Raw genomic sequence first — 118,349 nt, forward strand, 5'->3', positions numbered from 1 at the left:
GTATATATTCTAAAGACCGTCGAAGACCGTCAATGGGGAGAGAGACCATCGATTTGTAATTTATAGATATTGACGGTCTCATGGTATAGTTTTATGTGTACAAAGGCCGTCGATTGTAGTAGACGGTTGATTAGCAGGTTACTATACATATCGACGGTCTCGTGATTATACATGAATTTAATGGATATTATATAGTTATTAATTAATTTAGCCGGTCAATAAGCAAAACCATGATTTTTCTCTCTTTATTCTTTTCCTTTTTATTTTTTGTTATTTTTTATTTTCTTGTTTAAGGTCTAAGATTTTATGTTACATGAACTCCCTATATATTATTATTATAAGTAGTAGTATAATCTCGATTTTTTAAATTTAAAAATCTATAAAAATGTGTTAGTTTACGCACAATTGTATATATTCTAAAGACAGTCGAAGACCGTCAATGGAGAGAGACCGTCGATTAGTAGTCAAATACCAAAGACCGTTGATTGTAGGAGACCGTCGATTAGTAGGTTACTATACGAATCGACGGTCTCCTGTTCTTCATTTATGTAGCCAGCCAATAAGCATTTTCTTTAAGACGATAGTTTATTTGTGTCAATTTTTTGATGATTTGTAAAAAAAAAGCGAAAAAGGATAAAATATAATTAAAATGATTTTTTATGACTGTCAATTAATCGATAGATCATTGTTATTTTTCCAGATTTTCCCCTTTTTGTATTTATGAGTTTTCTTTTTTTTGTACTTTTTTTAAATATCAACTTCTTCGATAATATTATCATTTGTATAAGTAATAGTAGTATACTCAGAATTATTTTAACATAAAAATGTTAATTTGTTAGTTTGCACACAATTGTGTAAGACCGTCGAAGACCGTCAACAGGAAAGACCGTCGATTATAGTCAACAGTAGTTTGATAAATATCGACGGTCTCGTGGAGACCGTCGATTAGTAGGTTACTATACAAATCGACGGTCTCGAAGTATTAATTTATGTAGCCGGCAAATAAGCGTTTTCTCTAAGACGATAGTTTATTGATGTCATATATTTTCTGATTTGTAAATAACTGATAAGTTTGAAAAAAAAGTTAAAACATAATTATCATGACAATAAACTGTTTAAAGACTAACAATTTGTTAGATAGGTCATTGCTTTTTTCCAGTTTTTTTTCTTTTCCTTTTTTCTTTTTATTTTTACATCAACTTCATCGATATAATGGTCATTAGTAGCAGTAATAGAAGTATAATATCATATTTTATAATAATAATTTGTAAGTTAACGCACTATTGTGTAAGACCGTCGAAGACTGTCAGCAGGGAGAGACCGTCGATTATAAGATTAAACATAATTAACTTTTTTTTTTTTAAAGACTGTCGATTAGTAGATAAACCATGTTTTTTCTCTCTTTTTTCTTTTCCATTTTTTCTTCTTTTTTTTGTTATTTTTTGTTATTTTCTTGTTTAAGGTCTATTTTTTTTTGTTACAAGGTACATCAACTCCATCGATTATTATTTTTAATATTAAGTAGTAGTATAATTTCATTTTTTTTCTTAATTCAAAAAAATGTGTTAGTTTACGCACAATTGTATAATATTCTAAAGACGGTTGAAGACCGTCAATAGGGAGAGACCGTCAATTAGTAGTATTATAAATATCGACGGTCTCGTGGTATGGTTATATCTCCAAAGACCTTGTAGGAGACCGTCGATTAGTAGGTTACTATACGAATCGACGGTCTCGTGTTATTCATTTATGTAGCCAGCCAATAAGCCTTTTCTCTAAGACGATAGTTTATTGGTGTCAAAATTTGTTGATGATTTGTATAAAGATTTTCCTTAAAAAGGAAGATTAAACATAATTATTATGATTATTTTTGATGACTGTCAATTGATCGATAGTTCATTATTTTTCCAGTTTTTTCCCCTTTTGAATATATGATTGTATTATTTTTTTAATATCAACTTCATCGATATTGTTATCATTTGTATCAGCTATAGTGGTATACTCACATTTTTTTTAACATAAAAAATGTTAATTTGTAAGTTGCACACAATTGTGTAAGACCGTCGAAGACCGTCAACAGGAAAGACCGTCGATTATAGTCAACAGTAGTTTTATAAATATCGACGGTCTCGGGGAGACCGTCGATTAGTAGGTTACCATACAAATCGACAGTCTAGCTCGTGGTATTATTTTATGTAGCCGGCAATAAGTGTTTTCTCTAAGACGATAGTTTATTAATTGATGTCATTTTTTCTGATTTGCAAATAACTGATAAGTTTGAAAAAAATGTTAAAACATAATTATCATATGACAATAAACTGTTTGAAGACTAACAATTTGTCGGATAGATCATTGCTATTTTTCCAGTTTTTTTTCTTTTCCTTTTTTCTTTTATTTTTACATCAACTTCATCGATATTATTATCATTATTAGCAGTATTAGAAGTATAATCTAAGACCGTCAAAAGGGAGAGACCGTCGATTATAGTCTACAGTAGTTTTATAAATATCGACGGTCTAGTGGAGAACGTCGATTAGTAGGTTACCATACAAATCGACGGTCTCGTGGTATTAATTTATGTAGCCGGCAAATAAGCGTTTTCTCTAAGACGATAGTTTATTTATTGTTGTCATTTTTTTCTGATTTGTAAATAACTAATAAGTTTGAAAAAATTGTTAAAACATTATTATCATGGCAATAAATTGTTTGAAGACGAAGTGTCATAATTCCATGAATCTGCCAGGTACGGCCGGAATAGGTTGGAGAGACAGGAACGTATCTGCAAAGTATGTGGTATCAACGAAATTGAAGATGAATTTCATTTTATACTTAAATGTAAAGCTTATAAAGAATTGCAAACTAAATATATTAAACGTTATTATTATGTTCTTATAACGTGCTGGTTCTTTAAACGCCAACTTTTAATTATGATAATTTATTCATTCTCTAGCTGTGAAACACTGAAAACATGTTTGCTTATCACGTCCTTATCATTGCATGTATTTAATTTAATGTTGTATTAACAAGATACATGTATTGTATACGTTCTGTTCTGATCATTAATCGACTGATCTCTCTCAGGCCCCTAGCTACGTTTCACGCTAAATTATTGCATAACACACAAATATCGCACTAAAGGTGGGGGTCGCAAATTGCGGTAACATACTCTAACAACTATTTATGACCCAGTGACATCTGTCCAATTAAACGCTGCTGATTAATGGTATTACTGATTAATATCATTTTATAGCAGAAATTTCCTTCACATACATCAGTCATCGATGATGTTATTGTATTAAGCGGATCTCTTCGAATATTTATCCTTAATTTATTGAATTTTTATAGAAATATTCAGGTTAGATAGTTTCACCCATTTGTTCATTGTATTTACTCATTACATTTTTTACGGCTGCGTTTTTATTGACGCTATACGTTATAAACGAAAAAATGTCAAATCTTCTTTATATTTTGGGACCTTATAATATTTAATGTGATTATGAACAGATAGAACGGTAATAAAAATGGTGGATTTGTTTTAACCTTTTTCCTTTTTCAATGCACACAGAACGTATATTTCCATTTGTAGATATTTATTGACTTTTGTATAATAAATAAACTAACTTACTCGATCTATCATTATATTTGGTACCTTTATTAATATACCGATTAATAGCTTTAAATGGAAAGAAAATTAAAATAATTTCATTCTAAATTACTTCTGCACCATTGTCTTAGACAAGTAGTTTGTCTAAGGAAAATTGTGGACTTAGGCATCTAAGTGTGAAACTGATAACGATCGCTGATTAGCCTATCTCTATGACCCCTGCCAGCTTGATTGACAGGCGCAATGTCTTTTTTCTTCACATTAGCTGGTTTTATTTTACATTGCCTTTAAGTATATTTCTTGTTTGTATATAAATGCATTTTGTATATTTCCTTAACCATTATTTTTGCCTTTTTCATATGCCAATTCAACAGGTTTGATTATTTTAAAGTTGGGTTTTCTTTGCATTCAGTAAAAAGTAGGACCTTATATTAACAGCTTTTTATGTGTTAATCTTTTATTCCAGACATATTTTTAAAACAAAAAATGTGCTGTAAAGAAATTAATTTTAATAAATTTCTGAAATAATTTTTTTGTAACTTTTGCAAAATTTATTATTAAACAGTCTCTCACTTTTTTCGCAATTCATATTATGTAATAAATCTCGTATAATAACCTATTAATCGACGGTTCTACCGTCGACGGTCTTTTGTTGTGAATAACTTTATATATATTAAGTCAGAAATGTATTTATTTCATTAAGACAATTAATTGATCATTGTTCAATTACATCTGAACTAACAAAACATCTAAATTCTATTAATATATTAATAATCATCAAAACATTTCATTTTTTTCATTATTACTGTATTTTTTTGCATTAAAAATACCCGTTAATCATTCTAAACTATTGACATTAACCACTGAAAATAATAGTTTTATTGCCTATTTGCCAATCTGTCTTTCAAATTTAATTACGTATATAATCTGGAGACCGTCGATTTGTGTAATAACCTACTAATCGACGGTCTCCTACAATTGACGGTCTTCGACGGTCTTTGGAGACCGGGGACCGTCGAAGACCGGAGACCGGAGACCGTCGATTAGTATCCCCCGCAAAACAAGCGTTTAATGATCGAGACTTTCTCCCTCCGTTAGTGTGAAACTATTTTGATTTTCTGTTTAACACTAGTATTTGAGGCAAGTTAAAAAAAATATTATTAACTGTAGATTATCTTTTAGATTTACCTTGATGCTTATACTTTAAGGTATTGAATTTTTTTTGAACAGGCAAAACGTGGGTGGGGTATAACGCCGGCCGGTTTAACATGTTAACTCCCGACAGAATCAGTGTGTCTATTTTTACTAAAGCAGCTTTATCCATTGTATTTGCTATTAACTGTCTTTTAAATACTGTTTTGATTTGCATAGTGAGTTTAAAGAATATTATCTTATGTAATTTGTAAACAGAAACTAAACCTTGATGACAGAGCTTTGTGATAGTTTTACTTCAAGTCAAGTCAAGTCAAGTAAATTTTATTTATAAGTCGGATACATCAACAATAAAACATAAGCTCTGATGAGCTTTTTACACCGACTACAATAATATAAAACACATGTTTAAGATATGATAAATGACAAAATGGTTATGATAAAATTAGACAAATAGCATTGCATTAACAAATAGTGTATACAAACAGCACTGTACTAGCATTCATCAATAGCATACAAAAGTAAGAGGTAATACATATTAGCTCTAATAATAAAAACCATTAATATATATACTAAAAGTTAAGATCACACATCACAGCTTATATAAGACATATAAACATTTAAGCAGAGGAACATCAGGCATGCATACACACAATAAAATGCATTGACACACCAACTTATAAAAAGAGCAAATTATATATAAATAAATAAAACATGTTAGGACTAAGCAATAGAAAGACAAGGTTAAAATATGCATAATGAACATCAATCCTGACATTAACATACACACAAACATTCAAGTTATACCTGTATATAAAAGATGATACATAGCACATAAAAATAGAAATAAATCTATTACAATAAAAGCACACAAAAGCATAGCACTTAAAAATAGAAATACATCTATCACATTAAAAGCACACAAAAGCAGCTCATATCAAGCACAGTTATAAAACAAATGCAAAGCAAAAGTAACTAAAAAATTGAAACATCCAGCATGTCGCTGCCAACATTTTGGTTTTTTTCTTTTTGATGATGTACATGCGTTATGTGGTATTACATGAAGTACAGGAGCAGTTCTCCCCTTGCCAAGTATTTATCAATGATCTAAAATGGTTAAAAGATGAAGTTTGTCTAAAATTATCTGGAAGTTGATTCCAAAGTTTGGCAGCGGCATACCGGAAAGATTTCTTACCATATCTGTCAGTTCTTGGTAAAGGTACCTCAACAATATCGGTGTGTCTAAAATTATATTTTGAATGTTTAAGATGTAGTAAATCATTTAAATAAACAGGAGACATATCATTTAGAATTTTGTATGTTTCTAAAGCAATTGCTCTTAATCTCCTAACTTTCAAAGAAATAAGGCCAGACTTCTCAAGTAGTTGATCATAGTTACTGTTAAAATCATCATAAATAAATCTCAAAGCTCTTTCCTGAATTTTTTCTATTTTCCTAGTGTTTGATTCATTGGTAAAATGCCAAGTAAGAGGACAATAATTAAAGTTTGACATGACAAAAGAGTAGTATATTGTGAGTCTGCTTAACCTATTAAGATGTTTACCAATTCTCTTTAGTACATTCAGTTGTTTAGAGGCTTTCCTACATATATTTGACACATGTGAATTAAAATTTAACATAAAATCTAAGTTTACACCAAGCAGCTTTACTTCATCGTCACATGATATTTCTATATTTTTGAATTTAAAATTAATTTTCTGCTGGTGGGTTTTCTTCCCAAGAGCTATTGCCTGGAACTTCTCAGGGTTAGCCTTCATTTGATTTTTTGAGAACCAGTCTATCAAAGTTAAACTATCTTTTTCTAAAGTGCTAACCAAGTCTGTTTTACAAGTGCTTGAGTAAGAAAGAGTGTTATCATCCGCATAGTTATACAGTTGACTTTTATTTATGAAAAAGAAAATGTCGTTTATAAAAATATTAAACAAAATCGGTCCAAGTATTGAGCCTTGTGGGACGCCTTTAATTATGTTTTGATAATCACTACATATATTTCCTATCTTAACACATTGTTGCCTATTAGACAGATAACTTTTAATAAGATTGAGTGATTGTTCAGACATACCATAAAATTTCATTTTAAGTAATAATAAATCATGAGGCAAGCAGTCGAAGGCTTTTGAGAGATCCATTAGGATAGCTGCCAGATACTGGTTTTTATCCAAGAAATACTTCTTGACAAAGCAATGTCTTATTGGAGGAAAAGAGTCAACTCGACCCTATACCAACTCGGCACGGGTCAACTCGGCACATGTCAACTCGGCCCACTTTACAAAAATATATATAACATATTAACTTTGCTTTGCATGTTGTTAAGGTAAATGAATAATAAGAAATATCTTATTGTTATATAATTATATATTGTACTTCTGCCGAAATTAAGTATATTTAGAAAAAAATTGTTATTTGTCTTATATTTATAAACTCTCTCTCTGTCGAACTACGTAAATAACCGAAATAACCGAGATATATCGAGTGAAAAAGCAAGAGTTGTTTCCCTTAGTTTCCCTTCGCTTGCAAAAGAATGCAAATTTAGCCGTGTTTAAATCGCTAGTTTGGGGCGATTAAATGTCCGATATTAAAATTTGTTACACCAATTAAAAGCTGGTGATCTTAGCTTCCTCTCAGTATATATTTCAACACATTGTTTGACACTGAAGGTATTTAAAAACGGTTAAACCTACCACGAGTCAGAAATACAGTGAGATACGCAATCGGTTATCTTTACTCGCAATTCTACTGATAAGAAAAGCCTGTCTGCTGCTAGTTCTGAAATCCGTGTTTTATAAATAATAACAATAAATAGTGATAACACAAACCTTAATATTATGAATTAAAAGTGGGCCGAGTTGACCCGTGCCGAGTTGGAATAGGGCCGAGCTGACTCGGGGGGCCGAGTACGTTTTAGGGCCGAGCTGACCCGGATTCTTATTGGATATGTTTAAATACCTTTTACAGATTCAGCAACATTTTCTTGCATAAAGATGAAAGTAATGATAAATCAAAACCTATCTCTTGATATTCTGGATGGTAGCAGATCAGTTAAAAACTGTGTTGCTGTTTACAGCAAGGTGACATAATAAACACTTCCGTAACTAGTGCTCCTTATTCGCCTTATTCCAGCATGTTTACAGACATCGAAATTAACGCCGGCCTGAGACCACTAAATTTAGCATCGGTCCGGTGATTATTGCAAGGTTGGTGGTCCGACAGACCAGTAGATTTTTTGTCATGAAAAAATATTATAAGAAAAATTCATCAAAATAATGAAGCAGGGTTCTCTAAAAGATTGATCTGTTTGCCTTTTTTGCAAATGAAACCCATCAATTCTGTCCTAAATGTTCAAAACACAGCGAGAGATGTCTAAATTGTATTGAGTAATGGAGGCCACCATTTCTTTTTCTTGGATATTTTTCGTACCGCACCGTACAGTTATGGAAATTAAACCATTGTTTATTATGGTCATTATTTAGCTATGATTTTGTAATTATTGAGTTAAGTAAATATTTTGTGTGAAAGTGATTTGTTTGAAGCAAATTGCGTTGTTCATGTTCAATTCTAGTCATTTTTGCCTAAACATTTGGTCCTTAAAGATTTTTCAAAGCTGTCAACATATGGCCCAGAATACATGACGTATTATGCTTCTTTCAAAATTATCAAGGGAAGCATGATAAAGTGTTTTCCTGTACCCATCAATTTATTACCTATCTATGTATTTGGTCCGGCTAAAAATCACCAGATCCAGGAAGATTTGATATTTTACTGGCCCGAATGTCCTGTGCTTTTTAAAGTTTTTCGTGAAGACTGTGTTTAACTTAACATGTGTCGTCTGTCACTTTTTTAAAAGGTTTACAGTCTACACGCTGTGATTCAGTCCTTATTTTGGCAGTAGCTACTACACGCTAACGGCTATGTCACGACAACCATGTAAAATTTTAATTTTCATGTATAAAATGGCGCATATTCCGAAGTCGGCACCGCCTTTGATTTTCTTTATGATTAAGGTTAAAGGTCGGCCGAATCAATTAGGCTGGATCATTCAAATACCTGTATTGGATGAGACAGAAATATGTGTAATTAAACTGATACTTTAGCTAATAGGTAAATTTTACTGTTTTGTTTAAGAATTATACAATAGTTTACGCCAAATGTGGATTTAATAATGGAAAATTTTTTGCTTTTCTTTTGAAAAATGATATTATTTTTAGTTTTATTCTTCTTCAGCCTATTTTACTGTCGGATCAAAATTAATGTCAGTGTTTTTTTTGTGTTTTTTTTTCACCAAAATATTCGACAAAATTCGGCCCTATTACCCCCTCAAAATAGTATGTTTTTTCCCCCCTCAAACAGTACTGCCGTCAAAGCCGAAATTTTCCCCTAAACAGCAGCCCGAATCTGCCTGCAATATCATTTCTTTTTGCAACTAACTGCCAAAAAATGTTTTATTTTATGCCAAAAGACTTACTGTTAAGCAAGGTTGTTTACAAATCGTTCTCGGGTAGGTAAGGGGAGCTACTCCCGATGTCCCAACAAGTTTAACATGTGTTGATTATTTAATAAGAAAAAGAGACGTATTTTTAACTTGTGTTGCAAGAGTTGCTCCCTTTTCTACCGGAAAGAAAACAATATAAAATAAATAAACAAATAAAATCCCCCGCCTATTGCATTTTTTCCCCTCTAAAGGGCACGGACCCCCTTCCCCCAAAAGTGAAAAAAACGCTGAAAAACAACCAAACATGAAATCCTTCAGATTGATATAAGACATAGTCTATATGACTACAGTAGCAGTATTTTTCTCTCTTTTTTTTTTGTAAAATAATACTGATCATGAATAAGACAGATCATAAAAAGACTTTGCCATTTTTAGGGTTTACATGGATTCTTTTACCAAATTTGCCAAAGGCTCAATAAAATTTGAGTCCAATTTTAGCCCCTAAATCCAGCTGAAAATCCAGTTTTGGCCCATTTTTTTTGTCACTTGTATGAAAGATTGAAAAGTTCCTTTCTAACATTGAAACAATTTTAAAAAAAACAATGTTTGTATCAGATTAAGAACTACATTTTTATGTTTTTTTTTCTGCTTGAAAATCATTTAAAAAAACTGCCTGTTTTATTTGTATTGTTAGAATGTGGAAAAATGTTATGTTTGGAATATTTTGTGACTTGTGTCTGAGATTCTTTTTTTTTTAACTTCTTTTTTTTTTGGCAGCTTTCATTCGAAAAAAATAGTTCTGAACAAATTTTGCTTATATACACAGTACAACAGTACATGTATGAGCAAATGTAAGTTTTGTTTAAAAAATCTGAAACCAATCTGTTAACAACTTACATACAGTTAGATAGATAATAGAATATGGAGATACTTATGAATAAAGATCTTAACATTACATTTCAGTTGTAAAACCAAAGTATGGATGTTGATAATCCAAGTGATTTCTCTGACCTGCAGCAGCAGGCACTGCAACTTACAGCAGACATGGACACTGGAACAGATTTGCCAAGGGTTGACAGAAATCTAACTCAGATTCTTGAGGCAGGACAAAGGTTATTGGCCAAAGTTGGACCTATCAGTCAAGATGCTACTGATGTTAAAGCGTAAGTAGTTAAATTAATTTCAACTCCTCTTTTCAAAAACTAAGTGGAGCTATGGTAGTGACCCCTCTGTCATTGTCTTTGTTGGCATCAACATTGACATTTTTTGTGTCGCCTTGAAAAGGTGACATATAGGGGTTACTTTTGTCGGCGGTGTCGTCGGCGGCGGCGTCTGTGTCGGCGTCGGCGTCCGCTAAAGCTTGTCCGGAGCATAACTCAGTCACTGTAAGTCTGATTGACTTCAAACTTGGTATGCATGCTTCTTTCAATAACCCGAAGTGCAGTGCACAAAGACCAGTACTCTGCAGTTCTTATTTTTTGAGTTATTGCCCTTTGTTAATTTTCATACTTTAATTTTGTCCGGGCCATTTCTCTTCAACTAAAAAAGCTATGGACTTGAAACTTCATAGGATGATAGATCTCATTAAGAAGAAATGCAGTGCACAAGAACCAGTACTCTACACTTCCTAATTTTTGAGTTATTGCCCTTTGTTTATTTTCATACTTTATTTTTGTCCGGGCCATTTCTCCTAATGTATAAAAGCCATGGACTTGAAACTTCATAGGATGATAGGTCTCATTAAGAAGAAGTGCAGTGCACAAGAACTGGTACTCTGCATTTCTTATTTTTTGAGTTATTGCCCTTTGTTAATTTTCATACTTAATTTTTGTCCAGGCCATTTCTCTGAAAGTATAAAAGTTATGGACTTGAAACTTCATAGGATGATAGATCTCATTAAAAAGAAGTGCAGTGCATAAGAACTGATACTCAGCATTTCTTATTTTTGAGTTATTGCCCTTTGTTGCTTTTCTTACTTTATTTTTGTCCTGGTCATTTTTCCTCAAGTATGAAAGCTATGGACTTGAAACATCATAGAATGATAGATCTTATTGATAAGAAGTGCAGTGTACAGAAACTGCTGCTCTGCACTATATTTTTTAGTTATTGTCCTTTGTTATTTTTCATATTTCATTTTTGTCCTGGCCATTTCCCCTAAACTACATTGTTCACAAGGCGACACATCCGACTCGCGGAGTTCTAGTTTTTGCTTAGGTCTATTTCTTCAGATAAACCATCAAAGTTATTCACTTCAAACTTGGTGTACATGTTTATGATCAAAATATGATACCATTTCAAAGTGCAGATCATCTTTAAGATGCTTCTTCTTTGACTGTTATATATATACTATGCAGCAGAGAGTAAAGTTGAGCATATTTTCAGAGGGCAAGTCTTATTATTTTTAGCAAGAGGTTAGAAAATAGTGTTTGTTAACATCAACCTGTTATTTTATTGAGAGTAAATTTGCATATACATGTATCTCTCTGCCCCTGAAATGGTTGCATTGTAAATTTTCAATGACCATGAAAGACTCGCTTAGTAAATAACATTATGGAACTGAATTTGTACATGAAAATTAAGAAAACTTGATACAAGTGATAAATCTAAAATATTTAGCTTCAAGTTCATGGTTGACAAGATATGTTTCAATAAAAATATTCAAGATCTAATCCCATGTTCTGACATGTATTGTTGTTTTTTTTTTAAGGTCAATCCTACTTGGTTCTAAAGGTTATGATGTGCCAAAGATTTCACAGAAACTAGAAGGTCTCAGTGCAGCTAAAACATTTGAGCCTTTAGAGCCAGTGAGAGACACTGATATACAGGTTAGATTATTTTAATAGTCAATTATTTTTACTATATGTTTATTAAACATCACTAATTGCTGACTCTCCTTGTGACAATTAAATATTTAGAGGATATTAAGTGAGTGTAAGTTTAGTACTAAATTTAATGAACAAGGTCAATAAATTTAGTATTAAACTTACACAAATTTAATATTCTATTTACACATACCAAAAATAAAGACCGTTTTAAGTTAAAAAGAATAATTTTTCATTGACATGCCTATAATATAATGCTAATATTTAGCCCGTCTTGATGCTATGTTTATATAATGAAAATGATGTCATGTCAAAATATATGCATGGCTGTGCAATACCATTTTTACGGAGTCGTAAAAGCGGCACAGGTATGTGATGAATTACATCTCTTGTGGCACCCTGACAGACTAACAGTATTCATATCACAAAGTAAAGGGTATTTAAATTTATGATTCTGAAAGATCCGAAAAATGTCAATTATAAAAAGAAGTCCACAGTTATTAGGTATTAAATAGGGTTCAGATGCATAAATATAAGTTAACTTTTGACTTTGAATTTTGATTTATAAAAGCAAGGCAGCAAAAATTTGCTTTCAGGGATCAACTTTGTTTTATACATGATTAAGTGTTAAGAAATGAGCCGTCTGCTCACTGATGCTCAAGAAATGAGCATCCGCGCAGTCTGATCAGGATCCATGCTGTGCGCTGAACAACCCTATTACAAGTAGAGAAACTGATAGGGAACAGCATGGATCCTGATCAGACTGCGCGGATGCGCAGGCTGGTCTGGATCCATGCTGGTCGCAAACGCACTTTGTTGGTTTTGTCGTGACGCGGCTCATTTGTGTTTTTAGGGTTTCCTTAGAAATGAGAGAGAAAATGCTTTACTGGCTGTCATTGAGCAAACAAGACAAAATGTAAGTAAGGCTTTGATTGAATTTGTTTTTGCATTCATGCACAATATTTAAATTTTGATACAATCACAAGATTTTACCATTCATTTCATATTAAATAAAAGTGAATGTAATATTTGGTTTGATCCCCGGGAGATGCTTTGGTACTTTAGCACGGAGGAAGGTAGTCTAGTACTGGTGTAACTCTCCAGGAACGATGGTTAAGAAACTACCCGTCTATATGACTGAAATACTGTTGGGAAAAGGCGTAAAATGAAACAAACAAACAAAACAAATTGATAAAATTACAAATTTCAGAATTTTTATTTTAAGTACATAGAATTAGAATTAAGTAAATTTAAGTAAGTTTAATTTGTATAATTGACTTAATCATACCCAGGTAGATGTAATCAGTTTATATATGACATAAAAATGTTGGGATTTTTTTTTTGCAGACATTTACATGGGTTAATATGAAAAATTGCCCATTATTTCAGGGTAGATATAAACAGTGAATATATGATATAAAATGATAAAAGTGTTTTTGGTTTGTTTTTCCCCGACAGACATTTGCGGAGACAGAGAGACGCCACTGGGAGTGTATGGAGAATGAATGGGAGAGAGAGAAACAGAAGATTCTAAATGCTCTACTAGGTTCAGGTCAAGATACCATAGACTTCCAACCTGAAACTGAGGTAATGTACACACTAATTGATTTAAATTATCACATGATTAATTCTTATCAAATTACATTTACAGTTCATGTTACTTTGATGAAATATGGAAGCTGTTTTTAACGTAAATGACAGCTAAAATGTTATGTAGTAGATATAGTTTTAACCTGACTAGTGTCATGAAGAAATTCAGTTGTAAATAAGTTATTTTATATTTTGTTGCATTATTGAAAGTGTGATTAGAAACTTTTTAATTTGTGTTCTGAAAAAGGTCTTAGTTTGAGGTTTTAATCTTACTTAAAGTTGTTATAAACATTATCAAAGATTGAGTTTTTCTCAGATTTGACATGTTAAGAAAGTATCAATTTAAATGAATGTCATTGCCGTCAAAGTTTGATTACATTGTTTTCTGAATGTATTTTGCAGAGTTTCTTGATGGATTCTGTATCAATGCAAGGACGTAGTGCTCTAGATAATGTAGAAATGGCATACTCAAGACAGGTATAAATAACAATTTTTGTGCTCTATTAACCTTGATTCTGCTAAATCTATGAAATGGAGTAAATGGACTTGTTCTGCTTTTAATTTTGATGATCATTTTCAATTTTTTTTTAAATTAGCAAATTTTGATATGAAAATACTAAGTTCAAGGAGCCAGCAGTATAAAGTTGGGCCTATTTGCCTGCATGTTCATGTTGGCCAAATTTTTTTACTTATTATATAGTAAAATAATATTTGCTGTTAGCATGCACAGAACAGATTGAAAATTAAAAGTTTATTAACAATATTTTGAAAATAACCAGTAGCCTATAGTGAAGGCTAAAATCCTACAGATCTTACCAGGATGTTAAATTTACCTGTACTGTCAACACACACTATTCATTCAGTGCAATATAGAAAGCAAAATGGAAGTTTGGGGGTCATTTATTTCTGATTATGGCTTGTGACTTCCAAAATATATCCTTTTCCTTCTTTACCTATATAATGTGACTTCCAGTAACAGACATTTTCCAGTCTCAGACTTCTAAATTTTGGAAGCCTTGGACCTAGCTATAGATTGTCATCTAACAAAGACTTACATGTCACACTAAATATTTACAACTTTCTTAATGAAAACATTTTGTATTTGTAGGTATATGATTACAATGAACAGATAATAAATTCAGCATATATAAAACCCAACCTGGCAGACATGTTTAATGAGGCTACTAAAACATTTGATAATAAGGTAAGTTCAGTAGTTCTAACAATCTCTCATTTTCCACACTGAATTAACATAGACACGGACATAGGTTACTTTATTTATCAGAGGGCATGTTTTAGCCCAGTTGTTAAGGTCTTTGAGTTCAAACCTTTTGCCCTTTATTGCTTAGGATCCAAATTACGCCAGGGACTATGGATTTTTTCATGTGAGGAAGATATTCATCTAGCTTATGTTACATAAGTGGTTGCTCTCGGATGCCCTCTCATGCCTGAAATAATGCATGCAGTTTCTTCCTACCCTAGCTGGAAAGTTGTCATATGACCAGTCCTTTACTGTGGCAATGTGATTTAAAACATGTCAACAATAGCAAAAATAAAGAAGACTTGTCAATTTAGTAGTTTACATCATTTTATCTTGTTAAACAAATTTCATTTCAGTGATTTATGCCATATTGAATATTGTTATTGAATAAAACAGCAATTATGAAGCTGAATAAAAATATACCTTAGACAGAAAAAAAATCTAGAAACAAAGTGATCCCTCAGAAGCATTAATCACAACAAAATTACATAAGAATTGCAGACTTGGTTTGATTGAGACTGAGAAAACCTTAGTCCAATAACTTATTTTAAACTCAATTTAAAACTACCTGATTTATATAATCACATAGAACAAAGGTCAGTTTTTTTATTTCCTACAATTGATTGTTACAAACTGGTTTTCACTGTATAGAAGGTGTTTACTAGGGTTGACAATACTCTAATGTAGATAAGAATCTTTGGTATCATATCAGTAAACATTAATGTATTGTAATATCAGGATGTACAAGACCTGTGGGAAATGGTTCGTTGTATGATAGATATCCCAGCATGCACCAGCGGACAATCACTACGTCTCAACAAAAACACACAGAAAGCTTTTGTCAGGAATGCTCGGACACACCTTGAACAGTCGTATAAAAAATTTATAACGAGACACATCTCCGGGAACCTGCAGCAAGCACAACTAGGAGGTGTACCCGGGACCTGCAACCTTGTCAGAAGTTACCTTAACATCAGACAGGCTACATTACCTAGAGGACTTGAGGTGAAAACTTTATGCTTTGTTCACCCTAGAATATACACTATGTTGCTCAGTGCTACATTAGTAATGTGCCATTACTTATGCTTAAAATTAATGAGCATTACATAGATTGTACTGAAGAAATAAGTATAAAACTAGCTTTCTCCTGTGCAGCACATAACATTTCTTAATGTACACTACATGTAATAGTTATTCAAATGGCAGTTTCTCATAGAAAATGGATAAGTTCTTGTAAAAAAATCCAGAAATAATTTCTGATTTATTAAATTATGAATTAGTCATGTCAAATCACTTACCCCTTAATTGCAGTAGGTTTGAATAATTGTAGTGGCTTAGAATTCTTTCATGTCTAGGTACTTACATAAGACTTATAGTTCTACTGAGATGCTTGCATGTGACTGAAATAATGAAGGTAGGCACATTTGAGGGTTACAAAACTGTTAAGATTGAAATTTGTAAGGCATGTATGACCTTTCTAGTGTAATTGTATGTAAAACCCAACAACCCTGAATGTATTGATGTTTATACAATTATATGAAAAATATTTTACAATAGATACAATAGAAAATGTATTATATATGATATAGGATGGGGCTGTAGATGGACATCCTACCTGGGCTATGATATATTACTGTCTTAGATGTGGTGATCTGAATGCTGCACAAACTATTGTACAAAAGGCTGGGTAAGTTTGAATCATTGTCCTTTTATCTGGTAGTTATCATTGTGATTTTGTCAATAACCGGGTGTTCATTTTATAAGAAATATATTTATTCTTATCTTACAAATTTACCTGGGTTGTTTTCAACACTTGTAATGCAAATCTTTACAAAACACTTTATTTGCATGTTTCAGCATCAATTTTAAATATAGGAATACACACATGTATGTACTTCTCATCTTTACTATGGAAGTCACTCTATATCATATAATGATTTTCTCATATTTCAGACATCAACTTGGAGACTTTCCAACATTTCTAAAAGAATACATGAGTAACAATGACCACAGGTAAATTATCTTCAAGGCAGTTATTTTCAGTTAATAGTAATATTTATACTCTTGCTGGATATGACAAATTTTTAGGGCTGGGAACGAATAAGGAATTTGATGTTCGAATATTCGTTTTCCATATTCGAATATATTCGAATATTCGTTTTTACAACGTTTGTTCCAATATTTCTCTTTGACGTATACGTATCCGAAATTGATTGCGTCGAATACTGTACAATTTTAATATGTTTGGAATAATCGACGATTAAAAATACCTATATAGCTACGTAAAAGTTTTTTATTTTATATATTGTAAATCGACATAAATGTTTACTTTTGAAATAAATTCACAATTTGAATGCCTTTTGTTCAGTTAATCCGACTGCTGATCATTTGTCTTCATGGTCTAATTAACGGTAGGTAACTCACGTGAATTGATTGACAGTAATATGATTATTACATCACGGACGTTTCGGACCAGACACTTCGGACCAGATTTTTTGGTCATTTCGGACCAGATTTTGGGACATTTCGGACCATGTGATGGTCATTTCGGACCATGATGGAGACACTTCGGACCAGAATATATATTCCTTTTTATATGTAAATATTATTATATCACACGGAGTCTTAGTTTCTACGGAATAAATATATTTTGACGGAATATAGACACTGCTTACATAAAGCACCGATTAATACGTGTCGATTTTTTCGTCTTCGCAAAATTTAAGACAATTACTGATTAATCGGGCAGATTATTGCACAGAAAACAATAAAAAAGGTAATTAAAATCGGAAATTTACATTATACTCTGTTCAACAGGTAAATTGCAAACTGTGAAACGGGTGCCCTTTTGACCAACTATAGACCCCAAAGTTTTCACAGTTAATTGGCGATAATCGTTGACACGTGTCATACAAACGTGTGAACAACTGGTCAAGTAAAGGTCAATGGTTTAATTGCTATCTTAATTGAAATTTGAAAGTAATTACAAAAAAAACACTCTTTTTTTTTCGAATATTCGTATTCGTTTTTCAATGTTCGAATATTCGGTAGTGTTTCGAATATTCGAATATAATTCCCGGCCCTACAAATTTTGCACTGTGCTTGTTATTAATCAAGGAGAAGATTTGATTGTTAAGCATTGATGCAAATATTATACCTTAGCTTTTTTCTGTGGTAAAAGCTTTTTATATTTATGAAGCCATGTACCTTCATGACATTTTGAAGTCCTACAGAACTATTTAATATGAAGCCAGTGTAATGATATCTGTTTAACCTGCATGATTATTTTACCTTGACCTTTATATTATCAGTACTATTCCATTTATGCTTGAATGGGCAGTTCTTATTTATAGACAGGCGATTCCTGCCACTAGCCAGTTCTGAGATGAAACTTGATAAGCTCACATCTGTGTTCTTTCTTTAATCTATTCACATTTGTGAATTACTGAACTCCATAATAAACATACGTACATAAAAACCAAGAAACATTACAGCCAGTATATTTCTTGTAAATATTTTTTCTATTCTTTCTTAAGAAATATTTAAAGGTTTAATGAATTTGAAGATCTATAATGAATATGATGTAATAGAATTTGAATGGTCCAATAAAATGGCATTTAAGGGTTAATGTGATTTCAGGTTGAGTCCAAGCAGTGAAACAAAAATTCGTCTACAGTATAGACGTGTAGTTAAACAATGCTCTGATCCATACAAAAGGTAACTCATCAACTTTTCAGTGTGAACATTCTTCTGATAAATGCAAGTTTTGTCGTCTAGTTCTTTATTGAGAAAAAATTACTGTTTTCACTGTAAAGCATTAAATAATAGAGCAGAATATCCAGCATGTGCTGAATGGTGACAAATAAAATATCCTTACCCTATAGATAATGTTGAAGTGAAGTTTAATTTTCATCTTAAAATGTTACAGTTTAGTCACAAGTGACGTATGTTGGATCTAAATGAAAGATGTTAATTTGTTCTGTATTGTACCTGTCTATTGAGATTATAATCATTTTACCTCTTACCAAATGTTAGTGGTTCTACTCAGATGCCTGTTTGTGCCTGAAATATCTGATAATGCATGGAAGGACGACCAAGGTCTTCCTTCATCAGTAAAACTATGACCTACACTGTGTTGGTGCAACTTAAAACCCAACCTGAAAAAAAGATATAATTACTTTGTATTAATGTAAAAAGGGCCTAATCACAATGTTGTGAGTGTAACTCATTAACTGTATATGAATCGCGTCACGACAAAACCAGCATAATGCGATTGCGACCAGCATGGATCCAGACAAGCCTGGGCCTCCGCGCAGTCTGATCAGGATCTATGATGTTCGCTATCAGTTTCTCTATGTGTATTAGGATTTGTAAGGGAACAGCATGGATCCTGATCAGACTGCGCGGATGCACAGGCTGGTCTCGATCCATGCTAGTCGCAAACGCATTATGTTGGTTTTGTCGTGACGCGGCTCATATATATTACACAGGGCTGTGTTCTGTATCATTGGCCAGTGTGATTATATGGAGGATCATGGGGAACTAGGAGAGAAGATTGATGATTATCTCTGGTTTAAACTCTGTCAGACACAAATAGAAGCAGACGACACTGCAGATATACTCACACTGAATAAATTACAGACTATCTTGTTTGAAGATTATGGTAACAGAAATATTTTGATTTGTACTGTTCTTTTAAAACCAGGATCACAGCTGTAAGCCACCAAGCCTATGCTTCAAGTTAAAAATCTGGTTCAATTTTTCAAACCTAATTTTTAGCTCACCTGAGCATATGCTCAGGGTGAGCTATTAGGATCACTCTTCGTCCGTCGTCTGTCGTCCGTCGTACGTCGTCCGTTGTCCGTTCACACTTTTCAAACGACATCTCCTCTGAAACCATAAGGCAGATCATAATGAAACTTCACAGGGATGTTCCTTGTGTGAAGCCTTAACAAAGTTGTTCAAAGAATTCCATTCCATGCAGAACTTTGGTTGCCATGGCAACCAAAAGAAAAAACTTTAAACATCTTCTTCTAAAAAACCGAAAGAGCTAGAGCTTAGATATTTGGCATGAAACATCTTCTAGTGAGTGTCTACCAAGATTGTTCAAATAAAAGCCCTGGGGTCAAAATTGGCCCCGCCCCAGGGGGTCATTGATTTTCCCTGTATGCATATAGTAAAAACTTAAAAAAATCTTCTTTTAAAGAACCCAAAGAGCTAGACCTAAGATATTAAGCATGAAACATCTTCCAATGAGTGTCTACCAAGATTGTTCAAATAAAAGCCCTGGGGTCAAAATTGGCCCTGCCCCAGGGTGTCATTGATTTTCCCTATATGCATATAGTAAAAACTTAAAAAAATCTTCTTCTAAAAAACCCAAAAAGTTAGAGCTTAGATATGTGGCATGAAACATGTTCTAATGGATGTCTACCAAGTTTGTTCAAATAAAAGCCCTGGGGTCAAAATTGGCCCCGCCCAAGGGGGTCATTGATTTTCCCTATATGCATATAGTAAAAACTTTAAAAAATCTTCTTTTAAAGAACCCAAAGAGCTAGAGCTAAGATATTTAGCATGAAACATCTTCTAATGAGTGTCTACCAAGATTGTTCAAATAAAAGCCCTGGGGTCAAAATTGGCCCCGCCCCAGGGGGTCTTTGATTTTCCCTATATGCATATAGTAAAAACTTTAAAAAATCTTCTTTTAAAGAACCCAAAGAGCTAGAGCTAAGATATTTAGCATGAAACATCTTCTAATGAGTGTCTACCAAGTTTGTTCAAATAAAAGCCCTGGGGTCAAAATTGGCCCAGCCCCAGGGGTCATTGATTTTCCCTATATACATAGAGTAAAAACTTCAAAATCTTCTGTTAAAGAACCCAAAGAGCTAGAGCTAAGATACTTAGCATGACACATCTTCTAATGGGTGTCTACCAAATTTGTTTAAATAAAAGCCCTGGGGTCAAAATTGGCCCCGCCCCAGGGGTCATTGATTTTCCCTATATACATATAGTAAAAACTTCAAAATCTTGTATTAAAGAACCCAAAGAGCTAGAGCTAAGATATTTAGCATGAAACATGTTCTAATGGATGTTTGCCAAGTTTGTTCAAATAAAAGCCCTTGGGTCAAAATTGGCCCCGCCCTAGGGGGTCATTGATTTTCCCTATATTGCATATAGTAATTAAAAACTTAAAAATCTTCTTTTAAGGTGACAACAGACACTTTCCGTGGTACACACATAAATGTCATTTAAACCAAGTTATTTTAGTAATAATTGTTATTTATTTAATCTTTGTGCATTAAATGTCGTTGATCATTATAAAAAATAACATATTTGAAAAAAATGCCTTTGTAAATGATTGATTTTGAATAAAAATCCTAAAATTTTAGATCGTCATATCAAAGTCATTTTTTATTTTTTTGTCATCAAACTTTTGGAAAATAACCATACTTATATTATCTAGGGAACCGTGTCTCAAATTTTTTCTATCTTTTCTCAAAAAAATATTACGTAACGTCAAACATTTTATGCGACTTTTTTCACCATACATATTACGTAATTAAAGATAATTAAGTCGCTGATTGAGCAAACAAAAATCCCTGACACGGTTCCCTCCGTAAATGAATTTCCTTTCATGTGCTTTAAACCGCATGTTATTTGCTTGATTATTAAAAAAGTTATGCCGATTCAAAGTTAGTCCGACCCACGTCAAACGAATTGTCATAAATCGGCTGTTCTCTCTCGGACCCCTACGTTTCACGCTAAATAATTGCATAATACACAAATATCGCACCAGAGAGGGTCACAAGTTGCGGTAACATACTCTTACAACATTTTATGACCCAGTGACATCTGACCAATTAAAAAGCTGCTGATTAATATCAGTTTATAGCCGAAATTTCTTCAATTCTTAACGTGATTTACTGTGCGTCTGGTATCTGTCGCACATGTCACGTGACTATCGGTAAAATTTGAGGCACTCAGTGGGGGGAAATGGAACGCATTTGCGCACCGCTAGCGGGGTATTTAATTGTTTCCTTTTTGAAGTTTATTTTTATTATCATCAGCATTATTATTGTATTATACCAGTGTCACTCTGCCTGTGTATTCGTATATGAAATTCCGTTAAAATATAAAATAAAATAACAAAAAACTGAGCATCGACAGTTTTTTAAAGTCCATGGTAGATCGATGTACAAATAAGAACGGGATATTATATATTTTTTCCACCAAATTGATAATGCTTCACATATTTTAATAGAAATAAAAAGGTATTACTCGATCATTATGATCTGGCCATCATGAATATCATCTATGCACGGTATAGAGATCCAGTTTCTACCGGGATAGACAATAAATTCCATACTTTGTCCCAGATTTATTAGTACTGTGTCCGATTTACTGGCGAACAATTTATTTTCACTGAGAATATATTTTAATATCTTTTTTTTTTATTCAAAGAGAAATAATCATCCTTAGACAATCTAAAATGGTTTAGAAATTTGTCAGGGACACCTTACCACAAGTCATATAGGTGTTCACATAAAAAATGGTGTCTGTTTTTGTTGTTGTTTTACTTGACATTGTTAGAAAACGAGGTTGAATGTAAAGTAAGCCCTTGAATCCGTACAAAAGTCTATCAGCTCAGTGTAATATCTATCAGATTAACGGGACAGACACATTATGGATATTTTAGCAACTACATTTTTAATCAACACCGTGGTCGTGCGATTTGCCGCTATGCTTAATTATTTATGTTTCATACATTATGTTACGTACATTGGCCGACAATTTCTTAATTTATAAAAAAGGCTAAATGTTGAGATGTTCATAAAAGATGTACGGTAGTTGTACGATACATGTATTACGAGAAGTATGGACCAGTATGGACCTGTAATTCACAGATATATGGAACTACCGATTTCCCTCATTGATGCCTCAACAGGGGGCGGAGCATTATCGATAATCGACAGGTTACGCGAATAGCAGATACAAATAGTATAGGTACCGTTTTAAAACGTTTAAAAACACATTTTTTGGACTAACTGCTACCAAAATTAAATCACGAATGTGTTCAGAAAAGATTGATAAATCTACTTGGCAAAAAATCTCATTTTAGGTATTTTCAGTGATAATTGACTCCGTTGTCACCTTAAAGAACCCAAAGAGCTAGAGCTAAGATATTTAGCATGAAACATGTTCTAATGGGTGTCTACCAAGTTTGTTCAAATAAAAGCCCTTTGGTTTAAACTGGCCCCGCCCTGGGGGCCTATGTACAGGTGAGCGACCCCAGGGCCATCATGGCCCTCTTGTAGTATAGTTAGATTACATGAACCAGTATCAAGCTTGGTAGAGTCTATTCTTTTGCAACATTAGTTTAAGAAATTTCTTTATGTAAAATCTACATTTTAAAGTGTATAAAGCTATATCTAATGAAATATTTTTATAAAATCTATAAATAGTAAAGTTATGTTGTTTCCATAATTATATGGTCTATACATGAAACAGTTTTAACACACAAGAATATTGCATATAAAGGGAATAAAATGTTGGGAAACAAAATATTAAGCTGTTATTTTTAGTACAGTTTTAATCAATTATCGATGATTTTGTGCATATGCCATTTTTTTCTGTGTGAAATAAACGAGCATATTTATAGCATACTGGTAAAAAAAAATTCAGAAGATATATAGCTTTATACACTTTTATTAAAGCATAGGATGGTATTAAATGTTTGACATTTGTTTGCAAGATTACATTTAAAGTTATTTAATGATCCTTTTCATTCAAGTTTTGTGGATTTAATTTAATGGTGAATTTAACCCTGTTTACATCTATATCAATGAAGTTAAACTGTATTTCTGAGTATAATTGCAGTCAGAATAATCAATCTGATATTATTACAGGAGAGAGTCATTTCAATGGATACCAGCAGCCATTCCTGTATTTCCAGGTGTTAGTTTTGACAGCCCAGTTTGAAGCAGCTATAGAGTTTATGTCTAGAATAGAGAGACTGCGAAGTCATGCTGTGCACGTGGCACTCGTGCTGTATCAAACTAAACTACTCTTATGTTCACAGTCTACACAAGCTCAACTATGTAAGTAAAATTGATATGGTAAATTGACATTTATAACAGTTTAGAAACATTATGACATTTAGTTTAAAAGCTTCATTTTATTACTTTATCAGACCCTTATCCATAAAAAACACTTGTTATTTCTTTAAATATGGAAACTGAAAATATGACTCTATTTTACTTACTTGATTTAAATATATAAATACAGAAGTAGGATTATCAAGATTGTATAAATCATTGTTGTAAAGATTTTAAAAATGTTATGTCCATTTATACTTGTACATCCTCTTTTATGAATGTTAAGAAGTGTTATACCTTGACTTGTGCAAAAAGTGTGAGCCATACATTCAGAGATATATTACAACTTCATGACAAAACTATTTATCTAGCTTACAGGTTTGTGGTTCTATCCTGGTGTCACTTGTGCTGGAAGTAATCAGCAGAAGAGCACCTGACACCTGCCAGTCTCTTGGAAGTGAAAAAGTCACCATATTTGACTGGTGTCTTTGTGACTTATAATCATAAAACTAACATAAAGGTCTCTTTTAAGTTACTATAATATATGTTTGAAATTAACAATAATCTTAAACCTGTTTCATTTACAACAGTAAGTCGAGATCCTGGAGACCCTAGTCCATTACGGAGACTCAACTTTGCCAGGCTGGTAATGATGTATACAAGAAAGTTTGAAGAGACAGACCCTAGGGAGGCCCTACAATATTTCTACTTTCTCAGGTAAGTTAATCTTAGTTGGATGTACTATTGAAAAAGAATTGGCAAGCTTTTAATTAGGAACTGTCCATGAATGGATGTCAAAAATTCTAAAACTAAGCAGACAACAGTAGTCATTTATGACTGGCAGCATGATATGCCAAGTTGGCATGAACCTGGTGTCATATGCAGGTACATGTTACTATACATACACTAATGTTTAGGGAGTAGATATATAACATAGCTTAAATAGGTCACTGGTACTTTGCTGTTCTTATTTAGGTGAAATAAACCTTATTTCATGTTACATACACTTAAAGATTGCTGAATTCAGAATGGTATGGCAAAAGCTGTTCTACCAATGAATGATACTTATATCAATTTAGTCAAATAATTTGTGCGTATACATGTTGCCATAATTTTGTTATTATATTGAATTAATTAACTTCTTTGATACATTTATTTCAGAGAATTAAGGACCAGTCAGAATGAGAATTTGTTTATGACTTGTGTCTCTGAGCTTGTACAGGAAACTAAAGAGGTACAAGACATACATTTTACATCAAAAATTGCAACGTTTTATACAGTTATTCCTTCGACTGTTACTAAGGTTTTTCAAGGGTTTAACTTAATTTCAACAATCATATGTTAAAGTTAAGACTATATCTAGTACGATTTTTGCATAGATTAACCAATCTTTCTACTGAGATGAAGTACATGTGTTCAAATTCAGCAATATGTGTTAAAAATTGCATTCTTGGATAGTTGAACCTTTGGAAGTTATGATCTTATAGTTAATCTGTAAAAAAAAATCACATGCAAATTATTCTGCTTTACAGTATGAGATGTTACTAGGGAAATTACTAAAAGATGGAACAAGAAAGGTAAGTGACACTTTTATAAGTTGTTAACTGTAGTTGGACTTACAAACTTTATATGATTATTTTGGTCTCTCTTTTTTTTGCCAAGGATAAGTCAGTGCCTTGATAATTGATTGTTTCAAATGCAAATTGAAATTTATTTTGGATTTCTGTTACACACATGCGTTAAAGAACCTCATAATTTTCTTTTACATAGTAAAAACTACAAAAATGTCTATTTTCTTAGGTAAGCCAACAGTAGTGATGTTGCTAGCTTAGCAGTAAATAGTAACTGTATATCACCAATATTTACTTCAAACATTTTAACTTTTAAATTTTTATTTTGTGATAATATATTTAACAAAACCAGAAAGAAAATGTTTGAAACTCTTGTTTCAAGAGGTTAAAAAACTTGTTTCAAGAGGTTTCATCATGGCTGGGTAAATCTGCAGCAGAATTTGATTGGCCACCTGGCTACTTTCGGTAATCTCTTCAAAATTCCTTTCCAGCGAATATACCCTTTTTCCTTTGAGAAATGACCCAGCTTCTTTCAAACATAATGAAACTCCTGTCATTTTCTATTTGATTAGATGCTAAATAGATATTACCTTGTTAATGTTATTATTATGAAACAGGCTGGTGCTATAGACAAGTTTCAAGTTGACACTCAGCGTATTATAGAGAAAGTTGCCAGGGATACAGAAAGTAAAGGAGCATTTGAAGATGCTGTCAGGCTATATGATCTTGGAAAGGTATAAACTCCAGTCATTTATCTATGAACTTTTAACCAAAACTTAAAGATCCTATAACACAATTTTCTTATGGTTTTATATCATAAATATAATGTTCAAATGAAGATTTATCAATATTGTAAGTTCCAAAAAGCATTTTTTGTAAAGATATTACTGAATTTACATTTCATGTGAATAAAGGGAAGTAATTAGAAATTTATTTTCTATAAAGTCTAAGTCAAATTTTTCAATAAGAAATGAATGCATATATTTTAATGATTACATATAATGTGGACAAATATTTGCAGTACATATTTTACATATCATTCGATGCTTAAAAATTGTTTTAGAAGCATAATTATATACATATATATCAGTGTGGTAACAATCTTAATTACGACACACAAAATCTTAAAATTATTTCTACAAATTAGGAAATGATACTCAACTAGATGTAGCTTTCTTTCATTTGAATTTTGATTCTTTGGAATTATTGGAATGAAGAAATTTAGATGTGAGAAATGATTAGTATGTGGTCATTTTAAGCATTAAATAGGTATTAAGTGTTGCATTAAGTGTTCCTTACTTTCTTATCTTTCTTCAGAAACCTGACAAAGTATTAGAGTTGTTGAACAAACTGTTAAGTCAGGTAGTGTCTCAAACTTCAAGTAATCAAACAAACAGAGATAGACTGAAGAGCTTAGCACTTGGAATTGCTGAAAGGTAAATGTTCATTTTAACCAGCAGAACTTAATTTGCTCTACTTTAAATGTTTAATTGACTTTTTTATTGTAGGAATTTCAATATAAATATAATAAAATATAAGTGCTAGAAGTAATAATTTCATCAAACTGCATGGATGTGCAGGATGGCTTGGCTCAATACATGTGATATAGAAATGTCTTTATCCACTGTTTATAATCAATTAAGACTTAAAGTAAAAAGAAATGCTTTAATACATTGTCCCATAATTTAAGCTATTTTCTTAAATGATTACAGTTTTAACTTTATATTTACATAAATTTTAGGGCCAAATTGATTTGAGTTCGACTTCACCAGTACTGAGGGATGATATTAAGATTAACCATGTTTGAAATAGTTATAACAGTGTAATGATTTGTATTTGTTTATTAGGTACAGAAACAGTATGGTTGCTGACAGTTTGAAGGCAAACACTAGCAGTTTTTACCTTATCCTTGACCTAATAACATTTTTTGACCTTTACAATGAAGGTCAGATGGAAGAAGCATTAGAGGTAGGCGCCTGATAATGATTATTCTTATTTATTATTTGCCATATTAAAGGTTTTTAAGTAAGTTTATAATGTATGTATTTTCATGTAGCTTTAATATTATTGCACACAAAAAAAGAAAATAATTTCCCATCCCAACTTACCTCTAAGGAATTGGTTCTTCTGGTCAGAACTTAGACGTTAAAAAATAATCGTTCAAAGTTGGAAATCACCGTCCATCTGTACTTTAAAATACTTTTTACAGTTTACTAAATCCTTACCCCTACTAAATATCTTATATTGACTTTTCTATCATTCAATCTGGACAAAACCAGTTATAATTTTGAGGAAAAATTTCAAATATGTTAAGAAAGAATAAATAACAGTGTAGTCCATTATCAGTATGTGCTGATCATAGACATATCTTGTTCTGCATTGGTTGCATGGGTATAATCATTTGCTGCCAGCTGGCTTAGAGTTATAAGGCAGTTTGTGTCAAAAGTTAAATGCTTATCATAATCTTATCTACAGAGCACATCTATCTATTTCAGATTATCAGGCAACTACAGTTGCTTCCCCTTACAACAGAGGCTGTTGAACATAAAGTGAACACATTTAGAAACTATTCTGAGGAGGTAAGATTCTGATTAGATACTAATTGTGACTTTTCTTTGATAGTTTATTTAACATATGTTTTTGTTTTAAATTTTTATTCATAGATGACTTGGACACTTTCAATAATAAATTTTGATAAGTTTTCTTAAATAATGAAAGTTATATTTGATAAATTTCCAATTTTGGGATTCGACTCTTTAATTTTAATGTTTTGGTTTTGTTGCATTACTGTTCATCGTAATTGTTCATATTATCTTCTGACTGAGCTAAACTTTTTATTTGTTAATATTAACATACAGAATTATTTGGTTGTGAGGATGTGTATAAAGATAAAATTCTCTCTTTTTTTTCAGGTTAGGAGATGTCTGCCTGATGTTTTGTTAGCCACTATGAATGTTTTGCATAGTCAATACAGGAATGCAAGGTTAATATTACTGTAAACATTTGACTCTTTTAGTCATTGGGTACTATCATCTCTCATAATATTTTGTATTCATATTTGATGCTAGTTCAATGTCAGATTATTCATTATCAGTTAAAATATAAATTTGGCTTTGTGGATAGGGCCCTATTTTGATTTCATAACTGTATGAAAATTAAAAGCAACACTGAAGCAGCTCTAAACTGGTGTCATAGGCAAATCATTATAAATCTAGAGAATTTAGAAGATTTCTTAGAATTGTTCTGTAAAAAATGTTTTTTTATCAACAGAAATACAGCACCTCAAAGTCCACTTGTGAGAGGAAGAAGTGATGATGGTGGCAAAGAAACAGTAAGTTTACAAGCCAACTTTATTATTCATCTCCGAGAATTTGTTTAAATTTTACCAAGGAAGAAATAAATTTTCTAATTTTTGAAATTTGTGTACATGTACGATTACAAGAAAGGTTTTTTAATTCACTCCTGCCAATAATCATCTTGACTGTTAACAAGTGATTCAATTTATTCATCAATTACTTTCCCATATAAAGTTAAAAATACTGTATGTGATAAAACTGATACTATTTCTATTTTAATCTAAATTTAGTAATCAACTGTACATTGGATGGTATTTTATTTTGTATTGTGATGTAATATACCTGTTATTATGATGCTAGTACTGAGAGAGTGTTTGTAACAATGATTTTTTAGCTCACCTGTCACAAAGTGACAGGGTGAGCTTTTGTGATCGCTTTTCGTCCGGCGTCCGTCCGGCGTCCGTCCGTAAACTTTTACTTTAAATGACATCTCCTCATAAACTACTAAGCCAATTTCATCCAAACTTCACAGGAATGTTCCTTTGGTGGTCACCTTTAAAAATTGTTCAAAGAATTTAATTCCATGCAGAACTCTGGTTGCCATGGCAACCGAAAGAAAAAACTTTAAATATCTTCTTTTAAAAAACCATAAGAGCTAGAGCTTAGATATTTGGCATGAAACATCTTCTAGTGAGTGTCTACCAAGTTTGTTCAAATAAAAGCCCTGGGGTCAAAATTGGCCCCGCCCTGGGGGGTCATTGATTTTCCCTATAGTCATATAGTAAAAACTTAAAAAATCTTCTTTTAAAGAACCAAAAGAGTTAGAGCTAAGATATTTAGCATGAAACATGTTATAATGGGTGTCTACCAAGTTTGTTCAAATAAAAGCCCTGGGGTCAAAATTGGCCCCGCCCCGGGGGGTCATTGATTTTCCCTATATGCATATAGTAAAAACTTTAAAAATCTTCTTTTAAAGAACTCAAAGAGCTATGGCTAAGATATTTAGCATCAAACATGTTCTAATAGGTGTCTACCAAGTTTGTTCAAATAAAAGCCCTGGGGTCAAAATTGGCACCGCCCCGGGGTTCATTGATTTTCCTTATATGTGTATAGCAAAAACTTAAAAAAATCTTCTTTGAGAAAACCCAAATAGCTAGAGTTAAGATATTAAGCATGAAACATCTTTTAGTGAGTGTCTACAAAGTTTGTTCAAATAAAAGACCTGGGGGTCAAAATTGGCCCCGTCCCGGGGGTCATTGATTTTCTTTATATGTGTATAGCAAAAACTTAAAATCTTCTTTGAAAAAACCCAAATAGCTAGAGTTTAGATATTAATTAAGCATGAAACATCTTCTAGTAAGTGTCTACAAAGTTTGTTCAAATAAAAGTCCTGGGGTCAAAACTGGCCCGGCCCCAGGGATGTCATTGTTTTTAACTATATGTGTATAGTAAAAACTTAAAAAAAATTTCTTTCAAAAAGCCCAATGAGCTAGAGCTTAGATGTTTAGCATGAAACATCTTCTTATGGGTGTCTACCAAGTTTGTGCAAATAAAAGCCCTTGGGTTAAATTAGCCCTGCAACGTTGGGGTGGGGTGGGGGTTGGGGGGGCTATATACAGGTGAGCGACCTCAGGGCCATCATGGCCCTCTTGTTGTTTTACAGTATTTGAACTACCTTAGAAGTCAAGCCAAGGCATTGATCATGTTTGCTGGCATGTTACCATACAGATTACCCGGAGATACATACGCTAGACTTGTACAAGTTGAAGTGCTTATGAACTGAAAAACTTAGTGGATAATATGACAAGAAATTACTAGAAATACGTCACTGGTTTTATGACCAAATATCATCTGAATTACATTATTGTAACTGGTTATATATACCAGTTATTTGAGATCATGTTATTAATCAATTACATGTATATCAAAATATACATGATGACTGATGATTAGAATGCATAGTGAATATGAAGAGTGGGCCATTTCCAACATTAAATCCACCATGTCTGTGTTCATTTCTGTTAAGGAACATTGGAGAGAGAGAAAAAAAGAACTAATAATGTGGGTAAAAAATGTTTGTATTGAATACATTAACAAAGTATGATTGACAAAATAAATGACCTTAGAAATATTAGTACAGTTTGTTTTTCTTAAATGTAAAAGATGAGGAAAAAGCATAAAAAGAAATTACTTTTTTACACAATCTTGTCTTATTTAATAAAGCTTAAGTTCATGATGCAAAATGACTACTGATACAATATGTGTTAACTGATTTATATCAGAAATTTTATTCACTGCTATTACATGGTTCTATGTTTAGGAAACGATTTGTTGTTGAACATTATAAATACATGAATTTTGGGGGATAGAAATTCATGATAATAATGAATATTTAATGGCATGGTCTTTATTAAAACCATTCTAATTTTCTTCAAAACAAAGTCCTTGGAATGCGAATAATGAAGGCGATGAAATATGATTTTGTCACTATTTGAATACCACATATTCTCATGTTCAGGGCAGGTAGAACACTTTACTGTACATAATGTTATGTACATATTAATCCTGGTAATAGCCAAAATCCCATATTTCTGCATTCTGTTACTTCTGTCCTTGGAAAACCATACACAGAAAGAAAAAAATGGCCCTTGCATTGGTCCTACAGACACATTCTTTCCAATAACATTCCTTAAATGTGACCCTAATTTGGTAGTGTACTACTCAATGTGTATAGAATGTCGATAGTCATAAACATATATCACAAATGATGCCCATTAAATAATTAATGAAAGATACACTCAATTGGGAATAAATACATTCACGCTTCATATGAGCTGTGTCATGACAAAACCAACATAATGCGTTTGCGACCAGCCTGCGCATCCGCGCAGTCTGATCAGGATCCATGCTTTTCGCTTACAAGTAGAGAAACTGATATCCTGATCAGACTGCGCGGATGCGCAGGCTAGTCTGGATCCATGCTGGTCGCAAATGTATTATGTTGGTTTTGTCGTGACACGGCTCATATAAACTCTTGTTCATCCATGTTTATCTGGCAGATTTGATCTACATTGCTTTCTCTGAAACTTGTGCTTGCACACTGGAATGAAGCAAACTGCAAATATCTTTATGACCCTTCACCCAAGCCGTTTTCTGACATTTTGTCGAACAATACCATGCTTTCTTGCATTTGCTACATCCGGGGAATTTCTTTCCCTCAGAAGCCACCTTTTTGCACTGAGTGCAAGACGTATTATCATCACCCTCGAACTGGCATCGTTTACATAAACACCAGAAGTTAAATGATTTGTAAAGCCATGCTCGTCGTAACCTTCTCGGCATTGATGTATCGATGTAGGTTGTGAACAGCTCTTCGCCGGGTTTTATATCTCTTTTAACGCGCACGTGCACAGCAGGTTTACCTTCCGCAAATCCGTCCATAACTTCGACGTTGTTGTCACAGGCATGGTTAAGGCATGCATGTAGTGGAAACATTCCCGCATATGAAACCATCGGAGGTTTTTCTTCAAGGAACTTCAGTATCTGTAATGACCGCAGGTCTTGTATGTTTGGTAATTTCTCCATGAATTTGTGTTTTGGTGTGATAGACGAGCTGAAGGCTTGAAGATTGCACGTGGCTTGAAAGTATCTCGCCTCGAACTCTGCTTCGTTAATAGTGTATGAAATACCATCCCCACAGTCTGTGAATATTTTCTGAACCAGTTTGAAAATTTCCGGCATACGTTTTACCGCGGACTCGCGGCCAAATGAAATAAACCTGGAAAAGAATAACAAGTTTATATACTGTACATGTATTTCCTGGGTTTTATTTTTTTTTACTAAATGGCATTATTGTTTCCTTAGTTAGAACCAATATCAGCAAAAAACTATTAACAAAGAACGACCGTATTAAAGTGTCATTATGCCCATCCAATGGTATATAGTGAGTGTACAGGTGAAAGTCAAAATAAGTTTACATTTTGCCATAATTCCTCTCAATTTTATAATTTACTTGGAATGAACGAGAATTTACAAAGGTGTGCGTTTCATAAGGAAATTTCTGTAAATATTCTTCGGATTTAAGCTGTAACGTTCAATTTATAAAAAGAGTGGGATTTTAGTTTAATGGTCAATCACTATCTTTTGAAATTTATCGACAATTCAGCTAAACAATGAAATAATGAGCATACATGCACTGTCATAATAAAATTCAAAGTATATTTAAAGCATTGAAGAAGAGCAAAAATAAGACTTACTTTCGAAACGGCATCTTGGCATAAGCCCAGTTCTCACAACTTGGTGAAGTTAGACCAGCCTGCTTCATTTGTCGTTTTGCCTCGGCTACAATAGAGGCCCATAGTTTAGCCAGTATTATGGGACTATACTGCCCCGCCCAAATGTCTTTATAGACGCCCCTCTCGTTCTTTGCTTGACCTTTGTGTTCAATGATGTCGTATAACTCATTGCTAGCAGAGTTAACAGATGGACAGAGAATTTGGTGGTAGCGGTCCCAAGCACCCGCTTGACAGGTGGCGCTGCAATACTTCTCTCGTCTGCAAAACCTACAGTACAATGGCGTCACATCCGGCCAATGTTCCTCAACGAAAGGTCGAAGGTGCGATGGAAGAGTTTTCCAGTTATCTCCAAAGTAATGACTTGGAGTAATCATAGAGTTTCCACAGTGGTCGCAACCAGGGAGGTCAATACAGTGTAATAACTGACCAATTATAACTGGAATATCATCAAATGCATCTTCACCTGGAAAGGAATTCGAATAAGCTTATAACGAAAGATGAATTAAGATCTTTTTATTTATCCCAAAATGTAAAATGGCAGTACTAATGTATCGTAAGTTAGTAAGTTACATGTAAATATGTAATAATTAAAATACATGCAATTTAAAGTTAACATGTGTTGCTGTTTAGAGGTGTTAACTTTATTGTGATGTCTCAATTTGGGGAAAACTGAAACTTTTGTTGTAAATAGGTTATTGCTCTACAGCAGACATGGGGTCGATTACTCCTAAATGTAATCTATCATATAACGATTACATAAATAAATTTTAGATTACGATTACATTACATTATCTGTTTTACTTGTAACCGATTAAATTACAATTACTCTGGAAAAACGTAATCGATTACAATTACGATTACTTTTCATTGTGTCAAGGCAGTAAACAGATCATAAAAATTCCAAATAACACCGACATTTTGATTTACACAAGAACATGAACAGAGCTTCATCACACAATTCGCAAACAATTACAAAGTAACCACGATGACAAAAACAAGTCTTCTACTAAATTTAAATGTGTGATTTACATTTTATCATAATTAATTTTTCAAAAGTTTTATCACTCAGTCTACAAAACTGGAGGTTGTTGTTGAACCAGATATATCAGAACTGCACAGTTTGCATTTTGCTTTTGTTTTATTCCCTTAGCATCTGGTGGTATATAAACAAAAACTTAGAATCCATAACACTTGATTTCTGTGCAGAGAGAATTGAAATATCCACAGTATGTGCTATATAACAGAAAATTATGCACTGGTTTTACACTTCTATTACTGGACAGCAAACTATAGGTATTATTGTACAATATCAGTTATTAATTTTACAAATACTTGTTTAGCCTCAGGCAATAATCAAAGGGCTGCAAGCTCTGTGGTATTTTCTGATCTTTGCAATCTAAATCGTACTGTATATCTGTATGTGTTTTCCTGTATAAGTTTATTTTTATGTACTATAATTCATCTTGCAGGGCACCAGAGTTTGATACATACGGAATTTTGCATAACTAGAGTTGCATCAAAAAATCATTTATGTTCATTTTTTATGATAGCCACACTTTATCCTTGCATATCGTGGCTATTTCCTTAACAAAGACACTAAAAAAAGAATTTAAAAAAATGTTGACTCGACTGGGATTGAACTCCAGACCTCTCACACACGAAAACTGCACCACGGAGAAGTTTTTAAAACAAAGGCTGAATAAAATCAAGTCATTCTAAATTAGAATTTCCATTGCATTTCGGGTAAGGGTAATTTCGAGGTATTTTGTTCAGGGTAATCCTGTTGTTTAAAATTGAAGTAAATAATTTAGCAAAAATCTTCTCGCCCAAACAGTCCAACATGTAGAAACTATATATTCAACTACTCGGCAGTCAGATTTATTTGTGTAGTACTCGGTAATCGACATCGCTAAAAATAGCATTTTCATTGATTAAAATCATATTCATCCGCGTAATTTGTGAGTGTGCATTTATTGACAATTCTATAAGCCAACGCTACTTTTAAAGTTTGAATGTGTAGTAATTTGTTGGACACTTGTAACAAAAAATTGTTTTTTCTTTTAAATTGCTGGTTTTGAGTGAGAACTACTTTGCGTTGTTAGGTCTGTAAGGAAATTTTGTGTTAGACCGTGGATGTTCGCTATGTATTTACTGATCTGCGATCAGAAAATACAAAAATGATAACAAACGGTGAAAATATTTTTGGCATATAATTTAAGATTGTGTATAGTCAAACAGTAAAATTAAATAACTCAGTCTAAAGTAAAACGTACGAAAAGTAAAATAAAATTAAATAAATTTCAACTTTAACTGAATCTGTTAAAATTAAAACATTATATTTATTACACCCAGTGCACTTTGCAGTATCTTTAGTATGAAATATCATAATTGCACAAGTATATAATATAGCAGTACTATAATTAAAGTTTTTTCTATGCCAAAGTAATCGATTTTTGAAATGTAATCGACGATTACACCATTTTTCGCGCATGTAATGATTACATTTGTACAATTACGATTAAATGTAATCGACTTTTAAAATGTAATCGATTACATGGACAAATTGTAATTAATTGCAATCGATTGCAATCACGAGTACCCAATGTCTGCTCTACAGAGGGACGCTCTACAAAGGTTATACTGTGTAAATAATGTATAAGTTTACCTGGCTCGAGCGTGTCTGTTGCGTAAACGGCTCTGCCGTAATCTGTAAAATCAACCTTCACTGGATAGTCTACAGTTAAAGGTCCATAAATCCTTTTAACTCGAACTTTCTGGAACAAAGTAGGGGCCTCCAAGTCCTTCTTCCGTTCTTTCTCTGGGATCAGGGCCGTTGCCTTTCTAAACCAGAACTCTGCCATTACAGGCAGATCAAGCTTCGATAAGATTTTACCTGTAACATGTGAAATTATATAATGCTCCTTACAACAATTCAAACTATAATTATATAAAATTATCTTATTAACTCAAAAGTAATGTTATAATGTTCTTGTTGATTACTGCCTCAAACTATAACATTTAATATCTATTCAAAGTCGTTCCTTACCTCCAAGTTTCCAGACCTCGGCTATTCTGTGTGGTTTTGGTATGCTCATAAGATCACGGAGGGCATTAACATGTTCTCCCAACTCCCAGAAAATCTCTGCACGGATTTGTATCATTCTTGCATTCGTCCCATCCTTACGTATCGCCACTTGGATACATTCGAGCGCCTCCTGTAGGCGGCCATCTTCGCGGGAATTATACGCCATTACTGCAATAGACGCTGCGTCTTTACGTGTCTTCATATCAATCTGAGCCGGAGCAATATATTTAGTGGCGTCAATTTTGTGCTTCTTTAAAAGAATCTCAACCTCCAATTTAAAAAGTTCGTTATCACCAGGGTAAACGTCTTGGGAACAAAGTTCAACAGCGTTGTACTCTCTTTCAGCAAGCTCACTGTCCCTTTCATAATCAGATAACAATACATTTTGAAGGTTACGCAAGTCCTCTGCAATCTCGGAGTTTTTGGGATCTTGTACTAAAGCCTCCTTGTAGAATTCGAAACTTTCCATGAAACTTTGCAGTTTTAACGCGGATTTTCCGGCTGCTATGAGAGCGTTTGATGACTTTGGATTGATTTCAAGCGCACTTTTTGCGTCATCAAGAGCTTGACGATAAAGTTGACTCTTGTAAAACAGTTTTGAACGATCGACATAGTTATCTTCCGATTTCTCGATATCTAACAATGCTGTTACTGCAACAATCTCCTTTTCAGTTTCTGTTAGATTTTCCATGACTGTTAGTAGCAAGAAATCTGGAAATAAAAATTAAATAGAATTAGCAAATAAAGATATGTCTATAATTATATTTGTTGATGAAATATTACACAGTAGAAAATAATAATTTGATATGCTGCTGATAAACTCGCTTCCCGTCAATCAGTTATATATAAGTGCATGACTTTGACGAAGTTTTATAGATGTTCAAGAGACATATTTCTGAAACATGAATACAGTATTAAAGAAATGCAGCGGATATGTAATGAGGCATTTATCAACTCGTGTTCATGAAAACTGAACGTGAATGCATTTAATGTACTATACGACTATACAAGCGATCTTAGGTTTCCTGATTTCAGTCAACTCTTTATTGTAACCCCGCACACCTACTCCCGAAGAAATGTGCCGAGTTTGTACCTTCCGGCTTGACGACACCAAAATAGCCCGATATATATTAAGGCATTTAGCCTTGGTTTTAAAATGTACCTTCTTGTTGCATAATTGCAGGTTAAAAATATCAGAAAACCTGAAAACCCTGAATTTAGTAGGTTTTATATAGAAAAAGAGAACTTTCAAGGGTAGAAAAAAACACCTGAACTTCAGGCAAATGTCTGACAACTTGCACACATGTTATTGTTCCAGCTGTATAGATTTTACCAGGAGATTGATTGAAAATCCAAGAGTAATTATAGCTACAGTTGACTGAACATTGCTTTTATCCCTGTTCGTTATAAATTATTTAAGGAAACAACGTTTTGGTGTAAAAACACCTATTGACTTTCGTCATTTAATCACTAAATTAGACCCTCTAAAATTCTATAATCTTTAGTTTTTCACTGAAAGCTTCTTTTGTGTGTGTGTGTGTGTGTGTGTGTGTGTGCGCGCGCGCGCGTGCGTGCGTGCGTGGTTGTGTCCTGATACGGTTTCCGAAAAGGTATATATAAGCCATACAATTGAGGATCGAATTTTTACAACATCGTTTAACACATCTTCAACAGAAAGAAAATTTATTCATTTTAGAAACATAATGTGCCTGCATTATTTCAACTTGGATGCTATATATGGTCATTAATAAATACCGATACAATTTTGAATGCCTTATGGAGTAGTTCATATGGAAACGTGTAATGTTTTTCGATCGTGATTTTGAACAATGTTTGTCGGTATAATATACTTAACGACCATGGTTAAAGTAATAGACGGCTGTAGAAACTGATACATTAAGAAAATGCAAAGGTCAACAACGAAGTCTTGTTGTAATAAATGCTAGGATAAAGCGTGGTACAATAAAATAATTTAAAAAAACACTAAAAGTATATTTGAATTTCTGTCTATATAGACGTTCTTCAGATTTAGCCGTACAAATTCGACAGCACTCTTCGTAAATTGTCTATCACAATTCCATAAAACATATACAACTACATGTGTGTTTAGTTTGACTACTAGTATATTAACACAGTACATAGCATAATGGTTCGTGTTGATCATATGAATTATTTACCCATCAATAAACATGCAATAAACTATTCAAATAAATTTATAAATGTACAAGAAACTACTTACATTTTGACAATCCGTTTTACTGAATTATGTTTCACGACTTTTTACATCTGTGTACAAGATATTATCTGGACAGCCATATGGGCTTATGAGCGTGTAAGCATATTGTGTAGATTAATACTGCCTCAGATTACGCGAATACCTATAGTGTTACCATGGTAACAAATATGTGTAGCTAGCTAGTATACTGCCAGCGGAAGCTCACCTGTCCGACCGTAGAGAAGGTCGGATCGTCGTTTATACTTACACATTATATATTTAAGGGGGAAATGAAAAAGTAATTTAGTTTAAAATGAATACGATTATATTATATATTATTCTGTGTTACTGATGCTGTTACTGATATCTGTAATCCAGACTCAACTCTTAAATTTCCGTTTGTCTTCGGATAAAGTGTTTGCTGATACGGCTAAAATTGTTATTACGAAGATCACTGTATTTTTAATGGACTTTCCTTTTAAAAATACCCAAATATTACTGCTGATGTGTTTAAAAAATACACATGACTTTAAATTGGGAAGATTAATTAATTACTATACATTATACAATAACGATTATATATATATATATCCTATAGCTGCTATGCTAACATTAGCGGCTGGCAGGTATTCAAAAATACTTCTGGTTAAATTTTATGGCGGTCACTTTAAATATATTTTCTTTTGGCGGTCACTTTAAATATATTTTCTTAAAGTGACCATATGTTTTTTTTTATCTACTATTAACGTGTGAATAATGGTCAGCTTCTGCTAAAGTCGGGCCTACATTAATTAAAGATAACTATCGCAACACAATTATAATATCATATCGGTGAAATAGATGTATAATTATAATTTAGATCACAGTACCAGAGATGCTATCTATGTCTTTGACAGTACACTATACAACAAAATACGTACATCAAATAATATACTACTTACCAAATAAAAACAGAATATATCATAAATTTACAAAAATAAATCAAAATATAAACTGCGAAATGTTGTACCACAGAACACAAAAGCACGTACGTACGTGTATTTGACTAAAATAAGATGTACGTCTGTCTATATAATGTTTCAGGAAAAACATTGACTAAGATCGGTAAGCCGGTTACATAATTAAAACGATCATAAAGATCTACATGTATAATCATTGGTTTTATACTATATTAGTCTGTAATTGCATATATACTGAACAAAAAAAAAAGAAACTTCCCAGAAGTGATGCAAGATACGGTATATTTTTTAGTGGGCTCTGAATCTTTTGGTTTTTGACACATTTAAGATGAACACAGGGGTTTTTATATTTTCTGATCGTAAGATCAGTAAATACATAGCTAACATCCACGGTCTAACACAAAATTTCCTCACAGTCCTAACAACGCAAAGTAGTTCTCACTCAAAACTGCTTATAAAACCAGCAATTTAAAAGAAAGAATAATTTTTAATGTAGGCATTTAACGAATTACAGTGCATTAAAAGTTTAGATTAGTCAACAGAAATATGAGGTTACAATCACAAATTTCGCGGATGAATATCTTTTTTACCCAATGAAAAATGTTCGGCTATTTCCGTAAAGCTTCGGATTATCATGAATATCGTTTTAATCAATGAAAATGCTATTTTTAGCTGTGTCGATTACCGAATACTCCAGAGCGTAGTACACAAATAAATCTGACTGTCGAGTTGTGGAATATATACATGTCGGACTGGTTTGGCGAGAAGATTTTCGCTAAATTATTTTCATCAGTGTTAAACAACAGGTTTATCGTGAACAAAATACCTCGAAATTAATAAGGATCACAAACACGAAATGGAAATTCTCAATTTAGAATTACATAATGTATTCGTTTTTATTCAAGGTACATATGTATAACTTCGCCGTGGTGCAGAGGTAAGCGGTCTCGTTGAGGGTGTGAGAGGCCTATGGTTCAAATCCTAGTCGAGGCAATTCTATTTTTTTCATACAAAATTCCATATGTATCAATCTCAAACTGTTATAGAAGAAAATCAAAACGCTGTCGCTGCGTAAGATGAATTATAGTATATAAAAATAAACTTATACAGGAAAGTACATACAGATAGTCAGTATGATTTAGATTGCAAAAATCAGAAAATACCATAGAGCTGCAGCCCTTTGATTTAATCAATGTTGTCATATTTTCTTCCAAGGTCCGATACTCGTGCCTGTGATATACACAAATATGAAAATCAGGATTAAAGTAGATTTTTTAATTATATGTATAAAAAGAGTATTTTATTGTGTGTGTGTGTTTTTTTTTTTTTTTGGTTTTTTTTTGTTTTTTTTTTTGTTTTTTTTTTGGTAAAAAAATACTGCGGAGGGTTTATCCAAACAAAGTGAAATGGTAGTTAAGATGCAGAAGGGGTCGGGTCGCCCAACAAAATCACAAATTAATATCGGGTATGAGAAGGACTGCCTGGTATCGCTGGCGCATAGAAAAGATCAGCGTATTGATTTTGTCTTGTGAAATGTTGTTCCATTTCTAAATTAAGGCTTGTCTTACTGAATGACGTGTAACGGTGGAATAGGGCGACGTCTAACACCATGGTCCCAAATTATCCCAGAAGGTGTTCAATGTGATTTAGATCAGGGCTTTGGGTAGGCCAGTCATTGATAAATGCAATTTTATTCACCCTGCAGAAAATCTCAGTTTCCCTAGCTGTATGGCTTGTGGCATTATCATGTTGAAAAAGAGTGATATTGGCATCGTTTGAAACATACATGTATGCCACACAAGAATTTAATTTTGGTAGCGTTTGGCATTCAAAATCCTTTCGATAACGACGAGATAAACGCGACAGCCGTGTGCAATGCATGCCCAGACCAAGACAGAAGCCCCACCCCCAAAACGACCTTGTTCATGCAAGTACGCAGCAGTCGACAAAACGTTCATTTCTCCTTACTTGGTCGATCTGCTACGCCCTGGTGCTTAAAAACAATGCCTAAGATGTCGAATAGCACGAGTAGAACATCCAATATTCATATCAACGACATTCATCGTCATACCAGCATTAAGCATGCCAATGGCACGTTATGTAAATTTTACGGAATTCTAAGCATATAAAAAATAAAGAAAACTGGAGAAAATTTTTTAAACGGAAAGGTTTCATAAAATATACACGAATCTACCAGTCCGTGCATGCACGTGAAAATTGCGTTCAGGGTGTTTCTTCTGCAAAACGAGTTAAAATTGAGTTAAAATCGAGTTAAAATTTGTTTTATCGGACACATTATCGTTCGCCCGTATATATATATATATATATAGCTCATTTGACATTTTGATTTTTTTAATGACACTATACCTTCGCTTACGCAGGGGAAGTTTTTTATGTGGTTTCTGCGCTCCATTCTTTTAGTTAGTGTCGCGAAGTAGACAACCGGAAGTAACATTTGTTTAGAAATGGCGGTCTATGAAGTATTTTCGCACCCGGAGTTGCGTAGATATCGCACTCATATTTGTTCTAAAGCCTCAATTCTACTAGTGATAATACTTTTTCTTACATTTATACCTCCTCTATTCATTGTGTATAGAAGCTATGGTGAGTATACCATCATAATGCCATAAAATGTATTTAAATGTGGAAACATGTTTGGTCTTGTAGTTAAGCAATGGACATCTAGTGGGTGGGGTAAAATATTTATTTTTTTTATTTAAAAAGAAAACAATAATATATCATCTACTTCTACTGGACACTTAACATTCATAACGGTATTACTCTAAAATTCATAATAAGATTATAGATTTCAATTATTAAAAAATAAATATTAATCTAGAGCTCAATTTAAATTTTATAAAAACTTTAACATACTAGAATAGTTATAAAAGTGGCTAGCCGTACAGGCCTGTATTGCTAGCCAAAAGTTCAAACCGTATGTGAGTCAGGTAGCCTATACACACTGTTGAGGCTAGCCGTACAGCATTTTTCAATCATAAATAAATGCAATGGTGAATTCAGTAACTTGAATATACATGTAAATAATTTTATGGATCATGCTTGACCTTTTATTATGACAAGATAAATCTATCAAAAATGAATTCACCTTTATTTAAAGAGTTTTTATGAGTGTATGGTTATAAATAATAAATAAATACTTTGTCATAATCTAACTAACGCTGGAATTGTCCCACAGACATTATTTTTTGTCAGTTTAAATCGGTGATTGATACGATAACATTCTTCAGCAATTTTTTCCTTATATAAGTGGTACCGAATAACGGACCCATTCACAATCACAAACGGTCTTTCACAATTTTCAGAATATAGTTTAATGGAGTTAATGTCTGAAAGGGCAAAACTATATGTTAAACAAGGGTCTTTCAATTAGATAAAACACAAATTAAGGGGAATTTTGCAGCAGTATTTTTGATAATTTAAACTTTGTGGACAAAGATTTTTTAAGCTGAATGAATTTAGATTAGTCTTTCAGTTGACCGGTTACCTAATGATGAAAGGCATTTTTCAGAGAACTGGTCAAATTTTTAGGACATATTGTGATCAAATTGTACATTGCAAATATATAGGTATACATCCGGTTATAGTGAAGAACAGAAGAATATGCCCTCAAAGAGTGGTAAATTCTTTGTGAAATTTGGATTTTTTTTTTCACGATTGTTACGATACCGGACCCATTCACAATTTAAGGGCAAAAAAATTGCTGTTCTTAAAAATGCATTCGTGAAAAACAGGTGCGCTGCATCTTTTAATGGTGAGCAAACAACCAGCCTGAAAATTTCAATACAAGCTATAAAAGTGTAAGGGATGACATTGTTATTACAAATATATTACACCTATATTGTCAATGAAAATGATTTAATACTGTTTTAATTTATTTCTCTTTATATTTTCTCACAGACTTAATTGATTTAACTTTAAGTCTGTACGTTATCTGATCATCTGCCTTTGTGAGTAAAGATCTTTTTCTCATCAGGATAATATTGTTTGCAGAAAAGCATAAATGTAAGGAAAAATTTGAAATCTGAATAAAATGTGAAAGTTTTATTTAGATGTCTTTTATTGAAATGTTAATTAATTAGAGGAGAAAATGTGTAACTCACTAACTGTAAGCTGTTCTTCTCTCGGCTATGTGATAAATAGAATATTTATGTACTGTGAATTCATTACTAAATTTAATGAACTTGTTGAATAAAACAATCTATTATGATTGCCATAGGCATGCATACTATGATTTATTAGTTGAACTCCTTCAATAAAGTAAGCATTAAATTTGAACCTGCACTCATTCAATATCCTCTATGTATACCATACTGACTGAATTTGTCGCAGTGAATGTTTGAACTGAATGAGAGAAAGTTCTATGTTACCCCATATTCCCTTGTCAGACCACAAAAGCAAGAAGCTCAATCAGATATCGTATTAAATAACACTACACTTTAGGAAAACTTTTACACAATCTTCTGATCTTCGTTTTTTTTAAGTGTTTGTCTCAATTACTTTTTAAACAAGTTTAAATAGGAAAACAAGTTTGAGCATCAGTCATTTATGGTTCAAAACTAGGTCACAAGGTCAAAGAAAAGGAAAACCATGTTAACACTCTATAGACTAAGTTTTTTATCTGGTCTTAATGAAACTTGCAAAGAGTGTCTTGATCTACTTAAGCCTTTTCATTGTAAATGTATTCTCATATAATATTCTGTTAAGCATAAGGGTGCTCCATTCTGTTGAGCATGAGGTCAATGTAACCATTAACTTTTCTCAGGTGAGCCCTAAAAGGGCCACCAAAACCTTCATAAAAGAGGGAACAAATTCAACATGGAGATGTGTATTCAAGAGGATGCAACTGTGATGCTGGGTTAGGACTGTGAACACAGGAAATTTTGCGATACTGAAAACAATGCAACATTAATTTATTATTCTTGCATGGCAGACTGGCTTTTCTGTGAGTTTTACTCATGCCAGAAATTCATGTGGCATGGGGTTCTAGATGACTGATGAGTCGCGTTCCATACAACAACGTCATTTTAGCGCATTTTATGAATGAACCGTGTTAAAATGACATCATTTTAGAAGGAAACTACATGTATGTGCTTAGGACGACATAATTTCGCCATTGTTATTAAAGTTGTAATTTTATATGCTATTGTTCTTTTTCAGGATTTTGGTTAAAAACTGACACATACAGGGAATATCCAGAGATTCATTTCAAGAATGAGTTACTTATGGTTGCAGAGCTAGAAGGGGATAATAACTATGTTACATATAGCACATTCCAGGCATATAATACTCTACAGCAAGACCGTGTCCGCATTCCAGTTATCACTGTAACTATACTTTTTGTTACTTTCATTTTATTATTGATGTTTAGAAATTTTTATTAACACAGTGACTGACTTTTCTTATAGCATTGAAAAATAAACTCAATGATATTAAAAAGAAAAAAAGAATATTATTCAGTAAACTTTTTGTGTGTTAATTGTAGATAACTTTTGATTACTGTATTTACACATTTACATTTACTCATAATGTCCAATTGTTTTTCTTTTTTTTTCACGTAATCTTACTTTTGACTACATCTAGATTGAGTGTGCCAAACTTGGTATTTATGACCTTGTTTGTTCCATTGTTTTAATTTGTGTCCAATAATCCTTTTGAAAATTTGTATCTCATTTCTTTTTACGTTGTTTTAACAAAAATTAAATTAAGGATTTTCTTATTAGTCTAGAGAGGAAGATGTAAATGGAGATGGGCGACCAGACAATTTGTTATTCAACATGGAGCTACCTTTGACAGATACAGAAAACATTCTTGGAATTAAACTCATTCTGATCTTTGATTATAAATTATTTGTAAGTATAAATTACGTTTTTTACTGAATAGACTTGTTTGACTGGGTATCTTATAGAAGGTCAGTGGTTCTTCTCATATGCAAGCTCCTAACTGAACTAATCCAGCTGAAGTCTTTGAATTCTAGTATAATTACAATGGTTTATTCAAATTGTTATTGTCCCAACATAAAAGTAGCAAAGGCTTGAAATGTTTCTTTAAATTTGTAAATGTGATTGATATTTTTTATGTTTTCCAAAGTTTCAGATACCTTAAGGCTCTTTTCCCCCTAGATTGTATAGTGAATGACATGTTTAAGTGAATTTTGTGGAAATACTTTATATGATCTTATATATTTATTTGACCAACCATAATAAACATTTACATGATTTGGCAGAGGTGCCTGTTTACAGCTGTCTTATTTAAGTATAGGTATGGTAAGGAAAATGTTTGGTATTGCACAGAAGTTATTAGATACATCTATAGAAACAATATTTATTTTATCTTTACCATTTTTTGTGTCGCCTCTACAGAGAAGTGGCGACATATAGGGGTCACTTCTCCGCTGTCTGTCTGTCCGTCTGTGTGTCCGTCCGTCACAAAACTTGTCCAGACGACTCCTCATAAACTACTGGTGCAATTTCATCCAAACTTTACAGGAATGATCAGTACCAAGTCTAGTTGTGCATATTGTCAACATTTTCCGTTTCAATGATTTTTGTCAGAGTTATGGCCCTTTAATAATTTTTATTTTTAAAGTTTGTCCGGACTACTTCTCTTATACCACTTATGCAATTTCAATGAAACTTTACAGGATTGATCTGTAGCTCAAGTCCTTGCGCATATTGCACGGGTTTTCCGGTTGAATGATTTTTGGCCGAGTTATGGCCCTTTGATAAAAAGGTGTTTTTTTCTGTGTGTTGCCAGATACACAAAAGCTTGTCCGGACTACTCCTCATAAACTACTGGTGCAATTTTATCCAAACTTTACAGGAATGATCAGTACCAAGTCTAGTTGTGCACTGTCCGTCTGTCTGTCCGTCTGTCACAAAACTTGTCCCAACATGAAATTGGCCATCATGAGGCGACACATGTGATCACTGATCGCTCTTGTCTTATGAAATTCCTGTTAATAATGTGTTACACTTCCACAGTGTAACAAAAAGTTTATTAAACTTTAGATATTACAATTATGAATACTCTTTTACAAGAATTGGCTTGATGGAAACCTGTACCTATATTTCAGCAATTTTCAACATTAACTATGGAAGGAATGGGATACATCAACCATGACAGTATGAAAGCAGGTGCTAGGTATGATGTTGTAGGTGAACTTCGTTTTAACCAAAAGGAACCATTACCACATAGAGGAACATATAACAAATATAATGTAAGTAATGAAAGGAGGTTGCTACTTGTATCAGTAAAAACGTGGCATAACATTTAGTTCTTGTTAGGTTATACATGTATATATAAACTTATAGTTCTCTTTTTAGCTGCTAGTTAATTGAATATTTCTTGGATATTCTTTTTATTGTAGTTGATATTTATAATGACTGTTAGTTAATCATGGGTAGGATATAGGTGATGGGGAGAGTAGTATTCAAAGACTGAAACATTTTATCTATTACACTTATTTTTTCATTATAATTCAAAGATTTATAAACTATAAATCTTATTTTTATTGATATTATATTATACTTTTGTTTTCCAGACATCAGTAATTGACAGCACCAGTATACATGCAGAAGCTTATCATTTTCCAACAATTTTCAAGAACTATGTTGCCAGGAATTTCACCACGTATCTCAATGCTCCATACACGATGTGGAGCGGTGGACGCGGGGCGGACCAACCATTTGTCCTGTCAGCAACAATAGCTTACCCGGAGGAACTGTTTAACTATACTCCTGGTTTCTGGTATCTCATCAAGTGGGGTTGGGTACAATATGTGTCGGTGTTGTTATTGTTCCTGTTTGTATTTGATAGAATAAAGGTGTTTATATACCAGAACCAGTTGGTCACTACAATGGTGGACAGGCCCTGGAAAGAGGAAATTAAGCTCAGTTAGGTTTATCTAATGATATTTTGTTTTAGACCTGTGATATTTAATTGATGCCAGAGAAAGAATGTGAATTTGTACCTATCTTGTAATGAAGTCAAAGTGTCGGTGAATTGCATTGTTTGTTATAATGTTATGGAAAGCAAAGTGAAAGAGATGTTGCCATCAGTTGTTGATAATTTTCAGAAGTATGAATTTAACTAGAACCAAGATTACATAGACTAAGTAATAGATGTAAGTTTTGATGCATCTTGAGAGATAAGAAATTGACTACATGTAAGTCATAGATATGGTACAATATCTTTGAACATATCATTACATACAATGAGTGGCGATAGGTAGAACATAGTTCAGTAGAACATAGTTTATATTCTGTACTAATATCAATGAGTTCTTTTGTATTTATTCATAATCCGTCCATAAAAGGTTGATTAATCATCAATTTGATTTGGATTTTTTACAATTTTACAAAACTGTATTGTATTAGTATTTACATGTGTGAATGATTTATTCATGTCTGTGAAACTTTAAAGTGAGTGTAGGATTTGATTGGCCGTAAATGTTTACTAGAGAATAATATTCGGCTGAATTCATACCTGGGCAAGGAAATAAGAAAGTCAATTCATATCATACTGCCTTATCCAATGTGCGAGTTACTCATATTCTTTACACAAAATTGAAAACATAATGTACATGTATGTAGTTATTTGTATATTTTTGTGTATAAATTTGTAATATATGTAGATATTTTTACAGCAAAATATAAGAATGATTTTTAAGATATTTGTTGTCTTTCATTTATTTTTCACTCCTTGGTGGTAATTTAAATGAAGATAGGAGTGGAAATCCAAGAAATTGATAAAAAGTAATTATACATTTTAGCTCCATTAATCAAAGAACATTCGGACTATCTTACATCATCAGCATAGCAGTTAAACTTTTGTATGAAACTCCTTATTTCATTCACTTCTGAAGATATTCACTTCAAACATGTCTTTGGTATAATAAGAGTGGTTCACTGTATGTAACCCATAACTAGCATTAATATTGTCTGACTTTTACCTCTTTGGAACTAAAAATTCCTGGTTCATTTGATGAACGTCCACAGCCATTGAATGAATGCTTTTAAAACTTCACAAATGTTTTACAGATAGCAGTTTCAGGTCATAATTTAACAAAATTACAATTTGTTAATTGGCTCATTAAGTTTTTGCCACAATTGATGAAGGTATTTATTTGAAAATAAACCCATCCTTTGGATCGTAATTGTACATTACTTAATGTATGTAACTAAGTGGTAATAATTCACGTCAATGCAAATTCCACAGTATATTCGTCAAAGATATGAATTTTGAGCCAAAAGTCGATGAGAACCTAAATGTACAGTAACCTGAGACAATGAAAAGAGGTAGCCATTTAAAGGGCTGTTGGTCATAAGCAAAGGGCCTGCCTTACAAGCCATCAATCTGTGCTAAGAGCCCGCGCACGCTAGCACACCATCCTCGTCGTCTCTGCCTACATCGTTGGCCTTAGTTGAGTCCCCAGTTGTTGACGAAGTAGCAAACCTGATAATGGGCAGGGTAATTTATGATTAAGCTGCAAATCTTCCGATGCCCTGTGCCTTCTCAGTGTCGTGCATGCACCGAGGGGAAGTGAGAAGTGTTTATTACTGAAAAAAGCCATATACCTTTTGGCATTGATATTCACAGAGATCTTTCCTTTTATTATAATGGAAAACTTGTGAAAAACCAAAGCTTATATTAACTATCAAGCACTAAGAAATACAGTTCTACCATGTCCATTTGACAGCTCCTTGCTGTTTCCTATATTGGCAGATTAAAAACAAACAAGTTTATATGATTTTATTGTAATTTATGTAATTACTGATAATCATAAGGAATAAATATACACAAACTCTTTCAACAATACATCTCCTGTGAAGTAGTCCTGGTACAAAATTGTACATAATTCTACTGTAAGAATGTAAACGGTATGTTTAATACTAAACTTGACCATTTTAATTTCAATCATAATATATCTATCAACTGAACACATAGTCCAATCTGTTTTAAAAAATTAACAATTTCTGTTTTACAAATTTGACATTAACCTGTTTAGGTATTAAAGCATGTGCAATATTTTGTTACCAAAGGGAGTTCTTTCAACATCTAGTTTTCAAAAAAGAGACGTAGTGAATAGCCAATAAATTCCACAAATTCAAAGTTATCACTAAATCAACTAGAAAGAAAAAAAAATGTGTCTATTACTACCACATAACTATTGTTAGCTTTATAGGCAAAAACATTTTGTTATAAAAGGTTTATTCTAGTACAGTATGGGCTGGTGAAAAATAGGGTGATTTTTCTTAATATAAGAGGACTGCTTCACTGAGGCTATTAAATGATATCTAACATGGTTTACCTTGTAAAAGACTGGCATACATTATTATACAGCATGTGCAATATTGTTGCAAAGAAATATTACAATATACATGACTTTTGTTCTCAAATGAATGAACATAATTGTAAGTTCTCATTATAAGAGAATTGAAACACATTAAATTTTCAGTGCATCAGAGAAATTAACTTGAATCTACAGCTTTTTTGTTACTATTGTAACTTGCAACTTTCTAAGATAACACTCCAAAATTTATATTTATTGCCCAAATACATAAATACATGTATAGCCAGAGTTATCAACAATGTTAATTAAATATTACAGATTTTGAGGTTGTGCTAATTAGCCATTCAAGAAAGTATAAGTGCCAAACTTATATCAAAGCACCACAGATCATTAACTGGTCTTAATTTGCACTAGTTGTTCTATATTTTCCTTGTGAAATTTTTATACAAACATGTTAATCACTAAAATCTTATAAGCCAAGCTTTATATAAGCTGATTTTCATAATTTTGCTATGACACAATTGCAATTGTCAACAGGAACACATCCTGTTTTCCTGTACAAGCAATTTGTAGTGCCTCTGCTTGGCAAGATATCCTTATTGGTGGATCACTGACCCTATGCATCGGATGACAAATGAAGCAAAAAATAAAACCTTTCATATATCAAGTTGACAAAATTGGCACATACAATAAAATTAACATGTGGCAAATGATAATACAATTGTTGGTGCAAATAATATATTTTCCCCGCTGCCATGATATGTTAATTTTGTGCATTTGATATGCCAGTTGGAACAAATGAGGCAAATTCTTTTGTTAAATGGATGTTTATAAGAACTAAAGTTACATTTTATTAAGTTCATAAAAATGAAACATATACATGACTGTATGTGTCTGAGTTGCCAAAAATATTTCAAGCTAATCTCAAATTACTATTTATATTAACATCCATTTCACTTTTGAGGGAAATGGCACTGTTTTTATGTTGTGTTATAGTAGGGGAGAAAACTATGAATTTGGCTTTAAAAATTTACAATTTAAGCAGTAAACAAAAATTTCAATACCATTTGTTTAAAAGATACAAATGATTATGCTTTTAACAAACCCCATGTTAATTTATTAAACAATAACCCATGAATATAAGAAACACAATAATGTGTAACCCCAGTTTCCATAGAAACATCATTAAATCATGGAAACTCGGGTTTCAATAGAAACATCATTACAAAGATTTTTTTTGTCAACTTAAAAATCCATATAGTATGATTATGCTATACATACAAAGAAATATAAGTAGAGCATGTACATTTGTTTAAATTCTTTTCATAAATATTTACACTATTTTAAACAAATTTCAACCAATACACACATCACAAGCGCACAAGACTCACAAAGACCACTCATACTGGGACTAGATAAGTAAAATGTTAGCACTTTTCTTATTCTAACAATTTTTTAAGTTAACTTTGATGTTTTCACTGAAAGAATAGTACAAGATGATAAATTACATTGGAAACAAAACACTCTTTTATCAGATATTAACATTCAAGCTTTTCCTTAACTTCATAAAATTATAAATCTTTATTTTAACAATAAAATTACTGAAACCACCTATCGTCACCTTAGTGCAATCAGTGATTAACTTGTATTAAATTCAAAGGACTTATTCCGTTATTGAACTAAGGTGCACAACATGGGAAATAACAAGAGTGATCAGTGATCACGTGTCGCCTCATGATGGCCAATTTCATGTTGGGACAAGTTTTGTGACAGACGGACAGTGCACAACTAGACTTGGTACTGATCATTCCTGTAAAGTTTGGATAAAATTGCACCAGTACTTTATGAGGAGTAGTCCGGACAAGTTTTGTGACGGACGGACAGACGGACAAGTTATCCCTATAGAGTAGTGGCGACACAATAAATATGCACATTATTTCATTAGTTATCTTTGATGACAAACAAATCTAATTTACATGTGCACTGAACAAGTGATGTAATTTTTTTCTCATCTATATGGTGAAATCACATTTTAATCACTGAAATAAATATGAGTAAATATTCAATATTTCAATAACAACAACATGTTATCATAGATCTTAAATTGAAAAAAAAGACAAGAGAGTAGAGTGAGCAAGACTTCTAAAAAATCAGGGAGCCCTGGAGAGCAATGAAAAGAAAGCATGTAAATGATAACTGCACTCAGGTTTTATTGGGTTTGTTCACATAGAGAAAAAGTAAATCACACTGGTACGAATTGACACCAATATGCTTAATCCAGCTTAACGTACAGTAACTAAACTAGTGTGCTAAAGACAGCAAAAACATTTTGTATGTCACCAGATTTAGTGCATTTTTTTTCCATCAAAAAATAGCTATGAGCACTACTTAAAATGTATTTTACTTTTGCATATTATGTTGTTTATAATGGTCCCTCATGATGTACATGAGCTATGAATTTATCATACAATCCAATATATTAACAAACACACTTGGTCTTTTATATTCCCTGATGGAATAAAGGTATAGCTTTATTTACTGTGTATAATGATCATTCATATGTATTTATTATGAAAAATTGCACTAGCATTTCAAATTAAATAAAACAAGTGTAAAGCAAGTGATATATTTACTGATATATGCTATGTACATATAAAATTATTTTCTTTACTTGATGCTCTCATATAATCAATAGTAATAAATTTATGAAACTTTACGAAGTCACTTAGTATGACATCAATTCAATATCCTTAACAGTGATACATGTTACTTTCTAAATCCTTCCAATGAACCAAGATGGTTTTGAAATCAAAACATCAACTACTTTGGTGCATGCCTGGATTTTAGCCCAGAAGGTTGCGACCTCATTAAACATAAAAAACTTATAATAAAAAAAAAAACCAGAGTTGTCGTCTGCTGTGACACCATTTTTTCATGCCAGAATCATGATATACACACCTCTATGAGAACCTTTGAGCTAAAAAAGACATCTTTTGTAAGGTTACAACAACACAAGGGTTGTATAGCAACTTTCTGGTTTTTAACAATAACATAGTACCCGTAAACTATTCTAGCCACAAGCTGACAAGTTCCATCATCTATCAAACTTAACAACATTTTTGAAGACCTCATTAACTGGCAATCCAAATGGGATTCAAAATTTTGGTAAAATCCAGTTATTTCAAACCAATAAATCGAAATTTTGGAATGACCTGTTATTGCAAACCAACAAATAAGTGGCTAACAAGGCTACTAAAATACATTTGTCTCTGATAAAAATAGTGAAAAACAATTATTGTAAATGGAGGGCGGCTAGAGTTTATCTGATGACTGTATACTTAATAGCTGCTTAGAGTTCAAGTTGATATGTTTCTTTTTCTGAGTATTTTATTTCAATGGCTTTTTTAAAAGTACTTCATGACTTGATTACTAAGAAAATGAATTCATCCAATGTTGAGATCACATTAAAAATTACTGTACAAGTTACAAAATCACCATCTTTTGAAGGGATAATGATAAAATACTAGTATATAAAACCAGTCTTATTAAAAATAATTGTAAGCTAAATAAGCAATTATTATATAATATATCTAGCTTATCATATGAAATGTAGATATTTTCTAGTATTTCATAGACATCCACAGAATCTCTGGGCTTTTAACCTTTTGTATCCAATAATCAGAACACAAACATGGAAAATATTAGTGTAAATCTACTAAAGCAACTAATATGAACCCCAAATACTACTGCATTCTTCACAGAAGTATAGAAATTTGGTTTAAAACCTTATTCTAATAATAAATTCAATACATATATATACAATTCTATTTACATAGAAATATCTGGAAAGATTGGCACAAACACACAGAACTAAATTTTTCATGCAATACTCATGTAATACTTGGTTCATTTACAATTTGAGTTCCAGCCAAGTAAACAAAACATCTGTAAGAATTAATTCAAAATAATAATAATAATATACCTATATTTAATATCTTGCACAAAAATTATAACATCACAAAGTATTAATTCTTACAGTATTAAATAAATTCCTTGCATATAAAATAAACATGATTATATGATTTTCATTAATTTCATTCCATAAATTTGAGTTTTTATTTAAAGCACACAGGCAGCCATCTTGTTCAGCAGACTGTGATGACTTAAGAAACTTTTGTAAAGTATGATTTCTATTGATTTTATCAAAATATGCCATGCCTTTGACAAGATATTAAAAGGTTTTTTTTATTTTTAGATCTGGCAGCAATTTTGTTTACCAGAGTAAAAAGAACAATGGCTCAATCCTGTAATGTTTCATCAAAATCTACCAAAAGGTTGAGGATGAAATATCATTTAAAGCTTGAATCTCTTTTAGGTTCAGGTGGCCTTCTTGTTCACTGGAACAATTTCAGGGCACTCGTTTGGTCGTTTTTGGGGCCGAATATGGGTACCGTTCCCCTCTCAAAATCATATGTATTTTTCCCCCATCTCAGAAAAAAATCCCCTCCAAATTCTAAAATAAATCAACTTAAAGTAATTTGTTTGATTTGTTAGTCTAATACTAGCTATTGATTTCAATGGTAGGAAAATTACAAACTATTGAAACCAATGGTAGGAAATAGTGTAATGAGTAAATGTGATAAAAAATACACTAAATACATGATAACATAAAATTTCGAATTTCGCCTTAAAACGACGCAAAATTCCCCTTCCTTAGGGTATGAGTACCTGTCCCCAAAAGGTGTCTAGTGCCCTGAAATTTAGTAATTTTTTTTAAAGAATTGCCTAATAACAATTAGTGCTCAGATAAAGCTAAAATATAGGCTCAAAAACAAAAAGCAAAATCAACAAGATATGTTTGTAAAACATGTATGCCCCCTATCGGCAGCTAATTAGTCATGTGATCAGGTTATTATGCATGACTTCTGACCCAGCGAACAAACAATTAATAAGGGTTATCTAGTATCTACTGGTCATGACTAGTCACAAGGTAATAATTATTGTGACCCCATAGGTTGTGTGCAGCAATTTAAGTTATTACAAATCATACCAAATAATATATGCATAAATTTTATGAATCATGTAGGCCTCATTAAGGACAGCCAAGTTGTTATATTACATAAGACCTTCAAATGTGTATACCAAAAGCATTTTTAGTTTAATATAAAAATATCAACCAAGGCAACTTGAGTTGTTGAGTTATTGGTCAGAAACCGTCATTAAGTACAAGGTCAATATGACATTGACCCCTTGACCCCAAAATCAATAGGGGTCATCTACTGGTCATGACCAATCATCATACAAAGTTTGAAGTTCCTAGGCCTAAGCGTTCTTTAGTTATTGATCGGAATCCGTTTTTACCTAAGAGGTCAATGTGACCTTGACCTTGGACCCCTTGACCCCAAAATCAATAGGGGTCATCTACTGGTCATGACCAATCATCATACCCAGTTTGAAGTTTCTAGGCCTAAGTGTTCTTTAGTTATTGATCTGAAACCGTTTTTACCTACAAGGTCAATGTGACCTTGACCTTTGACCCCTTGAGCCCAAAATCAATAGGGGTCATCTGCCGGTCATGACCAATCACCATACCAACTTTGAAGTTCCTAGGCCTAAGGGTTCTTAAATTATTTATCTGAAACCGTTTTTACCTTCAAGGTCAATGTGACCTTGACCTTTGACCCCTTAACCCCAAAATCAATAGAGGTCATCTGCTGGTCATGGCCAATCACCATACCAAGTTTGAAGTTCCTAGGCCTAAGGGTTCTTTAGTTATTGATCGGAAACCGTTTTTACCTAAGACGTCAATGTGACCTTGACCTTTGACCCCTTGACCCCAAAATCAATAGGGTTCATCTACTGATCATGACCCATCACCATATCAAGTTTGAAGTCCCTAGGCCTAAGGCTTCTTTTGTTATTGATCGGAAACCGTTTTTACCTAAGAGGTCAATGTGACCTTGACCTTTGACCCCTTGACCCCAAAATCAACAGGGGTCATCTACTGTTCATGACCAATCACCATACCAAGTTTGAAGTTCCTAGGCCTTAAGGTTCTTTAGTTATTGATCGGAAACCGTTTTTGCTTACAAGGTCAATGTGACCTTGACCTTTGACCCCTTGACCCCAAAATCAATAGGGGTCATCTACTGGTCATGACCAGTCACCATACCAAGTTTGAAGTTCCTAGGCCTAAGGGTTCTTTAGTTATCACTCGGAAACCATTTGGTCTACGGACCGACGGACCAACGGACCGACAAGTGCAAAGCAATATACCCCCTCTTCTTCGAAGTGGGGGCATAATTAGCATTTTCCACAATTTCCATAAAATCACATATCTAATGTCTGTATTTTGTAATTGTTAGACAGTGTTTACTATGAAACTGTTTGAAATGAAGGCAGAAAACATCAATCAAGTTTATCATCTTCACAAATTTATATTTTCTTCCCATTACCGTCTATAAATAATTTCATCATCTTCAGATTTATTTGACAGTTTCTGTATAGAAATCAATTCTATATTGTTCTTTATAAGAACATTCAATCTTAGATGATGTGCACTTTATCCTGTTCATATAGCTAGTCCATCTTGACTTTAGTGTGTACGAGTCTCGGCTGATCAACAAACTCCGACCCATACCTGTATATAACAGCTAGCGAGACCAAACTTGCCATACCCCAGAAGAACACATATAACATTTGTTCACTAACATTTTCTGAAACAGAAAGTAATTTTAATAACATAAAACCATGTAAGTACATAGATAACAGGGGCCAATCTCATGCATGTTTACATAATTCAATGTTCTTTGTTGAACATATAGAATTAATAACAAAATGGTGCAAAATAAAACAAGGTCAATAATGCATGATCACATCCAGCTTGTAACATTGCATAAAATAAACTTTAAGTAATACATGTACCAACATTATTTAGATTATTAAAAGTGTTTTATAGATGAATGAAGTCTCTACATAAGAAGGGTTATCTAGATTCAGTAGATTGAGCCGCTATCATTAAATACATGAAATGTAAGCTTAAAGAAAATAACTACCATTCAATATAATTATTAAAGAAGATAACAAAGACCTACCATCTGGTATAAGAATGCTGATGATTAACATTGACATGGCAATCACAAATATCACAGGAATCTGAAATAATATACATGCATGTTTGTATGATAAATTTCCTTAAATAATAACATAATTTTTTCCGTACTTTATTCGTGTTGAAACATAATTTACAAGCGTACCTTTTAAAACATATCAATTAAATCATTATGAGCACCATTCTTAAGAAGAATGACAGACAAAAACCAATTAATTAAAGGAAGTCCAATGTGGTTTCTTGACCTCACTGAACAGGAAATATTTTTTGAGATTTTTGTATGTCTGGACCAAAAACTTAATCTAATTCCTTTACAATTATCACTAACACATGTTATAATTAAGACATTAGAAACAGGCTATAGATAAAAGTTCTATTTAAGAATACTGCAAAATTATTATCATTCATGGGGAACTAATTTTCGTGGATAGGTGAATCTATGAATTTAAGTTTCAACAAAATTTCAATTTGTCTGCTGTAAGATTATATTGCATCACTTTATGTACATTTTACCTTTAGGAAAAATAGTTCACAAATTTAAGAACCCACCAAAATGTTCTGTGAGACAAACCCAGGAAATTTCATGCCCACGAAATTGAGTGAACTCAAAGTAATTTTTATATATTGTACGAGATCTTACAGCATAGAATTTCCAATCTCTCTCAGTCTGGAATGGCGACGGTTTTGAAATCCCTTCATTCTCCTCTACTTGATAATTTCCTAGAAACAAATCTATAGAGTCTTGTCGAAATCCATCACTAAAATTGTTCTTGAAATAACGAGTCAAAGAATTCCAGCCGTCCATTAACAGACCAAGTTTGGTCCTCTTCCCTGTCCTGAAATATAAATGTTGGCCTTACATAAACATCAACATTCTGGTACATAAAAATTAAACAATTATCAGGGAAACTAAACCCTTAATCTGCTGAATTTCGTCAATGGACTTTCAATTATTAGAACTGTCAGTTGTCAATTTTTGCAAAAAAAAAATAGAGGATAAAGTTTTTCCATTAATACATGATTTAATTTCATCGAGTAATATACAAAATTTAAAAACAGATATTTCACAAGTGAATCAAGAAGAAAGTAGTCTGGCAAAACACCTGTGAAAATATGGAAAATATGTTTCACTGCAGTGCAAAATAAATTTTACAGTGAAAATACGGAAAATGAAAATACACATTTTATTTCATCAATAGTTCTCAATATGTCATTTATAATTATATAATAAAGAGCTTTCCCACCCTCCAGCAAATTTCATTATTTAATATCTTCAGCCATTAGCTTAGTTTTAAGAACTAACTGTAATAGCAAACTTTATTATTTAATATATTCTTAAGTTTTAAGAACTAACTATAATCAGGAGTCAGGGACCTACAATTTTGTTTTTTTTCAAATTACTAGTAATATAGGGACTTAGTCATACATGTATAGGGACTTACAACATTAAGTCTTGACTAAAAAATGTAAAACATTTTTTCTGGAATAACACTTAAGGCTATTAAAGTTTTCAGGTACATTTTAAAGTGATATGGAAACTTAATTAATACCCCATGAAGACCTATTATACTGCTAATGGACTAACCAGTCCTAGAAACAACTGGTACCACTGTTATGTAGATATTTAGTATAACCCAACAGCTTATGCAGGAATCAAACAATACTCTTTACATACAAAACAAATGTTCTACCACTAAGACACTTAAAATATATCATAGTTCAGCTAATGTTCATGTATATAATGTATATATACCTGGTAAAGTCGGTTTTGAGAGCTCCAGTACCTGCATATTGCTTTGATATAGTATCAGCATTATCTGCCCATACTGAAAATAAATATAAAATAATATTTCCCTACATAATCTGTCAAAATATCTTTATAATCTGTCAAAATACATCTTCAAATATTTACTTAATACATCGAGCAATAAATCTGTAAAAGGTAAATTTATAAAAAAATGATAACTAAATGTAAAATATCAATTTTGCTGAAATGCATTAACTCATATAGAGATAAATTTCTTAAATGTTTCCTACAAGGTATTTACGTTTTATCTATCTTTTTAGATGCTACAGTAAAAGCTGTTTTATACATTTATGACTACAAAAATTTCCTCCAAGCATAGACTATGTCCACACATATAAATACACTCACCATTATTATAGATAGTCTTGAACTCAGTAAATTCTTCTATTTTTGTTACACTGTCTGTTATCCCAAGAGCCTACAATAGAAATGAAAATGTCTGCTAAAACTATCAGTTCTTTAAAACGAGAGCACGGCATGTGGTGTTAACAAGTCTTAATCTACTAAAGGCAATGAATGTCAATAACCAATTTTGACATAAATATAAAGGTTAAAGAGGCATAATGCAAAAATTAAAGCATCTTAAAAATGTTTTTATGATTATTAAGTATTCCATGTTTGATTTTGATACCTTTCATTTATCATTCTTTTATCAGGCAATTTTTAAAAATTCAAATTACAAATGGGCCACAACTCCTAAAAATATAGTTCTTCATTATTATGTCCCTTCTCTTATAACTGTGACTCATCATGCTAAGCAACTATTGTAAGTGACAACAACAGCAAAAACTGAAACAAATGAGCTGGAAAACTGTGTGGTGTCATGACCAGGTGGTTATCGCATCGGACCAGTAATCTAAGGATTGCTGTCCGCGTGAATTCAAACCCCAACAAGAGCGAGCTGTTGTTTCCTTAAGCATGAGTTTGAAGAAACATTACACTAATTGCTCAGTACTGGTTGGTTCTACAAACAGATTTGACAGTGTGTCTATAAGCTTTAAGCTTCCTACACAATCAAACTGAAATAAATTCTGTATAAACCAAATGGGCTGGAAATGAATTCAGTTGATTTTAATACATTAAATAATCAGCACTTACAAATAATTGTTCTTCCAGTGTTACTTTGGCAAACAGACATTGGACAACATTGGTTCTATCTAAACAATCCATACAATTTGACCTGAACACACCATCCTGATGCTTTAATATAGTGCCATCCTGAGATACCATAAAATACCTGAAATATTTATATCATTACCTGCTTTTATATATCATATATACCGGTAAGTTGGCTTTTATCACAAAAATTATAAACTAGACCTATCACTGAAGGTGATTAATACCCCCACAAGCAACTTTGACTTTTTGAAAAATAAGTAGTCTGAAGAAAAATTTGAACACAAACTAGAACACAAACTATCAACTGTGTACAAAGAAATGTAATCCCAACTGGGGTCTCAAAATAAGCTTGCTTTTCACAAAGTTTCATTACAATATCTCATTCCTAACTCTAGTTATTGTCCGGAAACCATTTTTCTATTTTTAGTAACACTGTAACAGTGACCTTGACCCTGAGTACGGGGTCCAAATGCAATACCAACCAAGGTCTTCATATAAGCTTGCTATTCAACACGTTTGATTACAATATCTCATTCCTAAGTCAAGTAACTGTCCGAAAACCATTTTCCCATTTTAGTAACAGTGACCTTGACCCAAGTGGGCCCAAATGCAATACCAACCCAAGTCTTCATATCAGCTTGCTATACCCTAAGTTTGATTACAATATCTCATTTCTAACTCTAGTTATTTTCCCGAAACCATTTTTCTATTTAAAGTAACAGTAACCTTGACTTTGACCCCAGGGGGTCCAAGTGCAATACCAACCCAGGTCTTTATATAAGCTTACTATACACCAAGTTTGATAACAATATCTTATTCCTAACTCTAGTTATTTTCCCGAAACCATTTTTCTATTTTTAGTAACAGTGACCTTGACCTTGACCCCAGGGGGTCCAAGTACGATACTAACCCAGGTCTTCATATAAGCTTTCTATACACCAAGTTTGATAACAATATCTCATTCCTAACTCTAGTTATTGTCCGGAAACCATTTTTCTATTTTTAGTAACGGTGACCTTGACCCCAGGGGGTCCAAATGCAATACCAACCCAGGTCTTCATATAAGGTTGCTATACACCAAGTTTGATAACAATATCTCATTCCTAACTCTAGTTATTGTCCGGAAACCATTTTTCTATTTTTTGTAACAGTGACCTTGTCCCCAGGGGGTCCAAGTATGATACTAACCCAGGTCTTCATATAAGCTTTCTATACACCAAGTTTGATAACAATATCTCATTCATAACTCTAGTTATTGTTCGGAAACCATTTTTCTATTTTTAGTAATGGTGACCTTGACCTTGACCCAGGGGGTCCAAATGCAATACCAACCCAGGTCTTCATATAAGTTGCTATACACCAAGTTTGATAACAATATCTCATTCCTAACTGTAGTTATTTTCCGGAAACCATTTTTCTATTTTTAGTAACGGTGACCTTGACCCCAGGGGGTCCAAATGCAATACCAACCGGAGTTTCCACATAAGGTTGCTATATACCAAGTTTGATTACAATACCTCATTCCAATCTCTAGTTATCGTCCGGAAACCATGATGTGGACTGACCGACGGATGGACGGACCGACCGACTGACAAGCTGACTCCTATATACCCCCCCTAAACTTCGTTTGTGGGGGTATAATAAAATATTTTTTTCCTTGTTTTATATGGTTAGGTTTCTTTTGTGTATAATATCACAAACATGCAAAAGACATCACTAAAGTAGAATTACCAGCCTTCTGTTTTTTTTGGTTATGTTTCTATGTCGCACCAACACAGTATAGCTCATATGGTGACTTTTCAGCTTTACAGGTGGAGGAAGAAACTTGTGAATTATTTCAGGCACAAATGGGCACCTGAGTAGAACCCAGACATTTTGTAAGCTAGATAATAGCTTTCTCACATGAAAGAATTCAAAGACGCTATTGTGGATAGAACCTACAGCAGTGAGAGGCAAATGCCTTCTGTATTTCATTTGATACTATGAATGGTCCTTATAGAATGCAAACCAAGATAAAGATCTTGTATTGTAGGGAGCAGTTTTTGTATTATCTTATCTTTCATGTTTAAACTTAACTACAGAGATTTAATATGAATTCTTTTTTTCTAAGGATTTAAAGTTATGCTAACAGCACTCCTAATAAGCCACAGATGCCAACAGAACTGCTGAATACTGCAGAATTTTTTACCAGCTACTTTTGCCAAACTATGGTCAATGAATATGCTTAGAAATTATCAGGAGATTACGAGACTAAAAGGAAATTACTAAAATTGTTGGTTGCTCTCTAAATCCCACAGCCTACTCTAAACTTTACACAGTGTCTATCAAATGCCTATGTGTAAGCTTAACTGATGAAGGAACACCCAAAGGTGATCTTTTATGCATTTTTCTCTGGCACATGGTGGCACTATGATAAATCTTCAAACCTACCATGAACATAACTTCAGTAAAGTAGAACCAGTTGTCTAATTTGTATGTATAACACAGAAAATCTTACCCAAATTGTTTGCGTGTAGGTTCTAACCTGCTGACTAGTAATGCCAGACGATCCCATCTCATTTTACGACACTCATGATGAAAATCAAAATATTCATACCTACAAGACAGTAACAGTAAATTATATGAACAATACTTGAACAAAATATACTTATAGAATAGTTTCTAAAACAATGACAAGTAGTGCTTTTTTTTTACATTAATGTCCATTAAATCTACTGTTTGAACAGAGGGGATACTTTATAAGAATATCACAACACTTTGCAAAGGGTTAAATGAAAATTGATATCACGTGTTTTTTTTTAAATTAAATTTTATAGGAAACTTAGAAATTTTAACTATAAAACCAGAATTGAATGCTTACTTTACTCGACTATTTTTAACTTCACTGATACACTTGCTCAACACCTTCTCTAACCGGCTCTCGTGACCTTTAGAATTCACCTGTTTATAAACAAGGTAATCATATGTTATGAAATATAAAAACTACTTTAAATTAAAAGAGATAACATTTTTTCATTCAGTGTCTATTCTAGGAGGGGAGAATGGGGGATTCACTCATATTTTTTTAGAATTTCCCCCTATTTTTTCAGAGGCAGGGGGAAATTTTACATAGAGAAAGAAGGAAAAAAATCAACAAATGTAATAAATTCTCTTTTTTCGATAAACATCCCCCCTGTTTTTCAAATCCTAGAATAGACACTGTTTCATTTCAACAAAAACTTATCTTAAAGCATTATTTATGAATTTATCTTTCATTCAATTCTAATATTTCTGCTAAAACAAAACCACACAAGTCTCTTAAAATGTTTGAGAGCTTGTGACTATAAAAACTTCATTGAAGTTATTAAGTTATTTTGTTACAAGAACATAAATGGATGTATATACATATATTCATATTCTCATACATTTAACTTTACACTACAGTGTTAAATATATGTCTTTAGTGATGTCATAAAGTGTAATTGAGTGTTGTAACTTACTAAATTGACAACCACTTGATCCCCGTACAGGAAAACTTGGTCTTCAAAGTGTCTTGACATGCCATCAATCTGTAGTGTACAGGAAATAAAAACTGCCATGTCTGTATATTATACTGTAACTACATGTAATTAAGTGTCTTATCATCTACTTAGTAACTATTTAGATTTTTCTACTAAAGACATTGTACTTCATGTAAAACAATAAGACAAGTCATAGCTTGTTTAAATTTCACACAAAATGATTTGTCATAAAATCTGCCAATTAAAGAGTTAATTATTTGTGAATAGTTTTAAGAAGGAAGTCTTAAATTATTTTTTTTATACTATATAGAAAGAGTAAACATACATGGTTTGTTGGTCTGAGTTGTGCTAATGGCATATATTTCAGGCAAGGCCTTTGTGTCCAGTGTAGAGGAATTGACCCACGTGTCTGTAATATACAAAATCATACATTTAATAAGTATCTATGAATGCTAGCACATATTATTTGTTACCTATGCCAGTCATACAGAACGAGGCGATGTTGTAGATCTATGTTTTTTTTTTTGATTGGGTTTTACGTCACATCGACACAGTATAGGTCATATCGCGACATTCCAGCTTTACTGGTGGAGGAAGACCTCAGGTGCCCTGTTGATCTATGTAGTCTGACCACTGTTTATTATGTTTTTAGTGTGATTTAATAATTTTGATATTCAAATCTCTTAAACTGATTTTGGCATTTGTAAGACTCATTAAAGTACAAGTCAATCCCAATCCCAACAAATCTAGCAAGCTGAAAGTTAAGAGACTGTAAAAATACAATTTAAGATAAAATTAGTTATATTTTCCCTTACACTGCTGGAACTGAAAGTGATTAACCTTTACTACCGTTGTAGAGCCAGGTTATATACTGCAGGTAATTGGACATGCATGCAGTCTGACAAGGCTTTACAATGGTGGCTGACTAACTTTAAAGTTTCATCTTGTTATCCCAAAAATTGATAAGGACAGCCACAAAAATCGACACTGGGCAAGTTCATTTAAGAAAATGAGAATATTAAGGGTTTAAACATTAAAGCTATTGTTATTGCACCTTGATGTATTAAGCATTGATTGTCCTAATATAAATCAATCATATAAATGACAATCCATGCTTATAATTTGAAACTATAATCTATGAAATGTAATGTACAATTTCATGAACTAACACATACAAAATGGACATACCTGAACATAGGAACATGAAGTTCCTTCAAACTGCAATATTTGCTCGGTTTCAACAAAGTTTGCAACCTGACCCTCCATGTCTAGTCCACGCACGTTGAATCTCGTGCCGGCCCTGAATACACATCGTCTGGAGATGAGGATGTATTTGATAGGTTTATTATCTATCACAGATGTTGATATACTCATGACTGTGAACAATGTTAAGGAAGATATTATCCCTTATCATGGCTGATGTCAATATTCAATTTGAGCATCCACAGAGTTACAGACGAGCCTATAACCAATTTATAGTCTAATCCTATTTCTTTTCTGTCTATTACTCAATTCAATTACATCAGAAATGCCTGTTTAAACTAATCAACTTGCATCTAAAACAAAATCCTATTGCAAACCACCTAATAAATACACAAATCCAGACCATCTAGCTTGAATAATTGTTCAAATAACTTTATTTTCTGTTATGTTTTCCACAAACATTTCCATCAATAACTTTTGTAATTTGCCTGCTATATATACTTGATAAAAGGAAAAGGATAGTCTTCTTCAAAATTTTAGGAAGCTTTTAATTTTCAAATTGTAATTATATTGATTGGTCAATCATTATAATTATCCATCTTTTGAAATCAGCTCAATTTTACAATTATAAAATTTCACTTTAAATCTCATACTGGAAATGATGTTAGCAAAATTTGACATAAAACAGAAGTATGTATATCATGTGAATATGTATATCATGTGTATATGTATACCATGTGAATATGTATACCATGTGTAATGTATATCATGTGTATATGTATATCATGTGTATATGTATAACATGTGTATATGTATATGATGTGTTGATGTATATGATGTGTATATGTTTATGATGTGTATATGATGTGTATATGTTTATCATTGTATATGTATACCATGTGTATATGTCTAACATGTGTATATGTATTTTTTGTTTGTTTGTTTTGGGTTTTACGTCACATCGACAGAGTATAGGTCATATAGCGACGTTCAAGCTTTACTGGTGGAGAAAGACCTCAGGTGCCCCTCCGTGCATTATTTCAGGCACGAACAGGCACCTGAATAGAACCACCGACGTTCCGTAAGCTAGCTGGATAGCTTCCTCACATGAAAGAATCCAAAGTCCCTGTCGGGATTCGAACCCACAGTGGTGAGGGGCAAGTGTGTATATGTATATCATGTGCATATGTATAACATGTGAATATGTATATCATGTGTTTATCATGTGTATATGTATATCATGTGTATATGTATATCATGTGTATATTATGTGTATGTACACAACATATGTGAAGGATACATCCATGCATGACAGGTATACAATATCTGCCAAGGTCGGCTTGCTGCGATAATTCTCGTAAAACATGGCTGTTCCATACAAATCGTTGATCAGCCTGAAATATCAAGAAATATTAGTGTTAATCTTTTAAAACTGTTTATTACTCTTAATTTTCCAAGCAATCTAAAACATGTAAAAACCTGATAAAAGGTTTCTTATCTAATCAAGCAGACAATCATCCTGTAACTTTCACCCTGCTGCATTGTAGCTACATGTGTGTATTTTAAGCTGAAATAATATGTAAAATTACTTATGTTTAGCAGTGAACAATAGAGAGTTGTCAGACAGCTGAATTGTACCAGTCTCTCACTAATGTCACTAGAGCTTAAATAGTTCACCATTTGCCAAAATATAATCATCTGGTGCAACATAAACAGTTACTATTGTAAGGGTCACTAAAGGTTAAAATCTTCAAAAGTATTTTGATCCCAAAACTACTAGACATTAAAATAACCATGTGACAGGTAGATTAAATACATATCTTATATCTGTAAATACTCAGTGTCAGTAATAGAAGTGCACAGTAACAAAACTGTATAATTTATATACAACATTCTGTATTCAAAACAAAAGTGACACACATTTTAGAATAAGATATATTTAGTACTAAACTTACTCGTTCGTGTAAAGCTATGGTCACAAAGTCAGGACTTGTGTTATGTAACCTCTGTAATGTATGGGTTATATCATATGTTGTACTGAAGTAAAATGAGGCTGTCTTTAACACACTCTCCACCATAGATACATACACAGCATTGTCTCGTGTCTGAAACATAAATATCAAAACATAAATAATCTTAATTATAAATCAAAGATTTTGTAATATTTGTAGAAATTGTGTTGGTATTATGTAGATGAAGCTATTATGTTAATATGGATAGTAAACTCATGGTGTCAGTCCAAGCTAAGTTCAGGTTCTATAAACTACATTTTATTTCAGTGCAGTAAGTAAGAGTTGTGATTAAAAACTTGCGATTAAACTAGAATATACTTGTATATTATATCTGAATAACATAATCTAAACTACTCACTGGTTATACTTTAAAATACTTCAGGATAAAAACAAAAATAAAATAATTTTTTTTTTGTAAATCCTGACTTAACTTATTGTAACTTTGGGTAAATTACAAATCTTAAAGCACAGGCCAATCTCATGTATGATATCGTATGTGAATATGTTCATGTGCTGATTAAAATCTTTGGTATGATATACCCTTAACCATAATCATAACATGGGGTAATTATGATGTGGGCTGCCATTGTCATGAAATGAAATAAAAAATATGTAGCATATATCTTTTCAGAATGACTGTGGTAAATGCTCACAAACTAGTGATTAAAGTATGTGTGTTCATGATTATCAATTTCTATTTCAAAGTTACAATATTTCACATATTTTAACAGTCATAACCAAATTTCTTATTCATTATATAGAATATTTTTCACTGAATAATTACTTCAGTGACACTGGCTAATAAATAACATATACATGTAGGTATCTTGATTGGTTGCAGAAATGACAGCCCAGGGTAGAAACAAAGGAAGTCAACATATATAACATATACATACAGGCTACAATGTCTTAACGTCAGGTTTACAATCGCTAATATCTTATAATTTATATAAAGTAAGTTATATAATTATGTAAGATAATCTTATAGTCCTTATTATCTATTACAATTTTCTGAATTACAGTGTACATTCTGATTTCGGAGTGGGTGGGGTACACATAAAATATCAATATTTACAATTCAAAGGAACCATTTACAGGTACAGTTAACGTTTTCTTTAAACTTACCCTTGAATGTGGCTAAAAAGGATTGGAAGTGAATTATATGCACTTATGTTAATAATAATGAAGTAAAGCAACTGAGCAAATTATTTCCCCTGTAAAACAGCAAATCAAGAAAAGTAACTCTTGCCACACTTCACTGCTGCAAGACATGTATGATAGCACTGACATGTTGAGACTTTTACGGTAGTAGTTAAAAGGTTGCTAGGTAACAGGTCTTTATTTGATTATACACAGATAGGCATAGAAAGTGTATTATATAATTCTGCTTTATAGTTACATGTAACAGTTCTAATGGTTTTCTTATGTTTTATTGCTTAACAACTACTTTCATCAGTATTTATGTCTGTGATTTCATCAGCAGTATTTTACAGCAATATCACTGACCAAAAACATGGTCAAATTCCCATATATAAAAAGTATTTTTTCTATCTTTGGTGCCTGATATTTTGCTTTGAAACCAAATCATTTAATTCAACAAAATTTCAATTGGCAAATGCAATGAAACTTTGAGTAATTGATAGTGAATGATGTTGTTCCTATTTTATTATCAACTGACAGATACTCTACCTGTTTTTCTGTAAGGTGAAGCATAGTTCTCTTGTAGGAATGAAGCTCTGTTCCTGTAACCTTCCATATCACATGACCTCCAATCTCCCCAACTTTCTCCTTCTTTGTAATGACTATTAAGTATGGACCTATTAATTAAATCAACACCAAACATTGAAACTTTAAGTTAAACTAACATGTAAACAAATATAAACTTGAAAATATCCAATTTATTCTTAAATAACAGTTAAAATTAAAATAATCAGTTGAACCAGAACTACTAGAATGACAACTTAATTATCAAAGACAAACCAATCTGAACACTTTAAAAATAACACAAAATTTTGTAATTAGGACAAGGTCAAAATATATCAATGAAATGCACCATGAAAATCTCATATCCCAAAACTTTCAACAGGTTAAGCATCTGATAACAATTATTCAGGTTCAGAAAATAGTATTACCAGCAATAAGCCGTATAATTCCCATAATGCCACATACTGACTTTGTAATGGCACCTGCTGCAGGTATCTGTCCGTCGTTGGCTAAATAAAGAAACAATTCACATTAAAATTGACCAGATTTATGTACAAGAAATCTTTACAATAAGAAAACACAGTGCTAATGACATTGCTTTTTACAAATCGGTATCCTAGAGTTATTCTCATATAAATGTGTAACAAGAGAGCCAAGAAAATCCTGTGTGATAATTTTTTTTCAAAGACCTAGGTTCCTTATAAAGTTAAACATAACTTATTTATTTTAAAATTGATATAGGCTACCTTTCTATATTGTTAAACAAAGTTACATTACTTATTTATACTTTATTGTGAAGAAAGCCTATAGCTTATTTGATCCTTTCTCAAATCAACTTCAATTTTCAATTTTCTCGTTTAGGGCACACATTTTTTTTTACTTGGGGACCATATGCTGCTTTTCATGGAATGGCACTTATGTGTCTCATTGAAGGTTTCATGATGACCGCCATATGAACACATCAGCGGATGTTTCAAAATTTCTAAATTTTACCAGTTACATGTTAAATGTTGAATTCTGCTTAAGCCGGTGCTAGTGGGCGTGGACGAAGTTTGCACTTGACAGTACCGTCCATGAACAGGCTCAATCAAACCGAGCTTGCAACATTTTCAATTATGCCCTGTTAGGCTTTCTTTAGGGATTCTTTTTTCTCTCTATTTCATGAAACTAAACATATCTGGTGTCATATGAGAAATATGGTAATGACCCTACTGGCCTAGTAGGACTTGACCTATGATCCCTAGGCTGAAAGGCAGATACTTGGCACTGCTCTCCTTAACACAGAAGATAAATGAATACTGATGTCTATTTTTTTATGTTCATCACAACAGAAAATTCTTTCTTTTTTTCAAATTTACAAACAAAATCACTGCCAAATATTTAATTACAAGATTATATTCAGGTGTCAGACTCCACAACAGTGGAATATTACCTTAAATATCTAAGTAAAACCTGTCAAAATTTTAAGATCAACTTTCAAATTTTTATAAATTTAAATTAAAAGTGAAACTAAAGATTACCTTGTAGGTATATTTCTTGTGTTACTCTGTCTATAATTAACAGCTCATTTTCTCCAGTGTCTATTGGCTCAAAAATAAACTTCTCTGATGTAATGTGCCTAAAACATAAGCATACAAAATACAATCAATTCTGAATTGAAATAAAACTTTTATTACATAATGATATCATATTAAAAGGATGACATAAACATAATTTAGTCTGTTTAACAAGTGAATTTAACTTTATTCAATGAAAGCTATTAATTCTACATAAAATAATAATACACCTTTATAATCATTATTTACCTTTTACAAAGAGTAGTCTCCAGATATAATCATTTAAATCTTAGTACATGGATTTTTCAAAATCTGGGGAATACAACTACCTGGCATGTGATACACTACAGGGGATATGGTAAAAAATCAGGGGTTTTGTAATCCTCAATGGCAGATATGGGGTGTACTTTGAACTTAAAAACTAGAATAAATCAAATGTGCTGAACAAAAACAAAGAATGGAATTTGTATTTTAAAATACTTAAATGCAGGAATTAAACTTTATTCAGTGTTCAATCTAGAACAAATTCCCAGAGGGCCCTTCGGGCCCATAAACTTTTCAAAAGGGGGTCATTTGAGAAAAAAGGGGGCCCACACTTAAAATGAACATCAAATTCAAATAAGGTATTGTATCTTTTAAGTTACTTGTTCACGTACCATATTTAGACCAAAAACGGTTGCAAAATTCCGAAACAACTCAACTTAAAAAAGTGACATTAGCGTTGATACAGACTCAATTTTAAGAACTGATTGGAAAAGAAACGCGATGACATAAGGTTCAAAGAAAAGTATTAATCTTATTTTATTGTTACCAGGGATATTTGATAATAATGTTCAGTTTTTTAATCAGCGCCCGATATATAAAGGAAAATCATACTTTGAAATTAGCTTTGTTTATGAAGATTATAAACTTACAATAGTCGCTAAAAACATTTACCCTTTTCAATGTATCCAAGCGAAAAGCAAAGTGTCAACAGGTGCTAAGACACTGTATATTGACATACCGGTACCTTTGATCTTTTGTCAGGGCAGCAGTTTTTACGTCACGCTTAAGATGTCTGTGTTGATTAATGATATGCACAATGTTTTAGCGCCGACCAGCCAAAGACCAATCAAAGTTAATTTACTTAATTGTCAGACACTCCCTAGCCAATCGTGTTTGATTGCTCCATCTTTAAGACTTTTTTAATTGGATGGAGGCGTGTTCGTAATAATTTATGCACACTTCTCTATAATTAACTCGCACTTTTCACAAATATATATATATTTTTTTTCCTTTGGAAAGTTATTACATATTTATTTGTTTTGACCGTGAAAAAATTATAACTACACGCACGTATTGGATTATCTGTGACGATTTGTTTTGCTTATAAGAACTGTGACTTAAAAGTAAGTAATAGTTACGGTACGAAGAACAAGTCTACATAGTATTTACAGACGCGGACCGAGAGAGCGTAGCGATAAAGGTTTTAAATGGGTTACCGAGTGCGGTAAACTATCTTACCAACATGCTCTTGTTTTTCAATACAAACTTCAGTTATTAATATTATTCACAAGAAACTTCTTTTATGTACTTAATCAGGTTTAAGAAAGCATTCTAATGTCATTTAGGGCATTTTCTATGAGTGCGCCCGTCGGGCCCACAGTTGATTTTGTTTTGCGCCGGCGGCCTTTTCAGGGGGTCAATGGCGCAATGGCGCGCTCTAGATTGAACACTGCTTTATGAAAAGAATTTTAGCAAAAAGAAACAGACCGTCAGACTGAATCAGCAGAGGCAAAACAACTTTTACAAATGCCCTAATCAGTCCAATTAGCTTGTTCTTGCTTTCAGAACCTCTGTTTTACCTACAACAAGAGTTGTAAGTATGACAGCACATTTGACTCTTCTCAATCCTTGATAGTTAAACAAGAGCCTGGATAATTTAGAATTTTCAAAAAGAGCCATAATTCTGTCAAAATCCATGTTAAAAGCTATGGGCATTGGATTGACCTCTTACGCAGCATTTACGCTCTAAAGCAAGTGTGTGAAAGTTTTATCCCATTCCCTACAGTAGTTTTACTGTTTTGAAGTAATCAATATAACACAAAAACTTAACCAAATTGTGACGCCAATCATTAAATTTTAAAATTATTAATGTTGGGCACCTTAACACAATGATAAACGGCCAGTATTTCAAAAATGGACCAATCGCAACTTTTCGATTTACAAGTTAACAATAACAGCTGAGATGTAATTAAGATAAAAAAAATTCCCTGTCCTATCATTATGTTCCCCTCCAAGATGAAGTGCCCTCGAGACCAGTCTAAACAGAAGCGGTGCATAAAATACCAAATTACACTTTTAAAACGAAAAATAAAAAAATGAACATTTTTTTTTATTTAACTTCCCCGTTCATATTACAGAGGCTTAATTTGTCTACTGTCATATTACTTTTAAGATGAAATTAGGCAAAGCCTATAAACGGAGAAGTAGGTAAAAAAAAATGGTCATTTTTCAGTTTTAAAGGTGTCGTTTGGTATTTCATGCACCGTTTCGGTTTTCACTCTGAACACTCCCCACGTATATTTTATATACTGATCAGCTGATAGATAACCTGTCTAATCTATTACCATAAACAGTGATAAAAAAATAATAAATCATAAAGACTTACAACTAAAACAATAAAGTATTAGCATACACTTAAATAATTTTTAAATTTTCCAGAATTTTTCACATTGATCTATTTTTTATGCATTTTCCTGTTTAAATAAATTTGACAGCTCCATCAGATAACTTGCTGTTCAAAGTTCGTTCATTTTGGAATTATGGTATCACATATGACTTTGTTCAAAATAAAGTAAAACTATATTTTTCATAATTTAGATCATAGAATTTGTTTGTCGGGGAGCAAATATTTGAAAAATTAAATAAATTCATATATTTACAATTGCAAAGTTTCGTGGACGGCCATCTTGACAGGTGGCTACGGTGATTGAAAATTATGATCCTTGTGAGAATTACTTAAAATGACGATGGTCATATAACACTAAATCATTTTCTTCTGCGTTCACATTGAGATTTGCACTGAAAATTAAATAAAATATAACGGAGGATTAAGCCAAATAAATTAATGAAAACTATCATACAGCTGTAAACTCGAAGTCATGGGTTGAGTCTGCTTAATTTAAGATTAATCGGACTATTTCAACAGTGTTTGAAATCAGGGTCTACTATTTGAAAGACCCTGATGAAATGACTGCTCTATAATAAAATAATAAACAAGCTTTTCACTTTTGTCCTCCGCGTTTTTTTACAGTTCAATGAGTTACAATATCTAAGTTATATATATAATAAAATAATAAATTGTATAAATTATATATTTTTATCTTTAGGATATATTTTAGTTCTTATTCTTGTGTGTGTGTGTTTTTTTTATTATTAATGCATGGAACTTTATAGAACAATAAGTCTCTGATTATTGAAAGCTTTAGCAAATATAAGTATTTTATTTGTTACTTTTATTAACTATTAAGTATTAGTACTTACGTTCACTTCTTTGTCTATTACTGGAGCTTTTATTACTACAGCTGCCAATTCCAAATGTCCAGAGTGAAGCCAAGTGGATCGAACTCTAAAGAGTAGGCTGGGCCTCTGAGGAAGGATACTAGGGTACATAAGATCCATATTAGCAGTGACATATTGAAAAGTAAGACCTTTGGTTGGCACTTACAGCCCTTATCAGGGCTACCTCCTTCCAAAATTCGCAGCTATCATGCACAGGCTGCAGTACATTCACATGTTCATTGACCTAGTTTTGGCATAAGATTCATCTCTTTGGGTAATTAACTCTGTGAAAATTGCACAGAGATAAATTATCACCATTTTGTAGAGCTGTCATTGGCTCAATTCAAATCAAATCAACAATATTATCGATATCAGACAACAAATATTGATGATACACCAATACATGTATATCATTAATTACTTACTTTAAGTATTAATTACTTGTCTGTAATTCTTTTTTATACCAGTTTAAATGCTTTTAGTTAAAAACATGTTCTTTTAATACATGTGTCTTGTTTATAAATGCCTGTGTCTTGTTTATAAATGCCATTGCATGATTTTTACTGATCATTTTTTGTCATCACTGCTATGAAATTGCTTCTGCACATGTTTTACGTTGAATTTTATAATTCTAGATATTCAATAATTTAGTCAAAATTATTGATTATTGCCCATGGGAAATATATCAACAATACATCGATTATCATGTGTATCGATGACAGCTTTTACCACTTTGTGCTTCAAAATTAAACCTGTAAGGGCATGACTGATGCTATGCATCACTGTAACTATTTAAGGATACAACCTTGACAATATAACCATTCCCCAAAATATTATAATGGTCTTCTTTTCACAGGCAATCATTCTAAAAAGTATTAAAACTAAGGGTTGTATGTTCGCTAATTATATGTATTGAGCAAGGTATCTGAAACTTTGACCTTTGAGCACCCTAGCTGAAAGGGCTTTTTGACTTAATGAGCGTGAATACCCTATGATGTTAGATGACAGTAAGTCGTATGATTATATTCTTAATAAGCAGAAAATTTTCAAGTCCATGGACAATGTCATCTGGACCTAGGCATCAAAAGGATCTTCATAAAAATCAGGGCCTTTTCAAATTCAAGGTCTTTGTGATCTGATCATTAAGCATCCAGTTCCAAAAACTATTGAATCTGCTTTACTCAATAAGAGTGATATCACAAGAAAGTTTGAAGGATGTTGGTCAAATGGTTTTATATCTACGAAAAGGAAACAGTTTCTATATGCATTATAGAATGTAACCAGTAGAAATTACTTGAGAATTAAGACCATGGCTCCTGAAAAAGTATAATACATAACGTAAAGATTTTTCTTAGTGTTAGCCTCTATAATCCTTAAATTATATTGGTAACCAAACTTTGAAGCTGTTTTACAGAAATATTGTACAAGTTTATTACTCAAATCATCAGGGATGACAAGAGTCAAATTCGGTACAACTGTTCAATACAAGTGATCTGATCATTTAAATGAGCCGTGTCACGACAAAACCAACATAATGGGTTTGCGACCAGCATGGATCCAGACCAGCCTGGGCATTCGCGCAGTCTGATCAGGATCCATGCTGTTCGCTATCAGTTTCTCTACTTGTATTAGAGTTGGTAAGCGAACAGCATGGATCCTGATCAGACTGCGCGGATGCGCAGGCTGGTCTGGATCCATGCTGGTCGCAAACCCATTATGTTGGTTTTGTCATGACGCGGCTCAAATGATATAAAATAAAGTAAAACATGAAGTAATTTTCAAAATTTTTATTTCATTTTTAATTTCATTTTTTTGTTTCATTTGTAATGATCTTTTATGGCCTAAACATAGCTACATAATCTTTTTACACATGTATCTTTTTAAAGAGCATTGATCAGCTAACCAACTGTAAAGTAAAGAACTTGGTCTGCCTGCATATGTATATAATCTAAGATTTTATACAGTTGGCCGCTTTATTTAAGACAATTTCATACTGATATTGCATAACAAACTACATGTATGTACAGTTTCACAATTTTACACCTACGCAACTGGGACAGAGAGTCATTAGCCCTTGCAACCAGTATACAGTCAGTCTGGTTAGGTTCTTGACTGTTGAATGACTTCAAATTTTCATCTTAATATCCCCAAAACTAATACATGTATTACACAATTTAGAAATTGAGGCTGGACATGTCCATACAAGAAATTCAGCAAATTAAGGGATAAAGCAAGAGAGGTATATCACAAAACCAGTACTGTAAGATAACAGGTAAAAAATCAAATGAGCCACATCATGACAAAACCAACATAGTGCGTTTGCAACCAGCATGGATCCAAACCAGCCTGCGCATCCGCAAAGTCTGATCAGGATTCATGCTGTTCGTTTACCAATTCTATTACAAGTAGAGAAACTGATAGCGAACAGCATGGATCCTGATCAGACTGCACGAATGCGCAGGCTGGTCTGGATCCATGCTGGTTGCAAACGCACTATGTTGGTTTTGTCATGACGCGGCTCATTAATATCATCATCACATACATCATGTTAAAAATTAAGTTCATTAAAAGTGCATTGATCATCTTCATTTTTATCAAATATAGATCCATTTATTTTGAGAAAATAAGTTTGTAGTTAAAATAATTTCCACATTTTGTATTGATTAAATTCCACTTCCACAACTGTATACATAACATCTATCATTTCCAGGACTGTTCTTTGTATTACAGATGTACACATACATTCTTCTGGACTGTCTTTTACATATAATATGACATTGATCAGTATGCTTTTAGATCCCCTGCTCTAACACAATATACCACTTACATATAGGTCTGCCTTCTTCATTTACACAAAAAACAGCTGTATCAATATTCATCCAAACTTTTCAAACTTATGTTATCATATGTCTTAAACATATATTTCAGCATAGAACACATCATTCTCTCTAGACAATTTTCCTTATCACAATCTTTACACTATAGTCTCTAAACCAACGACTGTTTAGTATTATTTATTTTTTTATGTTCCAGTCTCCATGACTGACATGTCTGATTGTTCAAGACTCATTTTACTGCTTGGCATTTTTTTTATTCCAAGGAAACTATTACACACAAATATGTTCATTGTATGTCCATAAATTGAATATCAGTCTGTAATAAGATATGTTTAGGTAGAGGATGAGGTGCTGGTGATAAAACTGTAAATGATAGCTTCTCTGGATGAAACTCAGTACTGTAAATATACAAACACAGATATCAATACAAAAAAGATATAATACTATACATACACATGAAATACAATATTGCTTTGTTTTCCTTTGGAAAAAAAAAACAGTGAAATTGATAAGGTGGTAATCTACACTGGTGTGTCACCCATAGGACTGTAGGTTGGAGCTAAAATTTTGGTTTGACTAAATAAATATGGCATCTTGCTAGCTTTACTGTATTTTGTATCATAATAGCCATTAACTCCCTTCATGCAGTATTTCAGACAGAAATGAACATTCAATCAGAACTAAAAGCCTTCTGTAAGTTAAAATTTCTTTACATGAGGGAATTCAAGATTCCTCTATGAAAGTCACAAAGGCAATTGATGGAAAATCATTAACCGTAACCACTTGGCCATGAAGACTACAGTTGTACTTTGCAATTAAATAAAACATTTAAATGGTTTTCAAAAGGTAAGTACATTGTATTTAGAAATTTTATGTCATTGCAAATTACAACATTTCAATGAAAAGATCGTAAAATTTTCACTAAATTACGAGTGTGATTTCAATTTTGTTTTTCTATGACAGCAAGTTATTGATCAGTTTAAAGTGAAATTAGTTAGTGTCTGTAATCATCAATAACCTAAATAAGGTAAGTATATACTTACAAAACAACAAAACCTATGATGTTAGTTTCTAAAATATTGTCTTCTGTAGAATCTGCACAACTTATACTATATACATGATGTAAAAGACTGGTTCCTGGAATTATAATACATGTATATAAGGTTTAGACTGTGTCTCATGATCATAGAAGTCTATGATTTTCATTATCACTGAACTATATTATTAAGACATATGTAATGTACGAGATATAACGTACAAGTCTGGTAACTCAACCAAATGCTATCCTAAAACTGATTCCTGTAAAATTAGAAATATAAAATGACAGATTGATAAATATTACATTGTAAGCAATATTGTGTAGGTTTTAAAGTTGCTGGAATAACACACTGTATATATATATATATATTATTTATAAGATGGCTATCAACTAATAAATAGGAGTCTTTATCATAAAACACATCTCCTTTACATGGGCAGTTGGAAGTTATTACATAGGAAAATAGAAATTATAAGACCAGAACACGTTGTATAAAGGAAATATTTAAAAAAAAATCAATGTAATATTAAGTCTTATTCAGTTATTTACAATTATATACAATCTTTTGATTAAATAACTTTAATTTTTGTGCTGATGAAAAGTTTTAAAGGAACTCCACTGAGGTTTATAAGCCTTAAAACATAAAATTTTGATTTATCACATAGATAAACATGAGCACTTAAAACAGAAATATAAATGAAATATAACCAAGAAATATACTAAAAATCAATGAAAATCATATGTTTGTGCTATTCTCAGTCCGATTTGAGTGAAAAGCGTTTAAACACTTTTTAGTTTTTGGTCATTTTTCACTATATAAATAATTATTCTGGAAAAACAGAATGAGCTAATGATCTGAAATTTTGCACATAAGTTATTAGTACAGTAAACTCCGCTTATTACGAACTCATTGGGACATTCAAAATCTGTTCCTTATATTCGGAGTTCCTTGTAAGCATATAGCGAATAAGTTCCTTGTATCAGAAGTTTTTATAGCGAACAGTTTTACATATAACGAACTAATTGTTTACCATCGTCCTCCATTTAGAATAGCATTTCATTAAGAGAAATAACTCTTGGGTTCGTCATTGTTGTCTCCCTTATATTGATTCAATAAAGAAAAAAAGGAATAATTGCAATGTTGTTTCTTTTTAATATAATTTTTATGAATAAATATATCTATAAGATAATGATATGATATGTACCATATATGCAATGTTGTTATTTATTAACGATACAGTATCATGTACAAAAATAATCGAAGTCGCTAATTTTAGTTTGTGAATGTTTACAACTCTTCAGGTTAAATTCAATATCCAATAAACTTCAAAAAACTGTTTCTTCAACATGTGAATTAGACTCGAAGTATGACCTAATATTGTGCAAATAATCAATAGCTTCATTCTTTTGACACAGCCGGCAAATCATTTAAACATATCTTGTCTTCGGAAGATTGACTGTCATCGTCATTATTTGTTCCTAATATATCCTCTACATTCAGCCAGGTTTTAATCTGTGCCGATGAGAACGAAAGTAGAAAATGCATGATCTGTTTACGGATAGCCGATATTTTGGAGTTCGATATAAAAGTGTAATTTTCTGTACTTATTATGGCATTGGGACTAAAAAATGAGTTCCTTATAAGCGAAAATTCCTTATAACCGTGTTCGCTGTAACCGTTAATTTTTACATTAAATAAAGAAGGGCAAAATTCGGGCCAAAAAAATTTGTTCCTTATAACGGAAGTTCGCTATAACCGTGTTCGCTATATGTGAAGTTTACTGTATAGATTTACAGCAAATGGAGAAATAATCTCAAAAAAATTATTTCCAGGCTCGTCATGTCAAAAAACCTCAGTGGAGACCCTTTAAGAATGGTTAATGAGAAACAAAGTCAAACAAGAACGTGTTTGTTAAACACAAATGCCCCCGGCACAGATTCTTGTCAGTAGCAATATTTCAAACAAGAGCTGTCAGTAGGACAGCAACGCTCGACGATTCTTAGTGCTTGATAGTAAAAAAAATGCTTGATACAGTTACCTCCTCCTGTTAACAGGTTGGGGTCATGATGGTGAACAAGTGTGCAAAGTTTCAAAGCCATATGTCAATGGACTTTGAAAATATTTGAACTATTACAAAAACTTTAACATAAATTCTAAGTCGAAAAAGGGGCATAATTCTGTCAAAATGCTTGATAGAGTTACCTCCTCCTGTTTACAGGTTGGGGTCATGATGTTGAACAAGTGTGCAAAGTTTCAAAGCCATATGTCAATGGACTTTGAAAATATTTGAACTATTACAAAAACTTTAACATAAATTCTAAGTTGAAAAAGGGGCATAATTCTGTCAAAATGCTTGATAGAGTTACCTCCTCCTGTTTACAGGTTGGGGTTATAATGTTGAACAAGTGTGCAAAGTTTCAAAGCCATATGTCAATGGACTTTGAAAATATTTGAACTATTACAAAAACTTTAACGTAAATTCTAAGTCGAAAAAGGGGCATAATTCTGTCAAAATGCTTGATAGAGTTACCTCCTCCTGTTTACAGGTTGGGGTCATGATGTTGAACAAGTGTGCAAAGTTTCAAAGCCATATGTCAATGGACTTTGAAAATATTTGAACTATTACAAAAACTTTAACATAAATTCTAAGTCGAAAAAGGGCATAATTCTGTCAAAATGCTTGATAGAGTTACCTCCTCCTGTTTACAGGTTGGGGTCATGATGTTGAACAAGTGTGCAAAGTTTCAAAGCCATATGTCAATGGACTTTGAAAATATTTGAACTATTACAAAAACTTTAACATAAATTCTAAGTCGAAAAAGGGGCATAATTCTGTCAAAATGCTTGATAGAGTTACCTCCTCCTGTTTACAGGTTGGGGTCATGATGTTGAACAAGTGTGCAAAGTTTCAAAGCCATATGTCAATGGACTTTGAAAATATTTGAACTATTACAAAAACTTTAACGTAAATTCTAAGTCGAAAAAGGGGCATAATTCTGTCAAAATGCTTGATAGAGTTACCTCCTCCTGTTTACAGGTTGGGGTCATGATGTTGAACAAGTGTGCAAAGTTTCAAAGCCATATGTCAATGGACTTTGAAAATATTTGAACTATTACAAAAACTTTAACGTAAATTCTAAGTCGAAAAAGGGGCATAATTCTGTCAAAATGCTTGATAGAGTTACCTCCTCCTGTCTACAGGTTGGGGTCATGATGGTGAACAAGTGTGCAAAGTTTCAAAGCCATATGTCAATGGACTTTGAAATATTTGAACTATTACAAAAACTTTAACATAAGTGGTTACGCCGACGCCGACGCTCGGGTGACTGCAATAGCTCTACTTATTCTTATCGAATAGTCGAGCTAAAAATGTTTACCCATTCACTCAGTTATGGACAGAAAAATTGCCAAAAAATTGTAAACACAAGTTATATAGCTTGACATAGTCATGGCATTTTGTAATTGTGAAAAATATAAGTTGCCAAGTCATTGCTCTGACTTGTGAAGTTGAAAAATATTCAACTTCATGCAAGTTATCTTCCAACCAAGTATGAAATACATATGTCATTAAATAAAGGCTGTATGGGCAAAAGTGTAAAAATCTATTTTTAGCACTGATGACCTTAACCAAACTGACCCCTCACTCTATCCAAAAGAAGAATACCATGTAAGTTATCTTCCTACCAAATATGAAATACATCTGTCAATAAATAAAGGCTGTATGGGCAAAAGTGTAAAAATCTATTTTTAGCACTGGTGACCTCGACCCAACTGACCCCTTACTCCATCGAAAGGAAGAATGCCATGCAAGTTATCTTCCTACCAAATATGAAATACATCTGTCAATAAATAAAAGCTGTATGGGCAAAAGTGTAAAAATCTATTTTTAGCACAAGTGAATTTGACCCCCTGATCCCTACCCCAATCAAAAGGATGAATACCATGCAAGTTATCTTCCTACCAAATATAAAATATATCTGTCACTTAATAAAGGCTGTATGAGCAAATGTGTAAAAATCTATTTTTTAGCACTGGTGACCTTGGCCCAACTGACCACTAACTCCATCAAAGTTTATGTTACTATCAATTATAAATAACATCTGTCTATAGAATAAGGTCAATACACCTGTAAAAATGTAAAAAATCTATTTTTAACATTGGTGACCTTGACATTGGTAACATTGACCTTGACCCAAATGACCCCTTACTACACCCAAAGAAGGAGGACCTCCCTTGGCATGTTTGTATTAAACTAAGACATCACATAAAATATAAAGGCTGTATGAGCAAAAATGTTTATATTTATTTTTTAAACCAGTGACCTTGACCTTGACCCTAGAGACCGCTTACTCCACAAAAAATTAGAGGACCATCAAAGGTATCCACCTACTAAATATGAAAGATATCATTAAGGAAATTAAGCAATTAGGAGAAATTTAAGATAAATCCAACTTGCCGAAATAGGTTAACCAGACAAGGCCCTATTTTCAAAGTGAAAAAAGGGAAATAACTGGGAAATATGAATGACACAGTTATATAACTTGGCAATATCATGTACTTCGTATTGATAAGTAAGTGTGGAAATTATAAAACCATTAGTATAGATAGAACTTAAGATATTTCCAACTTGCCGTTTATGGTTAACCATTTTTCATTTTCTAAGTGCTGAAAAGGGCAATAACTTGGTAAATATGAAAGCCAGAGTTATGTAACTTGCCCAGATCATGTACTTTGTATTGATTAGTAAGTGTGTAAACTTAGAAGCCATTGGTACAGGTAGAACTTAAGAAAATCCAACTTGCCGTTCTAGGTTAACCTCGTACGGACAGACGGACGAACGGACGGACAGACGGTTCAATCACTATATGCCCGGGGGCATAAAAATGTGTTTAGAGTTCTTGACCAAATGTTGTGAATGGTCAAGCTCAGAATCAAACAAACAATACATGATTCAAATCTGGACATCTTTATTCAGCAGAGATTATTCATTTGAAGCTTCACAAAAAATGGAAAGAATTTACTTGCATTAAATGTAAAATCAGATGTCATGAAATTATGTGTTGCTTCAAAATTTCCAATTGTTCTGATTTCGGTCTTGCAAACAATATTCAAATAAAAGTCTGACTCCACCCTTTAAAACTTGAAACAATAATATAGTTGTATGTCACATACCTGGTGTTAAAGGGACGAGCTTAGTTTTGTTGTCCTGGGATTTCATTCCCAATGGTAGACAGGAATCTGGCAATGCTGGAGCTACAAAATACATATAAATGTATATCATCACACACTAGTATCTGTATTCATCATCAAATCTAGTTTTCTATATTGACAATATATATTTAAAATTTACAGCAAATTACACCAATTTCATACTGTTTTCAGAATAATAAATCTTCTGGCCACCTTGTTCACTGAGAAAGACTTAAAGCTATATATTATAGATTTGAGTTTCAACACGAGTCTCAAGTGTTCTTGTTGTTGCTTTTTACAAGGATTTGGTCCAAAATGTGTCTTTATTAATTCAGGAGGATAAATGGAAAAGCTATATTTTGTGAGAATTGCAAGTATTATATTATAATGCAAGAAATGTTAACACTGTTCAATATTCTAGATAAGTTAAACAGCAAGAGTAAAGACATTATATTAACAGTAACTGACAAAATACTCTGAAAAAAAAACACATCTAAACATAAAAGTAAATGTTTATTCACTGGAACAAAATTATTATGTCAGAAAATTAAAAACCATACTGAATAAATTGTTTTTACCTCCAATTTTATATATCTTTATATCTACACAATTGACTTCAAAAGTGTGAGGAAAAAGTGAGTTTTTGAGTCCATAGAAGTATTCTCGAACTTTAGCATCCCTCGACTCGGATCTTGATGTCTGATTTCTTTCTACAACCTTAATTAAATATATCAAATTTAAAATGATGAGCATGAAGAAAATGAAATAAAAAGACAGCATATCTCCAAGTTTAGAGAATTTCTTGAATAAGTTAGATTCTATTTTACACAGTTAACAGAAATATTAATCTGTTTCATAAATCAGTAATCGTATCACGTAAATTTAATATATGCAGCGGACCTTCAAGGGTAGGGTGGTGTCTGCCTCTCATCCCAGGGATCATGGGTTCGAGCCCTACTTGCATCATGGCCATGTTTCTTCATATGACACCAGTACTGGTTGGCTCCAGGAAGTGGACTCAGGTGATTAATAAAAGCTGCAAGAACTTGTTTCACTATCAAACATAAATAAACATGTTTAAACCAACCGAACTAGAAATATGGCTTCAAACTTTATGCAAGGAGAAACCAATAATGCCCTTCCATGCATTACTTCAGATATACCATGGAACATTGTTAACAACCAAGCAACATATTAGCTTAAAAGCTTCCTCACATGTAATTACTTTAAAATCCTAGAAGAATTACAACAGAGTGTAAAGTGTGAAGTTAGCTATGTTAAACCACTTGGCCACATAACCCTCTATTATTTTCATTTGCCAGTTGTGTTTTTGCCACCCTAAATTATTACTTTTAGAGTCAGAATTCTGGCTACAAGACAAAAATTACCTAGACAAGCATTCTGACCAAGTTTCATGACAGGTGAGTCAAAAATGTGACCACTACAGTGTTAACAAGGATTATCCATATTTGAGCAGTGTGACCTAGTTTTTTACCTATGTGACCTATATTCAAACTTGACCTAGAAATCATCAAAACAAACTTTCAGACCAATTTCCAGAATACTTGGATCAAAACTGTAGCAACTAGAGTGTTAACAAGATTTTTCTATTTTTAGCTCTGGTGACCTAGTTTCACATGCGATTTTGAAGTCATCAGAGCAATTACCTAGACAAGCATCCTGACCAAGTTTGATGATAATTGAGTAAAAAATGTGACCACTATTTGGGCGGTGTGACCTAGTTTTTCATCCGAGATGACCCATGTTCGAACTTGACTTAGAAATCATCAAAACAAACTTTCAGACCAATTTACAGGATCAAAACAGTAGCCACTAGAGTGTTAACAAGATTTTTCTATTTTTAGCTCCTCTGACCTAGTTTTTCATTCGAGATGACCCATGTTCGAACTTATCCGAGCAATTACCTAGACAAGTTTCCTGACAATTGAGCCAAAATTGTGACCACTAGAGTTTAACAAGATTTTTCTATTTTTAGCTCCTGTGACCTAGTTTTTCATCCGAGATGACCCATGTTCGAACTCATCCGAGCAGGTACCTAGACAAGCATCCTGATCAAGTTTGATGACACTTGTGTCAAAAATGTGAACGCTATAGTGGTAACAAGATTTTCCTATTTTTAGCTCCGGTGACCTAGTTTTTCATCCGAGATGACCAATGTTCAAACTCATCCGAGCTATCACCTAGACAAGCATCCTGCCCAAGTTTGATGATGATTGAGGCAAAAATGTGACCGCTAGAGTGTTAACAAGGTTTTTCTATTTTTAGCTCTGGTGACCTAGTTTTTCATCCGAGATGACCAATGTTCGAACTCATCCAAGCTATCACCTTGACAAGCATCCTGACCAAGTTTGATGATGATTGAGGCAAAAATGTGACCTCTAGAGTGTTAACAAGGTTTTTCTATTTTTAGCTCTTGTGACCTAGTTTTTCATCCGAGATGACCCATGTTCGAACTCATCCGAGCTATCAACTAGATAAGCATCCTGACCAAGTTTGATGATGATTGAGGTAAAAATGTGACCGCTAGAGTGTTAACAAACTAAATGTGGACGGACAACGGACAATCATCGATCCTAAAAATGAATTATGTTGTATCTAACATAAAATAATATCTTTACAGTATTTCTAACCTCTTTCTTTTATGCAATGCACTTCAAAATACTTTTTCTAACAAATTGAGACTGTTTATGTTCAGTAATCATGTGTTAGATAACAGATACATTCTATAATAAAACTCTTTCAAAAATCAACCATAGTATAATGGAAATAAGAAAATATTGTGTAAGATATAGCTTTATACAGAGCTTTATAGTTACTCAGTAAATTTTCAAACAGAACTTACCCCTCCTGATTTAGGTAGTAGAATTATTTTAACAAAGTCCGGCATATCCCTCTTTAGTTCACTATATAATCTTTCCTGATCCATAACAGCTATCACATCAACTACAAAATAAACATCATTCTATCATCATAAATAAGACATACATGTATGGGGCCTCCTTGGCCTAGTGATTTCAAATGATTTGAACCTCACTACTGTTTGTTCATATCAGGGATTTGGACTCTTTCCATTTTGCCCAAAGAATGTCAATGGTTCTACTAAAATAATGCACAAAGGAGCATTTAAGGTATAAAGGATTACCAGAGGTGTTCTATCACTAATAAAGCAGGAAAGTCACCACATGACCTATACATTGTCTGTATGACTTACACTCAATAAAAAGAAATAAATATATCAGACAGGATCTGTCCACATATACATTTACATGTAGACACCCTAATCATACCGAAGTTAAATTAAAAATATGATAAATAGATGTATTTGATAAGCATATAATGTAAAATCAACTTACCTGTCAGATATTTTCTGTTTACAATTAAGTCAAGAAAAAAATGTTTTCAAAATTTAATATGAATTATAGAAAGACAGCTGTTATATTGTAAGTCATTAATCAGGTGTCAAAATCTATGCCCATTTCTATCCTGTTTTAATTATCATCATTTTGATAACTAGTTACTACAAATTAGCAAAAAGAAACAAGCTCCAATGTACTTAAATAAAATTATTGCCAATGACCTTTTCATTATTAATTTTTTTTTTTTTACAATTTTGCAGAATTCATCCTCATCAAATCAAACATTCTTTCTGTGATTTACATTCTACAACACAGATGTACCAGGTATCCTTAATTCAATAGCAGAAATAGATCTTATTCAGAGATATTTTGTATTTTAAATTGAAATTCATAACAGAAAAGTTTGATTACAACATTACCTTCAAATGAGCCGGCAGCATGCTTGAGTGAATCATACCCTGAACCTCTTACCCAACCACCAGTGTTTACAATAACTCCACTATGATTCACTGTAAATAGAAAGTGTATATCTAAATATACTGGCACCAATAATCAAGTTCTTCTGCTATTCAGTACATGTCAGGCCATCCCATATCTACGGTATGTATCCTGACCACATTCTCGACTTATGCAGATTAATTATTCCAGCTCTTAAAAATTTAATTCTTTTTACATATACAAAAGACACAATCATGTAATTCCAAATTGAAAGTTGGGTAAGTGCAGTTATGTTTATTGATCTTTAAAAAAAAATAAGATAAAAAATACAGATTTTTTATTTCTATTTCTGAATAATTGTGAAGTATATCTTTTAACCAAATCCATTTTAAGAAGATGTAGTAAAATAAAATATCATATAGTATCTTTCAAAATATACATGTATATATAGACCTCGACATACCTTAATTTCATTCCTACAGGGTACAAATACTTTCTTTGTAAATCTTACAGAATATGAAAAACAAAAAAAATTGTAAGGACTTTCGTTTCCTACATAATAACAATTATTTTGATACTATTTGTCAATGTAAAAAAAGATGCATTCATATCACTGTGTTAACAATTTCTGTCTTTACATAGTATTTACTTTGATAATCTAGCTGTGTTTTCTCCTACTTTTTTTTTAAATTCATCACATTTCATATTCAATTACATCAGCTATTCGAGAAACCAGTAAGTTATATAACGTGAGATTTTTAGATGGTGTAGTATGACCGAAATGGAACACTAGTGGTGCACTCTGGGTAAATCCTTCCTCAATATCGGCGGGTCTTTCAACAACATATGCTCCCATTGTACCTGGTATAGATACCTGACCCTGGAAATAAAATAAGACCACTTTTAGTTATCTTTGAAAATGCAAAAAGTTTTTTTTCTTATGCAACTTTGAAATTTTATATTACTAGTATATTGAATTAAATATATCTGAACGGCCAACTATTGCATTACCAATGTGACACATGTGCAGGGATTTTTCTGGCCCATTCTGATGACCGATATTGGGTTATGTTCTTAATGCCTTAATTTCAAGGACAAAATTCCAGTTCAAGAAATCAAAAATAAAATAAGTAAAATTATTGTCATTTTGTTACATTTTACTGCACTGAGCCATTGAAAATTGTCAACTTGCACTCCAAATGTAATCTGTGCTTATGAGTGAAAAAAGGAGTTTAATTAACCAAATATTTGATTTCTTTGTCTTATCTGATGTATACAATATGTTGTCAGTTTTTCCAAATTTGTCTAAAACATCATAAAAATTCCCAGTTCTGAGTGTTGGGTAGACTCCTGTGCTGAGAAAAAACCCTGATGTACAATGTACCTCTATAAACCTTTTTAACAGGTGCATCTGATAACAAAGTGTAAGCAACAAATTGGTGTTACAAAGTTAGATTATCAAAGTTAGAATTAAAGACATTGACAACAGAGCAAATAACAACAGTCATTTGCTGACCAACCATTCTGAAAAGCTGGATCTTTACAATAGGTAAATTTCATATGAAATTTGACCTCCTGTGCATACAACTGCTCTTTCAAGATAGAGGCGGCATAAGGGGTGAATGACTTTGTAATTAATTAAAGTGTCTGCCTAAAAACCAACAAATCGGAGGTTCAAGCCTACTGGGGACACATCCATTTTTCTACACATGACACAACCGGTTAATTCCAGGAAGCAGGCTCTGAGTGATTAAAAAAAAACTGTTATGTTTTCTTCACAATTTAGCTAAAATCAACTACATTGTACATGTATCATAGTATGATTGTTTAAACTAACTTTATTCTTGATTATTGTTACCTTACAGACACCTTCTACTGTGAACTAATGTGTCCCTACCAGCCAAATGTAGTTTTGCTATAAAATTTGACCAGAGTCTGCCAAATTTAATAATTCTCTAGTTCTTGGATGGAAACCAAGTGGCCCAAGGATGAACCAACTAACTGACAAACCAATGTCAGCATAAAATATTGTACATCTTCAAAGGGTTGTAAAAATATGCTTAAATACACAAACAGAACAAGGTAGTTGCAATATCCTACTGTCAAACTGTCAATATGATTTCAAACAAAACAATGTTATAAAATATACTTCAAATAAATATATAATTACTTAAAAATATCATATAAAAGATATGTATCTTTTATATTCAAACTAACTAGATGTACATAAAATTTCATAGTGATAAAGAAATCTCACCTGTCCTACATCAAGGTCAACAAATACTGGTGCTCTGCCCATTCTAACACCATAGTTCAACAACATATTACATAGTGTAGTTTTGCCAACATCAGAAGGTCCAACAACCAAAAGCTGAAATATATAGTACATAACAATCAAGTAACCATTCTCAGGAGCATATATATGTAATTCATAAGTTATATTGACAAGATCCCTTTCAGACAACTGCCTGCTCATATATTTTGACAAATTTGTCCGGGATTTACATCAATATGATTATGTATCACAGACAGATAAATGGTTTCAGGTTTAAGAGATGTCATATGAACATTGTCATAGAAACTAACTGGCAAGTATCTTATCCAGTAAGTTTACTGTATAATGAATGCCTTCTCAACAACTTCTCTACAACACATCATTGTAAAAGGAGGAGAATAATACCCACAAATATAGACACAAACTGATTTATACAGTTTTCATTTTTTTTAAACACAATCATGCATACTACCTATATTTAAACCTTACTGGAACTTTGGCAAAGTGTGAATTTAGAATTTGTGTGAAAAGGTAATACTGGAATAGGATTCATACAGCATGTGGTCTCTATTTGACCCTATTTACAGTAGTTTAGTTTATACTTATTTATTCTAGTTTGATTGTGATGGAAGTTATAAGCTACCTGAAACACTCCTGAATCTATTCCTTGACCCAAACAGTACTAAACAATGAGTGTAAAGTTTCTTAGTCACAGAAACAACAGCTTGCCCCTGACGAGGTTTGAACCCACACGGCCCGCAATCTTTAGATTACAGACTTGGTTAACCACTTGGCTATGCCTCTATTGTATACTATTTGAATTAAATGCAACATTTGAAGTCTGAAATATTAATAATTTTTCTACACAAATTCAACCACAGAACTTGTTATCAAAAAATCATATAACAAGATGCAATGATAGGTTAAAGTTTAATTGAAAATTAGCACCTAGAAACATAGATTATATAATTGTGTAAGTCTATTATCACTAACCCGTGGACCTCTAGTTTCGTCCTTCTCTGATTTCTCTCTCATCTGTTCTAGTGCTACATGTGCGTTCAGGTACACAACCATTGGTGTCTCCTTGGATATATAAGCTACCTCAGTGCGACCTGTCAGGTAAGCTTTGTTAAAGAAATCAATAAAACGTATATCCTTCACACCACTCAATATAAGAATCTAGACAGGTGTAACATGTACGGCACTCAAACCCTGTCGGTGAAAAGCTAGCTCACCACCGGGAGTGGTTTGTGTCCTCATAATTATACGGGAAACATTCCCTTATGTTAATTCAACAACTTTAGTATTTGCATATTATCATGCTCATTATGACGTTCTACCAACGTTGTTACACAGGCATATTATTCTTATTTTCTCTCTGATTTTACTTACAGTATTATTTTTGGAACATTCTGACATAAACTCAGGGTTTTTTTTCTTTATATAACTACTACCCTAAAACGGTACTGTTCCTAATAGAAAATAGACATTAAAATTCCCAATTTCCTATGTTTAAATTCCCAAAATGACTGTTTAAAATTTCCACAAGGCCCAGTGATTTCTCTGAAATCATTTAAATCCAACATATTCATATAAATCATCACTCAATAGTTCTACCTGGACTGTGGAAGCTGTTAGCTATCTTTATTCATGATGACTTATCTTATTTGTAGCTGAAAAAATGCATAATTTTTTTCCCCAATTTAAGTCAAAATAACGCATTTTTTCCCAATCAGTCTGGTACCGGCACCATTCCCAAAGTAGAGAAAAACAAGAACTTGTTTGTTAAACACAAATGCCCCCGGCTCAGATTCTTGTCAGTAGCAATATATCAAAAAATGTTTACCCATTCACTCAGTTATTGACAGAAAAATTGCCAAAAAATTGTAAACACAAGTTATATAGCTTGACAAAGTCATGGCATTTTGTAATTGTGAAAAATATAAGTTGCCAAGTCATTGCTCTGACTTGTGAAGTTAAAATATTCAACTTCATGCAAGTTATCTTCCTACCAAATATGAAATACATCTGTCATTAAATAAAGGCTGTATGGGCAAAAGTGTAAAAATCTATTTTGAGCACTGGTGACCTTAACCAAACTGACCCCTAACTCTATCCAAAAGAAGAATACCATGTAAGTTATCTTCCTACCAAATATGAAATACATCTGTCAATAAATTAAAGCTGTATGGGTAAAAGTGTAAAAATCTATTTTAGCACTGGTGACCTTGACCCAACTGACCCCTTACTCCATCCAAAGGAAGAATACCATGCAAGTTATCTGTCTACCAAATATGAAATACATCTGTCAATAAATAAAAGCTGTATGGGCAAAAGTGTAAAAATCTATTTTAAGCACAAGTGACCTTGACCCACTGATCCCTATCCCAATCAAAAGGATGAATACCATGCAAGTTATCTTCCTACCAAATATAAAATATATCTGTCACTTAATAAAGGCTGTATGAGCAAATGTGTAAAAATCTATTTTTAGCACTGGTGACCATGACCCAACTGACCACTAACTTTATCAAAGTTTATGTTTCTATCAATTATAAATAACATCTGTCTATAGAATAAGGTCAATACACCTGTAAAAATGTAAAAATCTATTTTTAACATTGGTGACCTTGACATTGGTAACATCGACCTTGACCCAAATGACCCCTTACTACACCCAAAGAAGGAGGACCTCCTTTGGCATGTTTGTATTAAACTAAGACATCAACTAAAATATAAAGGCTGTATGAGCAAAAATGTTTATATTTATTTTTTAAACCAGTGACCTTGACCTTGTTCCTAGAGACCGCTTACTCCACAAAAAATTAGAGGACCATCAAAGGTATCCACCTACTAAATACGAAAGATATCATTAAAGAAATTAAGCAATTAGAAGAAATTTAAGATAAATCCAACTTGCCGAAATAGGTTAACCAGACAAGGCCCTATTTTCAAAGTGAAAAAAGGGAAATAACTGGGAAATATGGATGACACAGTTATATAACTTGGCAATATAATGAACTTTGTATTGATAAGTAAGTGTGGAAATTATAAAGCAATTAGTATAGATAGTCCAACTTGCCGTTTTAGGTTAACCATTATTCATTTTCTAAGTGCTGAAAAGGGCAATAACTTGGTAAATATGAAAGCCAGAGTTATGTAACTTGCCCAGATCATGTACTTTGTATTGATTAGTAAGTGAGTAAACTTAGAAGCCATTGGTACAGGTAGAACTTAAGAAATTCCAACTTGCTGTTCTAGGTTAACCTCGTACGGACGGACGGACGGACAGTTCAATCACTATATGCCCGGGGGCATAAAAACGCTGAAACTATATAAACATCATTATGCCATAGTTAGCACATTCAATTAAACATTAAATTGTTCAAGCAAACAAAGAACTTAATACTGCCATATTACATGTTATAAACGAACCTCTCTTAATAGATATTCATTTGAAATAATAAATTTGGTAGTAAGCTTAAAAGTTAATAGCCATTTTATGGCAATGGATTTAAAAATTTGTTTAACTCAAGCCAGATTTTAACCCTAAGCTGGCAGGCAAAGACTGATCCTAACCATGCAACTAATGCTGACCAAGATACGCCTGCACATCAAGGCAGTCTGCACGAAAAAAAAAATTATGGTCATAGACATTCCGGCTTTGTCCATCGAAATATCATATAGCCCCTAGCATGAAAATTCTAACAAAAGTTGTGGCCAACTTGCGTAAATCTGGAGAAAATAATGCAAAATGATATCACTTGATTAACATTTATTTCTGCTATTCTTAGACAGGGTGTACAGTAGACTGAAACTCAAAGGTCAAATGATTAAATTTAGCCTATGACGTCATAGATAATCCGAAAAAAATTAATATGCATATCCCTCTCGGTCATTATAAATACAACGAGTGTAAATGATTCTATATTCTATATAATTTAGAAAATTTCGTCCCAATACCTTGAAAAAACAAGAGGGCCATGATGGCCCAAAGTCGCTCACCTGTATATAGGCCCCTGGAGCGGGGCCAGTTTAAACCCCAGGGCTTTTATTTGAACAAACTTGGTTGTATATATATATATATATATATGTATATATGTATATATATATATATATATACATATATATATATATATAATATATATATATGTATGTATATATATATATATATATATATATATATATATATATATATATATATATATATATATATATATATATATATATATACACATACATATATATATATATATATATATATATCATATATGTATATATATATACATAATATGTATCTATATATCTATATCTATATATATATATATATATATATATATATACATGTATATATATATATATATATATATATATATATATATATATATATATATATATATATATATATATATATATATATATTAAATAATTATATATGCATATATAAAATATGCATATATCTAAAAAAAAAAAGTCAAGCTAATGAATGAACCCCGGGGCGGGCCAATTTTGACCCCAGGGCTTTTATTTGAACAAACTTGGTAGACACCCATGAGAACATGTTTCATGCTAAATATCTTAGCTCTAGCTCTTTGAGTTCTTTAAAAGAAGATTTTTTAAGTTTTTACTATATGCACATAGGGAAAATCAATGACCCCCGGGGGCGGGGCCAATTTTGACCCTAGGTCTTTTATTTGAACAAACTTTGAAGACACTCATTAGAAGATGTTTCATGCTAAATATCTTAGCTCTAGCTCTTTGGGTTCTTTAAAAGAAGATTTTTTAAGTTTTAACTATATGCATATAGGGAAAATCAAAGACACCCTGGGCGGGGCCAATTTTGACCCTAGGGCTTTTATTTGAACAAACTTGGTAGACACTCACTAGAAGATGTTTCATGCTTTATATCTAAACACTAGCTATCTGGGTTTTTTCAAAGAAGATTTTTAAGTTTTTGCTATACACAGTCATAAAAGGAAAATCAATGACCCCCGGGGCGGGCCAATTTTGACCCTAGGGCTTTGATTTGAACAAACTTTGTAGACACTCACTAGAAGATGTTTCATGCTTAATAGCTAAACTCCAGCTATTTGGGGTTTTTTTAAGAAGATTTTTTAAGTTTTTGCTATCCACATATAAGGAAAATCAATGACCCCCGGGGCGGACCCAATTTTGACCCCAGGGCTTTTATTTGAACAAACTTGGTAGACACCCATTAGAACATGTTTCATGCTAAATATCTTAGCTCTAGCTCTTTGAGTTCTTTAAAAGAAGATTTTTTAAGTTTTTACTATATGCATATAGGGAAAATCAATGACCCCCTGGGGCGGGGCCAATTTTGACCCTAGGGCTTTGATTTGAACAAACTTGGTAGGCACTCATTAGAAGATGTTTCATGCCAAATATCTAAGCTCTAGCTCTTACGGTTTTTTAGAAGAAGATTTTTTAAGTTTTTCTTATTGGTTGCCATGGCAACCAGAGTTTTTAATGGAATTTAAATTTTTGAACAACTTTGAAAGGGGTCCACCTAAGGATCATTTCTGTAAAGTTTGGTTGCAATTGGCCATGTAGTTTAGGAGGAGATGTTGTTTGAAAAGTTTGACGCCATTTTTTGAAGGACGCACGACGCACGACGGACGCAGAGTGATGACAAAAGCTCACCTTTGAGCACTTCGTGCTCAGGTGAGCTAAAAACAACAGCATTTCCCTCAGCCATTGCATATGTATTTTTCCGGATCTCAAAACATTGCTAGACTGTCGGACTACGCTCCCTACATTTTATGCTAGCCAGAACAGAACTTTACTAGACTGGGGCTTGGGCTTTGCCTATTTTTCGCAGACTGTCATGGTCTTACTATTCAGTCAGTACATTCATGTATTTTGATACTGTCCCTAGAAATGAGGATTTGTTGTATCCAAATTGAAAGATGGACATGTCCATTAAAGATATCTAGCATGGTTTAAAGTCACAATAATGTGTTTACTGAAACAAGTAAACAAAATAACTAAATTCAATAAACAACATGAAAAGTCTCATGTATTTTGGTGAACGTATTTAATAACTCACAACTGATGATTTTTGTAAATATTAGGGATGTAATCACAGAATCAAAATATTCAATTCAATCAACCAAGACAATATTTATTTGTTAATATTTATAAAATAAATAAATAAGAATTTTTTAAAAAAGGATATTTTGATTTGGCAGCTATGCCATGAAAATACAGCAACTTTTGAGCCAGCATTGAAGGAATATTTTCGCCCAGAAGTCAGTTCACTGCCAAATATCTCTGCCTTGCCATTGATTAACTACAAAAATACAACAAAGCACATTTCAAAAGAAAGTTTACTTACATTTATGACCAGCTACTAACATTATATAGTCATATGTACCTGAAGAACGTTTTTAAAACAAAGCGTCAATGAATGACAATTGATCAAATATAAAATGACTTAAACATTTAAAAACATGAGCATAAACTAAAGAAAAGATAATGTGCTGAACATAACTGTTCTAACCTTGTATATAATATACAAAACTTATGAGACCATATCTTGAACATGTTTGTATTAGAGATCATGTCTAGAACATATTTTATAGATGACACACTACTTATATAAGCAGGTATTATTTTGATAAGTATGCTGGTATTTCTAGATGGTATTTAAGTATTGCAGCACAGATAGAAGGTATAATGTATATCGGTAATACCGGGTACCTATGCTAAATTCACTCTTTACCTCCAATTGAACAGTTGATCCAGATTCTACTTCAAACCTCAGCTCAGACTCTTTATCTAGCTGGAACTCCTCTACTCTCTGAAATATAACATATGAATTAGTAATAACAAGAACCGGTTGAACCAGGTGATGCTCCCCGAGAAGGTTCTGGACACAGGAAAGTATAAAAAAAATGAAGTTATGTCCTGAGTAAAATTCAAAGTGTAAAAATGAACAAAGGGCAATAACTCCAAAATTAGACTAGGCTTTGTTTAGGTTCTTTAAGCATTGCAGTTCTATCTAATTATATCTAGCTACCTACAAAGTTTCATGTTGATATCTCTAATAGTTTTAAAGTTATGTCCCGGACAAAATTCAAAAAGTAAAAATAAACAAAGGGCAATAACTTCAAAATAAGGCAAGGCAGAGTAATGATTCTTAAGCACTGCACTTCCACCCAATGAAACCTATCTATCTACAAAGTTTCATGTTGATATCTCTTATAATTTTAGAGTAATGTCCTGGACAAAGTTCAAAGTATCAAAATGAACAAACGACAATAACTCCAAAAGTGGGCAAGACAGTGTTACAGTTCTTGTGCACTGCAAACCTACTCAATGAGATCTATCTACCTACAAAGTTTCATGTTGATACCTCTTATAGTTTTACAGTTATGTCCTGGACAAAGTTCAAAGTGTAAAAATAAACAAAGGGGGATAATTCAAAAATTAGGCAAGGCAGAGTTACGGTTCTTGTGCAGTGCACACCTACTCAATGAGATCTATCTACCTACAAAGTTTCATGTTGATACCACTTATAGTTTTAGAGTTATGTCCCAGACAAAGTTCAAAGTGTAAAATTAACAAAGGGGGATAATTCAAAAATAAGGCAAGGCAGAGTTACGGTTCTTGTGCACTGCACACGTACTCAATAAAATCTATCTACCTACAAAGTTTCATGTTGATACCTCTTATACATTTAGAGTTATGTCCCCGACAAAGTTCAAAGTGTAAAAATAAACAAAGGGGGATAATTCAAAAATTAGGCAAGACAGAGTTACAGTTCTTGTTCACTGCACACCTACTTAATGAGATCTATCTACCTTCAAAGTTACATGTTTATACCTATTATAGTTTTAGAGTTATGTCCTTGACAATGTTCAAAGTGTAAAATAAACAAAGGGGGATAATTAAAAAATTAGGCAAGGCAGAGTTACAGTTCTTGTGCACTGCACACCTACTCACCTACAAACTTTCATGTTGATACCGCTTGTTGTTTCAAAGTTATGTCCCGGACAAGAAAAGGGGACGGACGGACGGAAAGACGGACGGACAAGGCGGCGACTATATGCTCCCCCGAAATTTTTGCGGGGAGCATAATAAAATATATATACACACACATTTATCAAAATTATGATAAGCAGCATATTTATGCATAATTATTTCAAAATCCATCCATGAATGACAAAACTTTGTACAAAAGAAGACCATCAAATGTCACTTACAAGTGTGACCTTCACCTTTTGACAAGACACAAATATCATCATGTCTTACACATTTATACCAAATTATTTCACAATCAGGGCTCGAATTTAACTTTTTTGGCCACTAGCAATTTTTTGCTAGTGGACAAAATTTTAACTAGCAAAAACTGAATTCAACTAGCACTTTTTACGACAATGATTTTTTAATTCCAAAATTGTTAAAAATTGTAATTTATTTGGACGAGTTCGAACTGCCCGGGGTACGAATCAGCAACGTAACTTTCTACTCAAAAACTTGATTTAGGGGACAGGGGTTCTTATCAAATGTCAATCTACATGTAAAAAAATAATAATGCAATATTGTCGCATACCGACGATGTCTCTGGATTATGCGCACAACAATCGGCGCAAAATATTTTGGCAACATTTCCATCGTCATCGAGTTAGTACGTAAGACTGACATGCAGTTCTTTCTCCCAATTTTTAACCGTTTTAACTGAAGGTCTGATTGTCTTTCTTTTGATAGACTGTGAATCGTCTTCTGTACTCAGAGCATTGTTATTGGAAGACACATTTGCTTCAGTAAGTGGGAAGAAGTTCGTTATTTTTCGTTTAGACAGTTTATTCCGATCACGCTTGATTTACACGGACAAAATGACATTTGGACTGGTTTAAATTTGTGTACTTTTTTAAGCGAGGTTAAGGTATAGAAAATGTAAACCAGACAGCAAGTGCGCGCATAGTTTATAACTCGGCTACCTGCGAATATTACGCCCCAATTTTGTTTCGGAATTTACTGACGAGCTTATTCAATTTTTTCTTCAACTCGCAAAAAATTGCGAGTAGTCATAAATCTAACTCGCAAAATCTTTTTTCAACTAGCATTTTGCGAGTTTGCGAGTGTTAAATTCGAGCCCTGACAATCCATCCAGGAATGGCAGAATTGTTGACCAGACACAACCATCAAATGACTTTTATGAATGAATTCCAATCATGACTTTGGAATACAAGTGTGACCTTGACCTTTGAGGTAGGGATCTGATTCATTCTAGCGACATGTTGTCATTATGTGGAAACATTTAAAATTTTAACAAGACAAAAAGCACAATGGCAAATTGCGATTTTAATTTAAATTACTGTTATAAATAAATATCAGGAAAAAGACTAAATTGTAAGCTTAATTGCTGTAGTTTGCGAATTTTTTGCAGAATCATGAAAGGGTCTGTTGAGGGCTGTAGCGCTCTTAGATATGACATATGTATAAGTTAATCTGACATCACATTAAAATCACAGTGATTTTCTTTTCAATTTTCAAAACATCTGTGGCTTTCTGAAGGGTAAAATATATCGCAATAAATCAGACAAGGTGAAAATCAAATTTCAACAACAGAATTTCAATTCAATTTAACATGCATGGTACAAAGCAGAGGCTATCTGGGACAGCTTTCTGTCTTCTAGCTGATATAAGTCAGCTGCTGTTAAGTCATGGTTCTGGTGAAGAATGTGCACAGGGCATTTAAGGGGAAAATATTAGCATTTTTAGGGGAAAATATACCTATTTTGGGTTTGGGGAAACAGCCCTTATTCGTCTGTAAAATACAAGGAGAAAATCACTGGAGGTGTTCTGATTGAAACTGGAAGCGGTGCATGAAATATCGAATGACAACTTAAAAATGAAAATTGTAAATGATAATGAACAATTTTTTTTTATCTGACTTCATTACTGGGAAGTCAAAAGCCGTGAATTGAGCCCGGGCTTTGGCTACCCGGCTATTGACTACTGGTCGGGGACTATCAACCGGACACTTTTTGAACATTTTTCCGTACAGATTTCATAGTTTTTAACCTGGAGAACAACAAAGTTGACACAGTTCAACTAGGTTCTTCTCCTAACTAACAAACTAAGTTTGTTTATTTCTGATTGTACAGACATTTATATCTGAGGCTTGTCAAGACGGGTATCAAAATTACCTAAATTGTCTTCACTACAGTACCATGTGTCCTGACAGATATGTACATGACAGGATTTAATTCAGAAAAAAGCTTGGGTATTTTGAATTTTGATTTCTAACATGATATACAATATTTCGGCAACAAATGCTGAAGTTTTGGATTTTCTATTCTTTAATCTGCAAATGATAATAGCTGGTATATGAGGTCATGCTTTGCTTTCTTGACCCCCAAATCTCAACGTCAACATTCTTGAAATAGACATTAAAATATTACCATTTACGGAGGTTGAAATAAATACTACTTAATTTACTTAATTTTAGAAGAAACATACATTTACTGTTGATAAAAAAGTGACTGACAACCACTGAACAAAGAAATTACTAAATTAAGCATTTTTGGGGCCGTCCGGGTTTGGTGGTTGTCCGGTTTAGGTGGTCCTCAACCAGTACATGTGTATATTTAAAAGAAAATTAAGTAAAAAACAATTAAAAAATATATAGAATTATGTCAATATAAACTGATCAATGAAATTTCCCATTGTCAGTTCAAGTTCTAGTGGTAACTCAATGGTAATTGACAGGGTATTCCTATAACCGAACAAAGTCAAATTTTTGGCTGAAGAAAAATAGTTGAGCTGTTCGGATTCATAGACTTTGCCTACTTTAACATAAAGTTTTTAAAAAGGCCCGAGTTGGTACAGGGCCGAGTTGACCCTTTACCGGCTAAACATCCGGCGACCAACAAGTAAAAGGCGAGTCTGGACACTTAAAATATTTTCAGTCAACGGTTTCACATATCATAAAACTTATTTTGTACCTGTTCACTATCTGTCATTGTCGTTTCAGTTGCTCAAATTATTTTCTTGTTCTTCGTCTTCTGTTGTTGTTGTTTTCATCTACCTTATCTAAAATTCGTCTAAACACCGTACCAGTTGGACCGTAGGATTTAAAGTACTATACAAGATACAAGAAACTTTATTTTAAGTCGGTTTACATATTACAAGAAACATTAGCTAATAAGCTATTTACCGACAATAACAAAGACATAAAACATATTTACTAACATATAACAGTTCTGAAAATAAAAACATATAAAACTATTAGCAGCTTAAGCATGAAATAAGAGTATCAAGGTTAAGAAGAACTTTACAATAAGATGGTAAATTAAGGCATAGATTGGTGACATGCACAGTACATATTGTATTAAAGGTAATAACAGTTTCTAAAAGTAATAAATGACTGTAGTCTAGAAGTTTAAGTATGATACATATAGCAATGTGAAATAAATAAAAATAATAATAAAAAATAAAAAATTAATAAAATAGTAATAGTTATAAGTTAACATCTACAATTTATAAATACGTAATTGAAGGTTTCCTAAAAAATATATATAAATAAATAAATAGATAAAATTAAACTTACTTATAAAAGTGCATAAAAATTTATGATAGAACTAATACAGCATAAAAAAGAAACAAGATAAAGCACATACAGTGTAACAAACAAAGTTAACTAAAATTAAGTTGCATGCACAGCCTAATGGAATGGGGAATAAGGAGTTTTAATATGAACAAAGCATACAAATACAACAAAGATTCAACTAGCATAAAATAAAGGGTTTAAGAAAAATTAACACACAACATATAATCAAAGCATCATAGCAAACTAAAAAGGGATGCACAAAAGCAAAGCAAACAAACAAAACATGTAGTCTAAGCATTTACATAAATTAAAACTAAGCAAAATAACAAACACATAGCAAATTTACAAGCACATAGCACATTTACAGCTTGGGCCACCCCAGACCTGGATCAGTCTCCCAAACTCTTTGTAATTTTCAACATTGCGGATGTCATTAGGGAGACTGTTCCATATCTGGGCACCTTCAAACCGAAAAGAATTCTTACCGTATGTTACTGTTTTGACCCTTGGGACATTTACACTTTTTTGATATCTAAAAGAATAATTGGAATTTTTAAATTGAATTAAATCATTTATATATGGTGGTGATTTTCCGTACAGGCATTTAAACACTTCTTTGGCTATTATACAACTAGGGTACACAGGTTTGTTAAACTCTCCGTTTATTTTGTAAACTTCCTTAAAACTGGAAAAGGTTTGTACCATTTGTTTTCAAAATCTTTAACAAATTTGTTGAATTCACTTATGTGGGATGGTTTATAAATACTTTTTGATGAATCCGAAGGTAGATGACGTTTTGAAAGAAAATGGCGGCAGATGCAATCACTCGATTAGTGGACAAGAATGGAAACATATGTGAAAAGTATTTTTATAAATATGCTACACTTACAAAGGCAGAAGAATAATAAAACATCATTTGAAAGATTCTTAGACACGGATATTCTACTTTTGCAGCATGTCTTCCGAAAACGCATGAAACTATGCAGTCAGCTGTTCATAGAAAAAAAGACATCACAAATGTTACTGGCAATTGCTTAAAATGTACTCCCGAGGACGACAAAGATCAATGAATTATTACCAACTTTAAATATAAAGTATTTGCATTTAACATCTTCCTGTGCACTAAGCGCTACTGCATGGAATTTTAAAAAGACAAAAGTTCTTAAAATTTGAAGTCCCATCTTTCCCTTAGAATATTAGAGAAGCGGGTGTTTGAATTAATAAATTAGACTGTTTAGATACATCTTTGCCATTCTGTAAATTTCATGTGCCAAAATGTATTGCAAATATATGTAACATTTTCTCTCTCGTTATTGTTCTTTGCTTAAGGTATAAGCCCCCTAATGGACACTCTAAAGAACAATAAAATTGACAACATATGTCAGTTATATACCTTGAAGGACACCTGTATGCAAAATTAAAAAAATATATCGTATGGTAAACGAGTTACAGTGTATGGAGATTTTTCTTGGCCATTTCCCCCCTTGAAGGGCCTTATTTAAAATATCCTTAAAATTGACCACAATGAGGGGCTGTTTTCAAAGTTTTTGTCCTGTTTTTGTTTGGGGTCCGCCTGGGCTTCGTGCCACTGGTTATTTTTGCTGGGTCGTGTGGGGGTTGAGTTCATTGAACGCCGCCTTTCCTTGTTGATCTTATTTATCATATTTTTTGCCTAAATTTTCTTTACAGTATATCTTGATCTTGTAAAATATAAAATACTTTTACCGTCTATTTTTTTATTGTATTGGACTTTGAAAATATAAGGTTCCATATTTGATAATAAATTTTGCATAATTCAGCCAATAAATGCTGATAATAATTTTATAATTTAAACGAAACACGTTTTTCTTTGCAAGAGTGATCCAAGAGACACATAAAGAATGTGTAAAGAAGAAAAAATGAAAGAAAAAAAAGTTGCTTCCTCTGGAGTTTGAACCAGCTCCCGTCAGTTTCAATGCAGTTGACAGTAGTTATAACATATATGAATACTCTTCAAAGTGGAGGTAATGCATTAGGTGAGTCATACCTTAAAACAGATATTTGTATGATATACTAATTGCATGATTCTTCAAGAAAAATTTGTAAATTAATTCTGTAATATTAGGGTGCTCATTACTCAAAAAGCATACATGCATGAATGTAGACACCTTTTTGATGATATAATTTACATATACAGCATTCACTGGCAATAAAATATTATAATGATTTATTATAAACTTTATGTTGTAAAGAAAGTCCAAAACGGCAAATGTTGCAGGCTCGGTTTGAGTGAGCCTGTTCATGGACAGTATTGGGAAGTGCAAGCTACTGCCTGTCAATGCACCCCCACACATTTAGCACCGGCTTTAGCAGTAAAATTTGATTACTGAAATTTACACATTTAATATATTTCAATACATGTATGTAGTAAATTGCCAGGAATACCTGTTTGAAACCTAAAAAAATCTAATACATGTACAATAATGAGATAACGGCAAAAATGGCCAAATATTGATTAGAGTCTAACTGGGTTGTGTTTAAAAGCGTCAGCTTTATGATTATATTGTGATCATACACTGGTTAGACTGTTGTCAGAAAATGTTCTATAAATGGTAGGGTTACGAAAAAAGACGTCGGAAAATGACGACTATAAATTTTCATATCCGACCATTTACTGACGTCAGAATCGGACTTAAATCTGACATTGACCGGATGTCGCGTGCTTGCTAGGGAAGTTCTAATATGATTGCAAATCTTTTGTAAACCATGCATTTGTTGTAGCAATTGTAAACCATCTTTACTAGATATGGTTTCAAAAATGTTTGTCATAAAACCCAACCTTTAAACCAAACCGGTTCATGCAAAAGAAACGCACACTAAAAACGAAAAGCAACGGACATCACCGAAAAGCACTCAAATCCCGTCGCGTTATAATCAAGTGTGATTGCTGTCGCAAACTTTGCGAATGTTTTGTAAGTTATACATGTTTTGATTCATTTGATAATTTTGTAATTTCATAATCTTTTATAGCAAAGTTAAATTGAACTACCTTTCATTTGAGAATGCTCCTGACTTTGTTAAAGTAATAAGAAAACTCCTGAACATGTATTATTTCATTGTAAACTCCTTTCTATTGTTCCCGTCGCATGCTTTATATGCTTTTCTTGATTATTTTCCCGCCTTTTATTAGTATATAAGCTTAGATGATATAGCATACAAGTCAGAAAATTCTTTAGGTTCTTAGTGTGTAAGGTCTTCTTGAAACTACTATTGGATTAAAATTAAAGTGATATATTTTGGATATTTAAAATCATTTAGTTTCTGTGGTTATATTTAAAGATAAAAAAGAGTTTTATATAAGTATAGTTAAAATTGATGTTTGTTAATAAATCAAAAAAGTGGGGTATCATATTAAACTGTAAAACGTTTTTTCTGTCTGTTTAGTTCTATTTTCTTATATTTCTAAGTAATTGTTATGACAAATAGTTATAACAAAAACTTAGTAGTAAAAAGCATAATACAAAGGGTGAAATATATTCAAACACTGTTTCAGTGTGGTATAAAGATTTCAGTCTATGAAACATTAGTTAAAAGAAAGTCTACCACAATTGCACCGACGTACGATGTAGATGTAAATATGTTTTTTAAACATATGATTTATTTCATTTTATCGATTTTTAAGTGTTACCAATCGATTTATTTAGGAGAGTTAGTATTTTAGCTTGTCTTTGTTATATATTTTATCATTAATTATATGACTGTTCAGGAATATAGATACGTTGAGTGCTTTCCGGTCCTGTTCAGATACATGTACATTACCGATTAGCAAATAGAATGAAAAATAAGCTTAACTGATTATTCTATGACTCAGTGATATCGAACTAACAGCACTTCCAATATTAACTCTATATTGTGGAGTGTTCTATAACAATGTGGCAGTAAGATGACAAACCTTCACAATGCAGCAATTCAAATTCCACACTTAACGTATTTTTTCTTTATTTTCCCCTCGCATTAATATTACGCTTTGTAAGGTCTTTAAGACCTTTTGGTTCAGAAATAAATACCGGTTCATAAAAAATTATATTCATTAGAAAATAAGAGAAACGTCTAGCTTACTAGAATTAGCTTGACAACTTGAATAAACAATAATTTGTTTTGTGGCACAATAATTTCTTCGTAAAGATAATTAAGATACATCATTTTTTTTTCATTTTAGAATAAGTTATCGGTCCTATAAACTGCTGAGAATTAAGATGACATACTTTCACAAGAGAGCGGCTATCTATTCTTTTTTGTTCTTGCATATATTATGTTGCATATTTCTTTGCTATCTTTGAACCTTTTGACTCAGTGACACCCAGGAATGTATTATATATTAGAAAATAAGGGAAACAATATGTCGATTGACAACTTGAATAAAAATATTTTGTGACAATTTCTTGACACGTGTTATCACTAGGATAATTTAATCATTAATGATATGCAATCAAATGGCAAGACGTCTACATAAAATATGATAAAGAAGATCAACAAGAAAAGGCGGCGTTCAATGAACGCAACCCCCTACGACCCAGCAACAATGGCAAAAAGGAGCCCAGACGGACCCAAAACAAAAACAGGACAGGCCACAAGTTTTTAAGCCTATAAAAACACGGTTTCCTTAATTATTTTCAAACCTTCACATGGCAGCAAATCATTTTATTTGTTAAAAAGGGTTATTGGGGAGGTACATGTGGTTTTCAAAAGTAAAAATTATAAACTTTGAAACAATTTTTTTATACTTTTACTAAATTCCAAAGAAATTTAGAGGTAATCTTTCATTAGATAACAAAATTATTAAAGTTGGTTAAAAAAGCGTTAGAAAGGGACGTCGCGTTTTACTGAGGTGGGGTTTTGTCCACTCTATAAAATTTAGATGTTGGGTTTTGTCTACTCTATAAAATTTTGAGGTGTTGGGTTTTGATGTGTGGGGTTTTGTCCGTCTTCCTATAAATATCACTGTTTCCCGTCTTATACTTAGGTAATATTTATAGGCAAATATGAGCTAAAATGGACTTAATAATTCAATCTCTAAAAAATCTTCGAGACTGCAATGCTTTATTTGATGTTTGACCATTCTACAAACAACGAGGAACGAAACTTGTTTAGTACTTTACTTCCTTCCCTGAGTTTTATTTTATTCCGCATAGCACGGTACCATACGGCTATAATCAAGGCTAGTACTTTTATGTACTTCAATTGAAGAGTTAGGCGGTGAAGCAAGATTTCACATAGCCGACGAAATAAAGCGAGTTTGACTTAATCTGTTTGTCAGTCATTAAGATATTTAGGTTTTACCATATATCAAGCAGATAAGATGAACCCAAGTTATAAAGATATTGGGGAATACTTTGCCAAACAATACTACCAGATGTATGACACAGGGAACATAGATCAGCTAGCCTCTATGTATCATGTAAGATCTTAGGGTGTTTTCGTTATAATCATTATGAATAGCTCCAACCTATGTGTAAAGATCTATTGTTAGAAAGAGAGACTGATCAAGTCATGTTGAAAATTATATGAACCACTGACTTCTCATCAATACACATCCCTACTTGCTTTAAGTATATTTTGCCTTAAAAAGAAAGTGGGGATACATGCCATGTTATGGGGATACATGCCATGTTCAGAAATTTAATCACATAATCAGGGCTGCCGATTTTCCGCGGATTTCGTGAGCTGGGTCATTTTTGAGATTGATGTAAATTCGACAAAGACAATAAATTCATTCGTCATATTTTATACAGTACCCAAAAACCGGCACACTTCGGCTTTTATCGTTACGCTAGCCGCCTATGGTATGTCTGTAAGCGCTTTTCTCATTTGTCAAATAGAGTCTTTTCTGGCATTCTATTTTAGAATAACCAATCAAATTTCAGTTTACATTGTCGCTCTTGTCTGTTGTCAAAATGCGTCAAAATGTCGGATACTAAAGTGTCTCTGAATGGCTTTAAAGGCAACCAAGGAAGTCAAATTTAGAGTCCAGGAAATTGATTTTAGGGCATACCAAATCATCAGAATCCAGGAGCTTCCGGGGGCTTCGCCTCCTGGGCCCCCACCAGGGCTCTGTCCTGCACCCGCAAAGGGGGCTTCTGCAGCCCCCTTGACCCCCGGCGTATTTTCCTCTGATTTTGCAATTTGCTGTTGGCAGCCCTGATATTAATGTAAACTATTATTTGCGGCTATGTTATCACGAAGCTATACTTACATGGAGAGGAAGCTATGATATCAAACACTTGTCACAGGGTGAGAAAAATGTGCAGATTAATGGGGGAAAAGAGTCAACTCGGCCCTATACCAACTCGGCACGGGTCAACTCGGCCCACTTTACAAAAATATATATAACGTATTAACTTTGCTTTGCATTTTGTAAATTTGAATGAATGCGTCAATCATAATTATCACCTAATTAATCGGTATCCTTAACATACACACTGATTGATAATAATAAGTATTTAATTTTACGGTTAAACCTACCACGATTCAGAAATACAGTGAGATACGCAATCGGTGATCTTTACTCGCAATTCTACTCATAAGAAAAGCCTGTCTGCTGCTAGTTCGGAAACTGTCAATTCGTGTATTATAAATAATTACAAGAATTACAATAAATAGTGATAACACAAACCTAAATATTAATAATTGAAAAGTGGGCCGAGTTGACCCGTGCCGAGTTGGAAAAGGGCCGAGCTGACTCGGGGGCCGAGTACGTTTTAGGGCCGAGCTGACCCGGATTCATTGACGGGACTTTAACCAGGTACCCTCAGAATATCGTTCAGCGGCTCTTCTGACCACATTTGGTGGCCACGGCTACGGACACAGATTTCATGTCCCATTCTGCAGAACAGACACCATGAAGTTCTCCTTTGTACCTTCGGCCTTCCGCCTGTGGAACCAGCTTCCAGAGCACCTAGCCACAGCAGTCAACCTTGAGGCCTTCAAGGGAGGACTAGTCATGGGGCCCTAATATGCCAGAGTTGATTTTATGTTTAACATGTTCTTCTTTTAAATTTGCACTTATTCGCCTCATAACACTTTGTACATACACCCTATATGTTAATGCCCCAGAGTGGGTTATGTACAGTATTGGAAGAAGAAGAAGAGGAGCTTGCACACCAGATACAAATTTTATCTAATTACACATGTGGAAAATCAATTTCAGCAAACTGGTTTAACCATTTCGATACACAATACAAAATTATACCTTTTACAACGTCTGATATTTTAAGCGTTACATAATAATAAATTGTCTATGTTTACTCAAATGTCAACAAAATATTTTGTCTGAAAATTGAAAAATTATTATTCGTAAATTCTAACTTACTTTGCAGGACTCTGCTCTATTAACATTTGAAGGTGATCAGAAACAAGGAAAAGAAGCAATACGAGCTAAACATGGCGTAAGTATTATTTCAAGGGACTACATACATGTATATACTTCACCACATCCCAAGGTTTATTGAGAATTTAAGAATAGGATGATAATCAGCCCTGTGTTCACATGAGATTTAACCCCTTCTGAAAAAGGGGTTGCCTTCACTAATTGAGACATAAGAAATGCAGTCCCCTTTTATCCCAGCATGATCATAACATTGATTAAATGGGTTTAAACAACTGGAGTCTATGCATCTCTTAGATCTAGCAGGTGAGGTTGTTTTGACCCCTGGTGTTGCTTTAAGAATGTGAGACCTGAGGTCGACCAAAGTCATCTGTGCTGTTCTGGTGCCATGTGACCTGTACTGTGTTGGTGTGGCAAACAAATAAACAAACAAAACAAACATAAGATATTTAGAGTTAGATCAAAATTCAAATTCTCAACAGTTAATGCTTTCAGGTATTAAAATAATAAATGTTATCTTATGTGGACTTGAAATGTTACAAGATGATGAAAGTTAATAACAGTTTTAATACATGTGCTTTTAAAAGATGACTCAAATACCGATACTTATCTCAACATTGATCTTAATTTTGTTCAAGTAATTTACATCAAATTGTTATTCTTAAATCTTATCATAAATTAATGTAGTTATACCCCCAAAAACGAAGTTTGGGGGGTATATAGGAGTCACCCCGTGGTCGGTCGGTGGGTCGGTCCAGACGTCCGTTGCATTTTCCTTGTCCGGAGCATAATTTGAAGACTAATGGTTGGAATTCCATATAACTACATACAATGGTCAAGCACATTGAGAGGAAGTGCAGTGCACAAGAACCATAACTCTATCTTGACTAATTACAGAGTTATTGCCCTTTGTTACTTTTCCTTGTCCGGGGCATAACTTGAAAACTACTGGTTGGAATTCAAAACAACTTCATACAATTGACAAACACAATAAGGGGAAGTGCAGTGCACAAGAACCATAACTCTATCTAAAGTAATACAGAGTTATTGCCCTTTGTTACTTTTCCATTGCTTTCTTTTGTCCGGACCATAACTTGAAGACTAATGGTTGGAATTCAATATCACTACATACAATGGTCAAGCACATTGAGAGGAAGTGCAGTGCACAAGAACCATAACTCTATCTTGACTAATTACAGAGTTATTGCCCTTTGTTACTTTTCCTTATCCGGGGCATAACTTGAAAACTACTGGTTGGAATTCAAAACAACTTCATACAATTGTCAAACACAGTAAGGGGAAGTGCAGTGCATAAGAACCATAACTCTATCTAAAGTAATTACAGAGTTATTGCCCTTTGTTACTTTTCCTTGTCCGGGCATAACTTGAAAACTACTGGTTGGAATTCAAAACAACTTCATACAATTGTCAAACACAGTAAGGGGAAGTGCAGTGCATAAGAACCATAACTCTATCTAAAGTAATTACAGAGTTATTGCCCTTTGTTACTTTTCCATTGCTTTCTTTTGTCCGGACCATAACTTGAAGACTAATTGTTGGAATTCATTATAACTTCATACAATGGTCAAGCACATTGAGAGGAAGTGCAGTGCACAAGAACCATAACTCCATCTTGACTTATTGTGTCGCCTCTACGGAGTAGTGGCGACATATAGGGATCACTTTTCCGTTGTCCGTCTGTCTGTCTGTCACAAAACTTGTCCGGACAACTCCTCATAAACTACTGGTGCAATTTCATCCAAACTTTACAGGAATGATCAGTACCAAGTCTTGTTGTGCATATTGTCAGAATTTTCCGGTTCAATGATTTTTGTCAGAGTTATGGACCTTTAATAATTTTTATTTTTAAAGTTTGTCCGGACTACTTCTCTTATACCACTTATGCAATTTCAATGAAACTTTACAGGATTGATCTGTAGCTCAAGTCCTTGCGCATATTGCACGGGTTTTCCGGTTGAATGATTTTTTGCCGAGTTATGGCCCTTTGATAAAAGGTGTTTTTTTCTGTGTGTTGCCAGATACACAAAAGCTTGTCCGGACTACTCCTCATAAACTACTGGTGCAATTTCATCCAAACTTTAGAGGAATGATCAGTACCAAGTCTAGTTGTGCACTGTCCGTCTGTCTGTCACAAAACTTGTCCCAACATGAAATTGGCCATCATGAGGCGACACGTGATCACTGATCGCTCTTGTTACAGAGTTACTGCCCTTTGTTACTTTTCCTTGTCCAGAGTATGACTTTTTTGTCCGGAGCATAACTTGAAGACTAATGGTTGGAATTCAATATAACTTCATACAATGGTCAAGCACATTGAGAGGAAGTGCAGTGCACAAGAACCATAACTCCATCTTGACAAATTACAGAGTTATTGCCCTTTGTTACTTTTCCTTGTCCAGAGCATAACTTGAAGACTAATATTTGGAATTCAATACAACTTCATACAGTTGTCAAGGACATTAAAAGGAAGTGCAGTGCATAAGAGCCATAACTCCATTTTGACGAAATACAGAGTTACTGCCCTTTGATACTTTTCTTTGTCTGGAGCATAACTTAAAACGTACTGGTTGAAATTCAAAACAACTTCATACAATGGTCAAGCACAAAAAGAGGAAGTGCAGTGCACAAGAACTATAACTCCATCTTCAGTATTTATAGAGTTATTGCCCTTTGTTCCTTTTCTTTGTCTTTCTGGACTTATTACAGAGTAATTCAATAAAACTTCATCAATGGCCAACCACATTGAAAGGGAATGCAACATACAAGAACCACAACTATCTTTAATTGCCCACAACCATAACTTTATATTTCAATTCTTTTACAAGGTATTCTGTTACTAGTAACATCCTCATTTCCGAAGCAGTCTTGTGGGGGTATTAATCACATTTAGTGATAGTTCTAGTTGGTTTTATTCCAAGCCATCAATTTTTCATATTACGAATGTGCACTAAAGTGTACTATATTTAGCATAATAATCGCCAAATTTTAACCCAGCAATAAAACAAAATCTGTATCCAAATGTTCTTTAAAACATTCAAATTATATTTGATATGGTTATGTTTTTGACTTAGGATCACCAGCAGTAAAATAACCCCGGAACTTTGATGAACATCTTCGCAAGTACCAGCAAATTAATCTTTTTAAGCATAAACTGTATTATCTTTTAACTATCCTATTTGAAAAGTTTCTTTTCTAGTGAGGTCTTTCTTACGGAATCCCATATAGCAAAAAACTTTAAAAAAAAATAAATATAACATATAGATATAATTTAACATGAATAGACTAAGACAACCGAAAATGTTTTAGAATTATATATTTTCTAATTACATTTATCAAGACATGTTACATTTCAGGTCTTGGCAGCTAAGACATGCCATAACATTACAACAATAGATTGTCAGCCAACTTATAATGACAATGGAGTTACAGTTTCTATTGTTGGACAAATAAAGGTAACATTGCTATTGAGATGTCTCAATTTTTTTTAAAGTTGGAATTTTAAAATTATGTGAGCTCTTGATGCTTGGTTTCCACTTTTGCTTTTAGGATTGATGGCAGTTTGTTGAAATATTAATTTTTAATATGAATCAAACATGTATTGTCCATTCATCTTGGTTCATCTGTATATGCTTGAAGGTCAATTTGGTCATATTATGGTATGGCACTTTTCGGTTTGTTAACCAAATCAGTGAACTTGATAACTATTATGTGTACTGTCATACATAACAGGGAAGATGGTCATGGCCAAAAAATTGATCCAAATCCGTTATGAGATCATAAGGTCACAGGTCACAGTGGTCAGTAGAGTACCCCTATTGAGGATAGGTTTGTGAAACTGGCATTTCCACTGACCTTTAGATGACCTCTGTTTATTATCATTTGGATAAAGGTCAAGGTCACAGTGGCATTTAGAAGATAATACTTATCTGCTATCTTAAAAAAGAATATTAGGTATGTGAAACTTGGTTGAGACATTTCCCATTGTCATTAGATGACTACTATTGATATTGATGTCAAGGTCACAGTGACTTTGTGGAAAATCATTTTCTGCACACTTACCCAAAATGGAATAAGCCTAGGTTTGTGAAACTTGGTTAAAACATTGCCTTGACCAACTGATTTTGGTCATTAGGTCAAAGGTCAAGGTCACACTAAGTGTAAATTTCTTGTCAGGAGGATTCCTGGGGTCAAAATAGGTCTAGGCCGAGGGAGTGGGGGGGGGGGCACTTAGTTAAAATAGATTTGTAAAGATTAATACATTTGCCTTTCTCAGAGAAACAACAATGCCTAGAGACTGAGGATTGCCTATATAAGGAATTTAATGTTAGCATTGGTTTCACAAAGAAATGTCAATTTATCTGAAAAAGTAATTTGATATGTGATTTTCCTGTTAAAGGAATATATATATTTTTTTTTTTTTTGCTAAAATGCAATTTCAAATGGCAATAACAATTCCTTGAGGCAAATTATGTCTTGATTTTCACTAATTGGTTTGTTGATGAGTATTGAGAGTGGTGTCACTAAACCATTTAGCTTCATGTGTTCCAGAAACTGTCTGTATTGTGTTCACATATCATGTTTTCTAGGAAGTGAACCAAAACTTTTACCAGAATTTTGTTGATTATGATTCAATACAGTTTACTGTTTACCATTGTATACATATTTCTAGTATATTGGCACAATTTGTTTTCTATACTTTTTAACATGTAGTTTTTAGCTTATTGAAGAATAGAGAGTGCTGTTGTACACGTCCAGGGTTTGCCCAGTCCGGCCATGTTGTCATTGCCATCACACTTTGGTTAAGTTTTTGCGTGCTCAACAACTGAAGGGAATGGGTTGAAACTTAACAGACTTATTTGAGAGCATAACTCAAACATGAATTTTGACAGACTTATGGTCCTTTTTGAACTTGAAAATTCTATATTATCCAGGCTCATGTTTTACTATCAAGCAATGAAGCTAGTGGAGCGCTTTGTCCTAAAAACAGCTTTTGTTAAATCTTTGTGTGTTTTGCTTTTTGAACTTGTTCAAAGTTCATATATATATTAAGGTGAATGGAAGTCCATATTTTTAGCTTTGTGAAAGCAACATTTGGTAGCATGTGTTTGCATTACAAATATTCTTGTTTTTAATTACAGACTGAAGGAGAGGATAAAGTGCTTGGATTTACACATATGTTTATAATACGGCCATTCGAAGATGGGAACTTTTACATAACCAACGAAGTTTTTCGACTGGCGTTGCATAACTTTTAGACTCGAAACAGAAACTTATTGTCAATAATGATGTTATAATGTTCTAACATGGTGTAACAGTTTTCATCCAGTTGAAATTCTGATATAGGATACAAAGTTTTATGAAAGTGTTTTCTTTTATGTCATATTTATTTCCTGTCGGTTCTTTTTAACAAACGAAAGATGCATTGATCGGTATTATTTTCTGATGGCATTCTCCAAATGTTTGAAAGGAATTTATTTGTTCATTTTTAAAAAAAAAATTATTTGATCAAAACATGTTTGTAGAACAACTTACAGAAATATCATAGTCAGGATATTCGTATATGTAATGAAGATCATGTAACTAAGGTTATTTTGTGTGCGTGTGTGATTTTTAAAAAATCATAATGTATAATATGTCAGTTATATAAAAGGTATTGTTTTTTAGCTCACCAGATTCAAAGGTTCAGGGTTTGTTACAACTTAGGATTGGGAGAGGTTAAGAGCTTGTTGGAACTATCAATTCATGTGTTGTGTTGGCAAGATTCAGACTTGGGTCTGTAGTGGCTTGAATGTATTACAGTCTTCCCTCTAGCTTGGCAATCTAACTACTTGCAGTTGTTTTTACCTATCAATGCAGCTAAAATTAGAGAAGCTTTAAATCAACTTTTAATGAACAAATATATAGATCATTAGCGAATTCATTTATATGGTTAATTAGTAAATTCAAAATGAATAATCTTTTAACAGTGCTCTTTAAACTTTAATGTTAATATTTTTTTAGGATCAGATCTGAAATAAATTCCAAACAAACTTTAAAGGACTCCACTGAATTGTTCTTTTTTTAAATAAAAAAAAATAATTTTTTTGAGATTCATGGTCCATTTGATGTAGGTCCAGACCAAAAAAATCAGATTATTCACTTACAATGTTTTTCCAGATAAGTATTCTAATTGTGAAAAATGACCAGAAAATGAAAAGCATTGCAACGCTTTCACTAACATTGAGCTAAGAATAGCACAACAATGCAATTTTCAGTTTATTTCTGATTATATTTCTGAATTATCTTATGCATATCTTTCAGATTTAATTGGTGCACCAGATTTTGTAAGACATTCAAAATTCATGTTTTTAGGCTTTGTACCTCAGGGGAGTTCCTTTAAATCTCATTTGAAGGCTGATAGTTCAAGTTAAGGGGATGATGTTCAAGCAAAACACAAATTAATTTTTGAGGAGAAAGAAAATATATATCCATGTGAATCCATAACAAACAGAAAGAACGTCACCAAGGATATTCTTGCCTTATATTATTCTTTTTAGCTGTTTTGATTATAGTAAATAATTATTTGAGTAATTTTTCAACATGAATATGTAGTTAAGTCTTTATCAAAGTTTGTTTAGAGCTGTCATTGAAAGAAACAACGTTGCTGTATCTTTGATAATTTTCTGTCCCTGGAGTATCAACACAGATTTTGAAATATATAATAAGATAATTTTGACACAGTAATTTTAAATGTCTAGAAATGACAAAAATTCACCCCAAGCAAACAGTTGCCACGTCAAAAGGCCATGTCTAAAACTATACCGTCCTTTAATGAACAACTTTTTTTAATCCTTTGTTCATAGCAATGAGGCCCACAGGGTAGATTGCCTTTGTTGCAACTGTGAAGCCTCTTTCAATAAAGACTTATATAAAAGAGCCAAAAAAAAATATGCAGAGGGGATTTATAAACAAAACAAATCCTAATAATATGCACAAAATATGTAATTTACTGAATTTTAATATGGAAACATATGGAGAGTGATATAGATAAATAATATTCAGTATATTCGTATAATGTCTGTCATTCCAGATCGATATATTGTTAATACGCTTTGGACTGAATCAGTGACGGCTGTAGTTTAAAAATCACTAGTTCTGCTGATTTTATATCATCACTCCTCAAATAAGTCAATATTAACTCTCTTTAACCTGTTACTTTGGTGATTGACTTTAAACTATATGTATCATGTCCTTATACAATGTAAGGATCCCAACTACCCTTGTTGGTAATTACTCGAGGGGATGTTTGTTGTTTCATAGAAATAAAATTATAGCTTTTCTTGTAGAGTGATAATTTGTGTTTCTTGCTTTAAATCTATGAAATTTGCTTTAGATTTTACTGTTCTATTTCTTATTAACCAGTAGGCACTGATATAATCAAAAGAGCAATTGCATTTCATTGACTGTTGAACTAAAATATGATGTACTCTTCAGCCAGGCAATTTTTATTGTTGTACATGTATAATGTACGGACCTGTATACTATGTGTATATTTGATAAATTTTGTTGATGGTGTTAGGATCTGTGTTAATTCTGATAAACAACTGAAATATCTGCTATCCAGTGATTGTTTTACATGTATCATTAATAATTTTATCATTAAAATGCCAAGATGTGATTTTTACCATCAATTTTCATCTGAATGTGAATTCAATTCTGATTTTTAGTTAAAATGTAAACAAGAAGTGATAAACATTATCAAAAAATTTATTTTATAATGCTATAAACTATGATAAAGTCTGTATTAAGCATATACAAGTATGAATGATTAAATTGTAGATTTTATTGTAGAATATTACTCGTTGTAAATCTATATGTATCTTGTATTCCTGTACTGGAAACGGTCCATTGCCTCATTACACATAATCACTGTAATCGCATGTTGACATGGAATGTTTGTATAACATACATTAACAGATTCTCCAAGATTAACTGACATCCCTTATATTAAGAATGTTATGGAACGTTTTTATGTGTATTTTTTTCAGGCATCTTTCCTACTTGTTTTGAAATTGTGGTTACACATTATCACGAAGGACAGAATTACACTTGTTCTCAGTTCATCTTGGAAGAGTTGATGTAACTTTTCAAGTGTGCATTTACTGTTTTGTTGGCTTGTGTTTCAATCTATGCTCATATCACTTATGCCTCATGAATATTAAATCTGAAAATAATGATATTGTTGTTGTTTTACTAGAACCACAAACCTTCTATTAGTTTGCTGGATAGATTTCTTACATGAAAGAACCAAGTCTTTTCCTGTTTCAGAACACACAGCAATGGACATTGACATTTTTTGGTAGTGGAATTTTCCATTCTATGCTTAGTCTACTCCTCACAAACTTAAACCAAAACGAGGTCAACCAGTGACTATTATCAAAGTTTAGCAATTGGACAGACAGTTGTTTGAAGTCAGTGACCTAATACTCTAGGCTACAGAAGCCTCTTATCATCCACACCTCTTGTAGCTGAGAGGTTGCCTTTAATAGCATAAGAATTGCAGCCACTGTTTATCCCTCTGTGATCGTAAAAGGTGACTAAATGAGTGAATAGCTGGAGTCTATGCATCTTTTAGCTCCAGCAGGTGAGGTGATTTTGACCCCTGGTGTTGCTTTGAAGTTTGTTATTCCCCCGAAGGGTGCCATATTAAAATCACACTTTCTGTGGGTCCCCACTTCCATTTGTGTCCAGAATGTAACTTTGTCATATTTTGAGGAATTTTGAAATAGCTTGGCACAAATGTCCTCCACATCAAGACAATGTGTTGCGTCCCTACCTCAAGGTCACACTAACAGTTTGAAGTTTTACATTATCACAATTTAGAGTTAATTGGTACATACATTCGTGTCCGTCCTGCATCAAAGGATTTTAAAATAACTAGGCATAAATGTAGGCATAAAGACCTATGTTCCTGCTTCCAAGGTCAAGGTCACTCTAATAGGTTCAAGGTACTTATGCTAGTAAGAAGAGTTTGAAGGTACACAATAGTTTCCAAACTGTAACACTCGTGCATTGAAGGATTTTAAATTAACTAGGCATAAATGTCTACCACATCAAGACGATGTGTCGCGTCCAAGTATTACGTCCCTACCTCAAAGGTCAAGGCCACAATAACATTTTGAAGTTTCATATTATTACAATTAGAGTTAATAGGTACACATTATCATGTCTGGACTGTAACTTTGTCATGCATCCAAGGAATTAGAATAACTTGGCAAAAATGTCAACCACATCAAGACGATGTGTTGCGTCCAAGAATCACGCCCCTATTTCAAAGGTCAAGGTCACACATTTTGAAGTTTCATGTTATCACAAGAGTTTATAGGTACACACATTTCATTTTGTGTCCGGACTAACTTTGTCATGCATCAAAGGATTTTAGAGTAACTTGGCATAAATGTCTGCCACATAAAGACGATGTGTCGCGTCTAAGAACAACTTCTCTACCTCAAAGGTCAAGGTCACACTACCATTTTGAAGTTCACTTTATCACAATTAGAGTTTTAGGTACACACATTCGTGTCCGGACTGTAACTTTGTCATGCATCAAAGGATTCTAAAATAACTACACATGAATGTCTACCACATCAAGACGACATGTTGCGTCAAAGACCCATGTCCCTCCCTTCAAGGTCAAGGTCACACATATAGTTTGAAGGTATTCATTCTCTCAAGAAGAGTTTGAAGATACACATTCTTGTCCGGACTGTTACTTTGTTATGTATGGAAGGATTTTAAAATAACTTGGCACAAATGTCTACCACATCAAGATGATGTGTCGCAGCTAAGGTTCATGTCGGTCAGTGCGTTGTGACACAAAAATCCTTTACAGACTGTAACTCTTTCATGCATTGAGGGATTTTGAAATAACTTGTCACAAATGTCCATCACATGACAACATTGTGTTGCGTCCCACAACCACTTCCCTTCTTCAAAAGTCAAGGTCACACTTATATTTTGAAGGTTCACGCTATCACAATTAGAGATTATAGGTACACACATTCATGTCAATACTATAACTTTGTCATGCATTGAAGAGTTTAAAAATAACTTGACACAAATGTCTACCACATCAAGATGACTTTTTTTGTGTAAGACCTATATTATGTTCCTGCCTCCAAGGTCAAGGTCACTAACAGTTTGAAGGTACTTGTGCTCATAAGAAGAGTATGAAGGTACACATCATTTTCCAAACTGTAACACTATCATACATTGAAGGATTTTAAAATAATTTGGCATAAATGTCTACCACATCAAGATGATGTACGTGTCGCATCCAAGACCCTTGTCCCAAGGTGTTAAGTTTGCTATAAATAGCACTTTATTTCACATGAACAATTAAGCAATTAGTTACTTTCACCTGCATGCTTAAGAAACCTTTTCGGGGACATTCGTCACAGCTCTCGTTACACCTGAAGTTGGCCAAAATCAACATATGACCTATTCTAAAATCCCAAACAAAACATCCGCACTCAGACAAGAAAACTTTGCAAATAAAATATATATCCAAGTAACAAGCTCTTGATAACATTTTTGTCACTTTTTTCAATTCTTTAAGTAATATAATTTTCTTGCATATCAGACAGGATTTTCTATGGTTATATCAGTGCTGGAAAAAAAACTTCTTAAAGACAAGTTAAATGCTTAAAATGATGTCGTTCCCACGTGCCTTTATAAATGAATCACATGGTTAGAATGATGTTATGAATACATATTAGGAAAACTCTGAAAATCTTCCTCTTGAAATCTGTTTGAATTTAAAACAAACTTAAGGTTTATTGACTAATATTGTTAAAAATATTTTGGTTAAAATATATATATGCTAGGGGTCACTTGCAGAAATCAAAGATAAAAATTGTGGTTTTATCTGTTGGTCAAATTTTGATATGATTAAATAAGATATGATTAATAGATGACTGACTACCAATTTTA

General features: G+C 32.9%; 6 protein-coding genes across 7 annotated transcripts; 3 read left to right on the forward strand and 3 right to left on the reverse strand.

Moving 5' to 3' along the window:
• Window positions 1–4,659: 4,659 nt before the first annotated feature.
• Window positions 4,660–30,972, forward strand: LOC132714442 (nuclear pore complex protein Nup93-like). The gene is made up of 23 exons (XM_060697330.1): window positions 4,660–4,744; window positions 10,170–10,369; window positions 11,914–12,031; window positions 12,882–12,944; window positions 13,487–13,615; window positions 14,021–14,095; window positions 14,727–14,822; window positions 15,618–15,884; window positions 16,469–16,566; window positions 16,833–16,892; window positions 18,519–18,596; window positions 19,370–19,542; window positions 23,783–23,974; window positions 24,562–24,688; window positions 25,133–25,205; window positions 25,504–25,548; window positions 26,160–26,276; window positions 26,860–26,978; window positions 27,390–27,510; window positions 28,038–28,121; window positions 28,455–28,525; window positions 28,813–28,873; window positions 30,502–30,972. The coding sequence occupies exons 2-23, from the start codon at window positions 10,185–10,187 to the stop codon at window positions 30,619–30,621; spliced, it is 2,472 nt and encodes an 823-aa protein (XP_060553313.1). The 5' UTR covers window positions 4,660–4,744; window positions 10,170–10,184; the 3' UTR covers window positions 30,622–30,972.
• Window positions 30,899–38,612, reverse strand: LOC132714443 (uncharacterized). The gene is made up of 5 exons (XM_060697331.1): window positions 38,458–38,612; window positions 36,180–36,929; window positions 35,799–36,026; window positions 33,095–33,596; window positions 30,899–32,616 (listed from the first exon to the last, which is right to left on the reverse strand). Exons 2-5 carry the CDS (start codon window positions 36,907–36,909, stop codon window positions 31,905–31,907), a joined length of 2,172 nt encoding a protein of 723 aa, XP_060553314.1. The 5' UTR covers window positions 36,910–36,929; window positions 38,458–38,612; the 3' UTR covers window positions 30,899–31,904.
• Window positions 38,613–41,830: 3,218 nt separating this feature from the next.
• On the forward strand, window positions 41,831–48,080 carry LOC132714444 (transmembrane protein 231-like). Its single transcript, XM_060697332.1, has 5 exons — window positions 41,831–41,996; window positions 44,571–44,737; window positions 45,134–45,262; window positions 46,486–46,629; window positions 46,954–48,080. The coding sequence occupies exons 1-5, from the start codon at window positions 41,858–41,860 to the stop codon at window positions 47,308–47,310; spliced, it is 936 nt and encodes a 311-aa protein (XP_060553315.1). The 5' UTR covers window positions 41,831–41,857; the 3' UTR covers window positions 47,311–48,080.
• A 1,096-nt stretch (window positions 48,081–49,176) lies between these two features.
• Window positions 49,177–72,721, reverse strand: LOC132714454 (phosphatidylinositol-3-phosphatase SAC1-A-like). 2 transcript variants are annotated; one of them, XM_060697344.1, is made up of 17 exons: window positions 72,641–72,721; window positions 69,681–69,778; window positions 68,589–68,669; window positions 68,146–68,273; window positions 66,400–66,549; window positions 65,745–65,838; window positions 64,430–64,617; window positions 63,567–63,650; window positions 63,221–63,289; window positions 62,602–62,681; window positions 62,239–62,337; window positions 59,721–59,859; window positions 58,971–59,040; window positions 58,569–58,641; window positions 57,456–57,651; window positions 56,799–56,859; window positions 49,177–56,420 (listed from the first exon to the last, which is right to left on the reverse strand). In XM_060697344.1, the coding sequence occupies exons 1-17, from the start codon at window positions 72,664–72,666 to the stop codon at window positions 56,284–56,286; spliced, it is 1,773 nt and encodes a 590-aa protein (XP_060553327.1). In that variant the 5' UTR covers window positions 72,667–72,721; the 3' UTR covers window positions 49,177–56,283. The 2 variants fall into 2 exon arrangements, with proteins under 2 accessions (XP_060553327.1, XP_060553328.1); XM_060697345.1 differs by lacking the exon at window positions 72,641–72,721 and adding an exon at window positions 69,966–69,984.
• Window positions 72,722–75,031: 2,310 nt separating this feature from the next.
• Window positions 75,032–99,517, reverse strand: LOC132714446 (polyribonucleotide 5'-hydroxyl-kinase Clp1-like). Its single transcript, XM_060697333.1, has 13 exons — window positions 99,390–99,517; window positions 95,159–95,236; window positions 94,613–94,726; window positions 89,410–89,535; window positions 88,399–88,512; window positions 86,840–87,021; window positions 86,476–86,490; window positions 86,123–86,214; window positions 85,190–85,290; window positions 82,905–83,043; window positions 82,309–82,389; window positions 77,140–77,233; window positions 75,032–76,494 (listed from the first exon to the last, which is right to left on the reverse strand). The coding sequence occupies exons 1-13, from the start codon at window positions 99,405–99,407 to the stop codon at window positions 76,383–76,385; spliced, it is 1,266 nt and encodes a 421-aa protein (XP_060553316.1). The 5' UTR covers window positions 99,408–99,517; the 3' UTR covers window positions 75,032–76,382.
• Window positions 99,518–105,197: 5,680 nt separating this feature from the next.
• LOC132714447 (uncharacterized) lies at window positions 105,198–115,594 on the forward strand. The gene is made up of 4 exons (XM_060697334.1): window positions 105,198–105,431; window positions 107,350–107,418; window positions 110,732–110,830; window positions 112,517–115,594. Exons 1-4 carry the CDS (start codon window positions 105,333–105,335, stop codon window positions 112,631–112,633), a joined length of 384 nt encoding a protein of 127 aa, XP_060553317.1. The 5' UTR covers window positions 105,198–105,332; the 3' UTR covers window positions 112,634–115,594.
• The last annotated feature ends 2,755 nt before the right edge of the window (window positions 115,595–118,349 follow it).

Source organism: Ruditapes philippinarum, unplaced genomic scaffold (assembly GCF_026571515.1).
Source record: "Ruditapes philippinarum isolate M1 unplaced genomic scaffold, ASM2657151v2 ctg12_1_1_1_1, whole genome shotgun sequence".
NCBI classification, from domain to species: domain Eukaryota; kingdom Metazoa; phylum Mollusca; class Bivalvia; order Venerida; family Veneridae; genus Ruditapes; species Ruditapes philippinarum.

What these genes read in the sequence shown, in the direction of transcription:
- LOC132714442 (XM_060697330.1), top strand. Translation starts at nt 10,185, where the DNA reads ATGGATGTTGATAATCCAAGTGATTTCTCTGACCTGCAGCAGCAGGCA. An exon ending in CATTACCTAGAGGACTTGAG is followed by an intron (nt 15,885 to 16,468) that starts GTGAAAACTTTA and finishes TATATGATATAG; the next exon opens with GATGGGGCTGTAGATGGACA. An exon ending in GGCTATATGATCTTGGAAAG is followed by an intron (nt 26,277 to 26,859) that starts GTATAAACTCCA and finishes ATCTTTCTTCAG; the next exon opens with AAACCTGACAAAGTATTAGA.
- LOC132714443 (XM_060697331.1), bottom strand. Translation starts at nt 36,909, where the DNA reads ATGGAAAATCTAACAGAAACTGAAAAGGAGATTGTTGCAGTAACAGCA. An exon ending in CGAGGTCTGGAAACTTGGAG is followed by an intron (nt 36,027 to 36,179) that starts GTAAGGAACGAC and finishes CACATGTTACAG; the next exon opens with GTAAAATCTTATCGAAGCTT. An exon ending in AACAGACACGCTCGAGCCAG is followed by an intron (nt 33,597 to 35,798) that starts GTAAACTTATAC and finishes ATTCCTTTCCAG; the next exon opens with GTGAAGATGCATTTGATGAT.
- LOC132714444 (XM_060697332.1), top strand. Translation starts at nt 41,858, where the DNA reads ATGGCGGTCTATGAAGTATTTTCGCACCCGGAGTTGCGTAGATATCGC. An exon ending in CATTGTGTATAGAAGCTATG is followed by an intron (nt 41,997 to 44,570) that starts GTGAGTATACCA and finishes GTTCTTTTTCAG; the next exon opens with GATTTTGGTTAAAAACTGAC. An exon ending in TCTTTGATTATAAATTATTT is followed by an intron (nt 45,263 to 46,485) that starts GTAAGTATAAAT and finishes CCTATATTTCAG; the next exon opens with CAATTTTCAACATTAACTAT.
- LOC132714454 (XM_060697344.1), bottom strand. Translation starts at nt 72,666, where the DNA reads ATGGCCGTCCACGAAACTTTGCAATT. An exon ending in ATCAAGTGGTTGTCAATTTA is followed by an intron (nt 62,682 to 63,220) that starts GTAAGTTACAAC and finishes GTTTATAAACAG; the next exon opens with GTGAATTCTAAAGGTCACGA. An exon ending in CACTGGAAGAACAATTATTT is followed by an intron (nt 59,041 to 59,720) that starts GTAAGTGCTGAT and finishes TTTCTATTGTAG; the next exon opens with GCTCTTGGGATAACAGACAG.
- LOC132714446 (XM_060697333.1), bottom strand. An exon ending in ACGAAACTAGAGGTCCACGG is followed by an intron (nt 88,513 to 89,409) that starts GTTAGTGATAAT and finishes TATATATTTCAG; the next exon opens with CTTTTGGTTGTTGGACCTTC. An exon ending in AAAGATATATAAAATTGGAG is followed by an intron (nt 82,390 to 82,904) that starts GTAAAAACAATT and finishes TGTATTTTGTAG; the next exon opens with CTCCAGCATTGCCAGATTCC.
- LOC132714447 (XM_060697334.1), top strand. Translation starts at nt 105,333, where the DNA reads ATGAACCCAAGTTATAAAGATATTGGGGAATACTTTGCCAAACAATAC. An exon ending in AGCTAGCCTCTATGTATCAT is followed by an intron (nt 105,432 to 107,349) that starts GTAAGATCTTAG and finishes CTTACTTTGCAG; the next exon opens with GACTCTGCTCTATTAACATT. An exon ending in CTATTGTTGGACAAATAAAG is followed by an intron (nt 110,831 to 112,516) that starts GTAACATTGCTA and finishes TTTTAATTACAG; the next exon opens with ACTGAAGGAGAGGATAAAGT.